Genomic DNA, 144,179 nt, shown 5'->3' on the forward strand with positions numbered 1-144,179 from the left:
AAGTGAAAGCTTCTAAAATTTATTTCTATGACTACGATGATGGCTGCTAAATTTAATAACCATTATTGCGTGTTGGTAAGAAAAACTTAATTTTACAATTTTTATACAAGATATTATCTATACTATATTATTAAGTAAAAAAGATATATTTCATATTAGATTTCATTTGTTAAGTTCTCTTATGGCAATATTTTTAGTCTCTCTCTTCATCAATAATTGTAAAAAGAATATAGATAAGAAGTTAGATATATATTCTGTATGTGCTTTTTTAATTGCTGTTGCTTTATCTCTCATTAATATGGTTTATCTTATGTACATTAGTTATATTTTCTTAAAAATTCTAATCTCTCATCCATATCTCCAATCCGTAAATATAATTAAAAAATTAAATAGATGTATAATTTATATACTCTTTATTTATTCCTGCATCTCTATCTCTTACTTGCATGATTCTTTGCATTCTCTAGTAGCTAGACCTTTTTGAAAAAATCTACATCCTCTATATGTATGTATGTACGTGTGTGTATGTATGTATATGTATATGTATGTTTATGTATGTATGTATGTATATAGATGTTTCTGGTTACTGTTGTACTTATAAATGGCTTAGTGAGATAAAGAATACGATAAGTATGCATGTATGTATCAATAAATAGAAATATCAATAGTCTTTTTACATCCTTTATATGTATATGTATGTAAATATGTATGTATGTATATGTATATGTATATGTATATGTATACGTATATGTATATGTATGTTTCTGGTTACTGCTGTACTAATAAATGGCTTAGTGAGATAAAGAATGGGATAAGGGGTTTCCTAAAAAATTCTCTATTTTATATCTTTATTCTCTCCCCGTTTGAAATCGACAAACGAACTCATCTCCCGTTCCCTGTTAGAAGAACTAAGCCCTAGCGTTCTTCGCTCTCTCCCACGGCGGTGCAGCGGCACGGCGGCGACGGCGGCGCCAGTGAGCGTCGGCAAAAGGGACGGGAATGCTCGGAGGTGAGTCTCTATCTCTCTCCTCCCACGCCCCTCAACCCTCACCCCTCTCCAGAATTTGCTCTTCCTGACAGTATTAATCAGTATGCAACGTATAGGTAACATTTGTAGATTGTTGTATTCCCAAATCTTTTTAGTTGGGTTTTCAATACGTAGAATAGGGACTTAGAGTTTCTTCGCAAGTAAATCAAATCAACCATGCTATGTTCGGATGAGTTGAATGACAGCTCCTTCCTCCGAATTAACCAGATTATCATTTCATACTCCATTGTTATAAGAAGTTTTTATGACTTGTGAAGCATTCACCAAACGTTGGTCTGCTGTTTTTTTGTAATAACTCATTATTGGAAGTCGTCGTTGCTTCTAAGACATTTTAGCAAATAGTTGTTCTGCCATTGTTTTGCGTTCGCCACTACCCAAGACCTGAGTTGGTGGCGGAATGGTACTGTGGCAATCTTGTTAACAATAATAGAGATACGGCAAGTGGTCAATGTCAAGGATGCATCAAGGGGAGAATTTGGACCAAAAAAATTGGATGCCCTGAAGGAAGAAGAAGAACTCGTGGCAGGATAGGAGGTGGGGAAAGCTGTACAGGTATGGGATGGGTTCACCAAACCTAAGATTGGACCTTGTTTTCCAATTAGCACATGATCTCCTTCAATTCTACCAGTCCATTTATGTTATAGTTCCAACTCATTGAGATCATGATCATGTTTCAATGAGACAATGAAGGACCAGTTAACAGAATGCATGATTTTTGAGAATTGAAGGCATATGTAAATATTGATAAATAAATTTGATGGATCAAGGTTAATTGGGAGTTAATATGTGCAGTGGGTTGTATAAAACAATCGATCCTATTTTTAATTGAGTTCCTTCACCATTACACCAACATTGTAGATAATCTTCATTGATTGCATATTTTGCAATAAGAAATATCTGAAAGGACATCAAATTAGGATATCTATACTCTATTGGCTCATCATTCTTCAAAGGTTATATTAGTGCTATCTAAAAGGTTATCAAATCAGTCCATGTTGGCTCATGTATATTTGTTTGTTTGTGTGCATATATGTTTATGTGGTGTTTGTGTATTTACATGCATGCGTACATGCATGTGTACATGTTGCCTTTCCTTGTCTTTGCTTGAAGCAACGAACAGTTGCCACCATTTGGTTAGGCACTGATGTTGAATATCAAATATCTGGAATATCTTAAATTAGCAAGTGGATTAACATGTTGACAAGCAATGTCCCTGATTTTGGTCACAGTAGATGCCACATTTCGAAGCTATAGTCTCCATCACAGTTATCTGAACATGAAATTGAAAATCTTGACATAAAAGTTGGTTATATAAGAATCTGATGGAAGTGTTGGTCATTATAAAGGAAGAGAGGAGGGCTGATAGCAGCTACAGTGGCAACTTGGAGATTGATGGTGAAAATGATAGTGATGACAATGAAGTTGGTCGACATGTTGGTTGATGGAATAGTAGTGGCATGGCTTGGATAAAGGGAAAATGGTTGATGGGTGGATATATAATGAAAGTGTAGCTTGACAAATAGAATGACTATCTTTTGCAAATTGTTTTAACTGCAGATTATATTTCAACTAATGAGTGAAGATGAATAATTACCTCAAGGAAATTGGTTGTCCTATTTTGTGATTATTTGTTTCAACACTTTGAAGCTGGTTACTGCAACCTCAGTTTAGGGCTAACATAGATTGCTTCTTGTTGTTAGGACATGATGTTTATTTGAGAGAAGAGGTTGACCTTTTCCTCCTTGAAGTTTATGATCGCAAGATTAAATGGCAAAGAAAATGACAAGATTAGGAAAGAGAGAGAAGGATGAAGCAACACTATCCCCATATGCATATACAGCCTCTTGATCACCTAGGATCAAGGCTGTCTTTCTATGTAGTCAGCTTGCGTGGTGGTTGCCTAAGTGACTTGTTTAAGCCCAAGCCTGAATATCTTGCAACCTTCCTCTTTTATAATTTTTCTTTTTCTTTTCCTTCCATGAATTTTTATTGAGTTGTTTCGAATTTCACTTCTTTTAACTATTATTATAAATTTATCTATCTTTAATTTTTTGTTCAATCGGAATTGCACAGGCTCCCACTTAAGCGGCTGGATACTGCTTAAGCACCATATATTAACTTGAGTACCTGCATATTGAGTTTGCTTTGCAACCTTATGAAACAAATAAGAGAAGTTGAGGATGATGGCCTCATCATATGACACTTGGGCTGAGGAGGTCCATTGGTTTTTCAAAGTTTCGAATTGAGGTTGAGTTCTTTGATTTAACAGATTAAACATGAAAATTTGTTGCATAGATTGAATGATTTATCTAGGCCAGTAATTCATTTGTCTGTTGACTGAGATAAAGTTTAGGATTAAACTTCAACATAAACAATTTGTTCAAGGTTCTCCTTTCATTTTTCATGCCACAATCTTCATTATACATGTCTGTCATCCAATTTCATTTTTTTTTCACTTGGTCTAGACAATATCAATATCAATATCAAACCCAATATACCAACCTGATCGTGCCTAGCCAACATGCCAATCAACTTTGCTATCATAGTTAATTTTTGTTTCTACATCATTCTTAAGGTTGTTGTCGTTATTGTTATCACCCTCTCTTCCTTGAGATGATCTCGACCACCATCCGATAATCTTTCATTGCCAAGTTTTAGATGAGACTTTCAACTATCCTATTTAGGGCACTGCTATGGAGATTACATTGGAAATTTGGTTTTCATTCAATGTCAGTTGTGGTCAAATCAATGAACATTATTTTCTCATATGCTAATTCACTCACTAAATTTAAGATATTTTGTACCCTTGATGTTTAAGGTGAATGCTTAACCAGATGATGTAAAATATTTGTTGCTTCAAATGATGACATGAAAAACTCCACTAGTGAGGGTTTCGCATTCAGAATTCAAGTGATGGAAGGTTTGCATGCAGTTACTTGTAACCTTATTGCCCCACTATATTCACTGCTCTGTTCCCATCTGACATGGGATTGCTATCGCGCCTAATGGAAGATGCAACAATGTGAATGACACCAGTCTCTTGTGAATTGCACTAGTCCACTGCTGCCATGTTATATGAAGGACTTGATAGTGAATATAATGGTGCAACTGCAACATAGCATTAGTCTTATAATATATCTATTCCATCTAGGTTTACAAGCGAATCCGTCTCCCTTTCCTTGTTAGGGAGTAACTTTGGTGTTACTTTTCATTTCCTCTCATGGTGGGTAGCAGCGATAATTCTCCTTGGTGAGCATTGGCATGATAAGTAGGAATGGTTAACAATGAGTCTTTTGCTCTTCACGCCTCGACTTGCACTTTTGCTCTCATCTCCTCAACCCAACCCTTCCTCTCATTGCCCTTAACTCCCTTCACACTATCTCTCCTCCACCAGTCACCATATCCTCTACCCTTAACCTCTTCTAGTGAAAGACTTAGAAATTTTCTCTTTTTTGAGGTATTCAATGAGCACCATATCGATAATATCTATTAGAATCTAGGGGATGCTTTATTACAGGCATAAGAAAAATAGTAGTAGAAAAAGTCATGCCTATGGGAATGGTCATATTACAACTTATTCAAATTTTTGTTTGGTTAATTTTTTTCAGAATAACATGTAAAAGTTAAAAATAGGCAAGGCATAGCTTATGACAACTCCACAATGCAATGGTTGTACTTGTTAGAAGCAAGCAGCATAACCATTCCTTGGTTTTGCCTGTTTATAAAAGGCTGTTCTCCAGGCATAAGGATTCAAGCCTTAGTCCTACTTTATGCCCACTGGATGCTGCCTAAAATCCTTCCCCTTTTTAACAGTTTGGTAACCGATATGTAGATAGAATAACCATAATATTCAAATAAATCCGATGATGGTTCCTTCCTCAAATAAGCCAAATATCATATATTATACCAACTTGCATCGTTAAGTACTACAATCTCTTCTGAGTTCCTTTGATTATCATTGTTTATGTCTAGCAAAGCATTTCACCAAACAGCTGGTGTGCTGTATTCGTAATAACACTTGTTATCTAATGTGGGTTTGACTTGTAAGACATTTTGTCAAACAGTTGATCTGTCATTGTCTTTTACATTTGCTGCTACCCAACATCTGAGTTGGTGTGGGGTAGTAGTGCTGCAACAATCTTGTTAACTGATAGCGATATAGCCAGTGATGATGTTGTGGGTACCATCAAAATAGGACTTCTAACTTTGTGTGCCTTGTAGAAAGACAGCCAACTGGGGACTTGTCCAATCTAATGGGAGGAAATAAAGGAGGGAAAAAAGAAATCTACCAATGTTGAGGGGGGACAAGAAAAGAGAATGACTACTAAGTGGGTTCTTCGTGCATAAGATTAGACCTTGTATTATAGTTATAACTAATTGAATTGTTATCGACCTTTGACTTTCAATGAGGCAACTAGAGCTTTAGGTGGACCTTTTATCAGCACTGTTGCTGCTAGGTCTTAGTATTGGCACCCATTGTCATGAGTTCTCTGTTGGTCGTAAGATACTGGTTTATTCTTTTAATTTTGAAGAGATTAAATTTCTACTTAGTATATGAATGTTTATGAGTCAACATGGACTAGGACTGGTCTGGTGTATATTTGACCTAGCATGGACATATCTTTCAAGATCAGCAAGCTGACAATGATAGTGCATAAATCCTAAGTGATTCGCTTCAAGTGTATCTAATTAATATCTAATATGAAACTAATGAAGATTAGATATATTGTTTGTGTGGTGGTGAAGCATTCCATTTAAAAGAAAAATGTAATAAATGCCTCCATGCAACTAATTCCATACATTAGCTTCCAATATTTCTTGATTTTTTTTGAAATGATTGATTGGCATATAAGTATGCCTTCAAGTTTCTGATATTATCATACATTCTACAACCTATTTATGTTCTGGTGAATTGAAATTCCTGTCCTTCCAAAGATTTGTCTCATCCTCAAAAAATCTTCACCTTGAGGATCAAATTATTGTCACTGAAATTCTTCATAATGATTTTTATTAGGTCGGAATTTTTTAGTGACTAGGATCAAGAAAACATGTATGCATGAGCAAATTTTTAATATTTGATCTTTAGAGAAGTCATGGTACTAAAATCTATTTAAAACGTCATCCCTGACATCATGTTCTACAACCATTGTTTCACATCTAGGACATCGCAGCTTGAGTGTCTATGGTAAAATACTGTGACCTTGCACTCTTAGCCTTGCCAACCAAAATTAGCTTTGTAGTCTCATGTAATTTTGTGCTGGCCAGCCATTAGATAACATATACAAATACATAGATAGTAAAAATGCACATTTAACTGCATGTTGAGATAAATCATGCTGGAGACAATTCAATTATATAACATTGGCAATTTAAAATCTTTGTCATTAAAACAAAAAGTTACTGATTTCTGTATTTTCTGGGCGAACCTTTTGCATTCTGTTACAATCACTCTTTGGGGAGGTCTTCCATCCAAAGTAATTTATGGTATGTCTTGCAAATTAAGAGCTCTTATAGTACTTAATTCATGAACAAGGATATCTGAGTCACAAGCACCACGCAAGTTTTAAGTATATCCATACACACCAGATCTATCAAATTAGCAGTCATGAAGTTAATAAATAGTTTGATTATTTATTTATTTATTTATTTTTGTGAAGACTCATATTCTAATGCTTTGTTAAGAGGTTAAGGATAGGTTTTTAGTATTTGCTTATTTCTCCACAACAGCACCACCACTTATGGCCCCTAGCCCCTTTCACCTCTTTCTAACCATCTAAGGAGTGAAAAGACCTTTTATGCCCTTAGTTTGGGAGTCTTCCATGGTGAAGACTAAACTAGGTAGATAATTTGCTAGTTCTCAAGTTTGGTTGGAGAGAGTAGGTTTTTATTTTAACTTGTATTGTTTTATTTTTATAATAACTAAGTATATTTGAATTTATTTTCTCTTTCCAATGTTTAACTTTTTTTCATGCTTCTTTGGATGCTCCTAGAAATTATCACTGAAATTGGCCATCCTCCCATCTGATGTGCTTTTGCTTAAATCTTTGATGCTCTTGTCAAATCAAAGCCTCATGAGTGGTGTACATTGTTGTTTTGTGCATTGCCAACTATGAGAACTCTTATCACCATGCCCCCACAACCCAAAGGGGAAAAAAAGGAAAAGAAAACAAAGTCATTAATACGCTTGAGGTAGTTGACATGACATTTCACCATATTTGTCAAAAAAATTGTTTTTGCATAGAATATCCATATTGTTGGTAATTGGGAGGGGATGGAAATAAGGTGGGGTGGTACATCAGACATTCATGATGAGCTTTTAAAAATGTTGTCAACCCACCAAGTGATAAAAAATGTTTTTTTTTAATCAGAAATTGAACTAATCAACTTTTGTTTTGATTTTCATCTATTTTATAGTTGACTGTTTTAGTTATATAGTTTGTTTTATATAGTTCCCAAGTTTTTCTTGTTATTATTTATGCTTACACTATCCTTTGATTTGTGGGAACCAATCAAGCATGAATAATGTTAATTGATGGCAAAGGGTTTCATGGAGCTGTCTCCAAGAAATTAATTTTATTTATTCATTCATTTATTGTTGTTTTCCTTGTTGTTCTTATAAATAAGATATTATTTTTTTAGGTTTCTCCTATGTGCAACCCTTCATAAATTTGATTTTCTTGCCTTACTACTGTTTTTCACTTTGTTGCACTTGATCATACCATCCACATCACTACCACTCCAACTTGGTCCAATTATAACTTTTATTTGTACATATGCCATTTCTGTATCATATTTCTGATTTAGTTCATTTCATATGCATATTTACATGGATAGTAAACACAAACACTCTAAACTTAACCATAGAACCATTAATTTGTTCAAAAGGTATATGGATGTGAATTTCATACACACCCCCAGCTCAGTATGAGCCATCTCTTTTGTTTCAGGGGCTGTTTGGTTGCCTGCATCTAGGTTCTAGATGTTGCATCCCACTTGTAGGTGGAAGATGGGTGTTTGATTGCCTATAGATAGACTAGATTTAGGAAACTGAGTTGCACCCTAAGGCTCTTTCCCTGCATCCTAAGATGCAGCCAAAAAATGGCCGCATCTCAAGTTGCATGTTGTTGTTGCAACGTTAAAGTTTTACATCACCTCCTTTTCTCTCCAATAAGCATATAATAGTAATAATTAACTATGATTATAATGATAAAATTTATCGTGCATATTATTATAGTTCTTATTGTAATAGTTCTTATATGATAAACTAATTAATTATCATAATATCATAGAGTAATATAGTAACATATATATAACTATAATATCATAGTTATAATATGAAGATATAAATATAATATAATATTTATAGTTATTGTCAAGTAATAATTATATGGATTGATATTATATTATATTATAATATGAATTATATTACTATAATATAATATGTTATAGTATTATGTATTATATTATATATTGTATTATTTTATATTGTATTTTATCATTATATTATATCACATTATTATATTGCATGTTATTATATGAAATTGTGTTATATCATAATAATATGACATATAACTATATTATATATAGTAGTATAATAATTATATAAATATAGTATGATATAATAATATTATTGGAGGTAACCTTACCATGTTTATAGTTGTCCAAGGGTACCAGACCATGCAACTCCTGAAAGACTGATTGCCCCAACTGTGCAATTGATGGGTCACTGTTTGCAAGTAGTCTGATGCTGCACTAGCTTCCATATAGAAATATTTCATATGCTACAATAGGTAAATTTGCCTTCTGGTCATAGCATTCTGATGCACAGAAGTACTAATAGGTCATTACCTTCATCAAGAATACTTACCATGTGAGAAGTCTATCCTGACAATGAACTTGTGTCTCATTAAGTCAGCACCCTATGAAGCTTTATTGGGCTCTTACCTCAACTTTTGAACTGTGAAATTGTCCCAAATTCCATTATTGTTGCCGATACCCATCTTATGTTCCTTTTTATTATTCTAGCTATGACCCCAAGGAGTCATTAATGACACTCTCGAGGAAGCCTCAAGTGGAAATGCTCCAATGAACAATGTACTTCTATGTATTGCACATTCTGAATCTTGTATGTAGACCACAGTGAACCATTCTATAATGTCTTTTACCGTTGCAACCTGAGATATATTATGACCCCATCCTAGCAGCTTGAAATTCATGTTAGTCTCCAGCCTTAGCTGCAAGGTGAATCCTGTGAGAGCCTAAATCCGTCCATAGGTTTAGCAAATCTTCATGCCTCCATAAATAGGCTACTAAGCCTCCAATTTCTCCTAGACAAGGTATGACTTTTCTGCATCTAAATACTAGGTGGAGTTTTTTTTTTTCCTTCTAATGACCACTGTGAACACGCCCATCTGTTTGTAACTTGGTCTCATGGGATCGTAGATTCACATATTTTATTCCTCGAGACAACATGGCTAACAAATAATATATGCACTATAATGAGTAAACAGAGCACTACTTCTCATGCAGGTTATCTAGTCTCCGATGGGAAATGCCTTCCATGCCCAAGGATGTCAGGAAGAACTTGTTTTCCATCATATTTTTCTTACGGAGATCCCATACTCTATCGAGGCACTAATGTCGTACTGAAGACGCTCCCTTGTTTATGGTTCAGAGAAGGGTGTTCTTTGTCTATAATGCTAATTCTAATAACCAAAGGAGGAACCCCAGATTTTTCAAGACGACAGAAAGGGGTCTTCCAGGGGCAAGATCAAGCAATTCCAAGATCAAGAAAACTCTGAGAACATTGAAGAAGCAAATCCTTTCGTCTTCTGAAAATGGGCCACTGCTTTTCTCTAGCCAGCAATCCCAGGTATCAGGCACTGCCACTCCAGGGACGAAGGGAGAAGGAGATTGTTGAGCTGTTCAGAAAAGTCCAGATCCAACTACGAAGCGGACAGCTATCAAGGAGAGAAGAAGATTGAAGCTGCACAACAAGGGCAGGCAGAGAGGGGAACTGTCGATTCCCTTCTAAAGTTATTAAGGAAGCATTCAGTTGACCAGAAGAAGAAGAAGAATCGTAAAGAAGAAGATTTTAATCTTGAGCAGCCAGAGAGAAGCAATCCGTTGGGATGAGCAAAATTCAAATTTTTTTGGCCCGTAATAGGTATCACTTCTGAGGATGTTCATGAGCCGACCCAGTTCCTTTCACTAGGCCGGCATCAAATTTCAAACGCAAATCTCCTGTCCCTAGAGTAAAGTTCCAGTCTGGTGTTTTCAGCTGAGGAGGATGTCAGCTTCACTTCGTCCGTGAAATCCCAAGAGAAAGAGAAGAAGACAGGAAACAATGAGCCACAGCCGACTCCTGATCTGGAGTCCATAGCATTGGATGGACCCGATGAAGTATATTTAGGTGATCAATCTGACACTTCTGATACTGATGGAAAACGTCCGAAGAGACTAGCAAATCATCTGCAATAGAGGAGAGTCTTGACTTGGGGCTCCTTGAAACTGCCAGAGCTGAGGGGCCTTGCAAAGTCTCGAGGCATCAAGGGGTATTCGAAGATGAAGAAAGGCGAACTCCTGGAACTTTTAAGTAGTTGATGGTGCTTGATCATATGACAGAAGTAGTAATATTAGTCTTAGATGCAGCTCATCATATGTTTTTGTTTCCGGCATCTACATCACTGCCGGTATCTGGTTTCTCTCCCTTTTTTTTCGGGACTGCCGAACTCAAATTTGAAAATCGATGAGATGCTTTGTTTTATGTACTAATGCGGTAATTCTGACATATTGTTCTTCATTTTGTTGGGGGAAATTACTTATAACCTGTCATCTGTTTACTGTAATTAGAATCCTCGTTTTGTTGCTATTGAGTCCTAATTTCTCTGTTTCTGTTTCAGAGGTTAGTTTCAAATATGTGCTCTAGGTCTGTTTGAAAATGTTTCATGCATCTCCCAAGGCCATCCTATTCTTGATCCCTGGCCTGTTAGCCATGTCGAGCCCTCGAATTCGGAGGGCTATATATTTCGTTTACCGGCTTATGTGGATTGTAAATTCCTTGACAACATGATCTGCTGATTAATAGTAAAACTATGGGCTATCATGAGACTAAATTCGCAAATGTAATCTCTCATGAGAACGTTCCTTTTTCACATAACAATGAAATCTATTTGCCCTGCAGAATTGGAGATGCCGAAAACTAAAATATGGGCTTGTAGACGAAATCTTCACAATTTGATAGATTTTTCTTCTTCCTGCCTTTTCCAACAAAAGAACTTCGGTTACAACGTATCACAAGTAGAAATCTATTCGATCATTGCCGCCGATCAATAGATACAGTAAACTATATCTTCTTAGGCTCAAAATATAGAAAATTTTCATGCTCATAGAACATTGAACCTGACTTCACAAAGAAAGAATCTGACATCACTTAGTATGCTAATAATTTTATAGCTTCGGTTTGAAGATATTGGCAGAGATTACTATTAATTTCCTGATATGAGTAATTAGACCAATGCAGGAAAAGATTTGCTGCATCTGACACTTTAGGAAAGAAGAGGTGGGCATATGATCTGTTAAAATGGGAGAGGCTGACAGTTGAGCTCTAATCATCATGGTCTGAAAAAAAACAGACACTAAAACAAACAATCTATTTTATTGACAGGGTAAGCTGTGGGTGGAATTTAATTATTTATAACTTTATCCAAAGCACCTACCTATATATAAAATGCAATTAATTGCCCAAAAAACCATGTCCACGAATCATATGCCATGTCCCAAAAGGGGAAATAAATGTCAGGCACCCAATACATGTTGGAACAAACTAGAAATAAAAGCTATATATTCTGACAGCAATGAAACCCACTTGGTAGACCAAGGGCCAAAGAATAAAGATGGGAAGTTGGAGTAAACTTGTTTTGAATGCTTGACAGGCAGGACCCTTGCTCCAGCTACTTGTCTTAATTGTATGCAGACCTGAAGGAGAAAGGTGCATTGGTGCAAAAAGAATATGATTCGTAATTTTATGGTTGTTTATTAAAATAGAGACTACTTTTAATCGACCTCATCAGAATTTCACATACAATCCTTTCCGGCATCGGCATTTAGGCCCTGATGATCTGCCAATTGATAGAGTCCATTCACAAATTTTTGATGCCAAGTTTCATGTCTTCGGGTGGATATGGGTGCATTGAAGTGGAGGTTGCCATTTTATGAGACCCATTTTCCTCAATTTCATCAATGCAATAAGGTCTCAATCATTTTGACATTCTCATGTGTATTCTACATTGATTATTCCTTATATTTTAATGAAGTTCTGAAATCAGGATTTAGATGTTTTTGTTAAATTTTGTCAGCGGTCTGTTGTATAAGGCAATGTAGAGTTAGTTTAAGGTACACTAGAATTTCAATGGATCATATTTTGCAAGAGTGGTTTCTTGACATTCTCCACCTCTCTCTCTCTCTCACGCACACATGCACACGCTTACTCTTCTCCTTCTGCTTCTTCTTTCACTTTAGTATGCAGTCTCTTCTGGTCTGCATCACCATGAGATTGGTACCACAAATCGCTCCAAGAAGAAGCGAAATTAGATAGGTATCAATAACTTGTAATCTCCGTCGTTGGCTTTTATCGATTCTTTGTTGTATGCGAACTGATGTCGCATTGCCTACAACTCTTGCTTTGCCCTAGTCGGACTTATAACCTTTCTTACTCTTATCAGTACATATAATCTTACTTTTTTTGGCCAGTCGGTTGCTCTTCACATTTCTCCAAATATATTTCTTGTTACCGTCATCTATACTCCACGCAGGTGCGTCTGCTCCCCCTAGAATGGATAAGAAGTAAAGGATTTCTCGAAGCAACTCCCCTTGTTCTAGGCCCAAGAGTTCTTAAGCATGTTTGCAATTACGATGGAAAATGGATCAAGCAAGAGTTACATGTAACAAAAATTGTTTGACAGCAATTGAACTGCTTTATCTGATCCATGCTGTGACATAACAAGATTTAATGTGTGATCATTTTTTCTTTTAATGAAGTTTCTTCTTCTTCTTCTTCTTCTCCACTGCTGGTAATTGCATGGAAATAATGGAAGAGTAACCCATGTCAAACACTAGTTCGATCTTCTCCCAAGATCCCCAAGATATGGAACTATGGAAGTACATGGAACCTCTTTACACCGGGAAGATCATAGCCATGTTTGCAGTTAGCCATTGACATATAACAAAGAAAGGTTTCATGCATATAATATATATATATATCAATACAGGAAATCCACATACTCAACTAAAAGCACGTACACTCACGAGCTTCCCTTACAGAAGTGAACCCCCTACAAAGCATCCATGGGCCACGGGAAGCCACCTATTAGTCCAAGCATCCAACGACCTCACCATATTTAAATAACAATCGCCTCATGCAGCTTATTCCATCATAGCATACGATACAAACCGCCAAAGCTTCGACATATCCGAGAGGAATACATCGAGCATCAGCGGTGGCCGCCCAGGGTTTGCCATGGCCAACACCGGGGCCATGCCCAGGGTTAGTAGGCAGGTTATCTCCAGCCAGGTTATCAACGTATAGAGCCTTGAAATTGGTGCATGGGTGTTTCATCTTGATAGGAGAGCACTTGGGAGATATTGGTGCAAGCCTTTCCAGCATCCTCGAGCTAGTTGGATGGAAGAGATACATGAGGAGAATGACCGTTGTTAGAGCTGCCCTGAGAGAGAGGTTCCTCGCAACTACGGCCATTGGTTTTACGAACGATTGAAGGAGAGGTTATGGAAGGAATGGGAGAGAACGGATGCATATATATGAGAAGAGCCTCATATTCTCTTCAATATATATAGCAGCAGACTGACTATTTTTAATGGCGAACTTGGAGGACCCACACTATACCGTGGAGGCCAAAACTAAAAAGAAACAAAAATACTAATCTGGCCAAAGGGCAAGTGTGTGAGCTTCTTATTTATGTCATCATACAATAAGATACATAGCAAGCGTCTTTTCTATACATAGTCTCGTGTTTGAAACTTTCTGACGTAGGATTACCACAACTAACTCAAACATGTCTGTACTGTCCACGAATGAAATGCTAGCCCATGCTTGAAAGAATATAGCTAGCTGTGGCTTTACTTGAACTATGAAGGAAAACAAAAAAAAAGGAGGAGGGGCTGGTGGAGTTTTTCTTTTTCTCTGTGCCTTCCAATGAATGGCCCCATAAGTTCATGAATCTAGAACTAAATCTTCACTTGCCTGTCCTGAGATCACCTAAAAAAATAATTTCCACATACTTTTTTCTTATTTTATCTCCAGAGGCTAAGGATAGGCTCCAAGGCATGGATTCCTTAGGGAGTACATTGGTGAAGCTTGAACTCCTTACTTTTAATAAGAAATCAGTCAGAGATGTTTATACAGCATCCGTGCTCATCTTTTAGTACATAAGCTAATCCTCACCTACTTGGTTATATGAAAGAATAATCATTATTTCAAGTGTCTTCTCACCGAAACATCGGTCAGTCCGAAGTCTGGCCGATGGAATTGATTCTGGCAGAAAATGTAAACCTTGTTCCTGGCCCCTTGCTTCAGATGGAAAAAAAAAAACAATGAAATTTTATGAAAAAAGCGATTGCTTTTATTGTGTTCCTTGATGGATGCACTGGAGAACATTCGCTTCATTGAGCCACATCTTAAGCACATCTGCCTTCAGTCACCAAATGTTGACACTTGACCATGCTTGAGGCATCTGCTCATGGTTTGTCAACTTAACAATTTGTAATGAGAGCTTAATTAAGTTGTTAGTCGATGTATGGGGAAAATCATGTTGCTACTATGACTTGGTTGCTATGAACTTTTTTGCTGTTTTTGCTACTAACTTTATTATTTTTCCTTTCTGATCTCTTGTATCATTTCATTTTCTTAATTAAATGGTGGTGATCTAGGGGATCATTGGATCATTGTGGACTAGTTTTCTACTTCGAGTAGGTCTCAAGAAGACTGAGAATAACAATCGAATTGCGAAATATAATCTTCAAAAATCATAACTTTCTTATCTGATTATTGTTTTCAGCTTTCCAGGCACCAAAACGAATCTCCTGCCAAGCACTACTTGTGACAATCCTATATGGGTATATCACATCTGTTAATATAGGGGTTTGATGACATCTCGGACTCAAAAGTGGGTTCATGAAAATAGAACTTATGGGGTAAAGTGTATCTCTCGATCAGGAATGAATTAAGAAATACAGTAGGAGGCAGAGTTAATATAGAATTCGACATTGTAACACCTAGACAGGTTTCACTTTAATGTTTGTTCCTTACCATTTTAGAAAATCTTTCACCTCCTCTGACTAAAAGAGGAATTTGACCAAGAATTGGGGAGATAGACCTCAATAGTCTAAAATAGAGGCATTGTATACAATTTAGAGATCAATTAATGAAAGCAGAAAGGGCTAAAAGCTTACTTTTGAAGTTCTTTTAATTTTGTATTATAGATCCAAATTCCATGTTTGAGGGATTAATCACCCTAGGACTAGGATGAACTATTAATTAGCTGGCGCACTTATGCCTTTTATTAATTTGTTGAACTCTATTCTACCATACGTGGAAGGGGATTTTGGTTCTCCTTGTGTTTCTAAATTCAAAATTCAAGATCTTTTGTTTGTTTTTTATGGTGGTTCTTAGCATCTAGGGAAGAGAGAAAAATAATTTTCTTCTTGGTGCTCAAAATGTGACTGTTCATGTCTAAATATTTACAACTACTGTCAGAATTATAGAATATAATAAGATTTAGGCATCACAGCATTATGATCGATGTGGAGTTTGGATCCTAGCAAGAGCCATGATCCACTCCGATGCATGTTTTTCATTGCAAAGAGCTGTGCATGGTTGGATGGGTGAACATCATCCATCTCAAAAATAGACTTTTGTTTTCTATCTCTAAACCTATTGCGTTTGGCATGCCAGCCATGTTTGGCATGGCAACATGATGTAGATAATAACCATCCATTTTGAGAATGCAGTATGTCTCTATCCAACTATGCATAGTCCTCTATGGTACAAAATACGTAGTGTAGAGGATCCAAACTCTCCTAATATTATGATTAAACATGGAGTTTGAATCCTTTACGGTGCGTATTTTCACCATAGAGAATCATCTCGAAAATGGAGGCTCTTGCTAATCTCCATCCCGCATGTTTAGAACTCCAATATAAAGCTCTTCATTTTTGAGAATGAGCGAGAGCCTTCATTCCAATATATGCAATATAGCGGCTATCCGAGTATGCACAGCTCTCTGCAGTGCAATACATGCACCATTCTCCGCAGTACAAAATATGCACCACAGAGGATCCTAATCGATCAACGTGCTTTCGAGCAATATCTTCGTTTGGTGCCTCTACATCGAGTCAGATGGCCGTATATAATGGGATAAAGGTTTCCAAGATGAAGAAGGCTATGCAGCACCAGTGCGGGGAAGAGAAGAAGAAGGAAGAACAAAGAGGAAGAAGGAAGAAGAGGTTCTAGAGACACAGAAGAAGAGAAGGGGAGGAGGAGGAGGAAGAATAAGATCTGGGGGAAAAGAAATTCTTAATCATTCATTAAACCCTAATCATGAAAAATAGTTCCCTATATATAGGGCCCAAATACACAACTTGCATAAACCCCCCTTACACAGAAATAAATCCTAATGAACCCACAAAAACACAAATAAGCCCTAAAATGCAAATAAGCCCAGAAATAAAATAAACCACAAATAAACCCTAGAATGCAAATAAGCCCAAAAATAAAATAATAAAATAAATATGCAAATAAACGAGTCTGGCTCAATCCGGGGGCTCAGGATCATCTGGATGAAGGGCTCTAATGTCCCCATCAACTCCTCCCGGGTGAGAAAAACTCGACCCCGTCGAGTACAGGTCTGGCCGGCTGTCGTACTGCTCCAGAAGATCGGGGTCAATGCGCTGCAACTGTGCTTTGGAAATCCACGTCACATCAGACTTTGGTCGACCTTTCCACCGAACAAGGTAACGTTGGTAACCACCGTTCCTGCTTGAAATAACCTGCTCATCCAATATATGTTCTATTTGTTCTCTGCGTGCATGAAATTTGGGAGGTGGTGGCTCAACAGCAGGTAATAGGCAGGGTATCCAACATAGGCAGGTATATCAAGAAAGGGCCAGAAGGCAGGAATATTATCTTTTTGTATGGGACTAAATCTTCAATATTAAATGTCGCACTAATCCCATAGTCATCAGGAAGATCCACAACATATGCATTCGAACTGGTTTCTTTAAGATTTTGAACTGTTCTGCACTACAAATTTGCAATTTCTTAAACGTTTCCGAAGAAAGTCGTTCAAACCTAATTCTTATCATGATGTAATCTCTTTCACTTAACTCATTATAACGTCTGTGTAAATCAGCAAAGGATTTATATTTTAAGTTATTAAAGTGACTACAATTGCTGATTTCTCGATGCAATGAATGTGGATGTGATACAATTGATTGTGCAGACTCAAAGACTCTATACTGATGAGACATGAAAAACAGTCTATGGGTTGCCTAAGTTTGTAATCATGCACTACTTCGAATGGACTCATACCTATGGACTTGTTAACCGAACTATTACATGCAAACTCAACTGTCGGTAACATTAAATTCCAGGTCCTAGCATATGCATTCGGTCTGAGCCTATGATGTAGAAGGTTGGGCAGAGATGCTCCGGAAACTAGATCGATTGCGCGTTGGATATCATGCATTGGAGAAAGTGCATCCGGAAGATCATCAGGGAGTGCATCATGAAACTCCTCTAGAAGGGAAACTACTACCGGGGAATTCAAGGTTGGACTCCGCATGGGTAACTTTAGCTACAAGTGCCAATTCAGATGATTGGCTCTCAATATCTGTCACTACCTCTTCCACAGTTGTGATGTGAAGTGGCTTGGTTGTACTTAGATCACTAGTCTCCCTTTGGGAATTATTTTGGACAAAGTCTAATTCTGTAGGTTCGTCTCAAAGTCTTCTTCATAGTCTTCTATATTTGGTTCATAGACTTCTTCGACATATTCGGCCTCTTGGTTCCTAACTTCTGGTTCAGTAATCGGGTAGGTCTTAGTGGAACATTGGGGCGCTATATAGCCGAATTGTTGACACCTAGAGTATTGGTTTGGTGCTAGGAGAGTAGGGAAGGACTACAGTGGTGCGACCAAACCGATTTTAGGTTGGGCTGTAACAGGGGTTGGCGATTTAGGGGTCCTAGAATGTTGCACGAGCTCACGGATCTCTTGTCTAATTCTTTGTATCCAGCCCGTATGGCAACGATCTGTTCTAAGATAGACCTCAAAATGTCGGAATTCATGGTAGCTACAGGGGTTTTAGGTTGATTGAGATAGTACTCCATATCACTACAGGTTGGCATGCTATGATGACACTGGGTGATGATGTGAAATGCAGTGTCACTAATGAAACCCTAATAACTATGATGTAGGACCAAATTTGATGCAGGACAACCTACTAATGCAATCTATTATGATTTCAGAAATCAGCAAGTCTTCACAATAATAGCTTAAATTTAAATGTTGCTGATTTTTACTTCGGTTATCAGAATTAAGGATTAAGATTATTCAATTTAAGAAATTAGATTGCAATCAAGTAGTACAGTTGTTCTGATACTAAATCAATATATCGAATAATGTTGAGAAACGTCCTGTTACTAGGGTGTGCTAATTTAATGTCAAGATTTAAAGGGTAATAGGACGGGTTCGGAAGTGAGAGTTCAATGTTCTGAATTATAACAGCAATATAAGTTTTCAAAATGTGGCTATCATGCAAGAGAACTAGAACAAATTAAATGAACAAGCCAGAAAAAGTAGAAACCTATCACCTGTGCGGATGCAGTCAACCAGAATCGTCTGCTCGTGGAGTCTCGGACACGAAGTGCGCCGGGCAGAGCTAGCTGGAGTTATGGACCTGCATCTACAGCACAAGGCTTCCGGGGCTGTTGAAATGGGCTGAAGAACAATCTGGTTTGGGCCTGAGATCGGACCTGCAGCCGCTTGGGCTTGGGCCGCGCTCAATGATGGCGCACGGCTGGGCCAGTACAGAAGCAAGAGCGGCTGGGGCCTTGTTCGTCGGGGAAGATGGATGGCCAAGGGGAGAGCAGATGAGGGAGCGACTGATGCCAAGGGGGAGCAGATGAGGGAGGCGACGGGGGATGCGGCCGAAGTCGGAGGTGCTGGGTGCTGGGGTGCGGGGGCAGGATGGCGGTGGCCGTGTTTCACGGGAGACGTCCTCGGGTCGCAGGAAGCGACACGCGGCGGCGGCGGACGAGGCTCGTGGAGACGGAGCCCGGCGGAGGTGGCGCAACAGAGATGGAGCGGTAGAGAGAAGGCTGCCGCGAAAGATGACGCGGCAGACTCGGCGAGCGGCGGAAATGGGTTGGCACGACGGCGGCGAGGAGGAAAGGCGGAGCGGCTGGTGGTGGCGCTTCAGGCGGAGCTCGGCGACGGCGGCGAAGGGTGGCACGACGGCGGCGAGGAGGAAAGCGGAGCGGCCAGAGGCAGCGCTGCAGGCGGAGCTCGGCGACGGCGGCGAAGGGGACGGTGGAAACCCTAGGTTTCCTTTTCGGCAGAACAGAGGTGTTTTTTTTTTTTTTTTTTTTTTTTTTTGAGGGGAAACACGTGCAGGTCACGTGATCCGACTTCTTTTTTTTTTTTTTTTTTTTTTGAGACACGTGAGATCACGTGTGTTGTTATAACCTTGGATCCGGTCGGATTCGGGTTGTCGGGCGTGAACCGCTCCGATAACCCGTTAGTTCCTCACGTGCAAGGCACGTGTATTTTTTTTTTTTTTTTGGAATGGATCCGGGCTAGCAGAGAAACGGGTAACGGGTTTGGATCTTACCCGTTAGGTTTGTTTTCTTCAACCTCCCGATGGTTTCGGGAGAAGGCTCCGATCTTCACGGCGATGGCGGTGGCCGGGGCTCTGGGACCTATGGCGGCGGGCGGGGCCGGTCACGGGTTCCGGCCGGCGGCGCTTCCGGTGACGCGTCGGCAGTCACGGCTGCGGCTCCGTGACCTGCAGCGGGGGATGGCTGGCGTTCCCGGGTTTGCCACGGGTCGCCGTGGGCGGCGCGGGCGAGCTGGTGGCGCTGCTGACGTGTGCGCGGGGTGAAGGGCGGCCGTGGGCGCGACGGGTGGTGGGATTTGCTCCTCGACGGTGGGCCTCGGGCCTTCACTGGGCAGCGGCGGCGACTGATGGATCAAGTCAGAGAGACGCGAAGGAGAGTCCTGCGTGCAGGGGCTGTGGCTCTTTCTTCCTCTCTCGCTGCAGAACTTTTTTTTTTTTTTTTTTGCTCTGGTGAAGACACAGACCGAGAGAGAGGGGGGTCGGATGCGGATGGCTGTCAATCTGGGCCTTCACAGACTCGGCAGTGATCCTTTTTTTTTTTTTTTCTTTGGTGAGCGGACTGACAGAGGGAATGGGTCTGTTCTTGTTGTTGATGGTTAACCGAGGGAAAGAAAAACTGTTGACGATTCGGGGCTTTGGCAATAGAAGCAAAATCCGGTTGCTCTGATACCAAGTTGATGCAGCACCAGTGCGGGAAGAGAAGAAGAAGGAAGAACAAGAGAGGAAGAAGGAAGAAGAGGTTCTAGAGACACAGGAAGAAGAGAAGGGAGGAGGAGGAGGAAGAATAAGATCTGGGGGAAAAGAAATTCTTAATCATTCATTAAACCCTAATCATGAAAATAGTTCCCTATATATAGGTCCCAAATACACAACTTGCATAAACCCCCCCTTACACAGAAATAAATCCCTAATTGAACCCACAAATAACACAAATAAGCCCTAAAATGCAAATAAGCCCAAAAATAAAATAAACCACAAATAAAACCCTAGAATGCAAATAAGCCCAAAAATAAAATAATAAAATAAATATGCAAATAAACGAGTCTGGCTCAATCCGGGGGCTCAGGATCATCTGGATGAAGGGCTCTGATGTCCCCATCAAAGGCCAGATGGGATGGAGCAGAACCTACTGAAGAGGAATCCCAAACTTCCTTAACATTCATCAACCACTCTGATGACTTGGTCTGCCTGAAGTCCAAGGATGGTGTAAAGCTCTCAACACAACAATTTGGGGGCTTTTATTGGCATTCTCAAAGAGCCTCTTATTTCTAGCCGATCATCTATGATATGCAATATAGCAAAGCTTAATATGCAACAAATATTAATGATGCTGATACTAATGTGCGATGCAATGTTTCTCTCAAAAAAAAAGAGAAAGATATGCAATATATCAAAGTAATACATGCATTTGATCAGCACTTCTTCCATGACTGTCATTCTTAATGGATTTGATAAAATTCTCCAAATTCCAATAGTGGAGGAAAAATGACAGGCAGCTAAAAACCTAGTTCCAAATTTGAGCAAATCTGGGGCATTGAAAAAGCATATGATCTATAGATTTTTCTGTTTCAATGCTTTGATCACAAAAGGGTGACATAGGAATAACTCTGTGATGAAGGTTCTTCTACATGGTAGTCAATCTCATACCAGTTTCCAAAGGAACAAAGCCACCTGCTCTCCCAACCCATGCTGCATTCCTTTGGCGGTTCCGAGAACCCCTTGGAAGTGTATAGTGTTCACAAACTATAACTCTTTGACAACTAGTGTCATCCCATCCAATTCCATCAACTGAGTCCCCAAGGGGATTGCTAAGGAAAGTACATGAGAGCTAAACTCATCTCTAAAGCTGTAACAACCCAGGGCCTTACCCAAAATGGCTAGCCGGAAGGTATTATTTGGGTTCCTTGATCCTGTATAAGTACCCAAGATCTACCCAGCGAATAACCGATATGGGACTAAATACACGCCCGCACGGGTCCCCACATACTCTCCCTGTTCAAGCCTTGACGTTCTCGGGCTAAGAGCTCAAATCTATTTAAATCTAATCACAAACACTACGATTGGCCCGTGATCAGCCCCGATGGATCCGTGCTGCAGTGTCCTCTAGTCCACATAAGTTATGGGTCGGATCCGCTCTGATACCATTTGTAACAACCCAGGACCTCACTCAAAATGGCTTTAACCGGAATGTATTATTTGGGTTCCTTGATCTTGTATAAGCACCCAAGATCTACCCAGTGAATAATCGATTTGGGACTAAATACACGCCCGCATAGGTCCTCACATACTCTCTCCGTTCAAGCCTTGACATTCTCGTCAACTTAAGGGTTCAAATCTATTCAAATCTAATCACAAACACCACAATTGGCCTGTGGTCAGCCCCAATGGGTCCGTACTACAGTGTTCTCTAGTCCACATAGGTTATGGGCCGGGTCCGCTTTGATACCATTTTGTAACAACCCAGGACCTCACCCAAAATGGCTAGCCGGAAGGTATTATTTGGGTTCCTTGATCCTGTATTAGTACCCAAGATCTACCCTGCGAATAACCGATATGGGACTAAATACACGCCCATACGGATCCTCACAAAAGCATTGCTTAATGAATCTTCTACACTTCCTTTCTCCAGCCACCATCAGATCCCGAACCACCTTACCCTCTAAAGTCTCATAATCAAATAGTGTAGGGACACCATGCTAGTGGAATAGTAGAGATCCACAGGTTATTAATTACACCGATAGTTCTCCCCAACCATCTATCAATCTAAATTTAAAAGCAAGCATCAACGCATACGAATATATTGATTTCTAAATAAATGTGGATTTTTGGTATTGATTAAAGAAAAAAAACAAATATTGTATTGAAGTTGAACTCTCTTGATCATATTAGAGTCGTGGCTGGGCTTTTATGTGTAAGTACCGTAGCAACTTACAAGGCCTTGAGATAAGGAAGGAAAGAGATAGTTACAAGATTGATAGTTGAGAGATTTTAGCAAGAAAAAATTAGAAGACTAACCGTTGAGAGATTTTAGGAGATTGCACTTCTAGCTGTTAGAGAGATTGTAGGAGGCATAGCTGCTCATCTTGAAAAGTCTGTATTGGCATTTGTTGGTTTAGAAAACTAGCTATTAGAGTCATTGGTGTAGAAGAAGAATTCATCGTTAATATTCTAGCTGTTGGAGAGATTGTAGGAAGCATGACTGCTCATCTTGGAAAGTCTATGTTGGCATTTGCTGGTTTGAAAAACTAACCGTTGGAGTCATTGATGTGGGAGAAGGGTTCATTGCTAATATTGTTACATGTGACAATCAATCAACCCTTCCCATCCTTTGTTCTCACCAACATATCTTTCCCATCATCAATGTATCTTGTACGTCTCATAGATAATGAGTAGATACCAAGGCCGCCAGCATGCACAGATTGACATACTACGTCCCACGAGAGAGGGTGAGCCACCTAGAATGGTTAGAAGAGCTCTAAATGTAGTTTTGCATTGTCCGTTCAAACTCTACCGATATCTTTCCTAAGAATAATTGTATTTGCCATAAGATAGACCGGTATAGTGCACTGATCCGATCAGTGCAACTCTTCCCAGTATCGATTAGGTATTCTATAAAAAAATATAAAATATATAAATAAATCTATCTCATTCTATAAGCTTAAGTTTTCAGGACAAGAGGTGATTTTAATATGATATCAGAGCAGAGGTCTTCAGCTCACCCATTAAAGAAAAGTCCGGCCCACATATGAGAAAGAGTGTAAAAAATATAAAATATATAAACAAATCTACTTCATTCTATAAGCTTAACGTATTCCATTGCCACCCAACCAAGAACTAATATTGAATCGAGGAATGCGAGTTGATTTCCTACCATCGACAAATTGACAATTCTGACTCAGCTCAACGGTCCATTATTTCTTTTATGAAATAACAACGCCATAGGATCTTCTCTGGTGCTAGGAAGGAGACTAGACTTCCCATTAGTGTTCTGCTTTCAGGATGGAGGAAACCATGTACTCAACAAGAAGATTCAGAAGCAACATGTTGTTGAAGTTGATATTTATTACTAGCTGTCTACAACTAGAGTTTCTCTTCGCACTACAAGACCTACAATTGACAAAAAAATTTAGATGAAAAAAAATTGGACACAATTTTCAGAGAAGCAGTTTCTCTCAGTGGGAGGAGGGGAAATGGAAATGATAAAAAATGAAGAATACTTAATAAAATTCTGAATTTTTATGAGTCACCTCAAAAGAGCATAAAAATTGAAACTTCTTGGATCTGAGTGGTTGAACCATCTGTTTCTTCACTCTTAGAACGCTCTCAAGGTCGAGTATTCAATCACCATGAAAAAAACAAAAAAAAATCATAGTTCAAGAATTTTTGGTGGAAGGAAAAGGATGAAAGAGAGTTCTTTCTTAAATGTTTCTCTTTTTGAAAACTCTTAAAATTGCTGAGGGAAGATTATGAATGGGAATTATGTTAAGAAAAATACAGACAAAACAGAAAAAGTAAAGAAGAAACTATCGGATAGTTTTTTTTTTTTTTGCTAGACCTGATGATTCATACAACACGTGTACGGATGCACCTAACCTTCCTAATTGTTCTCTCTTATATTTGAATCTTGGGTGATCCTGATCAGGCTAGCCCATCATGGGCGGCCCAACTAGATCTAAAAACTAACATAAAACTTGGAATCTGATTCTGGATTCTGCTCTAAAAGGTGATTGGGCATAAATAATTTCCAGTTCATTTCTTCCCCATCTTAGTGATCTTGGAGGTTATTTTTCTTTTGAGTGCCGAGATGCGATGTGACAAATAAAACATGTTGTGGCTGGCAAGATTATACAAATGGATAGATTTTGATCTACACTGTAATTTATTCTTAATGATTCGATTAATTTGTTTGACACTGATTTTGGCATTGTATTTTGTCCTATGTTGCAATTTGGGAGGGATCGTGATCCTTCGTTGAGAACATTTAAACAACTTGGCACCAGTGGTCTAGTGGTAGAATAGTACCCTGCCACGGTACAGACCCGGGTTCGATTCCCGGCTGGTGCAAATAAAGGGTAGTATTTGAGATTGGGGTTCAAATTCCACTCTCAAAAATTCCTTATGTTTTCCCTTTTTTTTTTAAATTTTCTATTTCATCATTTTCTTAGTTTTTTAAGCTGATAATTTTTTTATTTCATCATTTTCTTAGTTTTTTAGAGTTGATATTTTTTTTTATTTCATCTTTCTCTTAGTTTTTTAGAATTGATAATTTTTTATTTCTTCAACGTCAGTTTCTTGATCTTTGTTTCATAATCCGAATTTCCTCACTATTAGCTTATCTTGGCATATGTTCAAAACTACCCTCACTAATGTCTAGGCTTGCTCGGCATCACTTTTATTCCCACTCTCAACAATACCTTAGGTTTTTTTTTCCCTTTTATAAAATTTTTTATTTCATCTTTTTCTTAGTTTTCTAGAGTTGATAATTTTTTTGTTTCATTCTTTTCTTAGTTGTTTAGAGTTGATAATCTGAATTTCTTCACCGCCAGCTTACCTTAACAAATATTTTTAACTTTTTAGTTTCTTTATCTTTGTTTCATAATCCGAATTTCCTCACTATCAACTTATCTTAATAGATATGTAAAAGTTTTCTTGCTTGATCTCTAAGCAGGGTATATGTTCAAAATCACCCTCAACAATGTCTAGCTTGTTTGGCATCACTTTTATATTATATTTTTATTTTAAAATAGAATAACAGAAATTAAGATAAAAATTGATGCTATTATTTTTATTTTCTATTTTTTGAAAAATTATTTTTATTATTTTTAAAAAATGAAAGTAAGGAATTATTACTTTATATATGTTCAAAAATAAAAAAACTTAAACTTTTTACCATTACTACCGACACTGCCACTATCACCCCCATCCCTCCACTACCGTTACAATCATTGCTTTTACCTTTGCCACCGCCACTAGTACCACCACCATTGTGGCTACCTTTACCATACCACCGCCACCATCATCGCTACCTCCATCATATTGCCAGTTTCGTCACCATCCCCTATTAAGGCTACTTATATACTATCACTGCCATTGCTATTGCCTCCACCATATAGCTGGTACTATTATCACCCGACCACTGTCACCATGACCATCGCGTCCGCTTTATCGCTAGTGTCCCTGCCACCACCACTATCACCACTTCCTGCCATACCATCGTCATCTTCACCATATTTATATGTTTCAAATAATTAACTATACCAAATATGTTTACATTTTTATTTTTTAAATAAAAGAAAGATTTTTAAAATTTGAAAAAAAAATGAATGGGATGCCAAACTTCATCTAGCTTTTTCCTTTTTTTTAAATTTTTTCTCTTTGTCTTTTAAGTTTTGGTGGCTAAGTGGTGATAATCTAAATTTCCTCACCATTAGCATACCTTAACAGATATTGTTAAAGTTTTAGTTGCTTGATCTCTAAGCGTTTGGCTCCAGTTTTCTTGCATGGCAACAGTGGATAACAAAGTTATGGTCCAAAGGGCGCCTTTTTTTTCCTTTTTTTAATCTTTTCCTCCTTTCCTTTCCAGTTTTGGCAATTGAGAAAATTTTGTTTCTAATTCAAAAGGCCATGGATTCAAATCTCAATCTCAACAATGCCTTAGCTTTTTTTTTTGGGGTTCTTTTCCTCCTGTCCTTTTTAGTTTTGGTAGTTTCTTCCCCATCATATTAACTTAGCAAGTACTATTATTTTTAGTTGCTTGATCTCTAAATTTGTTGCTTCAAGTTTCTTGCAAGGCAACAGTCTACAATAAGCTAAAGATCCAAAGAGCATGGATTCTTATTTGTTACCTCCTTTCCTTTTAGTTTTGGCATCTAAGTGTTGATATTCTAAATCTCTTCACTGTTAATCTACCTTAATAGATGTTCTTTCTTCACCATCCATCACTGCACTCCCTGTGACTCATAAGAGAGCTTTCTATAGGATTTTGGTCCATAATCAATCTTCTAGGTTCTAAGATGCAAAATTTGAGGTTCTATATTACAATACTTTATGTTACTCGACACTATAGATTCTTGGAAAAGCAAATATTGTTGGATGTCGCTTGTAAGCAAAGAGAGAACAAGATCATTTAGAAAGAAATAGGAAACAAAATTGAAACCCAAACAAAAAAATCAGATAATTGAAAGAGAGTTAGAAATATTCTTGATTTTGTTCCAAATTCTTTCAAAAATTAAAAAATAGCTTTTTTCCGATTATACAGAATAAATCATTCGTTGAAATTACGAAGACAGAAGTGATAGAGGATTCACTATCCTTCTTTTTTGATTTATTTTTTTGGATCCATTAGGGATCATAAAAAAGGGCAGAATATAATGCTTTTAGTTTTTGTTCTTGTGGTAACCTATTTCGATTTTTCTTCTTCCTTTGAATAAAGCAATATTTTGTTAGCAAGATCCAAAAAAATAATGAAACTTTTAAAATCCAATACTTTCAAAAAAAAAAAAGATTTATTGCTTTAAAGTTGAAACAATGAATAGAAATAATTTTTAAAATATTTCGATCTATCGTCAATCTCCATGCACCATTTCACTAATTTATAAAAAAAATAAACACGCGAAGAGTAGCAATGCCAAACAAGCCCTAAAATTTCAGCAAGCACAATAGTGCTCGCATTGTGGCCGTCCATTTGCGTATTATAAAATAACATCAATCATTCATTTACCTTATGTAAATCAATCATTTTTCTCTAGTTAAAACTCTTTATCTGTCATTGCTCTGATATCCAGAAATTTATATTTCTCGTGTCCGGCAAGGCCCTAATGCAACCCTGCGAAGCTCCAATCACCGTTGATCGCGGAAGAATTCATTTGCTGGATCCTCCTGCACCGTCCGATCATATAAGCCGTTACATCATACTCGATATCCACGTAGCCTCAACAGGCTTCTCGGCGACCGATTCCGACGCACGGAATTCAGTTGGGCCCCACGTGCTACGTGTAGGATTATAATTTGCTCTCGAGCTGTACCCTGAATGCGCCCCGGCAGCTGATCGGTACTGTTGCCGAGTCAGAGAGCACCGTTTGGGACCGTCAGATCGGTGGGCCATCACGCGACCCCGTTAAGTAGATCCCCCTTCTCTCTCGAGGCCTCCTCTTCCGTATTTGCTGGCCTCTTCCTTTCCTCGGCCGATTCGTCGACCCTTTCAATCGAGGCAATATAAATAAGAATTGGGGGAAAAGAACGAGAGTCCTTCTCTAATTCTCTTTAATTTCCACCGTCGTCTCCTTCCTCGATTTGTTGGGGTCCGGGTTTGGGTCGATTTTATCCTTCTTCGTCTTCGTTTTTGGAGGAGGATTTGAGGAAGGGGCGAGAGAGGATGAGCTTCGAGGATGTGGAAGCGGGGCGGCCGCTGGCGGGGCGGAGGGATCTGGTGAACGGGAGGCAGGACCCGACGCAGGCGGTGGCCGCAGGCGTCTTCCAGATCAACACCGCCGTCGCCACCTTCCAGCGCCTCGTCAACACCCTCGGCACCCCCAAGGACACCGCCGAGCTCCGAGAGAAGCTGTGAGGATCATCTTCGCTTTATTTAATTAGCTTTTTTTTTTCCTTTTGGTTTTGTATTGTTTTGGAACTATATTGGTTTCTAGGATTTATATGCCTCATATTTTGATCCAGAAGACATCCTGATTGTTGATTGTCATCGTAATGTCTATCGTTGCCTATTTGATTATCAGCTTTCTTGAATCAAGATTTGGGAGTAGTAGATTTGTTTTTTTTTTAAAAAAAAAAATATCATTTTTTTTCTTTCTGCTGGATCCTCAATGTTCGTGATCTTTTAGCTATGGTCATATACCTGTTGGATATTCATCAGGAAAATTATGAATTGCGATGTCTTTGCACAAAGGTTGTAGGTTTCATTAGTTAAAAGCTAGATTCATTTATATCTTTTGTTTCTTTGTGTGCGAGTATTGTTTTTCTGCTCATGTCTTTAAGTTATTTTGGCCTTCAAGATCCTTCGAGATGGTCATGGATGGGACTGTAGATTGCTAAAGGGTAACAGAACTTATAATTGGATAACCATAATATTGAGGACAAAGTGGACACACTTATCCTCCACTGTAGACTCAAAAACGTTATTATTTTTTTTCTCATTTCCTTTTATATGTTAAACTGAGAGTTTTAGTTTTTGTCTTGCCATTTATATCAAGGAAAAGCTGTAGTGTTGGGGCTTAGTCTTCGTTATGAATACAGGCATTTCTCTTGGCGACAGCTTGAGAGTTTAAAAATGGGCTATGAGAGAATTTTGATAGACATAATTACGAAAGGGTAGAAAATGATGTCATGGCTCAGGTGTTGGAAGTAGTAGAGAGCACATAATGTCTAGAGAATGTTAATAAATGTGGGTGAGAACTGGAGGCCTGCTAGAGATTTGAGAACTTACGACTTAGATGTTACTCTTTGGTTTCAATGTTCAGATTTTTGGTACACTCAGTCCCTATGAGAGTGAGCCTTAGTGCAATGGTAGGTTGCTCTATTTGTCCTGGAGGTCATGGATTCAAAATACGGAAATAGCCTCTCTACATGTTGGAGTAAAGCTGCATACATCTGACCCTCTTCAGACCCTGCAATGGCGGAAGCCTCGTGCACTGGCCACCCTTTTTGGTACAGTTTATCCCTATGCATAGATGGATATAATGTCATCATATTCTTGGTAAACCTAAGTAATTGGAAACTCCATTTTCTTGACGTATAGTATTGCTGTGTCACAAAGGCCATATAAAAATGAGAACGACATGCCTCAGCAAGATAATAAATATTTTATCTTAATTATAATTTTTCAAGATATAAAATATTTAAAATCTTGAAAATGATGTGGTGCACATAATAGCCTTTTGTGGTACATGTGCAAATGATAGCCTTTACTAGTCGTAACACATATATAAGAACGGTTATATATATTTATGCTGCAATGGAGGTGTTTCGACACCGGTATACTGATTATATGGTGTCTTAGTGCTCAATTCAAAACCATCTATTTAACCTGATGCAGGTATGCTTGGATTAGCTTAGAGTAGTCTAGGATAAGGGCTCAGGGGTAGGTTGTTAACTTAAAATATTTGGTTTATACATGGTTCAAGTATGGTACGTGTTCAATAAAATTTTGTCTTAATTAGCTAAAACCAACTTTTGAAACCCTTATCGACTTTATCATGAGATCGGACTGATTGCATCTACCATACAGCTATATCTTGATAAATAGATTTTTGCCCTCTAGTGTTGTAACTTAGGTCAGGGCTTAACTTGATCCAGTCCATTATGCTTGCATGTTGAATATTTGAATGATAATCTATTTCAAGTCAAGTTCTAAAAGTTTTAATAGGTTAGAAATGACAAACTTTAATAAGAGAGATTAAATTGATATCTAAATCGTAAAGCTTATTCTAGTTTTGCCCTTATTCTTGTTAAGGATGTCACAGTGAGTTGTTATTTGCTGTGTTGTCATTCTAAATGGACTCTTTGGAGTTGTTCAGAGTTGTTGAGTAATACTATTAAGGCTGCAAATGGGTTGGGTTGACCCGTGACCTGACCCGAAATTTTGGACCCTGGGGCCGGGTCTGATTCTAAAATTGGATCTGTTCTATTTTTCTGATCGGATCTAGATTTACTGAATCTCGACCCGACCCGGACCCAACCCGACATTTTTTTTTGGGTTAATTTTGGATCGTTTATCTAACGATCCGATCCGAACTTAAATTATCCGTTTGGGCCCGCAGCCCGTAGGCTCACGGTTTACGAAGTTTTTTTTTAAAAATAAACAAAAGGAAGGAAAAGCAAAAAGAGGTGGGAGGAGTGTTACAGCAGTACTTGTCGCCACTCCACTCCCCATCTGTTCTACGAAGCCTCCCCACTCCCCATTCCCCATTGCGGGATGTCATATCGCCCTTAATGTTGATGGGATGACACCCCACTCCCCACTCCCCACTCACAGTTTGCAGCTCCCGTGAGGCTAGTTGTACTCTTTATTTGTCACAGGTGTTCGGTTGGTGAATGGGATTGTAAGTTTGTTTTTTGGTAATTTGGATTGGTAGAGGGACAGCTCACCTATATGAATAGTGGTGGGAGGACATGCGGCTTGTACAGCTAAAAGATGGCACGGAGAAAATGCCTAGAAGAGCTCGGGCTGTAGGATTGGGAAAATGGTCATATTTGCAGCATGGGCGGATGTTGTGTATGAGCTACTGGCTAGTAGTACGTTACTCTTTCTAGTTGTTGGGACTTTCTTCACATGTATCTAATATTTGCCTACTTACCCAAATTTTGGGAGTACATTAATTAAAGAAAGTTTTTATGACCGTTGCAGCCGAACGTTTCGAGATATTTTCGTAGTTTGGGAGGGCCCGACTCGGACCCAAATTTTTTGGTCGGGTCTGGATTATACATGCACCCTACCCGAATGACCCGTTGGGTCAAAAAATGTAGCCATGAACCCAATCGGATCCGATCTGATTGTCAATCGGGTCGGGTCTGGGTCCACAATTAAGATCCGAACAAGAAACCGGGTCGGATCGGGGTCACTTAGGACCCGACCCGACCCGACCCGCGATTGGGTTGGGTCTAGGTCCACAATTATGATCCGAACAAGAAACCGGGTCGGTCGGGGTCACTTAAGACCCGACTCGACCCATTTGCACCCCTAATTACTATCTGTTGCTTGCGGATTTTTGAGGACTAGCATTTAAGCCAAGTGCCCAGCATTGCGACTTTTTATAAGAAATCTCAAGTTAATCATTATACTTTTTCAGGTGATATTTTGAGGAAACTCTAGAAAGTATGAGTTATTTGGTTCTTTTGTCTAATTGCTTTTGATATTGATAGCTTATGGAGATTGATGAGACATCATGTATGTTTGGCATACTAGCGGCTTCAATGTTGAGAATGTGATCCTTTATGAGAACCTATTGTCTGGTCATACTCTCTTTCTTTTCTACTTCCCCATGTTTGCTGTCTTGGGTCTTTAGAACTTTTATACACCATTATAATTTTAATTTTTTTTCTTGTTGTTTAAATTTGCCTTTAAGACGAGTATTTCTAGATATGGCCTATGTTACCTGGACCTTTTGATTTTAGCCTAGGGTACCTGCACCCAACACTTAAACATGGACATTGGTATGCACTTAGACAGAGTGTTAAATTCTTGGGTAGTAAAAAGGATCCGATGCTTGGACATGCACCCTCACTTGACACACAAACTTGAGTCCATGTAACATAGGAGGTGGTGTAACGTTTGAGTCATGTTGAATGGTCTGCAATTAAACTTTTGAGGGAGCTTGTGAGGAGACAATTAAGGTGAAAACATTTCTCTTTCTTGATGCCCTTAAGTGTCACCAGTTTTTGTTGACGTTCATTTGTATGTTAGTTGTTTTTCAGCTTCCATTTTAATCACCCATTATGGCAAATACAGACATGGACAAATTCATGAAAATTTTTTCTAGACCTCAATACTTTCCCAATTTACTCATTAGATTTGATATTACAGAATCTCGATTATGCATAACCTTACTCATTCCTTTTTACTAATTTGTAAAGTATCTAATCCTTATATATTAAAATTTTACAACATCAATTTCTCTTCAAGGAGTCTACTAGTATTTGTAACAATCATTGCTATAATGCTAATGTTCCATGGTTATGTGAAATAGCCGCATTCTGGTTTCTTTTCATCCGCTTTTGTACGAAAAGTATGTCGACAAAATTTATCTCACTTTTTTTTTGAGGTATGAGCACAACACATCTACTCTTTTTTCTGAACTTGTAATGGATATTATGACGTCCTTATTATACTTCTCCGATGCCACATCTTCTGGCCCTTTTTTATAAATCTTATCTTCAATTTTTCGTGAAGCTCCTTTTCAGGTTATGCAGTTTTACAGGTTTTAATGCTTCACCTTTATCGTGGTTTCATTTTGTTGTGCAACATATATTGTATGAGTATCTGAAATGCTTGGACAACACCTTTTCTCCAGACTTATGGTTTCTTTTCCTTTCAAATTTGCACCTTTCTAACACCTTCTTTTGTTTTGATTTAGAAAGTTTAAATGCCATTTGCTTGATGAGCCTAGTTTGATTAATTTATTTGCTGGCAGGCATAAGACAAGGTTACATATTGGACAACTTGTGAAAGATACATCAGCCAAACTTAAACAAGCTAGCGAGACAGATCATCTAGCTGAAGTTAGCGTGAGTGTTTATTACATATTCTCGTTGAACTGTTTGATTCATCCATCTCATCTTGGGATGTATGTTAGAATTTATAACAGTTTTAAAACTCCTCAGCTTTCCATTCAAGTAGGACTCAAAAGGTTCATCAGATTGTATCTTGCACCTTCTACCTAAATTAATAGGCTCGTGTGAAAAATTTGGTTTTAACCTGACTTTGGCTTTAATGTTCTGTGGTGGAGCTATGTTTAGGCGGATTACACCTGAGGCACAACTGAATCGGTTGTGCTGTAGTTTAGGTACCGTTCAATTTTGCTCGACTAAGCCTGACCTAAACCCATCACCTTGGATTTGACTTGGACTAGAAATGTACCAACTTGTGTAATTTCAGTGTCTTGGTTGGCCTGAAATTGTGATACATCTTTGTCTTCCTGATTTATTTTCATCCTTACCAAATGTTTAAATCAGATTGAGGAAAATGAGTTTTGAAGAGTTCACAGATGTATGAAACTCCATTCAACAGAATTGAGAATAGTATTTAGTTTTAAACGACAAAATGAATGCACGACTGTGAACCTTTCCCCCTATTTCTCAGTGATCCAGGTTTCCTAATGATTTTGCTTCACATGTATTGACAGAGTTCTTTGCCAGGCCTTATGAAGTCTTTTAAAATTGTCCTATTACTATTGGGGAATAAAGTATGACCATCGAAGTTTCTTTTTTCAAAGTTGGAGAGATTTTTTATTAACAAATGGGTTGAGAAAGGAGCAGCCTCTCATATTGATCAGAGTAAAGCATGCTTTACTAACAGCAGCACCTGCCGTGGGCTTTACTGACTAACGAGTTCTCTGTCGCTATCCGTCTAGAAGATTGTGAAAACGGTTTTTTTCCTGGTTTAATAGGGAGACGGTTGAATAATGTTGCTTATGCCTTGAGCGGCTGAGTTAGCTGCATTAAAGCTGGACGATCTGGCCGGCACTTGTGTCATAATCATGACCTTGCACACCTAGTGTGATTGCAGACTCACTTTCATGCTAATGGAGTCACATGAGAAAACTCTTGTCACAAACAATCTCTACAACCATAATAGTTCTTTATAATACTGATGCAGAATAAAAAAAGAGAGAAAAGTAGAGGTACCGCAGAATGTTCTGAAGAAAAAATTTAATAAACAATTAAAAACACTATATTTTTTATCCTTCCATTTGTATTTTGGAATAAAAAATACTGAATAGTGATGTGTTACACCTTTTTCCTTTAAACAAGTACTTTGTGTCTCACCTTATACTTGAGCAAAGCCCTGGTCTAAGCTTATTCGGTATCAATGTACTGGTGGAATTATGTCATATCCTTCAAAAATATGTCATGTTAAGTTGTTTAGGCCGTGTTTGTGGTTGTGAATAAGGAATATATTGAATAAGTTGTCTTGTTTCTCTGTATTCGTCTGTATTCGACTTTATCCTGTTTTTACATGAATAAGTCTGTAATTCTGTATGGTTGGAAACTGTGAAGAAACTGGAACAGCTGCAAACGTTAGTTGGCTGGATAGGTTGAAATAATTGTGTAGCCGTTAACTTTTTGGCAATTAGAGATGAATTAAAACTCTCTCAAGAATCGAACAAAGTTGCTTGACCCTCCTGCTGACCGAATAGATTTATGCAGGTTAATGTGGTAATGTACCCATTAAAGTTATTCCAATTCAAGGCAAATATAACTTTGCTGTTTCCCTGATTAAGTCCCTTATTCAGCAGTTATTCGTGGTTTATCTGCAAACCATAGACAGCTTCAGTAATTAATTGCGCTAATTGATCTTTTAGTTGTTAAACCTATTAAAGAGCTAGGTGATGGTTGTGCTCTTGATTTGTAATTCATGAGCTTGTGCTTGTCAAATGATATAATGGCCATCGATTGTAATTTCCAGTGCATAATGTTTAACTTATTATGACATGATTGCTGCTGCTCTTAAACTTTCAGATACATAGAGGCGAAACACATTATATATTTCCTTCAGTCTAATACGACCTTTCGAACTATTGAACTACATGTCATGGTGACTTTGCCCTGAATTTTGTGTTTCTTAGAAATTGAGTTTCTAACTGCAGGCAAGCAAAAAAATAGCCGATGCAAAGCTTGCAAAAGATTTCCAAGCAGTTCTGAAAGAGTTTCAGAAAGCTCAAAGGCTTGCAGCTGAGAGAGAAACTGCTTATGCCCCATTTGTTCCCCAAGCAGTTCCTTCAAGGTACATTAGTTGGACTGATATACTCAGTCAGCTTGTATAGGTGGTCTCAAAATTTTATCATAATGATTGTCAGTCATGTGTATGTGTGTGTTTTGGGTTGTATCAAGCTATTTGACATAAAATTTATGTATTTTCATGAATTTTCGTTAGTAACTTGTAGCTGTCATTAGTAATTTGTCTATTTTCAATGCTGAATGCCTGCTTATTACGTTATCATTACATGATACACATTTTGATCTATATGCCTTGCTGATCATGTCATTGATGTACCCTGTTTATTTTTTTGCAGCTATACAGCAAGTGAGATAGATGTCAATGTTGATAAAACACCCGAACAGCGGGCTCTGCTTGTGGAATCCAGGAGGTGAGCAAGTCTTTCAATTTTATTCTTTGATGCATAATAATATATGTTTGAGTAAGTTTGTGAAATGATCATGCTTGGCACAAGACATCCATGGTACTTGATATTTAAACACCTCTAGATGCTGGGCCAGATATTTTTTGGCACCGGCGCCTTGCACATGCAACTTTTGAATTTCTTTCATTTCTTTTTAAATTCATTTTTCCAGCATTTTGGGAATCCAGCTGCCTGAGCAAAATTCTGTATTCTTGCTCTTTCTTGACATTATCAATGTTTATGAATTCAACTTCTCGCTTTTGTGAATTTTTGATTATTGATCACTTACAGTTTTGAGATAGCTGCCATCTAACTCCCGGATACAAATCATCACCCATTGGCATCTTCTCTGACATGCATCTCTGACAATTCTAAACTGATTTTGGAGATTTGTTATTTTAATTTTAATTTTATGTGGCATTGTAGGCAAGAGGTATTGCAATTGGACAATGAAATTGTCTTCAATGAAGCCATCATTGAGGAGAGAGAACAAGGCATACAGGAGATTCAGCAGCAGATCGGTGAGGTGAATGAAATTTTCAAAGACCTTGCTGTGTTGGTTCATGACCAAGGAGTGATGATTGGTAAGTTGTACATCCTAGCATTGCCATCTGAAAGTAAATTGAAGCTAATTGACTAATGTTTCTATGTCACCTGCGGCAGATGATATCGACTCAAACATCGAGAACTCCCGGGCAGCGACTGCACAGGCAAAGACTCAACTTGCAAAAGCATCCAAAACACAAAAGTCCAATTCATCTCTGGTATGTCTAATCTGCCTAATATATCAAATTTTAATATGTTGTAGCACCCTTTTCATGACCCGGTGTTCTTGATTTGAGCAGACATGCTTGCTCGTAGTAATCTTTGGGGTGGTGCTGCTCATTGTGTTCATAGTCCTTGCAGCATGATCATCCAAAGTGGAAGTCACATCTGATCAACGGTTCCAACAAAAATTATCTGAGATATTATGTATGCTCTCCGGTAGTGTGGTAATCTTGGCCTAGTAGCGATTGTGGTATATCGATATCTCGTTGATGTTAACTAGTATATATATAATTCCGAGTGGTTTTTGGTGATGAAAAATTGTTTCAGTTGGTTTGTCTTGTGGTGATTCCTTATCATGTTGTCTATGCAAGTGTAGGGCCTGCAATTGTCTGGACGACGAGCTAACAGCCGACTGTTTAATGTTTGATATATGCCAATAAAATCAATATTCTTTGATTATGTTTCTCTTTCAAGCTGAAAGGAACTCTTGAGGGCAAGGGAGATTCCGGCACTCTTGAAGCTTCCATTGTGTTATCAGCACCTGAGCCATCCATACTCCTGACACCATTTGTACTCGTCGTTGTTGCGTTTCCGGAATTATAATTATTCAAATATTGCTGTGGCGACCCAAAAATCTTACTGACTTTACAACAGATATGTGTAGGTTTCAGATTAGTCTGTTTATTGACATGGCACTTTATACGGTGCTAAAATGCATCTGCTTTTGGTTGCCAAGAATTTTTCAAAATTTTCAGTTTTTTTAGAAGATTTTTTACTAGTGGATCTCTATTTTTTTAAAAAAAAAGTTCTAGAAGTAGGAAGAAGCATTTGACCCAAATAGTGTAAAGGTGGATCTCACATTATGAATCGAGGATATATTTAATTTTTAATAAAAAAAATTTAAACTCTATTTTTGAAATTTTTCTATTTTTTTCTAGTTATCTTCCGAAAAATTCAAGTTGAGTGGATTGAAAAAAATTTTCCTTTTTTTTAATCGGATCAAGTTGGCATTAGAGCTTTGGTCCTCTGTTGATCTCAATATGATGCCTCAATCTTTAGGAGGCGGCGACACCTCTAACTAGGGATACAAATGGGTCGGGTCATGAGTGACCTTGATCCAATCTAGTTTCTTGTTCGGATCTTAATTTTGGATTTAGATCTAACTCAATAGAAGATCAGTTCGGGTCCACCGCTACAATTTTTGATCCAACGGATCATTCGGGTCGGGTCAATGTATAATCCAGACCCAACCTAAAAAATTCGGGTCTGATTTGGGTGCGGATTAGGGTTCGGTTCGGGATAACCCATCCATGGCTTCAAAACTTGTTTGCATCTCCGCGGAGTGCAGCCCGCGAGCCTAAATAATTTTACAGATTTGAGTCGGGTCGAGTCAAGTCATAGGATTGAAAATCAAAATTATCCAAATTTCAAATAGGCTAGGTCGAGTCGGATCTGAATTCAGTAAACCCAGACCTAATCCAGAAAATAGCATGGGTCCAATTTTAGGACTCGATCTGGCCCCACGGATCTCCAAAATGGGTCGGGTCCGGTCTAAGCGGGTCGGGTTGGGTCATGGGTCAACCCGACCGATTTGCAACCTTATCCTTAGCCATCTAGCCCAAATCCCATCGTTTAGAACCCCAAATGGGTTGATAAACTGAAATTTTTCTTTATGGGTAAGACTTTAACTAAGCATTGCTCTCTATCTAAAAAGAATCAAAGTGGAGCGACAAAAGATAGAGCTGATGTAAAAGTTGAGATCCACTTCAAGATTTTTAGCTTTTTCTAGAAAATTTATATTGGTGAAATTTATTTTAGGAAAGATAGTTCTACTAGAATTAGAAAGAGGTATTCGACCCAAATTATGTAACAGTAGACCTCACATTATGAATAAAGGCTATGACCTCATTTTTTTATCATTAATGACAGAAAAGGGGACTTAAGCCCTACCATCAAAACTCTTCTATCTTCTTCTAGTTATCTTTCGAGAGATTCGAGTTGAGCAGGTTGAAGAAAATCTTTCTTCTCTCCGATCGGATCAAGTTGGAATCAAAGCTCCAGTCTTTTATATCCATAGAGGCCTCTGTTCATGGTTTAGATGCATGAGCAATACAAGTAATTAGGAAAAGGGCTTTCTGTGTTTGATTAAGATGATTTCTTTTTTTTAAATCAGACAGTGTTTCGAGATCTAAGATATGACACCACGCCCTTTAGTGAGCGGTGTCCTTTCACAAAGAGAGAAAGAGAAGGTTTGTGGGGGCATATGTAGATTAGTAGATAAAATTTTGCATTGATGCATATAATATATTAAGAAAAATATAAATCTATTTATTGGAATTACCTTTGCGAGCTATAAACTAACAAGTTGATTTAAGTTTTATTATTATTATTATTTTTTCACACTTCTCAAACTTAAATTAAAATTCATTCAAGATCAATCCAAGCTCAGATAAATGTATCTAACAAAATCTAAACTTTATATACTATGAAATCAACTATTTGGATTTAATCCTTTGAATCTAGTCCTAGGATACAACTATAGAGATGTTGTGCTTGCCTTTCAATGGTCTCATTTTTCCTTTTCGATAAAATATTTATATAAAAAAGAAGCTTTAGGCTTTCTACTTCAGCCGCATATTATGCGTGCTAAACCTTCTTACAATTTTAAATCTTGATGTTAGTGCTGCATTATCTTCAAAGAATGTCCTTAGTATGATGTCTTTTCCTGTTTGTTTCGAGTAATTGCGACCAAAGTCTTAAGATGATTAATTTTTGACCTGAACTATGTATTAAAGCAGCTGCTGCATTTCTCCTTGGTATGCTGCATTTCTCCTGCTAGTATGGATCAAAGACGCATGTTTGGTGATCCTAAGACAAACGTTGTTATCACAGAAAGCAATACAGTGGTAATTGAAATCAGCAGACAATTATAGTTCTAATCAGATTCCTTTCCATGCATCCTAAGAGCCCCTGAATTTTTCTTCGTACTAAGAGGACCGAAATTTTACCCTGCATAGCCAAATTATGTAGTTGGATGTTAAGATGATCTTAAAGACTGTTATGATCAGATAAATTCTTTGATTGAGAAGACCAAGATAACATCTAGCTACCGAACAACTGCTTACAGAAAAGGCCTCAGTTCATAGAGGCCTCTGTTCATGGTTTAGATGCATGAGCAATACAAGCAATTAGAAAAAGGACTTTTTGTTGTTGATTAAGATGATTTCTTTTTTTTTAAAATCAGACAGTATTTCGAGATCTAAGATATGACACCACGCCCTTTAGTGAGCGGCGCCCTAGCATTCGAGCCCAAATTCTATCGTTTGGAGCTGGAAATGGGCGGGCAAACCGAAAGTTTCTTGACATCAAGTGCAGACACGTCGAAATGCATGTGCTTGCGCCATTGATTAAATGATATCACATGGTCTGCATCTCCTGTGAATCTGGATATCTGGCTCAAATGCCACTGCATCATGCTGCCGTTTGGACCTTTCCTTTTAGATGATACCACCTGCTGTCTACGTCTTCAGCTAGCTTTTGGTCTCACACCACACATGTGCATGTTCTTGGTGCGCCTCTCTCTTTATGTATTCCACCAACCATTAATGACTCGAGTTATGGTGATGCGACGGCAAAAAAACAAAGTTGAAAATATCCAAGTTATGGTCGGATCAAGTCTCTCCAGCGATCGTACTTGTTAGAGAAAAATTGAGTTGAACCAGATTGTTATACCTTTAAGATGAGATCGCATTCTTAGGACAGTGTATATCACAGGCCTCGATACAGACAAGCTTCTTTCAATCTTCTAAATTTATTTTAGTGAATTATTTTTTTATAATACTATTATAAAATAACGATATAGCAATTTCTAGGTAATATATTTCCAACAGTCTAAGAACGTGATTCGAGATTACAATAAAAATTGTCATTTGATCATTTATCAAATTTAATTTAATTGCGTAGGACTAAATTTGGTTTTAATTATATAGAATTAGAAAGCTATAATTTTTTTTTACAAAGATCAGTCCTTTTATAAAATTATATTGCCCTAAAAATTGTGCAAGTAGATTTTTTGCAACTTTAAAAACCATATAAATTTTTTTGTAGATTTAAAATATTTATAGAATCTTTCTGCAACTTTAAAGCCTGTGCAGAAATTTTCTGTAGATTTAAAATATTTGTAGAAATTTTCTGCAATTTTAAAGTTGGTGCAGAAATTTTCTGCAAATTAAAAATTAATGTAGAAAATTACTATAGTCTTCAAATCGTGTAGATTTTCTGCATCTTTAAATTTTGTGCAAACTATTTTCTAAAATCTTTAAAATCTGTAAAAAAAACTCTAGCATCTTTAAAAACTGTGCATATCATTAGTTGTTTTTAAATACCTATTGCTGCTACTTTTAAAAAGGTGTAGAAATTATAAAGTAATTTTTTTTTTGTTATATTTCTTAGTATAGCAATTTAATTTTATTGTCATTATAGCTCTTTATTGTATTTATTTCAAAACCAAGAATCTAACTTAAAACTTTATGGATAAAAAAAGTAGTAACAAAAAGATGAACCGGCATATCTGTATTCGTTATAAATTTATAAGACAACTCAAAAAGAATAATGCCATTTTCTTGGAATTTATCAAATATAAGAAAAACATGGCAGATGAATTAACCAAGGGTTTGTATAGAAGTGAAGTCCTAGAATCATCGAAGGGGATGGGGCTTAAACCCATTATTTGGTCACCGACAGTAGATACCCAACCTCTATAATTGGAGATCCCATGAAGGAGGTTTAATGCTGTAGAAATGAAGTTGATTGAGTGATTGTGTCAGAGCACATTTTTTGAAGTATATCTCCTCCTATCCCTATGAGGAGTGCTCTTATCATTGACAAAAATATATATTGGAAATGTTGACTCATACTCTTAATAAGTTCAAGATAAAAAAATCTGTAGAGTATTAGGTCACAAATACTCTTGGAGGACTTACTATATGAGAAGTGTTGTATAGGCCACGACTAAAAGCTTGGGTTAATCCTAATAAACTTCTCGAAAAATAATTTTCCAACAAGTACAAGGAGCAACTTTCTGCTCCATCCATTGGTTGTTCATGGCCACAAGAAGGGACAAGGTTGCTTCTATCTGTCTTTTCTCTTGGGGAAAACCCAGGAGGAAATGTAAAACTTTATCTTGGCATGTGCTATTCAATTATGTTGATTGAGATTGTCAGAACCAAGTCACTCACCACCTTAAATATTGCCACATATACATTGATGGTGCATACTAAGACATGCTTAGCTTATTCTGACTCCTCTAATGCAAGGCTTGCAAAGGCTCTCATGGCCTTTCTCCCATAAAAAAAACAGAGGTGCATTGTTCCTCAAATGGACTAGCTTAACTTTAGATTGAAATATTTAAGCCTTCTCAGCCTCAGTCTTCATTTGGTTGAAGTAGTAGGAAGGATTGACTAACGTATGTGGAATAGGTCTGGAGCAAAACGCCAGAATAAATTAGAGTAAACCCAGTCCACCCTTCTCATGGAGTAAGTTTATCCTGGATAAAATCCGGTTCGCTGGGGAAAAGTTTGCAGACAATAAACCAGAGCAAAATGCTGCAGCAAGGGTCTCTCCAGAAGAATCAATGCCTTGTTGCATCAATCAGCAATTCCAAAGAATCCATTGGCTTCCACACAAATTTATTGCAGCTTCCATCCTGAACTTTAACCAACTTGTTCAAAGGAACCAAGTGGGTCGTCTCCTATGAGTTTATTCCAAGATCTTTTGGTGTCATGTCTCTTTTTTTTTCAATATAAATGGCATCTTTTTTAACCTAAAGGTCTCTAGATCGCCAGTTTTTCAAACGGAGACCACTTTTGCAACCATCAGTAGAAGCATCTCATTTGGCAATCATACAATTTGTATCTTATCAAAAATTATTCCCATGTAACTAGTTTTTTCCTTTTTTTTTTTGGAGCAAATTACTTCGTTCGGAGGAAACTGACACTTAGAACGCCTAAATATAGTGTGATCGATCAGCTTGTTTGAAGGTAGTTATCGCAACACCTACAATTGTTTGCTTAGTTGGTTCAAAGGTGTATCCTTCGTGCATAAGAAGGATTCACCTTCCTTCGCACGAATCCACCATTGGATTTGAGAGCTGTGCTGAGGATGAATGACCTGATTCGAATCACTTTGAGATCGGTGCGATAGGGATCCGATGGTTGTTTCGCACAAAGGAAGGAGAATCCTTCTTTCTGGCGAAAGATGCAACCCCGTCTCCAGTTGGTTGGCACCTCTTCCCTAGGAGCTTGCCCCAAATCATAGATGTTGCTCAAAAAGAAGGAACTCATCACGATTCCCTTGAGTAGTAGAACAATCTTTCGCAACATGATTCTCTAATTGAAGAAATCTCTATTCTCAAGCTTAGTCTAAGTTAGAGCTACTTCATTTCCCTTACAATGCATGATTAAACATCTCCGAAGATCTAATTCACTCCGGTGGTGACAATAATTGGCATTTCTTAGGGCTTTAGAACTGCCTATATGCAATAGGTTGATCAGACTGAGGTAGAAGAAAATTAAACAGCATACTAAAATGTGAGTGTTAATAAGGCATTTTTTTGGATGTGAAAAGTAAGGCATCTGCTTAATTAGGTGCAATGGCATGTGTTGTCAGAGCAATGTTTAAGTCAGACAAGATTTTGAGGAATAAAGGAGAAAAGAATAATGTAGAATTATATGAGATACATACCTGATATTCTAAGCCTCTTTTTATGTGAGGTTGGTCTCTACAAGGTCCCAAGTCAAGTGGAGAACTATTTTTAGGCTATTCTTATCTAGATCAACCTAGAAATACGAGTCCAATTAAAACATATCCTCTGCAATGCCACGTGTTAATCTATGATTAGTTGGCTAGATTTGGGCCACATCAGCATGCATACAGTTTCACCATTACCAATAGTCTTGCTTTCCCCTGCTTCCTTGGGTACACCCTTATGCTTTTAATTGGCAACAACTTCACTTCAATACAAATTTGCCCGAGATGCCTCATAGTGTGTTACATCTCTAATTAAAACATGATCAATCACAATTGAAGTGTAGTATAAATTAGGTAATAAAGGGTTCAGAAAAGATATAGTTGTAGATAAAAATAATTTCTCCAGGCCCTTCCACTCCCCAAATAGGATGCTGTAAAAATGCTCATATGGCTTCTATTGGTCTAGAGTCCTGTTATAACTAAACAACTGATAGCACCCTTCAGATAGTAAATTTTCATTATTCCATTTTGATTCTTTGGAATCCAACATCTTGCATAAGAAACGGAGGAATCCAGATGCCCCAAGACCTTTGGAATACCATCAAAATAATCCCTTCTAGAATATCATTTTCTCTTCTTGATGGATGACATAGTCGCATTACAAAGTTTAAGATCATTGGACCGAAGGATCATAGCTGTTTTCCTTTAATGGACTTCCAACAACCTGCCAATAGTATCCACAAAAGCATCCAAGGTAGCTTTGACAAATCTGCTGTCAAACTAATAAGAAAAAGAACTTTACACAGCTAGGCATGGAGAGGGCAACAAGTTGACAAGGGAGCCCACCAAATGCTCCCCCATCAAGACCAACACATCTCAGTTGAAGAGAAAACACTGGGCATCTGTGGATGGAAACCAACTCCTTTCTTGTTTGGACTGGAATGAATACAAGGAGATTCTTTTTGACTCAAATGCCTAATCTGCTGAAGGATCAGGTCCTTCTTATATAAATCTTTCAACAGCTAGCTATTTCCACTTTTTTACAGACTAATCCTTATCCCCGGAGAAAGGCGACTAATCTACTAGCTTTCGAGGTGACACATGTCTATCGAAAAGCTAATAATGCTGCAGACTGGATGACGATATACGTGGCTAATCATACGAGAACTATACTGCGGACTGCTTCATCGGATATTCTTTCTGATTTGTTAAATATTTTGTTTTCAGATTCCCACTTTTGTATTTATAATATATTAGTAGAATAAATCCGATTTTTCACCCAAAAAAAAAAATCCCTCATCTTAATCTTCTCCAAGCATAGCATGAGAGGGGAAGAATAAACAATGTGGGAGATAAGGATCAGGTGTTTGAAGCAGAACACCACAAGTGGTAAAGACCCATCTGGTATGTTTTCAATAGGTACTAAAGGCAGTGGTAAAGACCCATCCTGTCAGCTGTGTTTGAAAAAAAAATATTTGACATCAGTTTTTATACTCCACTACAATTTCAATTCGTCTTCTGTAACTTTAAAAATCACCACAGTGAGGCCTCCATAAGGATGCTTAGTGGCTAAGGATTTAAAAAGGTGGTCCTTCATAATTAGGACAAAGCTTGATGGTTATGGTTGTAGGAAGTCAAATTTTTTCTTCACGTTGCAAGGAGGAACCTTAGGGTTTTCAGGGACTAGTGAAGCCCACGTCACATTGCGTGGGGAATTCATTAGGTAGCAAATTGGAATGTCAAGCAAGCCTGTGCCTTTTGTGTAAGGCCATGGTCTTTCTTAGATGCGCTTTAGACCTAACAAATGAAAGTTGGAAATAAAAGAGAAAGGAGAAGGACATCCACAATGTTTTCTTTGCTTGGGGTGGCATTCCACCTCCCTCACGAGAAAGCCGTGTCTTACACAAAAAACAAATATCCAGGCCATGCACCTGAATCAATCTCCTAAATAAGTAAAGGAGGGCTTGCCCGCCACCTGTAGTTCCACGCAAGCATCTTCATTCTTCTACATGGGACAAAGGGGGATTCTACTCCTCACCACTCAGAGTCCCCATCCCAAGCTTCCCTTGTTGGGTTGGCTGACTATTCGAGCCCCCATCCATCACCCCCACTGCAACTCTGCCTTCACCCTCCTCACCATTGTTCTATGCTCCTCCGGTTCAGTGGAGGAGGATCGGTTAAGTTGCCCACTAACAGACCCAAATCCACTACGGAAAGGGCCAACACCTATGAGGCCCCAAAAGCCAGAGAAGTTGCCCCGTCATCGCCGGCGGAGTGCCGAGAGGTGCTGGAACCACTGGCTTGTGCACCAGGGTCTCCTTCAACGCCTGGGTTAAGGTTGGGGACATGCTAAAGCTCGGCTCCCGCTATCCACCAGGACCACGCCCGCTATCCCTAACGGGCTCAGCCACCTAGGTCGCACCAGGCCCAGCAACCAAGTTGGCCGGATCAGCACCTCTGGGCCAGCCCGAGTCCCTCACGCACTGGCCCGTGCCAGCCCCCTTGGTCGCAGGGCCCTTAGGCCTCTTAAGATTCGAGTAACCTGAGCCCGCATCCACCAACGCGACTTCTGGGCCGAACAGTTCGTCCCACAGCCTAGCCCCACCAGACTCCTTAACTAAGTCAGCTAGGTCACGCAACGGGTCAAACCCTGACTTGGTTTGAAGCCCCACCTGAGTCGCCACAACACCCGAGTCATCGCCATCTCCGATCACCCGGTCCTTCGGGGGTGATCGCCGACACGCCACCTTCGCCGGTTTCTACCATCCATCTAGCTCTGGCTGTGAGCTAGGGGGACTCGAATGGTTGGACGTAGCTCGACCGTGAGGAAGAAGAATCCAGCCCTAACAACTCCGGGGTTGACTCGTTATCTTCCTCATCCTCGGTGGTTCTTTCACAGACCTCAGTGGCTGGATCTTCACAGTCGCCAGCCAAGGGCCGAACACAAGCCTTCGGCTAGCTCATCCGAGCTGATATTAGGCTCGCCACCAACCCCCTAGCCTTCGACCGCCTCCACCACCATTGGAATTGGGGGCCTCGACCACTCCTGCAAATCCCCCACCTCTACCGTCATCTAAGGGTTCATATCTATTCAAATCTAATCACAAGCACCACGATCGGCCCGTGGTTAGCCCCAACAGATCCGTGTTGCAGTGTTCCTTAGTCCACATAAGTTATGGGCTGGGTCCATTTTGATATCATTTGTAACAATCCAGAACCTCATCCACAATGGCTAGCTAGAAGTATTATTTGGATTCCTTAGTTCTGTATAAGTATCCAAGATTTGCTCGGTGAATAACCGATATGGGACTAAACACGTGCCCGCATGGGTCCTCACATATATACTCTCTTCGTTCAAGCCTTGATGTCCTCATCAGGGTAAGGATTCAAATCTAATCATAAGCACCATAATCGGCCCATGGTCAGCTTAATCCAGCGGTCAAGCGGCAGCTTCTGATGGAAAGTGGATCTCGGAATAGAGCAACAAAGCAATGGGGAAAAAGAGAGAGAAAGGAGGAGACTTCAAGCGGTGGTGTTCGGCCAGGTGGCACGCCGGCCACTAGAGGAGGAGGAGGAGAGGTGCTTGGTGGTAGATCCAGAGGAGAACTTGGTATTTAAAGGGCTTTGGATGATAGATAAGCTTGAGGTTGTTGTTGAACCACTCACGATTGTCACAATGGATAAACATGACTGAACGGCCAGTGGCTGTTCGAACGGGCCATGGAGTCATCACCAGCCGCGACTCCGCGGCCTTATCTCCTCACGAGTGAGGAAGAAGGCATTCTTATCTCCTCACGAGCGAGGAAGAAGGAGCAGAGGATAACGATCATGATCCTCTGTTTCCATTCTTCCTTCTCAGGTTGGATCGTGGGCTGAAGTTGATTGGGCCGAAATAGCTTATTCATACTTTGGCTATGTTAGCTAGCATTCTCATTTCAATAAGCATCTCAAACAAAATTTTGATACCTTAATACAAATTTATCAATAACAAAAACAAACAAAGACATTTGTCTCATTGCCTAATTTCTATCCATCTCTCAAACTTTCCGACAAACCCTAAGAATTCTAAAAGCTAAACTTCAATATGACTATTTCAATCATGATTCCTAGTAATCTTAAACCTAAGCTCTAATACCATTTGTAATAACCCAAGATCTCACCCAAAAAGACTAGCCAGAATGTATTATTTGAGTTCCTTGATCTTGTATAAGTATCCAAGATCTACCCAGAAAATAACCGATGTAGGACTAAACACTCGCCTGCACGAATCCTCACATCCTCTTTCTGTTTAAGCCTTGACGTCCTCGTTAAGCTAAAGATTCATATCCATTCAAATCTAATCACAAGAACCATGATCAGCCTATGGTTAGCCCCAATGGATCCCTGCTGTAGTATCTCCTAGTCCACATAAATTATGGGCTAGGTCCGCTCTGATACCATTTTGTAACAACCCAAGATCTCACCCAAAATGGCTAAGCGGATGGTATTATTTGAGTTCCTTAGTCCTGTATAAGTACCCAAGATCTGCTCAGCGAATAACCGATGTGGGACTAAACACATGCCCGCACGGGTCCTCACATACTCTCTCCGTTCAAGCCCTAACATTTTCGTCAGGATAAGGGTTCAAATCTAATCATAGGCACCACAATCGGCCCATGGTCAGTTCGATCCGGCGGTCAAGCGGTGGCTTTCGACGGCAAAGTGGATCTCGAGACAAAGCAACAAAGCAATAGGGGAAAAGAGAGAGAGGAGGAGACTTTAGAGGAGAGGAACTTAATATTTAAAGGGTTATGAAAGAATCCGTACAGACGTGTGTTTAGTCCAACATCAGTTATTTGTTAAGTAGATCTTTGGTATTTATACAAGATTAAAAAACACAAATAATATATTCCAGCTAGTGACCGTCATGAAATGCCTTCGTAGATTCTCTATCTCCTCCAAAATTCGGTGGGACATCCGTCCACCCTAGGGTTTCCTCAGGCGAAGGAGCCACCCGCCGCCTTATCTGCTTGGTCAGCCATTGTGCCCTTGTTTTCTTTTTTTTGGTACATCGGTAGCTTATGTCAGTCTGGCATGAGTACTACCATCAATGTCAAGAGACATAGATGACTTAAAAGTGGCGCGAAGGGGGGGGGGGGGGGTAGAATCAGACATTGTCAAAATAAAACCTTTCACGAGTGATGAGCAACAAAAAAGGCGACTCAGTCTGCAACCATGTTCACCTCTCGGAACACATGGCAACCTGAATCGAGCAGAAGTCTGACACCAGTCTCTGGATGTTCCTGAATAGAGGGCGGCCATCGTCCCGTCACTCGATATCATGAATCCACTCCAGTGACCGTAGTAGAGTCTCCCTCCAGAATAATGCAATCAGCCCATAGGATCCTCCTCGCATAGATGACTTCCTTTCATGCTGCTCTGAGCTCAGCTGCAATAGCAGCCATATCATAAGCGTGCCGTTCGCATGCCACAAGCAATCTGGAGTCATAATTCCAAATTACAAACTTTGTCTCCATCTGTCGAGGCACAACCGTCAAACTTAATTTTGAAGTGGTCAAGAGTTGGGGGCTGCCCAAAGACCCCAGCGCTGTTCGCCTCCTGCCCTTGTTTTCTAGGCTTCGCGAAGTTGGCACGCCACGTGTCTCGATCCGGCGCGTCCAATCCTCCTATGTATACCCCTTTCCGTAGGCGCCCTGTCCCCTGCGGCGATTGCGAGAACCCGAGGGGGAGAGAGGTCGGTAGGGAGATGGATAGGGGCTTTTTCTTCTTCTTCTAGCTTTTCCCCTGCAGCGAGCTTCCTCCCTCTCTCTCTTCTTCTTATTCTTATCTGTCCATTGATGGAATGATTCATTGGGCCTTGTTTGTTATATGGTCGCCGCCGCCTCTGATTCGCTTGGTGCAGGTCGGGAACGGGCTCGATTTTTGCCCGACGGTGAGCTGGATCCCGCCTTGCATCAACTGAATCCGAGCCGGAATGCGACGCTCGGCGCCTTCGGTGCACCGCCGCTCCGGATCATGTGATTTCTCTGGTTCAAGATCAGATCTTTGTTTTTGTTTGTTGTCTCCTCGTGGGATCCGCCTACCCCGTTTCGATCTGCTTTTGCCCCGTCTCATTTCTTTAATGATCTGTTAAAGTTGATAACTTTATGCTTAAATTTGTGATTTTATTGAATTGATGGATTCGATGAACTGTTCTTTATTGCTTTGTATTTCGTTTCTTATATTGCAAACACTTACTCTTTAGGTGCTGGATTTCCTCAGCTTGGAGCTTATTGGATTGGTTCCTCTCATTCCTTGGCTTCCGATTCATAATTTTTCTTTAGTGGTCCGCCAAAGTTTGTGTCCTTGTCTGTTGATCTGTGTTTTTTTATTAAATCTATGGTCTTCATGAACTGGTTTTTGCTTTTGAATCCCAAAAATTTGAACTTTGGGAGCCAAGTGAATATGGATTTCATGTTTTTAAACTAATTGATTGTACAACCGTTTGAAATACTTCATATATTCATCAGTTCGAAGATCAGATGTTTGTTTTCTCTTGGGATGGTATTCCTCTGCTTCACTCTTGGTTCCTTCTTGGTTTGTTATGTGCCTTGTTGATCTGTGAAAGATGGTAACATTTATTGCTTGGCTTTTGGTTTCGATTGAATTGATCAGTTGAGAACTGGTTTTGGTTTTTGGACATATCATGTTAGCTCATCCAATACTTGAATAGCTAAGGCAACTTGATCCCCTGACAATGTCATTCCATCAATTAGATGGCCAAGAGCTAGGCTTTAACTAACGAACAAACACAGGCATTTATATTATTATCAAGACATATCTCTGCTCTAGTTATCTATGTTAATCTGCTTCAGCTCAAATGGCATGTTCCTTCCATTAATTATTTTTTAGTGTCCTTTTATGGTTAATTAGTTTCTAGTGTAAGAGTCCTGATAGAAGAGATGGGGCTTACTTAGTTTGCTAACATTCAAGAAGGCAAGCTGTCTTCAGTTGGTTCCATTTTTGCCTGGTCTTCTTAATACATATTTGGTCTTATTTGCCTCCCATAACAAATGTGTAACTGAAGAAAATAGAATCTAAAAAGATCTCCTCCCTTGAAGGCTCTGGAAATGATTGCAGAAGCAAAGAAAAGTTATGCTACATGCCTTGAATAATTGGAGAGTAAGAATCATTAGACTGGAGAGCTGAACTACTAGCATGTATGGTAAATAGCTTTCTCTATTGCTTTTTTTTTTTTTGTTATATCAAAGCAAATTTGGATGTGAATGCTGTTGTTGCACCATTAAATCTACTTGTTCCGCCTTTATCAGAATTTTTAACGGGGCTGAGATATTATGATGAGTGTTGAACTGATACAATCTTTCCCCCTGGATTTTAGGCCACAAACAATACGAAATCTTAAGTAATATCCTACAATTCTTTTCATCTGCCAAACCTCCAAATATATGCTTTAGCCTGATATTGCTTTTTAATCAAGTTGCATGAAGGAAGCAGCATTTCTTTAATTGTTCTTTGAAGGCAAGTTGCAAATGGCATGATGAGATGATATCATAATTCCAGTGTTTGTGATAGTTTTGTCAGTTTTCTTTTACTTCAGCACTGACAAGTAGACTCCTTCAAATTATACTGCAAGCTCTGAAGAAAATGTTTCAAGACATGCATGATTGTATCTAGCAGAGCAGATGGAGCTAGGTTGTCTTCCTTTTCTCTTCGAATTCTATTAGCATGAATGCTTAGAACTTCCCTATTTGTTATATTCCATGGAAGAATAACATCTTCCTTTTCTTGCAGTACTCTAGAGTCTAGACTCGAGCTACTTGCTTTTTCCCTTTACCTCTTATGCATCAACTGGTCAATTGCCATGGTTATCTAAGCCTCATCATGGGTCTCATGTCGAAAAGGTAGTAGGATCAAAGAAATGTAAGCACTCCACTTTGCCTGTGCCTTTTTTCTTTGGTCCCTCCCCATTCCTAAAATTTATAATCACATGAATGCTGGCTCTCATGCCTTCACCCAGAGTTCAAAAACCTCTCTCTTCCACGTTCCCATGTATAGTAAACCAAAATATTGGTAAAAGCATTCATCTTCCTTTTCTAAATCTCATAGCTAAGCAACAAATAATATTGCATGTTTATCATTCTATAAACCACCAGGCTCTCTCCTCCTGGAGGGTTGGTGCGTTTGGTTTGCAATCGAAATCGGAATGGATTGGAATGGAAATCGAAATGGCCATATTGTCCAACGTATTTGGTTCGTAATTGGAATCAAAATCAGAATGGATTTGAATATTTGGGGAGAGTCGAGGTTGGATTTTGGAGAATTAGGGCAGGAGGAAATTGGAATGGGAATAGGACTCCCTCCAACTAAATGGCTGGAATGAGAGTTGCTCATTCCCATTCCCATTCTATAGTCCAACTCTCCCCAACCAAACATGCGCTTAACGATTCTGTCCACGATCTACAACTCTGAAAATTCCTCCTTCCTTCGATATTTTGCAACAAATCTCTATTGCATGTGAATTGTTCTTTTAGTCAGCTTGTAGTCTGTTCATGATATTTTACTGTTTCATACTGTAGTTTGCCCCCATGTATTAGTTTTTGGGTTATACAGATGCCTATTCTGTCACTAGCAGTACATGATAATGGGTAAGGCATTTTCTCTTTTCTTTTCCTTTTTTGTTAGATATTGTTTCTTTATATTAAATTCAGTAGTTATGGAATTTTGCACTATCATGTCTAGTGATTTTGGATATGTTGAAATGCACATCGTTTTACTTGAAATGGTAACAGTTTCCAGCTTCTTTCATGCTTTTAACACAAAGTTACTCATTTCCAAATGCAACTTTCTGATTCCAATAGATCATAAGCTTATTGTGCGGTCACATGTTATGCTGCATGCAAGGTAAAACACGCTGAGAGTTCAAGGGCTTGGGTTTTATCTTTCGTGTGAAAATATGATTGATCTTCTTTCTCGATGCCGTCCGATCATGCTCCAGACAGATCTCAATCCATGTGCGCAGATCTCAAAGCAACCAATGTGTGATCAAATGGTGGATTCGCTTGAAGGAAGGTGAAACCTTCTTCCGCGCGAAAGGTTCAACCCTGTCTCAGAGTTTAAAGGGCCACCTTATCATGATATCCGCATTTCTAAATTCAAATTTTATCCGGGTTGTTAGTAATGACTGTATTCAAAGACTTTGAAATCACCACCAGGGAATCCACTAGATCGAGTTCAGTCAAATTACAAAACACTGTAAATAGATTATTCAGGTTTGCAACCCGGTCATGCTCGGTCAAGTTATCAAATATTGTAAATAGATTTTTGAGGTATCATCAAAAATTCAAGGTCTGTCAAAGTGTATGGTTGGTCTATTATATTAATATGTACTTACAGACTTTACATAGAATATAGTAATAAAACTGCCAGCTCAAGTGGCCACCCAAGTCTTCATCAAGCTTAACATCTTTAAATGGATTTGTTTAGTACTATTATTATCTTGAAGTTGCACTACTTGGGTTTTGCTCCAAAGTTATCTTAAAGTATGATCAATTGGTGAACTTTGGTTTACAAATCTGATGATGACAGTACCTCTTTACGGGCGTTTTCTTGGAACAGGGATGGATATGTTTGGTGGATTGCACATGGTTGACGTACGGATGTCTTACAACTGAAGGGACGTTAAGCTTAATTGTAAATCCTGAGGACTTGGCTATGGCTTTCGTGTCTGCACTGATGGTCAGTTGAAAATAATATGTGGAAATAAGCTTCTGATCTACTCGAATACAGAATCTCTCTAACAATTTCATCTGCCTTCAAATGCAGTTAAGAATTTTTCTTTTACATGTCACTTTTAGAAGAGAAAAAAAAAGTAGAACACATGTTAGAAATGCACGGGTCATGTTTTGATGTTAAATTTCCCACATACTTGTCACCTTAGGTGCTTCAGGTTTTCCTCCTCCTGCAACAAAGGCAAGATGCTTCAATAATAGGTTTATTCATTTGACTGAAACAGCGTAGATTTGCTTTAAGCTTTGCTCAAACACTAGATTATGCTCCCTACCCTGAAAGATACACAGTTTGATTAGTGTGAAGCAAACAAGTAAGCAGTACTAAACTAACATCTCATTGATCTTGTCAATAGTTTCATTAATCTACAAAATAGAGTTGAACTCGCTGTTGGTTGTGCTTAACTAGTTTTGGCATGTATTTTATCAAATAAATAAGATGCTTCCTTTCATTTAGACTCTGAAGTCTGAACTAAGTACATCCACAGCCTCACTGTTAGCAAGTTCTGCATCATCTTCTTGTCTTCTCTCGTCTTCACTTGCTCTCTCTGCTGCTCGAGCTACATTTACCATACATTTGCTTATAATAAGGCAAGAAAAAACTGTGCATATATTATCTATGCATTTACTTATCGAGTCAACATTCATCATATTACAGTACTTAGGATGAACAAATCTGCAAGCTTTTTAACATTATGCGTGCTACTTAATGCTTATCCAAGATGAGCACATCTAGTATATCAGTCAGAAATGGCAATCTCTATTCACATATTGTCTCCACTTTTTACGAATCAAAGGGCTTTGTTACAATTATGATGAGAAATTTGTTCTGGGTGACCGTTACAGAACAGAACAATTATTTTTAATGAGGGATGATTGGATATATCAGGTATCAGGAACTGGAAGGACATCAAGAGAATAAAAATTCTCAAGAACATTCATCACTAAATGTTCTATGCATGCCATTGTTGGTGGGCTATCCTCTAGAACAAAGCTGCTGAAGGGGTCAATCAAGTGAGCCAATCACAATTTTAGTTGATTCTGGGAGCATCCATACTTTAATTGAACTTGTCTTACCAAAGATGATGCTACTTAGAGTGGATGAGAAAAAAAATCGTTTTGAGATAATGGTAGCTACAGGAGAAAAGATGAAAATAATGGGGAAATACCCCAATTACCTATTATCAATTTCTAGGAGATGATTTCAGGTGGTTGCTCCTGTCTTTTCTCATATATCTAGGTTCCAGTCTTCTGGTTTGTTTTGTTAAAACAGGAACTTTAGTTTATTTGAGAACTTTTAATTTTTGACCTGAACTATGTATTAAAGCAGCTGCTGCATTTCTCCTTGGTATGCTGCATTTCTCCTGCTAGTATGATCAAAGACGCATGTTTGGTGATCCTAAGACAAATGTTGTTATCACAGAAAGCAATACAGTGGTAATTGAAATCAGCAGACAATTATAGTTCTAATCAGATTCCTTTCCATGCATCTTAAGAGCCCCTGAATTTTTTTCTTCCTACTAAGAGGATCGAAATTTTACCCTGCATAGCCAAATTATGTAGTTGGATGTTAAGATGGTCTTAAAGACTGTTATGATCAGATAAATTCTTTGATTGAGAGGACCAAGATAACATCTAGCTACCGAACAACTGCTTACAGGAAAGGAGTATTCCCGAACATTTCATATGGATCTCAAGCTAGCTTTCTACACTCCTATTGGTTTTTGGAGCTGAGTTAATCCACCCATGAGGGGTTAACCCGATCCATTTTATTTGAAGGGAAACAACCCTTCAATGACACCCATTGGATATTTTATAACTATCAAAGGTAGTTAATTTCTGCCTCTATATATATGGATAGTTATAAAACAAAAAAATATAAGAGGGAAGGGAGAATAACATACAAAAAAACCATAAAAAGCAGGGGGGGTCTTTTTCCATATTATTTTTGGCAAAAAAGGTTTTGAGTTGTGATCAACAAGCGTTTTTCAATTCTATAATTACGCTTACAACTTGTAATTCGACCGAAAACTGGTGATACAATCCGATCTATAACAATTAAATTTTATTTTGATCCGTTTTGATTATGATAAAATTCCTATATTGGTATTAAAGCCATTAAGGGTTTTGTTCTAGTATATTTGTGAATTAAAATAATGATTTAGTCACTGTTTCGAGAATAATTCACATAAACTTAATTCACATAAACTAGAGTTTTAGACCAAAAATAGTAACTTTGTATATGCATGATATTTTGATCTGAAAACATGGATGTAGGCAACATGAAGGAGAAGCTACCATAAAAGTTTCAGAACCCGACTATCACTGTGGTGAGAGAAAACTCAAATCCTAGTTACGGAATTTGAAACTTTGAAGATTTATAACTTTCTGTATGATGCATATTTTTATATGCTTTTGGTGCCATTGGATAGATCCTTTCACAAGCTTTCTGTGCATATAAACTTTGTAATTTTTGGACAAGAATTAAGGAAGTTAGGAAATCTGAAAATTTTTAAAGTTTCTGAAATTTTATTGGCTTAAAAAGGAAGAAGATAAACAGTAACTTTAGCTGTTCCACCATTCACTTTCCATCATAAAGACATCAGAATCAAATTTTTACCACACTAATGGACTCATCTCAATTTATTGAATTTTTCTGTGTCATTTATTTTATTTTTCTGAACATAAAATAAATTATTATTATTATTATTTTTGTTTCGGAATGAGAAGAAAATGACAGAAAAATTATTTTTTGAAAATTAAAAATTTTGAAAATTTCTTGTGGCTTTTAGGCTTCATATTCTGGGGGTTTGAAGTCCAGTGGGAGGAAATACTTACGTTTAGGACTTTATACCCTCCTAAAACATATGAAAGAGCATTATTTATCAATCTTTTTCTTGGAAAAATCATAATAAATTATATATTAATCAAAAAATTATGATTCTAGTTCTGAAAATTTTAAATTTAATGTTCTTTCATATCAAGTACTTAAATTATATTTTCTTAGTAGTTAAATTTTTCTCAATAGCCTCTGCATAACCCTTAGTATTTTCTTATATGGGGTAGATGGCATTTTCACCGCATAATAAAAAAGAAAAAAAAGGCAAGAGAACTGAAGCCTAGGAAGCCGAATTGAAAATGGCTATAGATAAGAAAGCAAAATCTGAGAATGCTTTAAGGGTTGCCGCCGAGTATAATAAAAGGATGTTGCCCTATGAGTTTGAGGAATTATACTACACCTTGATGTCTTATGAAATGGACCCAAATCACACCATTAGCCAACACTTAAAATTAATGGATAAATTAATAATGAACATTGAGATAGATGTTTTTATTTCATTAGAAAAAGAAAAGGTTGAAGGGTTACATTGGTCCTTACTGGCCCATTGGGCTATAATAGTTAACGATATTTGGATACAATTAGAGTTCCTAGAAAAGGAGTATAAAGCTGTGAAACAAATTTTGTGCCATGGGTGGGAAATTGATTTGGAGTTAACTGTACAAAATGCTACAAAGCATGCTGAACATTCTCCATTTGTTCAAATCCTCGAAGCACAAAAGGTTGCATTGGCCTATACCCTTGGATAGAAAAAATGGGGCTTAAACTTGCAAGCAATTTAATCAATAAAAAAATACCAGTGTCTCGAAGTTTTAAGGCGGAGATTAATGTACATATATTGTTTGTGAATTTTATAGAACTTATGTATGAAGTAGGATGAAATTTGTACTACTTGTGAACACATGTAGTTTAATGCGTATGCTATATGTGATTTGTCCTATTTGATATTTTTATAATTAAATATTTTGGGCATTTAATTAATGTTGATTATATGGAAATATCATTTTAAGTGGGAGCTGAAATCACATTGTGATGGAAACTCTCATTTTAGAATTTTTCTTTGTGCAATGCAATTAAATACATGATGATGGAACATTTGTTTTACAAATGATGATTGGGAACATAGTGAACTTTCAAATTGGTACTCATGTAAAATTATCATTAATTTAATTTATATGTGCACAAAGTTAGATGTGTGTGTGTTTTGAGTATTGCCTAATATCTTTTATTACTTGGTAGACCATGGCATCAAAGAATATAATAACTTGTTAACCCAAAAAAAAAGAAAGAATATAATAGCTTATCTAAGTAAAGGTGAAAAACGGGATGGTGATAATTACAATATATAGATCCAATATATTTTCGAGGAACAGCAAGTACTTGAATCCATTATCAAAAAATGGATGACCCTAGTAAAAGGAATAGTGCTCAGCATATAAGAGATCTGGAGGCTTATCAAGTATGGGAACAAAATGATACTTTAGCTCGTAGAATTTTAATAAGCTCCATGATTGATGATCTCATTTGTGAATGCGAGCAATTCCCAACTGCTCACGAAATGTGGATACATTTGAAAGATAAGTTTGGAGGAACCACCGTGATCAAACCCCAACAGTTGACTATAAAGTTTGACACATACAAAAAGCGTCACAATCTACAATTAAACAACATCTGAGAGAGATGACTAATATGATTAGGGAGTTAAAATCAGCTGGTCATATACTCACGGATGAGCAGCAAGTACAAATTTTAATTCAGTCTCTTTCTGATAATTGGGAACATATGAAGATAAATCTAACCCATAATGATAACTTAAAAATCTTTGCTGATACTGCCCGCCATATTAAGCTAGAAGATGAGCGACCTAGAGCAACAAGGACTTCTAGTCTTATATGTGTGGCTGAAAATGGTGCGCAGGAAGCTTCGAGCTCCAAGTGTAAATACAGCTGGAATAAGGGCAGGAAGGGGAAGGAGACTGGAAGATGATCCAAAAAGAATAAAACTGGTCATCATAAAAATGGCAAGCGTTATAGCAAAAAGAGAGATAAGATCAAAATAAAATATTTTTGAGTGCAGCGAACTGAAATGCCCCCGCATAATGCTGCCGTTTGGACCTTTCCTTGAAGGTAATGCCACCTGCTGTCTCCGCCTTCAGCTAGCTTTTGGTCTCGCACCACACACGTGAATGTTCTTGGTGCGGCTCTCTCTTTATGCATTCCGCCAACCATTAATGACTCGAGTTATGATGATGCGACTGCAAAAAAAGCAAGTCGGAAATATCCAACGACCGAGCATGATATATATGTATGTTTGCATGTATGTTTCAGTCTAGAATGCGAACTTGCCAACAGGCCTAAAATAGAGAAAACAAGCGAATTGGGCCAATGTCAAACTGTTTAAGAGGTTTGGTAGTCTGAAATTATTGTCAGCTTTTTTTTTGAGAAATTTTTTCATCTTTTTAATTCTATATGTTCTCATCCAAGCTGGCATATGTATATATATATATATATATCGATATTAGAAAAAGCAGATGAATTAAAGGATTAGAATGTTGAATCAAATTAAGAGCCTACTAAAGTATGAAATGCCATGCAAAGTGAACTTTAGTTTACGTTATTGGAAGAGTTCATAGCTTCAGTAAAGAGTTAATTATTCGAGTGCTTGCATCACTTTGATTGGGGACGGTGAAGAGATAAAAGATAAAAGATGCTTAGCTTGTGCTTGGTGAAGGTATCAAGTGACAGATTGGAAATCTAACCTTTAGACCTTGTGTACAAGAAAACAGGTTTCCAACAGCCTTTGAAATGGTGCAAATCCAATCTGCTATTTTGTACATCTGTTTGTGACTATTTGCTTAAAAGAGAACTACAATGGCAGCATTCTTGTGAGAGCACTGTTGGAGTTTTAATTTTTAAAAAAATAATTTTTCTTATTCTCTAAATTTTAGTTATTTTAAATGCTTAAAAATATCTTTTTGTGAAACACCTTTTTTGGAAGAGTTGTGGCTCCTAAAAGAAAATGCTGGTTTCCAAAAAGATATGGTGTTTCCAGCCGGCAAGAGAATGTCTTCTTGGGATACTCTCTAAAGTTGATTTGCCTACTTATTAATACTGTCTAGTTGGAAAAACAACGAGAAAACTATCTGGCAAAGGATCCAGAACCGAGTTTCCATTGCAATTAATTCATTCAGACGTCTGTGGTCCATTGAATGTGAGGGCGAGATATGGAGCCTCATATTTCATTATGTTTATAGATGATCTTACACATTATGATCCCATCTTTTTGATTTCTTATGAGTCAGAGGCACTAAAGTGTTTCAGACATTACACAAATGAAGTTGAGAATCAATTAGATAGAAGGATTAAGACATTAAGGACTAACCATGGACGTAAATATCTATCTGAGCAATTCAAAAAATTGTATAATGAAAAAGGGATAATTAGACAATTGACTATTCCTGGTATACCACAATAGAATGGTATAGCCGAAAGAAGGAATATGACATGATTAGAAATGGATAGGTCAATGATGGCCCAAGCAAATTTATCAATGTCCTTTTGGAGGGACGCTTTGCTTACCGTAACCTATATTCTTAACCGTGTACCCTCTAAATCAATACCTTCCACCCCATATGAGCTATGGACAAATAGAAAACTTGACCTAAATCATTTACGACCTTGGGGATCGGCTACCTATGTTCTTAATTCCTCTAGCAAATATGGTAAATTGGGTCCTAGAGGAAGAAAATGTATCTTTATAAAATACTCAAAACACTCCAAAGGATATGTGTTTATTGGAGAACAGACTGATAGAAGTGTAACTGAAATTTAATCACGAAATGTTGCATTCTTGGAGGATGAATTATCTAGTAGGGGTGAGAATAACAAGGAAGAGTCCTTATATGACGTGGTGGACAATCGTACAAATAATGAATTTATTGAGGAGCAAGAACAATTGCCTCAACCACTTGAACCAAGTGGGAGTACCATGCCTCCAGATGAATTTAATTCTTCTGAAACCCAGTTACAACAGAGTATGCAAAAAGGTGTTCCCTGATGCCGATTTGAAATCGAAGGAGAAGCTTATATGGTATCCGCAAGATAATGATGAGCCCAAATCAGTAACTGAGGTACTTTCATGCCCTGCGAAGGATGAGTGGAAGAAAGCAATGGAAGAAGAAATGGAGTCAATGAGATCAAACCAAGTCTAGAATTTGGTTAATCTTTCGTTAGGGCGTAAGGCTATTAGGAACAAGTGGGTTCTCAAGATAAAACACAAATCGGATGGATCTATTTTAGAATTGCATCAAATGGATGTTAAACAGCTTTCCTAAATGGTGAGTTGGAAGAAGAAATCTACATGCAAATTAAAGAGATCTTTATATGGCCTAAAGCAATCATCAAGACAGTGGTACTTGAGATTTCATAAGAAAGTAATTTCTTATGATTTCATTATGATAGATGAAGACTACTGTGTCTATGTTAAACGATTTATAGAGAAATATGTAATTTTATCTCTATAAGTGGATGACATATTATTGGCTGGAAATTATAAAGAGTATGTCAAAACCATTAAGAAATGGGTGTCTACTCATTTTGAAATAAAAGACATGGAAGAAACAAGTTACATTTCGTGTGAAAATCCATAAAGATTGTTCAAAGAAACTTTTAACTTTGTCGCAAGAGTCTTATATTAAGAAAATCCTTAAACAATTTGATATGAAAAATTGTAATCCAATAGGCACTCCTATTGCGAAAAGCGAAAGTTTAAGTCTCAAAATGTATCTCAAGACTCCAAAAAAAAAGGAAGATATGGCCAAGGTACCATATTCAAATGCTGTTGGAAGTTTGATGTATGCTATGATGTGTACTCGCCTATATATATGCTATGTCGTGGGTCTTGTCAGTCGGATCAATCTAATCCAGGATGTGAACACTAGAAAGTGATAAAGAGGATATTGAGATACCTGAAAGGCACAATTGATTATTCTTTGTGTTATCAAGGGAATGATTTATGCTTAAAAGAGTATACAGATGTTGACTGGGGAGGAGACCTAGATGAGCGTAAATTGACTTCAAGTTATATGTTTTTGCTAAATAATGGTGTCATCTCTTGGAATAGCAAAAAGCAAACTTGTATTGCCTTATCTACTACGGAGGCTGAATTTGTAGCATGTGCGGCTGCAGTACAAGAAGGTGTTTGGTTGAGGAGATTTTTGCAACATCTGAGAATGATTGATGATAGTTTGGGACCGATAATGATTCATTGTGATAGTCATGTGGGTATTGCTTATACTAAGGATCCCAATATCATAATAGAATCAAACACATTGATACTAAGTATAATTTTATGAGAGACATTATAGCAAAAAAGGAAGTATCTTTGAAATATATATATCTACGCATCAAATGGTAGCTGATCCACTTACGAAACCCATTCCTAGAGATATTTTTCTAAGGCATGTCAGATCCCTAGGATTGCGTAGATTGTATTAACAAATTATTGCAAAGTGTTATAAATTCGTCACTTCCAATACAATACTCATTTATGAATAATATTTGATTTATTCAATTTTGTCCATAAGAATGTAATTTTGTACATTTGAAATAATACACACACACATTATATGCTAGGCACATGAAGAGATTAAGTATGTCTAATAGGTTTAGATTAGCTCTCTCACACGAGCAATCGCCTTTAACATCTAGTGACGTATAAAGATGAGACATTTAAGCACAAAGGTTATATTGATGAGAGATCATGCTTAAAATTAATGTCACCTTGATAAGAAGTCAAGATGAGGTCAAAATTGATATTTTTGTATTGACTGAGATGGATGACCCCACCATTCATCTAGCCTGTTCAAAAGTCATATGTGAGTTCTTGATTGTTTGTTGTGATAAAGAGCATTTAAAAGTGGAACTCAAGTTAGGCATTGGAATATGCCTGAGCTAAAGTCTGTATGGTATTTGTTAAAAAAAATGACATACGCTTAATGGGGGTAGAGAATAACATTGTAGCACATGATTCATACCATATGTGCTATTTCGACCAATAAAAGAACTAAGAGAATCGATCTCTGCTTGCTCACTTTGTGAGTCTTTATGAGGCTTATATATGACCCCATATAATATGCTAATAACTTTTAACTATTTCTTTATATTTCAGTTTGATGTTCATTACTTCAGCATATTACCTACAACCATGGATGATTCAACTATATGGAGCATGTATAGGAAAGCAATCAGATTGAAATTGAGAGATTCGAGTAAGAAAAGAAAAACTATTTTGCTTTACGTCCTTACTTATATTCACCGGCCAGATAATTATATCGTATATAAGAAAGTTAGATATAATTGTGAATATATGTAGTGAGAATGATTAAGTATGCTCTCATATTGTTTGAGGGATCAGAGATGGTTGAAAGATATAAGGAGATAGAAATGGGTTATGGTGACATATAACTTAATATTCTTAATTCGTGAGCTCTTATGTATCCCTAACAGGTGCATAGCATAAAAGCTCAATCGCATACATCACTGGTCGCACGACTTATTTGCCAAGTATGAATTGGCATGAGAGAAATATGAGAAAAGATCTACTACATTGCTGTAGAGATTATGTCAAGCCCATCATGTGCGAGTGGAAGATATTGGTTTTTGGAGTCGGGTCAATCTGTCCATGATGGATCGACCTGATCTATTTTATTTGAAGGGAAACAACCAGTCAATGACACCTATTGGATATCTCATAACTACCAAAGAAAGTTAATTTCTGCCTCTATATATATGGGTAGTTGCAAAACAAAAAAATATAAGAAAGAAAGGAAAACAACATACAAAGAAAAACTAAAACAAGCAGAGTGATTTTTCTCCATATTTTTTCTGGCAAAAAGGGTTCTTAAGTTGGGATCAAGAAGCATTTTTTAATTCTATAATTACGCTTACGACTTATGATTCGACCGAAAACTGGGGATATAACTCGATCTATAATAAGTAAGCTTTATTTCGATCCGTTTTGATTACGATAAAATTTCTACAGCTCCTATTATTTTGAGTTACTACTAGCATCATATCCTCAAGCACTACAATAATAAATAGTTCTGGCGACTCTATATTGCCGACGCTACATAAAAGCGTCGGCAATTTTTTTTCTCCCACAGTAACTGCTGATGCTTGTAAAGAACGTCGGTAAAAAAATATTACCGATGCTTATAAGCGTCGGCATAGGTAAAAATACGACGACGCTTATACGCGTCGTCGGACTTCACTCCTCCCATCACAAAACCTAATCGATCCCCTCTCCCCACAGCCCGCAGCCCTAAATCCCTAAGTCACGGCGACCGACCCCTTCCGTCCTTAGCCCTTTTCACCGATCTCCACCGCATCTCCTTCCCCTCCTCCCCTCTCCATTGGCCTCCTCTTCGTGGACGACTTCCTCCTCCTCCGCCACAGAGCACTCACACGGCGTTCGAAGTTTGGAGCCGGCAAGGATTATCTTCTTCTCTTGCTTCGATCATAGGATCATAGGATTATCTTCTTCTCTTTCAGAAGGAGAGAGCTCTGCCTGGAGATAATTATATATCTTTCTCTTTCTGTCTCCTTATTTTAGGAATGTTCATTCATTACTGTATTAAAATTTTTCATTTCAGTGGATTGGAGCGATTGCATGCGATCTAGATCTACTGCTCTTCAGATCTCTTCGTTGGCTTAGAAATTTGGGAAAGTTATCAAAGGAAGACTTGCTCTCTTATCAGGTATACTTGAGAACTCGTTTCCCTCTGTCTCTTTTTTAATCTCCGGTTTATGCTTTAGAATTCTCTGTAATTGTATAGATTCTGGCGTTTCCTTTGCTTTGTTAGCTTATTTTCTAAGTTTTGAGGTGGTAGTTTTGGAAATATATAGTTTCGTTTGCTCTCTTACTTTCATTGCCTTCTCTAAAATAATTATTCTCCAGGTTCCACCAAAATAACTATCCCTTGTTTTGTTTTGCAAAAGTTTTTTGACCAGCATAAGGCTTATTCCAAGTCTCCCTCCTCCTCCTGATTTTTATCTCGGCAGAAACAAGACAAGTTAGATAAAAGGAAATTCGACCTCATGCATTAAATTATAGATCTAACATGGAAAAACTGCCAAACAATGGGAATCCATTGATACATGAATTAATTAATAAACGAACTAATCAAGAAAGCATATACATATATATATATCCACTGGAACAAAGAAAGGGAGGATATGCAGAATAAAGAGATCGAGACTATTCCAGTCCTCACCGCCTTCTTGTTGTGCTCTTCGACAGCGAAGCGAGCGAGCTCTTGGATCTCAACGCTGTTCTGGATCTCCTTCGCATCATGGACTCCTCCCAAGGTGGCCATGGCGATCACAACTTATTCACCCGCAGGATAACCAGCACCAACACTACCGCAGCAAAGAGATGATGAAGACCGAATGCTTCGTCGACAACCTCGTGATCTCATGGCCCCATCTTCTATAACGCCGGCCTAAGTCTAGAGTCTAGACCATCATCCTAGTCTAGGATCAGCAATGCGCCGGCCTAAGTCGAACAAGACCGTCCTCAAATTAATTTTTGGAAGTGGTCTTGCTCTAGTGTAATTAATGGGTTAAAAAGAAGCCGAGGGTAATTGCTTTTGACTGTGGATTTACATAACCTCTATCCTGGCACAGGTAGTTTTCTGAGTAGAAAAAGGGAAAAGACATATGAATTTGACTCTTGCCCATGTATTTCACCCAGCTGCATTGATGCCATAAAGAAGTTATAGGTTACAGCCATCTGTAAATTTTTCAAGTGTCTGTGAACTGAAATAAAGTATGAAGATAGAGAAGAACACTCCCAACTACATTTGATGTCCATGCAACATTAGCAAGAGACGATAGAGAATGAGAAAAATCATGCAATATAGTGTACTTGTAATTTCCCAAATCTCTCATAGACTATCTTCTTATAAAATAGCAGTTCAATCATTATAATATTTATATTTTTTCCACAAGAGAAGGGTTAACCCCCTTAGAAAAGCAACAGTAGAGCATTAGCTCAAGGAAGATAACAAACTTGAGGGAAAGAGATCAATCCCGATGTTTGATTGCACCATAAATCCTTCCCTATTAACCAAAAAATAGACAGTTATGTTACACTCTTGAAATATACTAGCACTACAAGAAACTTGGACATTAGCGACGCTTTTTTTGGCTATTAGCGACGCTTTTAAGCGTCGTTAGAAACCATCCCGACGCTTTCCAAAGCGTCGGTAAAGCGTCGCCTATGCTAAGTGGAAAAAATATTTTCCGACGCTTTTAAAAGCGTCGCGCTTTACCGACGCTTTAAAGCGTCGCGCTTTACCATTTGCCAAAAAAATTACCAATTGCGGTCTGCATCTTCTCCTCCCTTCAGAAATACAAACAACCTCCTCGATCAGTACCTTTATTCCATCTGTGCGGAAGGGTTGGGTTTGGCTATTAAACAATTTTTTTTTTTCAGATCTGCCGATGTGCGGAAGGGTTGGGTTCGGCGACGCTTTTAAGCGTCGTTATTAGCCGACGCTTTTAAAAAGCGTCGGCAAATGTTGACGGAGGAAATTTTCTACCGACGCTTGGAATAAGTGTTGGCAAATAAGAGTCGCTAATATCCAAGTTTCTTGTAGTATAGTATATAACCTATGTGATGCGCGGGGTGCCTTTTTTTTTAGTTCTTTCTCCAACTATTCTGAAAATGTAATACAACAATTTAACAAATTACAATAGACACAAGGTTTCAATAACCAAATTCATTTTGTGCATTACGGAATGAACTTTAACAATAGCTAATTACAAACTCTTATTATTAATACCGATTTTATTAATCTTGTATATACATGTTGATACATACATACACTACAAAAAATTATAGTTTTTCCGACTCTTCCCCGCCGACGCTATCAAAAAGCGTCGGCGAAAAACGAGCGCGGTCGAAACTCGACGACGCTTTGTTTTAGCGTTGGGTGAAATTTAGAGACGACGACGCTTTAAAGCGTCGTCAGAGGCGAAAAGATACGACGACGCTTTAAAGCGTCGTCGGAGGCCAAAAGGGCCCAACTCCCCCGATCCCTCCTTCACCCAGCCGCTGCCCCGATCTTAGAGACGACGACGCTTTAAAGCGTCGTCGGAGGTCCCTCCTTCTTCACCCAGCCGCTCCCCCGATCCCTCCTTTTTTCTGCCGCTCCATCCGCCCACCCCACCATCCGCCGGCGTTCTTCTTTTAATCCCACACCGGATACCCCACCCGTTCTCCCCTAATTTTTTTTAATCCGCCGCCGCCTGGGCTTCGAAGCTGGGGCACTCGAGGGCTCCTCCGGATCGCCGTCACAAACTCTATTCTGAGTCCGTTCCTTTCACACTCTCGTATATATGTGGCTGTGGCCTGTTTATCTTCAATCCTCATCTGAATCGAGTGGAGGCTGAAGGATAAGAAACCGAAGCCAGAGAGGCCGATCACTCTCTCTATCCTCTTCTTCCCGGGCCCTTAAAAATTATAAGAAGCTTATACAGCCCTCGCCCCCCTGCACAATGTCGACCGCCGCAGCTCAAGGCTGGTGCCTCACCTCTCTCGCCCGCGCCAACTCCCGGAGACCGACCACCGTCCGACCCGCCGCCGTCTCCGGCCTCACCCCCTCCTCCCCATCTCCCTCACCTTCGACTCCGCGCCTCATCAGGAACTCTCCTGTCTTTGCCGCTCCGTCCACAAGCGCCTCACCTGTTTTTTTTTAAAAACAGGTTGCTAACGCCGACGCTTATAAGCGTCGGTGTTGAGTATTTTCCCGACGCTTTCATTAGCGTCGGGAAAGTCCTGTTTTTGCCGACGCTAAGAGAAAGCGTCGGCAAAAATCGGACCCACGCCCACCTGCCCGACGTTTGACCCACGCTTTGTGAAGCGTGGGCTGGGAATTCGCCGACGCTTATAAGCGTCGGTAGAGACAAAAAAAAGCGTCGGGAGTTCTTCCTTCTTTTGTAGTGATATATGTATGTAAGGAGATCATCATGGCTCTCTAATTCATCTCATGCATTTTAACCTGAGATTATCTGGCTGTATGCTTAATTGAAGGCTTTATTGTTCCTATGTTTTGATACATATAGCTAGTTAGCTACTCTTATCTTTCGCATGCAATGATTATAGAGCTCTGTTGGCTTAGAATCCTGTTGAGGTTGGTCTACTTTACTATCTAAAGCTAGTCAAAATTCAGACCATGTTAGTTAATGTAGGCTATGCAATCATTGAATTAATTGATTAAGTGCTGTTTGTTTAACTTAATTTTGCTTCAGTCAGTGTACGCATGCATATTTTTGACTGCATCATTTACCTTGTTTTTTCTTAGAATGGACAAAAGTTGGATGAATAAGCCGAGATCCAGTGACGAATATTTGAATGGAGTTCAAAATTTTATTAATATTGTACAGGTAAAGAATTGAATTTAATATCGTTAATTTGATACCTATATGTTAATTTGCTTCATAGTTACAATTTTAATTTTTTCATTTAATATTATTATAACATTTTTTACTTTGGTGTAGAAAAAGTTTGTGCTCCCTCCAGAGAGCCATGATTGGGTGCTAAAGTCACTCAACCGCAAATGGAAAGAATATAAGTCGAAGTTGAAGGCCGACTCGAAGCGCGAGGGTATGATAGAGGAGGAGATTGCTCGTGTTTGTCCTCCTGATGTATACCATCATCAGTGGAGGGAGCTCGTTCACTATTGGTTTTCCGAGAGAGGACAGGTTGTGTATTCTCTCTCAATACCTTATATAATGTTTAATACATTTAATATATTATAATGTTTACTTTTTCCGTGGTAGACATATTCTGATATTTGTCGAGCCGCACGAGCATCTCAAACAGTTCCTCACACTTCAGGCTCAAAGAGTTATGCGAGGCTCAGAGCTGAATTCGTAAGTTTTTTTGAAACTCTTTGAAACTCTTGTATCATATAGCATGTATCATGATATATAGCACTTCCAATATACTTTTTGTTGTAGATGGAAGACCATGGAAGGAAACCTGGTGAGGTGGAGTTCTATAAGATGACTCACACTCACCGAGATGGCAGCTTTGTCCGAGAGGAGTCGAGAGATGTAGGACAGAGCTACATCCCTTATTTCAGAGTGTATTGGAGAGTCATCTTCAATCGGCAACACCAGAGGTATCGAAGCTCAGGTGTTTACCGAATTGATGGGTTCGGAGCGTTATGGTCGAGTGAGGGGTTATGGCGTTGGAGTTACCCCCACTCAGTTGTCTGCAGTGGGTAGATATATTCAAGATGCTAGACAGAGTAGTAGCACTGCAGAGGTTAATGATCTGAAGGCAGAGATATAATAGTTGAAACAGAGCCACTAGTCAGAGATACAATCTTTGAGGGCTCAAATTAATCAGATTACATCTATGTTGCATCAGTTTGTCCCTCCTCAGGTAAATTACTACATCTACTTGAACATTTAACAAAAGTATCATATTTTTTTTAAAGAGCTTAATAATTTTCATATTCTTAACTTCTTAAGTTTTTTTTATTACATGTTCCTGATACTTCATCTGCACGTAGAGATGGTGATGCCATCGACCCCTGAAGCATTTATTTTGGAGTTTTATATGTATTTTTTTATACTTTTTGAAGTACATTGTAAATTGACAATATGAATGTAATTTGAAAATACGAATGTAACAATATGAATGTTTAGATACGTTTGATTGTGCCATGTGTATATCTCATTTAGTGTGTGTGGCTTTGATTTTATAAACAGGGCTTAAAATTTATTTAAATTTTTTATAAAAAAATAATATGCTAACGACGCTTTAAAGCGTCGTTAAAAGCAGGAACAGATGTGAATTAGCGACGCTTTAAAGCCTCGTTAAAGTCACGACCAGATGCCTATTCGCGACGCTTTAAAGCGTTCGTAAAGCGAACATTTAGCGACGCTTTAAAGCGTCGCTAACTTTATGTTAACGGCGCTTTAAAGCGTCGCTATGGCCAAATTACCGACGCTATAAAGCGTCAGTAAAGCGTCACTAATTCCTGACGCTTTTCGAAGCGTCGAAAATAATTTTCTCCATTGTGACATAGGCGATGCATTACGGATGCTTAGAAAAGCGTGGGGATTTACCAATGGTCCAATGCTTAAAAGCGTCGGCAAAGGCTAGTAGCTTGTTTTTTTTTTTATAAGAAATCAGGTACAAGTTCAAAGCCAAGCATCCAAAGCTGAAGCACAACCCATAACTTCGACGTTGCGGGTCACAAATCATACCATCAAGATTTCTCCATTTGTCGTTGCAGTAGCAGCGGTAGTTGGGAAAGTCCTCAACTTTACGAGATTTTATATCACTATAAAACGTATATAATTGCTAGTTACAAATCATACGAGCCTTGTCTAACCGCAGCACATAATTGGTACGCGCTGTGGAGAAACCCACGGCTGCTCTAACTTATAAACAAAGAGGGTATGTGTACCCTTGGATTAAACAACAACACCAACTCTATCTCACACGAGCAAACAAGAACAGAAGTTGATACTCTTGGTCGCACGCAAACGGATACGTTTCTTAAAGTGCAGACATGATGGGGCGTGGGGTGGTGCTCTCCATCTTCTCCTCGGCGGCAGGCTCCTTCATCAGTGTATCGATCTCGGCCACAAACCTCTCCATGGCCGGAGCAGGCAGGCAAACAGGAACCACGATCCCATGCTCTCCCTTGGCGTTCTTGAAGGGGATGTAGAAGCTGGCCACCCCTGGGATGGCTCCGACCCCTCCCTTGGCTGGACCACCGTACACCGCCTTCCCCCACCCGAAGTCCAGGTCTCCGAACCCGGCCCTGGTCACGTCGGACACCAAGTACGACCGCACCACCGTGAAGTGCGGACGCCCTCTCAGCACCATCAGGTCCGCCACCGACTTCATGTACTCCTCGTTCACCTCACCTTTCGCCTTCTTCACGAGCTCCAGCGCGTACCCCAGCGGATTCCCGCACAGCTTCCCCGCCGCGCACACCGCCACGGGGAACGCGAACGCGTTGCCGTAGTAGCCCTCCGGTATCTTGGTCGACTGCTTGCCGCGGGCGTTCGCGATGCAGATTATGCGGACCTCCTCGTCGGGGTCGGGGGAGAGAGCCACGGTGCGGCACTTCCAGAGGCACGCCGTGAGGACCTCGAAGGTGGAGCTCCTGCGGAGATGAGGTGGGACGCGTTTCCGGAGACAAGCGATCTCGCCGGGTCCGAAGAAGAACGACCTGTGAGCCATGTCGTCCAACGGGATGATGGTGCCCTTGGTGTCCGGGACCTCCTCGTACTCGCGGTGGGCGAAGGCGGGGCGTGGCGGGTGACGGGCTTCCAGGATCTCGCGTTTCCAGACGGGGGTAACGGTGGGGGCAGGCAAGCCGCGGGCGAGCTCGGCCACCGCGTTCATGAACTGGACCAGACCGGGCGCGTCCGATATGGTGTGGTTGAGCCGGATGGCGAAGATGAACCCACCGCACTGCAACCGCGTCACCTGCCAAAAAAAAAAAAAAAAATTATTGTGATATGACTTGACAGCATGTAATTTGTCGGTTCTCAAAACGCTCGGTGACGTTGGAAGCTCCCTCCCCCTTTACATATATATATATATATATATATATATATATATATATATATATATATATATATATATATATATATATATATATATATATATTCTTACGACCCGGCAAACGTTTTCGATGCTCATGCGGTCACCTTTGTCCTTGCATTCAGATGTGTCCCCATTATCTGGGAAAATATTTACATCCTGCACCTTCAATAATGCATTCTCGTGGATCTTATGCCCCCATGGGGTCATATCAAATTGCTATGCATGCATGGAGCCCACCTCTAATCTGATGCATGTGTAGGATATAATTTCTCCCATCCTGCAAGCTTGGATCTAACAGATAGAAGTATATCTCTGGCTGCTACATCATTCAACAGCTATCAAATGGTAGAATATTGTGTGCCACACACAGCATGATTTGCATGCTACGGCATCATGCTTTATTTGATAACTATTCGATTATGCTATTCTCTATCATGCACGATTCTAGTATACATGGCCAAGAATTTAAGTAAATAGAATGTTTTGTTGTGTACTTCTTCGCAAGGTTGCGTGAGATCCCAAAGACATTTTTAAAACAATTTAACGAAATCAAGAAAACGTACGTTCTCATCCACCCATCTGTCTCTGGTGCTAGAGTCGTCCTTACTTTCAGATGGGTGCACCCATTTATGGAAAAGTTTTATCCTGCACCATGAATCAGATGGATACTGTGCACCATACACATGCATCACGATTTGCATGCTATACAACGTTCTTTATTCTATAATCGACGTAGTAACGATTCTGAATTATACCGCTCTCTGCCGTATGCAATCCGAGGATACTTGCACAAGATTTTTTTTTTCTTGAAAAGACAGGAAAGTAGAAAAGAGATATGCTTCTTGTTTACTTCTTAGCAAGGTTGTCTAAGATTCTAAAGTATTTTTTTTTTTTTTTCGGGGGAAAATATAAAGGCGGGTTTCTCTCATATTATATATTACAAATTCTCATCGAAAAGAAAAATAGTTGTTTCTTTCTATAAATAAGGAATTCCTTCTTGTATAATCTTGTATCGTATAATCAAATAATAAGTTTCTATTCCGACATGAAAAGAAAAAACAATATATAGGATGGATAGAAAGGGACCTTCCTTTGGCTTGATCTATAGCCTGAAACTACGGTATATAAAATGATCCAACAATCCCATAGGATTAATTATGGATTCAACAATAAACAATATAAGTATTGAGTTATAAAAGCATTGAGTTGTTTAGTTTTCGATCTTATCCTGTATTTAGATCTTACGTGTAGGAAAATAGGTAAATAAATAAGCAAGATCTGTACATATGAGAGATATATGCAAATAAGAAAAAGAAATCAATTTAACGAAATCAAGAAAAAGAATTTTCCCTGCAACTCCTCTGGATGTTTAGTTTAGTTTGTTATTTGGAATCTACGGCTCTTTTGCTGTTGCTGTTAGAGTATATATATAGTAGAGCTAATCGCTTGTTAGCTTATTATTTTTTTCTTAACCAAAAAATAAGTATCATTTGTAATCATTTGGTTAATTACCTGAAACAACAGGAGGGGGCAGTTGAGCACATCCCCAGAGCCTTCGACGTCGTAGAGGAGCTCCTCGAGGCACGGGAACGGCGGCTGCAGAGCATCGCCAAACTGCTCGAGACGGACGTCGGCATCCGCCTCGATGAACAACACCCCCTCCCCGGTGCACTCCACCACGAGCTTCCGGCGGGCCCCCTCCCTGAGCCGGCCGGCGAACGGGTAGTAGTGGACGAGGGCCTTGGCGAGGGCCTCGCGGATGACCCTCGCAGGGTCACGCCCCGCCATGGAGGGATCGTGGCGGTAGAATTGGATCACCGGGATTTGGAAGCGGAGGCCTTCTTGGTCGTCGACGTCCGAGAGGCGCTTGAACTCGTGCGGGGTGGGCTCCGCCGGAGCAACGAGCACGGGCTCGTGCCGGTGAACCTTGAAGGTTAGCGAGGACGCCATTAGTACTGCAGTGAGGTCGAAGAGGGAGGGAGGGAATTACGGTAGCAAGGGAAGGAAGGAAGCAGAGAGGAAATCCAAGGACTTGGAGATGACTTATTTGTGTGGGTTGTAAGCTCGGAGGCGGAGGAGCTCGAATTTATGGCGGAGGCAATGGTAGTTGGGAGCAGTAGTTAACTGACACGTCACTGGAATCTAAATGTGAATTGCCAAGAAGGCCGATGGGAACTTCCTGGTTGACATGTCAAGGTCTTCGCCCTTCGCTTGGCGGGCAGACTCATTTCCCCCAACAAAAATTTAAAAAAAAAAATATTTTTCTTTTATTAAAAAAAGAGTTGGACTTAACTACTCCCAAATGGATCTCTATTCAGATTATATTACCTCTGCATTAGAAAATAGAGGTCTCTCGATGATCTAAATTTTGAGATGTGATTTACTGTATTTAAACTGTTTAGATACCAAAAATTATGTGATTTACAGATCTCTAGCCTATGCATCAAGTGATAATATATATATGTATATATACACACTTAGTATTATTTAGACTGTTCATTTTTGGACCACTTGATGCACAGAATAGGCACATCCAATTACATGATTTTTGGTATGTAAACAAATTAGAGAAAGTAAATTATATCCAACGGCTTGGATCATTGATATAGAACCTCCATCATCCAATCTAGATCTGACTGAACTAAATGGAGATCTACTCGAATATAGCCCAGTCTCTCTCTCTCTCTCTCTCTCTCTCTCTCTCTCTCTCTCTCTCTCTCTATATATATATATATATATATATATATATATATATATATATATATATATATATATATATATATATATATATATATATATATATATATATATATATATATCAACAGGAAATCCAGACTCTCAAATAATTCATCCTTGGCTTGACCAGCAAATCAACTTTGCTACCTACTTCCCCCATGAACATTGTTTTGGCCTCAATTGGCCTAATCCATGATGGGACCATCGACTAAAATGAGACCACAACCAAACATTGAGGAATTTTCTTACTCTAACGAGTAGGGATAGAGAAATGCACCCAACAACGTGTAATGTATTATTGTAGTTTTGTTTTTTTTTTTGTTTTTTTCTGCATGGGATGTAAACTATATTTTAGGTTATATGGCTTAAAAACATGAGCAGAGACAAGGATGTTTCGTGCCAACTTCAGGCCAGATGCCCATGGCGTCATGACCCAGGAATAGCAGGGGAGCAGTTTCTTCAGAACACCTTCTATCTCCAAGTCTTTTTTTTTGGTAGGAGCAGTCTGCATGGAAAGCAAGGGGAATTGACCGTATGTGGTACGCTAATACATGGCCCCAAGCAGTCAGAGCAAACGTGTTCCACATCCAGCTTGGGTCAACGTCTCTCTCTATCTCTTTTATTTCTAGATTTTTGACTGAAAGGATATCTCTTTATGTGTTTATGTACTAATAAGTAGATAACAATATGTAGCTGTTATGTTTTTTGGTATCTTTTATTACAGCCATCAGATTGGATTTTAATCGAACGATCATAGGATAGCTGATGTTTACTTAGAGCTTATTCTATTTGCATCAAAAACAGATTGTAAGCTGTCATATTGCTTCTTCCCGGGTTGAGGGAGGAAATTGAGAGGTGTACAAACATTATAAGGCTTGGATTTTGTAATTAAATTTGAGCAAATTTTTTTAATATAATTTTCTTAATTTTTCTCGAAGTACAGAAGATGAACACACCATGGACAAAGATGATCACGCCATGGACGTAGGCAGGTGCTTGCCGAACCACGTAATATTCTATGTTCTTTTGTGGTTGCTTTGATTTTTTCTTTTTTTTGTTATTTTGCTGAAAATATCTGCTGCAAAACTCTACAGTAACTAATACTTTTTTGTACATAGTTTTGATCTTAATAAAGTGATGGTTTTTGTTGAAGCTATTGAATCTGCAACTTGTTAGTAGTCAAAGTCCTCTCGAGTCAAATACGCGTTCTGTTCAAAAGGCAATGCTTTCCCATATGTTCTCTCACATACCACCCCGGTCATGGTCCAAGTCAAACCAACCCATTAAGGAGAAATGTGGAGCCGAGAATTCTGCGTCCTTAAAATAATTGGAAGAAATAAACAAGCAAGCAATGAGTCAATGACCCATGAAACTTATGAGGAAATTTTTTGGCCTTCTTGTTCCACCGAGAAGTGGCGTAGTCTAATTTTGCTTTAGGATCCACCGAGTGGACGGTCCAAATAAACAAGACTTTGAACAGTCTCTAGTTATTTTCTCAGGAAAGCTTCAATGATATCATATGAACCGCCGGTGCCAAGCACAGCATCCCAAATTTATCTGATTGCTGGTCAATGACTGGCTTCTAAATCCTACAATGCTCTTTTTCATCCAAATACTTCATGTTTTGTAATCTGCAACAGATAGCAACAATTAGGCCATGTTCTCACTTATAAGAATCGCTGACGACGATGGAAATATTAAAACTTTTTCCCTACCTCATCTGCATTGACTTAATAAAATTTTCCTCATTAAACTTTAGCATACCTTTTTTTTGATCATTACAACTTCATTTAAGCCTCAAAGATGATGTCCACCAAGGCATGATGCAGGTAGCAAATATTCTAGTTTCTTGCTTGTTAGACCTTACATGTAATTGTGACGCACTGAAACACTGGTAAGCAGGCAGTTTGAAGATGTAAACAAAGGGAAGAATAACTCATTCCCGTAAAGCTGTGATTTTTTTTTTTTGAAAAAAAGAATAACCTTACTGAAACAGCCGGTCAACAAAACCCCTAAATTTTTAGCTTGTCAGTCCCATTGCCTCAGCGGTTGATGGGAGTATGCATCCGCTCGACAATCCTATTAACAGCATCTCGGGTCATCACAAGAGTATCATGCTGCAGGATGCTGTAAACATTCAGACCCTGCAAGAACCAAATTGATATCAACAAACAGATCAAGAGGAAAATCTACCGCATTATGATCAATACATTCCTGAACCAAATCGCTAATCTTGTCATAACCATTCAATTCATTCCAGTATGGTTTGATTGTTCTTGTTCTTTTAATTTTTTAGGTTACTTACAATTGAAGGCAATACGTTCACATAACGCAGGTTTCTTGTTGCCAGCTTCAGTTTGTCATCTATAGGACCACCATCCACCAACAAAACCTTCTTCGTGTTCTCCAATTGGGAGACGTAATTCACAATATTTTTAGTCTTGTGGCTAGGAACCGCCAGATCCTCAAAAACTAGAAGCTGTTAGAAAGCACTATTAGAAACATCCTACACGATAAATACAAACAACTGAACAAGATGATACAAGATTACCAGGGCATCTACTCTTAAGTGGTGCATGATACCAACTAGGCTTGACATGACATGACAATTTGTCAGGTCTTTTAAAAAAAATCAGCGTAACCTAGGAAATTTTGATGCCTGGTGGATCAACAATGGAAAGATTCAGATAATCCAATTGTATTCTTTTATAAATATTGTAGTTAACTAAATAAGAATGCAAGGGAAAACTAGCGTTCCAACCAACTCCAAAGATTTCAAAGCTTTAGAGAATGCTGTGCCATGAGGACATAGCAAATAACTCGAGTAAAAGCATGAAACACTTACTAGAATTTCATCATGCATATGTTATGTTAGTAGATATGGAATTAGATAACACTGGAAAAATGTAAATGTTTATTCTCAAAATAAGAGAGAAAAATAAAAGTTTATGTATAGTGATCATATTAAGAAATTTAACATGCGCATGTGGTGGGTGCGGGGAAGAAAAGATGAGATAAACACTTGCCTTGCCTTCAGCTGTTCGAGCTGACAAGGCAACTTTCAGTCCCAGACGTCGAACCTTCTTTTGCAGCTTGATTGCATGACTTCGTGGCTTAGGCCCATGCATGGTGGCACCATGCCTAAACTGTTGGGATACACTTCATCAAACCAAACAGCACTATTGTAATAGAAAATAGAAATAGTAAACAGGCTGTTCGAACAAACGCCATTCGCTATAGTAAAAGCAATTAACAAAAAGCTAAAGTCAACTAACCTGAGGCCCACGTAAAGTCCCATGCCTTGCTCGTCCGGTGCCTTTTTGCTTGTATGGTTTTCTCCCTGAGCCACTTACTTCACTTATTGTTTTTGTTGAGTGTGTCCCCTGTAGAACACGTTTGATGAGATGTTTCAAAATTTCGTGATTTCTTCATATTCAAGATTGAGAAAACAAGAAGAAAATCTAACATATCAATTGGCATGATTTACTTGAGAAGATGCATGTCACATGCATTAGGATCTCATCATACGCTGATCCAGCCACCCACAAGCATTAAATTGCAGACATACATAATCATATATGTGCATGCATACATGCATAGATGAGTGAAGAGTAAATCGATTTAAGTCCGTGATGTGCTTCACTTGCAAAGTCACATTTCACTTCATAGATTACTCTAGGATGATATATAAGTTATTTAAAATGTAATAAGATAATATGATCATGTATATGAAATTCCAATGGAAAAATCTAGAAGTAAAGAAGTATAAATGCAGATAAAAAGCCTAGCTAGATAACAATTCACTGCACAATCTATTTGGGCGTTAGAGTTTACTGGATCACCAGTTCAAGAGTTAACACTCATAGTAAGCAAAAGTTCCCTTACTTCACATCCTAGTAATCAACCGATCACATCTATAACTGTCTGGTCCCTATAATTGCATATCACAAACCATAGTACATTTCTCAATTTGGCATTTGCCATACAATACTATGCCTCACCACTTACAGGTATAAAGCAATAGGAAAAATATTATCTTTTCTTGTTTTCATTCAAATAAATCCTTTAATAATGCTTTCACAGTCAGTGAAGAGAAAGGAAGACTGGAAGAGAAAGAAAGGAAAGGAAAGGATCAAGCAGGCGGCTGAGTTGCAGGGTAGAGGTGTGGGGCTGGAAAAATGAGAAGGGATGAGGAAAGGTAGAGTTGTTGCAGAGCAGGCTGTCAGGACCTTCGCATGGTAAGATGACAGATGGCGACAGTGCAGTGTTGGCCAGAACCCTTTAACCCAAGCCTGAACCCAATCAGCCAGTAGGAAAGGTCTACTAGACCCTTGCCCAATCAGATATGGGTTCAATCAATTTGGGCAAATGAGCTTAGGACAAAATTGCCAGCCTTACAGCAATTTTCATGAGGTTTTCATGAATCATGATTAAAATAGATGGAAGTGACCACAAAGATTGGTATAGGAGTTAAGAGTCACAACTAAGAGTTCTCAAACATGCAGATGTGATGTCTCGACATATGACAAGCAAAAGATTGAACAAATAGGGTTTCACATTGGTTAAAATATGTCAAAAGATGTCTACTATATATTGCATGGGAAATACATGTTTAATGACCATTATATATAAAATCTCTTGAATGAACCCAAAAATCCAAGAGAAGATTGGAAAATACAACCACATATGATATGGGTCAGGCATCTAATATTAGATTCATTAGTATTACGGCCAGCTCATAATCCTCAAGTTAAGCAAATGGCACTCTACATATAGCAAGAGGATCCTTTTTATATTATGAGACCATGTGTTAAGATGGGTTTCAACTCCATCAATCATGGTCCAGCAGTGATATTTATACAGCAAGAAGAGCCACCAGTTTTCCATATTATCATTTATCAACAAAATAATATTTAAATTATAAGGGAGGTTAAACTAGGTCATAGTTTAAAAGATCTATTTATCTTTTGAATTAAAATGTTAGAAAAAATTGTGTCAAAGGATGAAATCTTGAAAAGAAACAATTAATATCTAAGTTCAAGCCAGCTGAGGAAAGTGCTTAGGTTTTTATTTTATACCATCCCCCAACAAAAAATTGTAAATAAATAGAAAAAGCTCCACAAAACCAAAAAATAATTGAGAGAAAGCCAATACATACTTGAAAAGTCAAGATATGTTTAAAGATTATGCATTATCACTACATAGACATATTTCTGATGCTTTTTCGAGATCCTTGCAATAGCACATGCCCTAAATTAAGATCGATGACAATGATATGATCCCCATGTAATCATCAATTTCCAACTTCTAATAAATAGGTCGATAAACATAATTCTACCTTCTAATTGTCAATGTACAAACCCTCATAACTTGCCTATAATAGTGTTCAAGGACATAAAATTCAACTAAAGAGCACGCATAGTCCTTTATACAAAAGAAGACGAAAAGAAATAAAAATTTTGAAAGTTTGTTTCAGAAGGTGGGCTAGGAATTTAATTTGGATCACATAATTTAATGTTAATATGATTGAAAAAAAAGAAGAAGAAAAATTGTTGCCACAAAACATAAACCACCTACAACTAGAAAAGGTCGATGGAAGACAATAAACAAAAGGTCAATATAAGAAAAAAATATGTTATTCAAGTTGAATGAAAATGGTGAAGGTACTTTGGATGATAGACTATATCCATGACAATCATGACTTCAGAAGACAATTATTTTTGTAGAAGGTCAACAAGAAAAACAAATTATGGATTTTTGTTCTTTATACAGAAGAGTGCATATTGTAGATCACCTGCTGTCGTTTTGCAAGCTGCCACCGTACAACTCGGTGAACAATATCCTTCCTAATGGGAACATCAAAAACATCACCACCCAAAACCATGTAGCCCTTATCCTCATCATGGAAATTTGTCACTCTTGTTACTAGATCTGCATATTGGCCTGCAATATTCAAAAAAAGGTTTCACATGTGCTATTATGTCGATATGTTTAGAAGACTAATGAATTGGGAAATCTGTGCATTAGAATAATATTATTAGTACAGTGAAAAGCCACAAATTAGATTTAACCAGTTGCAGGAAGAAAAAAAGATAGATAAATACAGATTAAGCTTGCTTAAATGATAAGTGGTACACATTAGCTGCATCCAATTAAAGTTGAGCACCAAAAAAACTGAATAGAGTAACAAATTTTGATGATAGATCCATAGTACACAATCTTAGCTTTTTTAAAAAAGGAAAAAAAATAGCAGCTAGCATTCCATTTCAGAGTTCCTTGCCATCATGGCCTTTGCTATCAGGCTGGTTATGTTTTGGCAGCAGCCTTATTTTTTACATGTATAAGCCTAGGAGACACTATGCCAACTTCTTGATGTTCGTCGCTCCAAGAGAAGCTTCTTACGTTTTGATGAGCACAACATATTGCAAGATGTAGACAATTATTAGACCAGTTAGGCCCCATTTGGCATTGCTTTTGGAGGGCGAAAAAACGATTCTTGGAGGCTCAGAAGCTCTTTTAGGTGACTTTAAGGTGTTTAGTAAAACTTTTTAAATAGCTTTCTAGCTCCTCCACAATCTAAAAAGGTCTACTAGGACAAGCTCCAATTTGGAGCTTTTGTGCAAAAAGTTCTACAATGAGATGCATTGGAAAACTATTTTTTGACATAAAAGACCCAAATTCGAGTCCGGATAATAATTTTTTTTAAAAAATAATTTTAAAAAGAATTTATAAGTTAACAATACCTTATAATAACAATTTCTGATAATACAATACAATAACCAGATAATATAATATAGTATAATATAATAATATTATCATAAAATTATAATTATATTATATTATTACATCATCATTATATATTATAATGACCGTATTGTAAAAAACATAATATTACAAATATTACACAATATTGTAATAATATTATAATATTGTAAGGATATAATAATAAATCTCATTTTTATTATATATAACATTATAAAAATATTATATATTTTTATAATAAATTTGAAATTTTATTATTTATCATGAAATTTCGATTAAATATCAAAATAAATAATTTATAAATTAAAATACTTTATAATAACAGTTTTTTAATAAAATAATCAGGTAAACAATTGATAGCGACAACTGAAAGAACTATGTAATATACTTCATTATCATTTCTTGAAAGCACTTTCTCATTTGAGTTACCAAATAGATGTTAAAGTTCCATAGCACGTCAAAAACATAGTTACCAAGTAGTAAATAGCTTTTTATTAAAAGCTCTACTAACAAAAGCTCTTTTGCCTACAGCTCTACAATCAAAAGGTCCGCTACCTACAGCAATGCCAAAAGGCAGCTTAGCATATCTTTATCAAATGGATCCAAGGAAAACAGCACTCCTCTATTCATAAACCAAGTTAAAACATGACAACAGTTATAATACACGTACATTTTTTATTCTAACATGTTGTGAGGTCCCTAGTCATTGAGAGAATATCTTCAATGTCCAATGGATATCACGATGTTATCCACATCCTAGGGAATAATCATCATTCTTTGTAAGTCCATATTGATTAATGCCAACAACGTGCCCTAGGCAAGCCAATAAGATTACTAGCTCTGCAATTCCCAGTGGAGTGACGTTATAGGAAAATGACATCCAAAAGTGTAATGGAGGAGATCACTTTTGAAACTCGATAATGATGTATATAAAATACTTAAATGAAGTTTAAATGCATGAGTTGGCAGTTGGCTCTATTTAAGTATTTAAGAATGCAGTCACCTTTAAGACTTAAACAATAGGAAATTTCTTCTAAAAAATCTCTTTATACATCTAACCAAAAACAGTGCACTAATAAATAATAATGAAAGTCTGAGTGAGCCTTCATTAACTATGTTGTACAGACAGAAGGTGGTGAGTTCAGAGTCAACAAGAAAAATTTCTAGATATTCCGATTCATCCATACATGAGAGAGATCGCACATGCATTGACAAAACTTAATGGTATTGTCTAAGAAAATACAAAACTACATCATGCTCTTAATCATGTTTTTCACTAAATTGGGCACACCATCAGAAACATCAAATATTGTTATGACAGCAGTGGTGTGTGAACAAATATGGCTGTGATATTTGAAACTATAAGTGCAATGAACAAAAGAATATTTTATTTAGACTCCATGCAAAAGGGATGATATTAAAATTACTACAATTCCAGCAGCAAAATGTAGTGAAAAAAAATGAAAATACCTATAACACGGTCCGGCGTTAACACAGTTCGATTTGTTAACAGCTCCGGTGGAATCTGACCTTCGTTTGCCTGGGACTCGAGAGTGGAAAACCTCCTACAATTGATAAAAGGAAAGCCATGCTGCAAATACACAGTTTTAGATCCGTTAGTGTAGAAAAAACTGTTAAAAAGAGACATAGCAAAAGTTTAAAGGGTATATATACTGTGCTTATATCATTCTGAATTTCCCCCTTTTTTTTGAGTAAAGATTAGGCAAGGCTCATCACTTTCATCAAGTAAAAGAAAGGAGAAGTACAAAAGATAGAGGGAGAGAGAAGAGAAGAGGAGGATAGAGAAGGTAAAGAAAAGAAAATAGAGACACAATACAATGAGTGAAGAAAAGATAGAAGATGGGAAATTCTCTTCAGTATAGACACAGAACACATCCTAGTCCAGTCTATCACAAGAAACAAAGACTTATCAATGATATCCATGACACCACAAAGCCCACTATAAAAGAGCTATCAGCTTCTATTCAGCCAGCTTGTCCAACTAACCATGCAACCATGGCGAACCAACTCATTCTATATTCTTCTTTTGAAAAACTTCCAGGGTCCCTCAAACCAGAAGCAGCAACCATCTGAAGGAAACGCGGAACCCTGGCTTTAGAACAGAAGTATTCCCACATTGGTTGAACATAGAGACATTTTATATTTGATTGCATAGAGACATTTTATATTTGATTGCTAGACCGTTGGAAATGAAAAGCCGTCACTAGTCCCCATTATCTTTTATTCTATGTGGCATGATATAGGTGTCAACTGTGAGATGAGAAATTTCTAGATCATTTTTTTATAGTGTTAAAAGGTCGGAACACTCCCAAAAGAATAACTCATCAAAATCCCCAAGCACTAAAACTTCAATGGAACATGGCAGTAAACTGAATAAATTTCAAAACTACTAAAGTAAACACCTCCAACAACAACGTCTTAATTGATTGGAGGATAAAGTATGTCTGGCAAAAGAAAACTACAGATATCTACAATTTTGCTTCTTTTTTCACATTAAATAGGGCCCTAGAAGAAAGAATTTAGAAAATTTAAGATTCACTTGAGAAAGCAGGTTGGCTGACCACAGGAGAAGCTAACCTACAATAAGAATATTAATATCTTGCAGGTTAACATTTGAATTTCAGTAGCAGAGCAAAGATCTACAAGTATGTTGAATATGATTAAGACATCATACACAAATTTCATTCCTAATTGCACTTGTAGTAACACTGGGACAGAACCATAGTGCATAAGCTTCAACATTTCTTTGCAAAAAAAATAGCTACCACTGTAACTTCTTATAGCACTAAAAAAAATGGAGGATAGATAATTAAGAAAAAGGTCATGGCTTTCTCTAGCATAGATTAAATATCAAGGTCTGTTTCATGTCTGTTATATTTCAGAAACACTGCCAGAGATAATCATCTGAATGCTTCATATACAGTTGTTGGTTTTGAGTCATGCAAGTTTTTTTCGAAAACCTAACAACTGAATATAAACCATTTAACATTGTTGGCCAAAAAAAAAACTGAAACAATCAAAGTTGAAGTTCAGTGCACTTTTGTTCTTTCCTTTCATTCAAATTAAATTCTAAGGCTTCAGCAGGTTCAGCTTGATGTAGTAATGTGTCAAACTAAGGAAACTCAAGTGCAAAGGCCAGATGCAATTCTTCTTCGCCGTTATTATTATTATTAAAGATAACCAAAAGAACATATCATATGAACCTAGGGCTGGCTCTACAAATCCTTCAGGACAAAATTTAAACTTACACCATGAGTACAATTTTTCTAGAGGAACGCCAGTCTTCCCACTATATCCACTTCACAATGATCAGTGCAATTTCAAATATTACTCAAATCTATAGATGGGCACCACAGTATTTTTTTCCACCAATCATTCATCATTCTCCTTCGCAGAATCAGAAGTCATTTCTGAACAACAAAATTATCGATGAGTCACCCCCCTCCCTAATTGAAATACAGAAAAAGAAGACATACGGGGATGTTCCGAGGAACAAAAAACTATACAATTCGAAGGAACAAGAAATGGCCATGCTACACCAATGCCCATATGGGCTGGGTCTATGTATCTCTGCTTTACATGTCAAATTCAGTGGCTAATGGTTAGGATATCAATGCTCAATGGATTAAAACAGACAGATATGCCTTAGGAACATTTATATTGTCAGCACCTTTTATTTGTGTGATTCTGTGTCAATTCTCTCCCTCCTGCCCTGCAAGTTAAAAGTTCTGATCTTTAATTAGTTAATTTGAATTGCTAAACCCTTAGCATCTGCACTTTCTGCTTGATGGCAACCAAATTTAAACAAAGTAAAGCTTCAGCTGATATTAATCTATCAGGAGCACTTTGGAAAGAAGACTACATAGCAATGACACACATGGACTATCGAAAATCTACCAACAAAATTTGATATCTAATGTCGTTCTTCCTAAAATTTAATGAATTCTAACAAAACATATAAGGGGAAAAAACTCAAACACCAAGACTACTTTTTTTTTTTTTTTGAAAAAAAAAAAAGAACAGCTACAAGCAACAGAGAGCACCACCAAGAACAATGTAACTGTCGAAAACACAAGACCCTTTTAACGATTAAAAACTCCATAAACCAAGATAGAGACCGAGAGAGAGAGAAAGAGAGAGAGAGAGAGAGAGACTGAAAGAAAAAAAGAAAAAGGAATCAGATTCGGTGGAGAGAAAGCAAGCGAGAGAGAGAGAGAGAGAGAGAGGAGTAGCAATACCTGCTTGTTGATCTCGACGCCGATAGCGCGCTTGGTGACGTTCCAGACGCAGCCGGTGCGGCCGTGATAGAACTTGTAGGGCATGCCCTTGTGGACGGCCCCGTTCACCTCGATGTCCACATAGTCCCCGATCTTGTACCTCCTCATATACGTCGCCAACGGGATGTACCCGTGCTTCCTGAACGGCCGCGAGAACAGGTCCCGCAGCCCGAGCCCCGCCGGCATGATCGCTCGCTCTACCTCCCGCCACCGCCTGGGCGGCTCTCTGCTCTGCTGGCGACAAAGAGAACGAGAGGTGCGGAGAGACCAGTAAGGGTTTGGGTTCTCGGTATTTATATATATATACAGCGGGGTTGTGAAAAGTCTGTGATGCCCCCACCCCCACCTCCTAATACGATTTTGGACTCCCGGCGGTCTCAGGGAAACATGACAACGACCATCCGCGAAAAGACCACCAAAATTAACAATCAACAAAGCGAATCACCAAAGAACCAAACAGATCTCATTAGAAAACAAAGAGGACAACAGAAAGAATAAAAATCCTCCATGATAACTGCTAAGAAACATTGAGGCAACAATGGAGGAAACAGAGATGGGGAATCGAGATCAAAAATCTGAAAAGATTGATGAAGGATAGGGAATGAAGATTAGGGATCTAAGCAGAACATTTAACGGAAAGGAAGAGAATGACAGGAGCTTCTTTTGTTTCCAATCCTCTCCATCCCTTGTTGCTGGAAATTGGACCCGGGGGCGGTCGTCCGCTGAGGAGGGAGAGCTGCTGGTGGGCACAGGTGGATGGCGATCCGTCGGCGAGCGGCGTCCTCCGTAGGGGTGCCTGCAGAAAAGCCGGTGGCCGGGTCTTCCAGCGCCGGCCCTCCGATGCTTAAGTCAGAGGGGGGAAACTTCGTTTAAAGAAGAAAGGAGGTAAGTTTTTCCTGAGTTTTTCTGAGTCCAACCTCCATCGGAAAGCAAGGGTCCCCTTTTTATAGGGGGGTCGGATTACCTGTGATGTGATAGGGCGAGGCCGTCGTACGACTCAGCACGTTGCTTGGTCTGGCACGCGATCAGGTGAATCATTGCATTGATGTCGGAGGTGAGGCCGTCGTACGACTTGAACTGGCGCGCGATCGGGTGAATCATTGCATTGATGTCGGAGGTGAGGCCGAGGTCAGAGAGTTGTCACGGCCGACGGGATCCTGCTGAGCCGATTTGCCGTGGAGAGCTGAGGATCCGTAGATGATAGGAGCCACACGCATTAATTGTTGAGTGCGTCGGAGATGTGCATTAATTGTTGAGTAAATCGGAGATGTGCATTAATTATTGAGTGAACTGCAGGTTTGCAGAGATCATACGTAATAAATGCTGGGGCGGTGGCAGGGTATGGCCCCCGGCCGGACTTCGGAAGGGCACAACCGTGGTAGGTGGGCGACGAGGACGGACTTCCGAGGTTGGGAGCTCTCCGGGTCGGACGTTCCGAGGTCGGACGCCGACCTTGGCCGTCTAAGGTCGGCCATTATGCGGTCTTCTGGTGACGAGGTTCCCATGTACTGGGGGGAAAACCACATTCCCCCAACACTACCCCCCGACTTCCGAGTTGGAGCCGCTTGCGAGCTCGGACGCGGGAAGTAGAAGTCGTTATTATATTTATCGAGGCCGAGGGGGATTGGATCATGTCTGCTTCCTTACGCGTCTTGAAGCCTTTATAACGGAGGCTGCGCCTTTTGGCCCTTCGAGGTCGTTTTATATGGTGAACTTATGATGGGGTCTGCGTCCTTACTCATCCCGAAGCATTTATAACGGAGGTTGCGCCCTTTGACTCTCCGAGATCACTTCATACGGCGAACTCATGATGGGGTCCCTGGGCTCGATGGGGCGGCGCCTTGATCTTGTGGTTGAGGCGCCCTTTTTGAATAGGTACGTCGTTTCGTTCTTCAAAGTGGACACGTGGTATGATCCGAGGTCGGACGCTTTTAATCTCGTATTGGCCGAATAGAAATTTGGGAGGCTAAGATTACATCAGTGCTCCACGCGTCCCTGGGGCTTATTAAATGAAGGGAGCGGGGGTGGCATTCGCTCGTCTTTTGAGGCGGTCCGGCCTTGCGGACCCATGATGAGGTCGTGAGATCCGATGGGACGGCGCATCGATTTTGTACTCGACACATCGGTCCGGAATGAATGCGGTGCTTCAGCTTCCGAGGCCGACACGTGGCGCAATCCAGACGGGGGGTGAAAATCGAGCCCGCCGATCTGGGCCGCCAGGGGGGCCTATATAAACCCCCCAGCCCTAAAAGGAGCCTTGTCTGGTTGCCCTTTCTTTTTTGCCGTTTCCATCTTCGTTCTCTTTCTCAACAAAAACCTCACCGGTGGTGCTCGGAGCAATTTCTGGCGACTCCCCCCGTAGGTTCCTTCCTTTTGTCAGTTAGGGGGTTTCTCCCTCTTCTTCCCTTTTTCTTTTCCTCTCTTTTGTCTCTGTACTTTTTCTTAGAGATGGGTTTCAGTCCGGATGAAGTCGGATCTAGTTTGTCGGGGGAGGAGCTGGAGTTGATCCGCTCCCGGTTCTTTTTCCAGCCCGAGTTTCATCTTGAAACTGCGGGGCCGGAGGACAGGGTAATGCGGCCGCCCCCAGGTCGGATCGTGATTCACCGCGAGACGCTCTGGGCCGGTCTGCGATTTCCCCTGCACGAGTTCGTGAACAGCTTACTGGTGGAGTATCAGCTCGTCCCAGCACAGCTCGCTCCGAATTCGTAGAGGACCATAGTCGGGTTCTTATCCCTTTGTCTCGCACATGGGATCCCGACCTTGGTGAGTATTTTCCGCCGGTGTTTTTTGTTAAAGAAAAACCCGGCGGATGGAGGGTGGCTATACTTCGCCTTTCGGGGCGGTATGTCACTCTTCCAGGGTGCCCCTTCCTCTATTCATGAGTGGAACGGGAAATTTTTCTTTCTTGCGTCCGAGGTGCCGTGGGGGTTTAACCCGAGGTGGGGGCACCCTCGGCTAAAAGCTCTCAACAGCCTCTCCGAGCCCTTGGCGAGGGAGCTGAGGGTCCTGGACGCCCTACGGGGCCTCGGGAAGGGGTTTAACCTGGCCGAGCTCTTGAAAGAGGACGCCTTGGTGAGCATTGGCCTGAGTTCGGCGCATCCCGAGGGTAAGAGTAGTTGTATTGTTTCATCTTTACTTTATCTGTTTCTTCTTCCTTTTTTAACGTTGGTCTGATACTTAGAAAAATTTTCCCTGTTTCAAATATTCCTCACATGCCGACCAGCAACACATCTCTCTTCTCCCGATTGAAGAGGCGGGAGGCCGAGGCCGGCGGGGCTATTCCCCAGCCTCGGAAAAAATCGAGGTCGGCCGGCGCTTCTACCTTGGCCGGGGCGAGAGGCCCGGAGGCGGGGGCCTCTACAGCCGCTCAAGGGCGGGAGCTAGCTGCCGGGGACGCAGCCCCGAGCTTTACGAGGGTGTCGGATTCGGCGGCCCCTCTCTGCCCCGCTCCTATCTCCGAGCGGAGGGGGCAAGCGACCGTCGAGTCGCAGCGCTCGGAGCCCGAGCAGAGCAGGGGCTCCGAGGTTCCAAGCTCAGGGGGGCCGAGCACTTCACGGGGCCCGGGGGGAGAATCGGCTGAGCCGGGGTCCCCGTTCCTTGAGGGGAGCTCGACTCTTCACGACGCCGATGTCGCGCGTGCGGTATTTCGGCGCGCAATGCTTCCAGCAGACCGGGCCGAGTTCCGCAATTTGTTCCTGGAGGCAATCGTCGATAGTGCTTATTGCAACACTGTTCGGGTAAGTTATCCCCTTAATTTTCCTTCAGCCACTAGTGTATACAAATAATTTACTTACTGTCTTCTTCCTTTTCTTTCTTGCAGCGTGTTCACGAAGTCGACACCTTGGTATTCATCGCCCAAGGATGTCAAGAAGAAACTCGGCGCCTCAGCCGGCAACTGGAGCCGGCCAAAAAGAGGATCGCCGAGCTGGAGGCCGCGCTGGCCGAGGCCGAGGCACGAAGGGAGGCGACAAAGGCCGGGAGACTGGCCATCGTTGAGGAGCTCGAGGAGGAAAGAGCTGCTCATTCGTTGGCCAAGTCGGCCTTGCGTGCTTCAGAGGCGCGCTTGGCGGAGGCCCAATCCAAGGTGGCGCGCCTCAAGTACGAGGGCGGAGTCCTGCGCCTAAAGATCGGGCAACTCGAGGCCCGGGAAAAGAAGGCACTCGAGCGGGCTGAGCATGCCATGGACTTCTTCAAAGACTCGGACGAGTTCCGCGACATGCTCGAGGAAGAGACCGTGGATGGGTTCCTCCGCGGTTTTGACAACTTCCGGAGGCAGATGACTCGGTTCTGCCCCCAGCTCGACCTCTCGGGAATTCGCCCAAGGATGAGGTTGGGCGCCAACTCCGACGACGACGTTTCCGCCGCCCTTGCGTCCGAGGAGGAGACCGCCGAGGCCGAGGCGGATGCAGCCGTGCCAGCAGGGATGGAGGCTCCCTGCGGGGGAGTTACCGAGGGCGCTCCCGAGGCGCCTGCTGAGGTCCCCGCCATAAGCTCCGAGCCCGCGCTCACTGAAGGCCCTCAGGTCATCGCCATAGATGACCCTGGGAGTGACGCCGGCGACACTGCTGCCCCTTAGGACTTAGATGTTTTTCTTTTCCTTTTTGTAAATGAGGTCGGCTTCCAAATTTGTTGGACTGCCGACCTCCTTTCGCCATTCCATGTCTAGTTTTTCCTTTTACTCTTTCCAATTGTAAGCAGGGCTGACGCTTTGACCTCAAACTTGTATTCCAGTCTTTAGGCTGCTTTTCAATAAAGACTTGTTTCTCAGCTGTGTTTTGTTTTTCTTTCGCCCGACTTGTTTGAATGTCTAAGTCCCGATCACGCTGGTTGGGGGGCTCTGAACCCGGATCCTAAAAAGTTTCGCCAAGTCTTGGAGCTCGGATTTGAAGCTCGCAGAGGTCACCCATTTCGATTTTTGGATTTTTGAGGTACCGGGCTCGGACCTCGGGCCCCAAGAGGGGCGGTGTCGGATTCGCGTAGGTCGCTATTAAGGTATTTGACCGAGCCTTTGAGTTTGGTGTTTTAGAGCGTAGGTCCATAGAAATGTTAGGGCTGTTCCCTGAAGGAGAGCGTGAGCCAGTGGTCAAACCATCACCAGGGCTTTCATGATTATTGCCCTCGGGCTTTACCGAGGTTCCGGCGAGCGGGGTCGGGGTCAGTAGAGGGTACCTCAGCCTTTTTAAGCTTAATCGGCACGTCCGGGGTCGGGGTTATTTTTACGGGTCGAGATCGACGTCTCGACGTATGGGGGCCGAATCGGGCCCTTACGAGGGTTTACATGAGTTGTCATGGTGGTTATCGGTAGATAGAGCATGCATGAGGTCTGCGGGACCTTGGTCTTAAATCAACTTGTAGGGGCAACCCGGCCTCGGTCGGGATAAGGTCCCGATCTCAATCGGGATTTCGCTGGCAATACGCAGATAGATAAATGTAACAAGGCGGGCGTCAAGCGGGATGTACCTTTTGCACCTCCGAAATTGCGCACCTTGTAGCGGAGTGGGTTGCCTTGTTTCCTAGCCGTCCTTCGGAGTCACTTTTTGGCTCGGGGTCGACGAAACTTGGGCTTCTTATGAACTCGATGGCGCCCCTCGAGGTCAGGGGGGTTTGGGAATGCTCCATCCATCTGCGACACTTTCCGAGGTCAAGGGAGTTTGGGACTCTACGGTCGATCCTCGGGACATCCCAACCTTAGTCGAGGGATCGTGCGCCAGGTCGATGGGTCTGAAAACGCTCTATCGACCTGCAACGCTTCCCGAGGTCGAGGGAGTTTAGGACTCTACAGTCGATCCTCGGGGCATCCCGACCTTAGTCGAGGAATCGTGCGCCAGGTCGATGGGTCTGGGAACGCTCTATCAACCTGCGACGCTTTTCGAGGTCGAGGGAGTTTGGAACTCTACGGTCGACCCTCGGGGCATCCCGACCTTAGTCGAGGAATCGTGCGCCAGGTCGATGGGTCTGGAAATGCTCTATCGACCTGCGATGCTTCCCGAGGTCGAGGGAGTTTGGGACTCTACGGTTGACGCTTGGGGCATCCCGACCTTAATCGGGGTATCTGAGGATCACAAACGACCCAATATTAGAAGAGATAATCATAATCATTGTAAAGAGACGAATCATTATAAAGAGGAGACTGAATCCATGTTCCTGATTGCCTAGAACCCCTTGGGGTTTCATTGGTAATACATCCGTAGATTCTCGGAGTTCCAGCTTCGCGGAATAAGAGTCCCTTCGAGAGATTTCAACTTGTATGTTCCGGGTCGTTGTACTCGGGCGATTTGATACGGCCCTTCCCAGTTTGGGGTGAGCTTTTCCTGCTCGGTTGGCTGGGAAGCCTCGGCTCTCCTAAGGACGAGGTCCCCCACCTTGAAGAGCTTGGGCTTGACTCTGGAGTTGTAGTACTGGGCCGTTTTCTGCTGGTACCTTGCCATGCGGACCCGGGCGACCTCTCGTGTCTCTTCGACAAGATCCAGATTATTTCTGAGCCAGAAAGAGTTAGAGTCGGGGTCGTAGTGCTCCACCCTTGAGGAGGGGAGGCCGATTTCCAGCGGGATGACAGCCTCCGTGCCATATGCCAGGTTGAAGGGGGTCTCTCCAGTGGGCAATCGGAATGTTGTCCGGTATGCTCAGAGGACGTTGTACAAGTCCTCGACCCAATGTCCTTTGGATCGATCAAGCCTAGCCTTGAGTCCCTGCAAAATGATATGATTAGTTACCTCAGTTTTCCCATTTGCCTGAGGATGGGCGACCGAAGTGAAGCGGTGATCGATGCCGAGCTCGGAGCAAAATTCTCTGTAGTGGATGTTGTCGAACTGCCGGCCATTGTCAGATATAAGGATACGGGAGAGTCCGAATCTGCAGATTATAGACTTCCAAACAAAGTCCCGCATCTTTTGCTCGGTAATCCGGGACACAGGTTCAGCTTCAACCCATTCGGTGAAATAGTCGATGGAGACGACCAAAAATTTTCTTTGCCCGGTGGCCAGGAGAAAGGGCCCCAGAATATCGATCCCCCACTGGGCAAACGGCCAGGGGGCGATAATTGAGGTTAGCGGGGCCGAAGGTCGGCGCTGGATGTTGGCGTTCCGTTGACACCGGTCACACTTCCGAACGAAGTCCGTTGCGTCTTTCTAGAGCGTGGGCCAGAAATATCCTTGCCGCAGGATCTTATGGGCTAGCGCCCGACCTCCCAGGTGATTTCCGCAAATCCCTTCGTAGACCTCTCGGAGGGCATAATCCGCCTCCGAGGGGCGGAGACATCTAAGAAGAGGAGAGGTGAATGACCGACGGTAGAGCCTGTTTTCATATAGGACATACCGGGAAGCTTGACGCCTGATCCGGCGGGCCTCCATCTCATCGTGAGGGAGGGTTCCGTCCTGGAGATAGCGAATGAACCCGTCGATCCAGCTTGGCTCGAGGTCGATGCACATGGTTGGTTCAGGTTCCTCTGTGCTGGGTGTTCGAAGATACTCGAGCGCCGTCTCCTTGGAAAGCTCGCTCATGCGGGAGGTCGCCAGTTTAGACAGTTGGTCCACCCTGAGATTCTCCGCTCTGGGAATGTGCTGGATGCTGAAGGAACCTAAGGCGGATGTGAGTTCCCGCACTTTTTGGAGATATTTCCGCATCGATGGCTCTTTTGCTTCGAAGCCTCCCTGGACCTGGCTTACTATCAGCTGGGAGTCACTGAAGGCCTTTGGATCTTCCACCTTCAGTTCTTTCGCCAATTTGAGTCCGGCAATAAGCGCCTCATATTCTGCCTCGTTGTTTGAGGCCGGAAACTCGAGGCGTAGGGCTTGCTCAACCACCACTCCATCCGGGCTGGTGAGGATGAGTCCAGCTCCGCTACCCCCCGAAGCCGAGGACCCGTCCGAATATAGGACCCATGGCAACCTCAGGATCCCCTCTGTAGATGTAAGCGGTAGCTCGGAGTCGTCTGGCAGGGTACACTCCACGATGAAGTCGGCGAGTATTTGAGCTTTAATGGCCGGCCTGGGCCGGTATTCAAGGTCAAACTCCCCGAGCTCAACCGCCCATTTGGCAACCCTCCCAGCACGATCCAACCTTTGCAGTATTTGTTTCATAGGCTGGTCGGTCAGTATGACTATTGTATGTGCTTGAAAATAAGGCCGGAGTCTCCGAGCTGAAATGATAAGGGCAAAAATTGTCTTCTCGAGTTTAGAATATCGGGTCTCAGCATCCCTGAGGACCCGGCTGATATAGTAGACTGGCTTCTGGAGCTTGTCCTCTTTCCGGACCAGGACTGAGCTTACTGCGACCGGGGAGACGGCCAGGTACAAGTAAAGAACCTCGTCCTGCTGAGGCTTGATGAGTAGCGGGGGAGAGGCCAGAAGGCGCCTGAGCTTTTCAAAGGCTTGCTGGCATTCTTCCGACCACAGGAAGTCCTTTGGCCGCTTAAGAATTTTGAAAAAGGGAGGCAGCGCTCAGCCGATCGGAAGACAAATCTCCCCAAGGTGGCGACCCGCCCAGTAAGTCGCTGCACTTCTTTGACTGTCCTCGGAGGCGTCATCTCTTGCAGCGCTCGAATTTTCTCGGGGTTGGCTTCAACTCCGCGCTGGGTCACTATGAAACCCAGGAATTTGCCCGAGGTAACTTCGAACGCGCACTTCGCTGGGTTGAGCTTCATTTGGTACCTCTTAAGCTTGGAGAATGTTTCGTTGAGGTCAGCTACATGGCGTTCCGCCACTCCGCTCTTCACCAGCATGTCATCCACATAAACTTCCATATTTCGGCCGATCTGATCTTCAAAAATTTGGCTGACCAGCCTCTGGTATGTGGCTCCAGCATTCTTCAGCCCGAAAGGCATCACCTTGTAACAATAGGTGCCCTTGTCGGTGATGAAGGCCGTCTTCTCCTCATCTTCTGGCGCCATTCGGATTTGATTGTATCCCGAGAAGGCGTCCATGAAGGTCAGCAATTGATGTCCTGAGGTGGAATCGACGAGCTGATCGATGCTTGGAAGGGGGAAACCATCCTTCGGGCAGGCCTTGTTCAGGTTAGTGTAGTCCACGCACATGCGCCATTTCCCATTGGCCTTCTTTACGAGGACTATGTTGGCGAGCCAGTCTGGGTAGGAAACCTCCCGGATGAAACTGGCTTCAAGGAGTTTATCCACTTCCTCGGCTGCGGCTCGCTGTCGTTCTGGGGCGGAGCCCCTCTTTTTCTACTTCACAGGTTTGCAGGTTGGCTTCACCTGGAGTCGGTGGACCATGACCTCAGGGTCAATTCCTGGTACGTCGGCGGGCGACCAAGCGAAGATATCAACATTGTCCCGCAGGAAGCTGATGAGGTGATCCCTCTCGCGAGTGCCAAGGCTGGAGCCGACCTGCACAGTTAGCTCGGAAAATTTTCTCGTAGAGAAACTTGAACAAGAAGCTCACCAGGCTTTACTTGCTTCTTCCAGAGGTCGTCCCTTGCGTCCAGGGTTTCTATGGGTAGCGAGGGGCTCGTTGCCTGAGTTGGCGCCCCTGCTGATGACTTTCGCCGACTCGGCGCCTCAGTTGGTTGCTTTACTCTGCGGGTTGCCATGTAGCACTGCTTGGCAATCAACTGATTCCCGCGGACCTCGCCTACTCCTTGGTTGGTGGGGAATCGCATGAGTAGGTGGCGAGTTGAAACCATGGCTCGAAGGACATTTAGCCCTGGCCGCCCAAGGATAGCGTTGTAGGCTGAGGGTAGATGGACCACAAGAAAATCCGTCCTCACAGTACTTTCCTGGGGAGCGAGGCCGACCGTAACAAGAAGGCTGACCTCGCCCTCGACTGGGACCAAGTCTCCGATGAATCCGACCAGCGGGGTATTAATTTTCCGAAGCTGGCCTTCTGGTAACCCCATTTTTTGGTAGGCATGGTAGTACAAAACATTAGCTGAACTTTCATTGTCAATTAAGACACGTTTTACATCAAATTTATTTACAATCATGGATGACCACAGCATCATCGTGAGGGGTCTCAACCCCTTCCAAGTCCTCGTCCGAGAACGAAATGACTTCAGAAGTGCGCGGGCGCTTCGGGGAGATTCCTTCTTGGGCTGATCCTCCAGCCGAGGCTCCTCTGATTACATTGATAGTGTCGGCGATAGGCTTGTTGTCATCCGGATTTTCGGACGGTGTGGCATTTTTCACTGGCCTACTTTCCTCACGTCGGTTCCTTACGAACCGATTGAGTACTCCGCGGCGAATAAGCGCCTCAATCTCATCCCGGAGCTGAAAACAGTCCTCCGTGTCGTGCCCATGGTCTCGGTGGAAGCGGCAATACTTCCTAGGATTGCGGGGAACTCCTGTATCCCGCATAAGAGGCGGAGGTCGGAAGAAGTCTCGACCTTCGATTTCCATCAGAATTTCGGCCCGGGGTGCATTGATAGGGGTGTAGTTCTCGTACCTCCCCGGGTATGTCCGAGACCGCGGTGGGGACCTTGGCTGAGGCGGGGTCCTCTGTTGAGGCTATCCCCGCTGTCGAGGCGGGCTTCTCAGCCGGGGAAGGTTCTTCTCTCGGCGGGGGGATCGGCTTCTTTGGCGGCCGCGCTCCTCGCGGCGTTTCTTCTGTTTCTTTGAAGCTGATTCGGTTGCACCCCGCTTGGAGGCGATAGCCTCCTCGGCCTTAGCATACTTCCGAGCTCGGGCCAGCATCTCGGTGAAGTCGGCGGGAAAGCTTTTCTCGATAGAGAAGAGGAATCGGTAGGAACGAGCCCCAGTTTTTAGGGCCGACATGGCTATTGACTGGTCCAGCTCGCGGACTTCCCACGTGGCGGCGGTAAAGCGGTCCAGATACTCCTTGAGGGATTCCCCCTCCTTCTGTTTGATATCTAGGAGGGAGTCCGACGTCCGCCGCTGGCATCGGCTGGCAGCAAAGTTGGTAGCGAACTGCCTGCCGAGCTGCTCGAAAGAAGATACCGTGCTCGGCTTCAGCCCGGAAAACCAAAGCCGAGCTGTCCCTCGGAGGGTCGCCGGGAAGGCCTTACAGAGCACGGCCTTCGAGGATCCTTGCAGTGCCATGAGAGCTCGGTAGCTCTCCAAATGGTCGAGGGGGTCGGTAACTCCGCTGTAGGGCTCCACTTGAGGCATCTTGAACCTCGGGGGACCGGCTCGTCCTCGATTTGGCGGGAGAAGGGGGACTTGGTGGTAAATTCAAAATCCCCCACCTGTTTTGCCTTCTTGCTGTGGAGCGCTTCGATCTGGCGCTCCAAGTGCTCGACTTTTCTGTCGAGCTACCCAACCCGAGGAATCGTCACCGTGGTTTGCTCCAGCTCACGGTGGACCGGAGCCGACTCGGCTTCAGAGAGTTGGGGTCTTCTGTTGAGACTTCCCCCCGGCAGCTCTCTCTGGGGGGAAGCTCGCCCTTCGTTGTTGGCCCTGGAAGAGCCATGAAGGTTCTGGCCTTGAAGAATCGGGCCGTTGGGAGGAAATTCCGGCAGGATCTGGGCCTGTGGGGAGAGCGTAGGTAAGGCCTCCTTACGTCGCAGACCTTGGACGGCAGCGGCCAAGGCCTGGACTTGCTGCACCATGGCATTAAATTGCTCCGGCTGGACCTGAGGAACCGGGTCAGCCGGAGTAGGCGAATTCTGGATGGAGTGTCCAGAACCCTGCGGGGGACACCGGAAAATGTTGGAGGCTCCCTTACTTCTCAACTTCATGATCGCGACTCGGGCCCTTCCTCTAGCGCCAACTGTTGCTGGAAATTGGACCCGGGGGCGGTCGTCGGCTGAGGAGGGGGAGCTGCTGGTGGGCACAGGTGGATGGCGATCCGTCGGCGAGCGGCATCCTCCGTCGGGGTGCCTGCAGAAAAGCCAGTGGCCGGGTCTTCCGGCGCCGGCCCTCCGATGCTTAAGTCAGAGGGGGGAAACTTCGTTTAAAGAAGAAAGGAGGTAAGTTTTTCCTGAGTTTTTCTGAGTCCAACCCCCATCGGGAAGCAAAAGTCCCCTTTTTATAGGAGGTCGGATTACCTGTGATGTGATAGGGCGAGGCCGTCGTACGACTCAGCACGTTGATTGGTCTGGCACGCGATCAGGTGAATCATTGCATTGATGTCGAAGGTGAGGCCGTCGTACGACTTGAACTGGCGCGCGATCGGGTGAATCATTGCATTGATGTCGGAGGTGAGGCCGGGGTCAAAGAGTTGTCACGGCCGACGGGACCCTGCTGAGCCGATTTGCCATGGAGAGCTGAGGATCCATAGATGATAGGAGCCACACGCATTAATTGTTGAGTGCGTCGGAGATGTGCATTAATTGTTGAGTGAGTCGGAGATGTGCATTAATTGTTGAGTGAACTGCAGGTTTGCAGAGATCATGCGTAATAAATGCTGGGGCGGTGGCAGGGTATGGCCCCCGGCCAGACTTCGGAAGGGCACAGCCGTGGTAGGTGGGCGACGAGGACGGACTTCCGAGGTCGGGAGCTCTCCGGGTCGGACGTTCCGAGGTCGGACGCCGACCTCGGCCGTCTAAGGTCGGCCGTTATGCGGTCTTCTGGTGACGAGGTTCCCATGTACTGGGGGGAAAACCACATTCCCCCAACATCCCTCTCTCTCTCTCTCTCTCTCTCGACCCTACCTACGAGATTTTGCGCCACCTCTCTGCTCTCCTTTTCCCGGCTTCTCCAATCCCGTGGCGCCCTTCGCCTCGCCTCCCGTTTTTTCGTCTGTTTCGTCTTCCCCTCCCCCCAGCTCTCTCTGTCTCTCTTCGCCCACCCTTTTTTTGTTTTCTTGTTACCTCCTTTTATGACTGAAATTAAAATAAAATTTAAATATTAAAAAAATAAAAATTGCAAACTGGATCACATCACTCAGTAGGTTTTATCCAGGTAGACCACGCCTCCACGCCAAAATCTCCCTGTGGCCATTTGTTCTCTAATTTTATTGGCTGCATTTATATCCGACGGGCATGAGCCACCATTATACCAAAAAATAAATAAAAAAATTAAATTTTAAACAATTAAAATATTTTTATTTTTTATAATTAAAATAAAGTTGGAATAGAAATCATCCATTGCCATTCTTATTATACAATCCAACTTCCACCGATCAAACATACCCATATAGTGTCAACTAGTTTAGTACATTGAATATTATGCCACCAATTTAGCTCTTACCTGATTTAAGCCGGCCTTTCTCCCATCTTAGTTTCAAGAAAAAAAATCAAGAATTATTAATATTTTAATTTATATTATAAAAAAGTTCAAAATTGTATATCTCGACATTTCACTAGCCTAGTAGATCATAAGTAAAAGTTGATTGAATTCATACTAAAACATTTGGGTTACAATATCAGCATAGAGTAAACAAGCTAAATAATTAGGAGTTCTTCAAGCCACAACCCCTCGTCATCAATTGACAGCATATTTCCTTTTTTTTTATACAATAAGCCACCTCATTTTTGAAATATCACATATGACTGGACATCCACATTGAAATAATTAGTTAAATTCTCGGTGTCTTTCGGCGATATATTAACCTCTTCAAAAATAACTCGGTCATATTGAGATGACAATCCATGGATGGTTGCCAAAGAGTAACATCTTTTTGTAATTTTAAGGGAAAAAACCTGTATATAACATAAATTTAATTTTAAGGCCAAATTTAAAGCAATCCTTGCAACTGGGCTACCGGGACTAAGAACATAAAGGAGCAACCCACCTAGTCAATCTCATAGGTTATTCAATTATATAAATTATAAAGCCTACGAAGGTCTTGCGTTCAACTACTCTACCATCCGCAATGCCAAGCCTGAGGTCTAATGATTATATTATATTCTCTGAACTTTGAAGGGGCTTTTGCCATCCTTTTAAAAATTGAATGCATATAAATGGCAACATAAGGCTTGCTAATGAAGCATGATATAGGCCAAGGGTACAATTTTTCTAGAGGAACTTCAGTCTTCCCACTTTATCAACTTCAAGATTATTGCATTCAATTTCAAATATTACTCAAATCTATATAGATGGGCACCATAATACTTTTTTCCACCAATCATTCATCAATCTCTTTCACAGAATTAGAAGTCATCCCTGAACAACCAAATTATCATTGAGTGACCCCTCTCCCAAATTTAAATAAAGAAAAAGAAGACATACGGAGATATTCCGAGGAATGAAAAAAATTAAATAGATCTAGCCCTAAGCCCGAATAAAAATGAATAGAGTTTAGACCCGGCCGGTAATTATCTTTGCTACTGTGCCTCCTAAAATTATTTCTCAAACTAAAATGGTATCTCTTAAAATAATATATATATCGTATTTAGATGAGTAGTAAGAATGTGTGGCAACTAGACAATGATAGTTCTAACCAGATTCCTTTCCATGCATCCTAAGAGCCCCTGAATATCCTAAGAGCCCCTGAATTTTTCTTCGTACTAAGAGGATCGAAACTTTACCCTGCATGGCCAAATTTATGTAGTTGGATGTTACGATTATTTTAAAGACAGTTATGATCAGTTAAAGAGGACCAAGATAAGATCTAGCTACCGAACAACTGCTGACAGAAAAGGAGTTTTGCCGAGCATTTCACAAGGATCTCAAGCTGGCTTTCTACACTCCTATTGTTTTGAGTTACTACTACCATCATAGCCTCAAGCCTTCTCCGCATGTTTCCGTTTTGTTTTCTTCTTCTCTATCTTTGCCTTTTGTTCTGCCTGTCTGCGATCCATGAATGCTCCTCTCTGTGAACCTCCTTTACCATGGTAGCTAGGTTTTTTCTATAAGAAATCAGGTACAAGTTGAAAGCCAAGTATCCAAAGCCGAAGCACAACCCATAACTTCGATATGTTGCTGGTCACAAAGCATACCATCAAGCTTCCTCCATTTTATTGTTGTTGTAGTAGCAGCAGTTGGGAAAGTCCTCAACTGTACTAGATTTTATATCACTATAACACCTATTTGCTAGTTAGAAGTCATACGAGCCTTGTCTAACCGCAGCACATAATTGGTACGCGCTATGGAGAAGCCCACGACTGCTCAAACTTAATTATAAACAAAGAGGATATGTGTATCCGATCCTTGGAGTAAACAACACCAACTCAATCTTACACGAGCAAACAAGAACAGAAGCTGATACTCTTGGTCGCATGCAAACGGAGACGTTTCTTAAAGTGCAGACATGAGGGGGTGTGAGGTGGTGCTCTCCATCTTCTCCTCGGCGGCAGGCTCCTTCATCAGTGCATCGATCTCGGCCACAAACCTCTCCATGGCCGGAGCAGGCAGGCAAACTGGAACCACGATCCCATGCTCCCCCTTGGCGTTCTCGAAGGGGATGTAGAAGCTGGCCACCCCTGGGATGGCCCCGACCCCTCCCTTGGCTGGACCACCGTACACCGCCTTCCCCCACCCGAAGTCCACGTCTCTGAACCCGGCCTTGGTCAAGTCGGACACCACGAACGACCGCACCACCGTGAAGTGCGGACGCCCTCTCAGTACCATCAGGTCCGCCACCGACTTCATGTACTCCTCGTTCACCTCACCTTTCGCCTTCTTCACGAGCTCCAGCGCGTACCCCAGCGGATTCCCGCACAGCTTCCCCGCCGCGCACACCGCCACGGGGAACGCGAACGCGTTGCCGTAGTAGCCCTCCGGTATCTTGGTCGACTGCTTGCCGCGGGCGCTCGCGATGCAGATTACGCGGACCTCCTCGTCGGGGTCGGGGGAGAGAGCCACGGTGCGGCACTTCCAGAGGCACGCCGTGAGGACCTCGAAGGTGGACCTCTTGCGGAGATGAGGGGGGCAGCGTTTCCGGAGACAAGCGATCTCGCCGGGGCCGAAGAAGAACGACCTGTGAGCCATGTCGTCCAACGGGATGATGGTGCCCTTGGTGTCGGGGACCTCCTCGTACTCGCGGTGGGCGAAGGCGGGGCGTGGCGGGTGACGGGCTTCCAGGATCTCGCGTTTCCAGACGGGGGAAACGGTGGGGGCAGGCAAGCCGCGGGCGAGCTCGGCCACCGCGTTCATGAACTGGACCAGACCGGGCGCGTCCGACATGGCGTGGTTGAGACGGATGGCGAAGATGAACCCACCGCACCGCAACCGGGTCACCTGAAAAGAAAAGAAAAGAAAAATTATTGTGATATGACTTGACAGTACTTTAAAAAATTATTGTGATATGACTTGACAAAAAAAGAATGTTTTGTTGTCTACTTCTTCGCAAGGTTGTGTTAGATTCTAAAGGCTTTGTTAAAACAATTTAACGAAATCAAGAAAAAAAAATTTTCCTGCAACTCCCCTGGATGTTTAATTTAGTTTGTTATTTGGTAAATCTGCGGCTCTTCTTTTTTTTTTTTGGTAAATCTACGGCTCTTTTGCTGTTGCTGTTAGAGTATATATATAGTAGAGCTAATCGCTTGTTACCTTTTTATTTTTTTCTTAATAAAAAATGAAGTATCATTTGTAATCTTTTGGTTAATTACCTGAAACAACAAGAGAGGGCAGTTGAGCACATCCCTGGAGCCCTCGACGTCGTAGAGGAGCTCCTCGAGGTACGGGAACGGCGGCTGCAGAGCATCGCCAAACTGCTCGAGACGGACGTCGGCATCCGCCTCGATGAACAACACCCCCTCCCCGGTGCACTCCACCACGAGCTTCCGGCGGGCCCCCTCCCTGAGCCGGCCGGCGAATGGGTAGTAGTGGACGAGGGCCTTGGCGAGGGCCTCGCGGATGACCCTCGCAGGGTCACGCCCCGCCATGGAGGGATCGTGGCGGTAGAATTGGATCGCCGGGATTTGGAAGCGGAGGCCTTCTTGGTCGTCGACGTCCGAGAGGCGCTTGAACTCGTGCGGGGTGGGCTCCGCTGGAGCAACAAGCACGGGCTCGTGCCGGTGAACCCTGAAGGTTAGCGAGGACGCCATTAGTACTGCAGTGAGGTCCAAGAGGGAGGGAGGGAATTACGGTAGCAAGGGAAGGAAGATGCAGAGAGGAAATCCTCCAAGGACTTGGAGATTACTTATTTGTGAGGGTTGTAAGCTTGGAGGTGGAGGAGCTCGAATTTATGGCGGAGGCAAGGGTGGTTGGGAGCAGTAGTTAACTGACGCGTCATTGGAATAGCCAAGAAGGCCAATGTGAACTTCCTGGTTGACAAGTCAAGGTGTCTGCCCTTCGCATTCTTTGGTTGGCGGGTAGACTCGTTTCCCCCAACTCAAAAATTAAAAAAAATATATTTTTCTTTTATATAAACAAAGACTTGGACTTAACTACTCCCAAATGGACCTCTATTCAGATTAGATTAGCTCTACATTAGACAATAGCAGCCTCTCTATGATCTAAATCATGAAATGTGATCTACTATATTTAAACTGCTTAGATACCAAAAATTATGTGATTTACATATCTCTAGCCTATGCATCAAGTGATAATATATATATATACACACACACTTAGTATTATTTAGACTGGCCATTTTTGGACCTTGATGCACAGACTAAGCACCTCTAATCGCAGGATTTTTGGTATGTAAACAATTTAGAGGAAGTAAATTATATCAGACAGCTTGGATCATCGATGTAGAACCTCCATTATCCAATCTAAAGCTGACCGAATCTGAATGGAGATCTACTCGCATATAGCCCAATCTCTCTCTCTCTCTCTCTCTCTCTCTCTCTCTCTCTCTCTCTCTCTCTCTAATCAACCAGCTAATTGAGTTCAATTACACAACATCCTTAGAACTTTACCTCCAATTTCATGCAACGATACTGAAAATTTCGACAGGAAATCAGACTCTCAAATAATTCATCCTTCGCTTGACCAGCAAATCAACTCTGCTACCTACCTCCCCCATGAACATTGTTTTGATCGCAATTGGCCTAATCCATGATGGGACCATCGACTAAAATGAGACCCCAACCAAACATTGAGGAGTCTTCTTACTCTAACGAGTAGGGATAGAGAAATGCACCCAACAACGGGTATTATTGTAGTTTTGTTGTTTTTTTTTTCTGCATGGGATGTAAACTATATTTTAGGTTATATGGCTTAAAAACATGAGTAGAGACAAGGATGTTTCTTGCCAACTTCAGGCCAGATGCCAATGGTGTCATGACTTAGGAATAGCAAGGGAGCAGTTGAGAATGTTCTTGCCAAACACCTTCTATCTTCTTTTCTTCTTTTTTTTTTTTTTTGGCTAAAAACGAAAGTATCATACCAAACATACACGAATACAACGAAAAGAATCAAAAAACAAAACATCCTGGAGTGCACTCGGCAACTCCGCCTCACCCACGCATAGGTATCCTCCTGAATGGTCAGCAACAAACGAAGCCACCCAATCGGCCATCCCGTTGGCCTCCCGGTAGACATGTGTCGCCTGAATGGCCATCCCATCCTGAACCATGGCTCGGATATCTCTCAGTAATGAGTGGTAGTCGCAGAGTCGCCCTCCAAAAAGACCAACCTCGTATGCAGGACATGCCGCACATAGCACAGACCAGACCAAGCCGTTCTCAGCTCCACTGCAGGCACCGAAGTATCAAACAACTGGCAGCCCCCAACAGCAATCATCCTGAAATCCGGGCCTCTAACCACAAAGCCCACACCTCCCCTCACCGCTTTGCAGGACACAACCATCGAAGTTAACCTTGAGAAAACTCGGGGGTGAGGCTCCTAGGTGAAAAACACCGTACGGGGCGCTCTACGAGCAAAAATAGAGCCCTAGATATCCCGAGCTATCAAGGGTCTGTCCGAATGGTCCACCTGAGAGACCTCCACAGCTAGCAGCCTCGCCCTCTCCACCACCACTCCCGGAGGGGGGCTAGACTCCCCGAACATCCGTGTGTTCCTCGCTGGCCAAATTTAGTAGACAGTGTAGGTCGCCCGCACCGCCTTCAGACTAGACTGCGGGGCACCCGCCGAACGTCTCAGGCTCTCCAGAAAGGATGCTACATGGCACCAAAACTCCATGGGAAACCCTGCTCGTCTTCAGATCCTCCTAGCCCGGTGGCACTGAAAAATAGCATGATCAAGAGACTCATCTGTCAGACACTCAGGGCACTGGGGGTGGATGTCCATGCCCCTCTCAAACAGTAGGAGCCTCGTCGGTAGTCTACTCCAAGTGACCTTCCAAAGGAATAAAGCCACCCTGGGGTGCAACCCGAGCCGCCAAATCCAACCGAGGTCCACCACTCGCTGCTCCCCACCCTGGACAACGTCACGGACATCGGCCACCCTGACTGTAGATCTGCAAGACGTACTCCAAGCTCTAACATCCGGGCAGGGGTGCTCTCCACTGGGACGGAGCAGGTCACACACACAGAGTTCCCCCCACCTCAACACTAACTAGAGTCGGCCAGTGCCTCAATGGAAACTCATCCATCCATGTATCCTCCAACACGTCTACTTGCTAGCCATCACCTATCAGCCACCTACATTGCGACATGACCATGGGCACATATCTGCAAATCTCACGCCATATCGGTGTGGCCCTCCGCCCCCTAACTAGAAACACGCTACTCCCAACAGGACCATACCTGGCGACTATGGTCCAACTCGAAAGGCACCGCTGCTCCAAGATGACTCTAGCTATATGCTGAGCAATCAACGCCTCCCTTCTAGTCAACAAAGACTGGATGCCCAGTCCCCTTGCCCTAGTCAGTTGGCACACTGACTCCCAATCCACCAAATGGACTCCACGGCCGCTGCCTTATGCCCTCCAGATGAAACTCCGAGCAAGCCTCTCAACACTCCTCAACACCGTCTTTGGGACCACGGTGTTGGACATCAGGTAGACTGGCATCGAACACAGTACAGACCTGACCAGAGTCACCCTACCCATCATGGAAAGTGAGGCCGCCCTCCAACCCTCCAACCTCTGCTGCACCCGGTGCACCATAGTCTGATAGTCCGAGACGCGCAGCCTCCTCCCAATGATAGGGACTCTCAGGTAACACCACAACCCATCCTTCTCCCTCATACCAAGCAGCCCTCTGATCTCCTATCGCATCCGCAACTCAGTCTTCGAGCTGAAGACGATGGTGGATTTCTGAGAGTTCACCCTCTAGCCCGAAGCTGAGCAATAGTCCTCCAAAACCCTCTAAAGAATCACTGCATCCCTAGGCTGGGCTCTGGCCAGTAGAAGACAGTCATCTGCGAAAAGGAGGTGAGAGATCGGCTAAGCGCCAGGGGCCGAGAGATAGACCTCCAACGCCCGCACATCACAAGCATGTCGCAGAGTGCGAGATAAAACATCGGCACAGATGACAAATAGATATAGGAAAAGTGGGCAACCCTGTCGCAGGCCAACTGTCGACCGAAAGAATGGGGTCAGTGTGCTGTTGACCAAGATGGAGAACAACGGCCCCTCCACGCACCCCATGATCCAGAAAATCTAAATCTCATGGAAGCCGAGGCTCACCATAGCCCTCCGCAAGAAGCACCATCAAACTCCGTCGTAGGCTCTCTCTATATCGAGCTTCACAGCCATGTAACACTGCCGCCTCGACGCACGCTACAAGTCCCACATTATCTCCTGGGCTATCATGACGTTGTCGATGATACTCCGGCCACCAACAAAAGCACCCTGCTCCGGACAAATGAGCCGAGGAAGGAGTGGCTGCATCCTGCCCACCAATATCTTTGCCACTACCTGTATAAGGTAGTGCAAAGATTGATGGGTTTGTAGTAGCTGGGCTCCGCCGCATCGCACCGGTTCGGGATCAAGGTGATGAAGGTCGCCTTCCAGTCATCCGCCATGGTCGCTGACTGAAAGAAGAGTTGAATTGCCTCCACCACTGCTCTCCCCACAATATCGTAGTATCTCCTAAAGAAGAACGGAGGAAAGCCATCAGGCCCCGGTGTGTCAGGATCAAGCGCTACAATTACACCAAAATCCACAGGTGTTAGTGAAGGTGCAACTTTATTTTCTTAAACTAGCATAGGGGCCCATAGCACCACGAGTCGACTCCGACCAAGCCTCGCCCGACTCCGAACTCCGACAGGGCCTCGCCAGTGGGTTCAGGGACCCCCTAGTGGTATAACCCACCCTACTCCTCCAGCGCATCCATGTTGACAGGCGGCAGGACTGATTCGGCCCTTCAGGCCTTCGCCAACGTTGATTTGGCCCCTCAGGCTTCCGCCAACAAACCCCCCCAACGTGATGCATGGATTTCGAACTCGAGACCTATGGCTCTGATACCAATTGTCAGGATCAAGCGCTACTATTACACCAAAATCCGCAGGTATTAGTGAAGGCGCAACTTTATTTTCTTAAACTAGCGCAGGGGCCCATAGCGCCACGAGTCGACTCTGACCAAGCCTCGCCCGACTCCGAACTCCGACAAGGCCTCGCCAGTGGATTCGGGGACCCCCTAGTGGTATAAACCACCCTACTCCTCCAGCGCATCCACGTTGGTAGGCAGTAGGACTGACTCGGCCTTCAGGCCTCTGCCAACGTTGACTCGACCCCTCAGGCCTCCGCCAACACGATGCTCTGCCCTCCCCCAAACCCCAGACCGCCCTCCTATTCCCTACCTCTATCACTCTACAATCAAGGCAGTGTTCTCTGATGTCCCCACAACCATGTCCAGACGACAAAACACATCCCCCCATCCTCAATCCATCTCGACCGGAAAAAATCAACCAAGATGTGCCTAATCGAGATCTCCTCCTCCACACGTGACCCCGCTCCATCCCGAAGGGACTAGATCATACTCCTCTACCTCCTGATGATAGTCGACCTGTGGAAAAATCGAGTGTTCCTGTCTCCCTGCTGCAGCCACTGTATCCAGAATTTCTGCCTCCAAAAAGCCTCCTGCTGTCTCAAAAGAGAGTGATGCTCCGCCAGCCTATGCCGAAGTGAGCACATATCACCCTCGGATAGGCCCCCCAGTCTGTCCTCTCTCCCCTGTAGCTTTGTGATGGAGGCCTCCATCTCTTCCAACCTCCTAAATATATTACCCACAACCTCTCGATTCCACTGACGAAGTCGGCGCTTGGTGAGCTCCAGCCTCCGTGAGACCCGCTGCATGGAATCACCCCGCACCGGCATAGCCCATGCCTGCCTCACGATGTCCCAAGAGCTGGGTTACTCTAGCCACAGATGCTCGAATTGGAATGGAGGGCGATAGTGAGACTGATCAGCAGTGAATATCAAAAGCGGACAATGGCAGAAGCAATTCTGGCAAGGTGGCGCACTTGAAATCCCCAGCCAACAGCATAGGAGCCCCCTAAGAAACAATAGTAGAGGCTTCCTCCCACAGTGCTCTCCTTGACCTATAGTCTGTACAGGCATACGCTCCGTAAAAGACCCATGGAGGGGCATTGGGTTCCGAAACCACCATCACCACTTGTTGAGGACAGCCCTGAAGCACATCCACCGTGCCATCCCACGCCTCCACAACATCAATATCCCCCCTGACAAACCACGTGACTCCACCGAGAAGGACTCCTAGGTGGTGCCAAGGCGACGTTGAACCCTTTGAAGACTTCGCCCCAACAAGCGCATCTCACACAAAAAACATATGTCTGGATTATTAACCTGAACCAACTTTCTGAAAGAGGAGTTGAAGGGCCGCCCCCGTGCAGCTCCAAATCAGCAGCTTCATGAATGGCAAGGAGGCGCACCGCCGAGAGAAAAGGAGGAGAGCTTTGACTACTCCTCTTTATGTGAGGCGGTCGGCCGCCCGCACCTGAGGTCCGCTCGCTGGAGCACGAGCCTCGGGGCGCAATGGGCCCGTCCCCGCTTCCTTCGACCCTACAGCCCGCCTAGCCCTAGGCGGGCTACGGGCCCTCTTGGGAAGTCCTGGGCCCCAACCCACGTCGCTGGGTGGATCTCCGGGCCGACCCACATAATTGGGTGTGTCGCCGGGTCGGCCCGCTTGCCCCACCGCTACGTTTAGCCCGGCCTAGGTGATTGGCACTGAGTTGGCCCTGAGTTGACCCGCTGCATCCACAATCCTGCCCGAGCCACCGACTGGGTCTGCCTTCTTCGGCGACCTCCGTCGGGCGATCTTAGTCGGCTTCTCCCAACCCTTCGAGTCCGACAGAGAGGTCGGCAAAAATGCCTCCCCACCCGCATGGCCCTGTGCCGGGAGCCGCCGAGGATGATGCCGGGGCCACACCGCCTCCGGCGACGTCATCTTCTTCTACTGCCCCCCACCATTCTTGGGAACCGTGGAAGCCGGAGGACGCTTGATCCGGTTCGTGGCCAGCCAAGGGCCAAACATCGGCTTTGAATTGACCGTGGAGGCGCCCTTCTCAGCCTGTCCGCTCCTCGTCAAAGGGACATCCACCGCCTCCGTCCTCTGACTCGCCTCTAGCTCCCTTGCCGCCGAATCGGAGGGAGGAAAACCACAGTTGGTAGCTCCGTGGCCGATATGGCCGCAAATCGAGCAATGGCCCGGCAGATTCTCATAAGAGAAGACCAGCCAAAACTCGTCCTCAAAGCCCTGCATTGTGCCCTTCAGCAACGTTTTTGAACTGTTCTTAGCTATGGCCGCCCACGACGGACCCCCTCTCTAGACTCCGGAGAGGTTGGCCTGGGGTCGGCCGCCGCCCCCATGACCGGACCCTTCATCTTCTCCGGCCTGCTAGCCGACATCAGTGGCACCCACCACCCGTTCTGAAAAAGTCGGCAACGGGAGCACGACTTTTGACGCAAGCGCACCCCTAGAACAGGTATCTAGGCATATGTCCACTTGGGAAGAGGCTCCAACTCTTTCTTTTTGGTAGGTGTAGTCTGCATGGAAAGCAAGGGGAACTGACCGTATGTGGTATGCTAATATTCCACATCCAGCTAATACATGGCCCCAAGCAGTCAGAGCAAACGTGTTCCACATCCAGCTAATTAATACATGGCCCCAAGCACTCAGAGCAAACGTGTTCCACATCCAGCTAGTTAATACATGGCCCCAAGCACTCAGAGCAAACGTGTTCCACATCCAGCTTGGGTCAATGTCTCTCTCTATCTCTCTATTTCTAGATTTTTGACTGAAAGGATATCTCGTTATATGTTTATGTACTAACAAGTAGATAACAACATGTAGCTGTTATGTTTTTTGGTATCTTTTATTACAGCCATCAGATTGGATTTTAATCGAACAATCATAGGACAGCCTATGTTTATGTAGAGCTTGATTGCATGACTTCGTGGCTTAGGCCCATGCATGGTGTCACCATGCCTGAACTGTTGGGATACACTTCATCAAACCAAACAGCACTATTGCAAATAGAAAATAGAAATAGCAAACAGGCTGTTCGAACAAACGCCATTCGCTATAGTAAAACCATGAACAAAAAGCTAAAGTCAAGTAACCTGAGGCCCACGTCAAGTCCCATGCCTTGCTCGCCCGGCGCCTTTTTTGCTTGTATGGTTTTCTCCCTGAGCCACTTACTTCACTTATTGTTTTTGTTGAGTGTGTCCCCTGTAGAACACGTTTGATGAGATGTTCAAGATTGAGAAAAAAAGAAGAAAATCTAGCATATCAATTGGCATGATTTACTTGAGAAGATGCATGTCACATGCATTAGGATCTCATCATACACCGATCCAGCCACCCACAAGCATTAAATTGCAGACATACATAATCATATATGTGCATGCATACATGCATAGATGAGTGAAGAGTAAATTGATTTAAGTCCGTGATGTGCTTCACTTGCAAAGTCACATTTCACTTCATAGATTACTCTAGGATGATATATAAGTTATTTAAAATGTAATAAGATAATATGTGATCGTGTATATGAAATTCCAATGGAAAAATCTTGAAGTAAAGAAGTATAAATGCAGATAAAAAAAAAGCCTAGCCAGATAACAATTCACTGCACAATCTATTTGGACGTTAGAGTTTACTGGATCACCAGTTCAAGAGTTAATACCCATAGTAAGCAAAAGTTTCCTTACTTCACATACCAGTAATCAACCGATCACATCTATAACTGTGTGGTCCCTATAATTGCATATCACAAACCATAGTACATTTCTCAATTTGGCATTTGCCATACAATACTATGCCTCACCACTTACAGGTATAAAGCAATAGGAAAAATATTATATTTTCTTGTTTTCATTCAAATAAATCCTTTTATAATGCAGATGTGATGTCTCGACATATGACAAGCAAAAGATTGAACAAATAGGGTTTCACATTGGTTAAAATATGTCAAAAGATGTCTAATATATATTGCATGGGAAATACATGTTTAATGACCATTATATATAAAATCTCTTGAATGAACCCAAAAATCCAAGAGAAGATTGGAAAATACAACCACATATGATATGGGTCAGGCATCTAATATTAGATTCATTAGTATTACGGCCAGCTCATAATCCTCAAGTTAAGCAAATGGCACTCTACATATAGCAAGAGGATCCTTTTTATATTATGAGACCATGTGTTAAGATGGGTTTCAACTCCATCAATCATGGTCTAGCAGTGATATTTATACCGCAAGAAGAGCCACCAGTTTTCCATATTATCATTTATCAACAAAATAATATCTAAATTATAAGGGAGGTTAAACAAGGTCATAGTTTAAAAGATCTATTTATCTTTTGAATTAAAATGTTAGGAAAAATTGTGTCAGAGGATGAAATCTTGAAAAGAAACAATTAATATCTAAGTTCAAGCCAGCTGAGGAAAGTGCTTAGGTTTTTATTCTATACCATCCTCCAACAAAAAAATGTAAATAAATAGAAAAAGCTCCACAAAACCAAAAAATAATTGAGAGAAAGCCAATACATACTTGAAAAGTCAAGATATGTTTAAAGATTATGCATTATCACTACACAGCCATATTTCTGATGCTTTTTCGAGATACTTGCAATAGCACATGCCCTAAATTAAGATCGATGACAATGATATCATCAATTTCCAACTTCTAATAAATAGGTCGATAAACATAATTCTACCTTCTAATTGTCAATGTACAAACCCTCATAACTTGCCTATAATAGTGTTCAAGGACATAAAATTCAACTAAAGAGCAAGCATAGTCCTTTATACAAAAGAAGACGAAAAGAAATAAAAATTTTGAAAGTTTGTTTCAGAAGGTGGGCTAGGAATTTAATTTGGATCACATAATTTAATGTTAATATGATTGAAAAAAAGAAGAAGGTACTTTGGATGATAGACTATATCCATGACAATCATGACTTCAGAAGATAATTATTTTTGTAGAAGGTCAACAAGAAAAACAAATTATGGCTTTTTGTTCTTTATACAGAAGAGTGCATATTGTAGATCACCTGCTGTCGTTTTGCAAGCTGCCACCGTACAACTCGGTGAACAATATCCTTCCTAATGGGAACATCAAAAACATCACCACCGAAAACCATGTAGCCCTTATCCTCATCATGGAAATTTGTCACTCTTGTTACTAGATCTGCATATTGGCCTGCAATATTCAAAAAAAGGTTTCACATGTGCTATTATGTCGATATGTTTAGAAGATTAATGAATTGGAAAAATCTGTGCATTAGAATAATATTATTAGTACAGTGAAAAGCCACAAATTAGATTTAACCAGTTGCAGGAAGAAAAAAAGATAGATACATACAGATTAAGCTTGCTTAAATGATAAGTGTGACACACATTAGCTGCATCCAATTAAAGTTGAGCACCAAAAAAACTGAATAGAGTAACAAATTTTGATGATAGATCCATAGTACACAATCTTAGTTTTTTTAAAAAAGAAAAAAAATAGCAGCTAGCATTCCATTTCAGAGTTCCTTGCCATCATGGCCTTTGCTATCTGGCTGGTTACGTTTTGGCAGCAGCCTTATTTTTTACATGTATAAGCCTAGGAGACACTATGCCAACTTCATGATGTTCGTCGCTCCAAGAGAAGCTTCTTACGTTTTGATGAGCACAACATATTGCAAGATGTAGACAATTGTTAGACCACTTAGGCCCCATTTGGCATTGCTTTTGGAGGGTGAAAAAACGATTCTTGGAGGCTCAGAAGCTCTTTTAGGTGATTTGAAGGTGCTACTACCATCATTGCCTCAAGCGTTCTCCGCATGTTTCTGTTTTGTTTTCTTCGTCTCTATCTTTGCCTTTTGTTCTACGTGTCTGCGAGGCATGAATGCTCCTCTCAGTGAACCTCCTTTACCATGGTAGCTAGGTTTTTTCTATAAGAAATCAGGTACAAGTTCAAAGCCAAGTATCCAAAGCTGAAGCACAAGCCATAACTTCGATATGTTGCTGGTCACAAATCATGCCATCAAGCTTCCTCCATCTTATTGTTGTTGTAGCAGCAGCAGTGGTTGGGAAAGTCCTCAACTGTACTAGATTTTATATCACCATAACACCTATTTGCTAGTTAGAAGTCATACGAGCCTTGTGTATGCTTGGAGTAAACAACATGCAACTCCAACTCTATCTAAGACGAGCAAACAAAAACAGATGTCGATACTCTTGGTCCCATGCAAACCGATACGTTTCTCAAAGTGCAGGCATGACGTAGCGTGAGGTGGTGCTCTCCGTCTTCTCCTAGGTGCGTGGCAGTCTCCTTCACCAGTGCATCGATCTCGGCCACAAACCTCTTCATGGCCGAAGCAGGCAAGCAAACAGGAACCACGATCCCATGCTCTCCCTTGGCGTTCTTGAAGGGGATGTAGAAGCTGGCCACCCCTGGGATGGCTCCGACCCCTCCATTGGCTGGACCACCGTACACCGCCTTCCCCCACCCGAAGCTGATCGCCTCCCTTGGTTGGACGACATGGCTCACAGGTCGTTCTTCTTCGGCCCCGGCGAGATCGCTTCCCTCCGGCAACGCGTTCCCCCTCATCTCCGCAAGAGCTCCACCTTCGAGGTCCTCACGGCGTTCCTCTGGAAGTGCCGCACCGTGGCTCTCTCCCCCGACCCCGACCAGGAGGTCCGCATAATCTGCGCCGTGAGCGCCCGCGGCAAGCACTGGGGCCAGATACCGGAGGGCTACTACGGCAACGCGTTCGCGTTTCCCGTGGCGGTGCGCGCGGCGGGGAAGCTGTGCGGGAATCCGCTGGGGTACGCGCTGGAGCTCGTGAAGAAGACGAAAGGTAAGGTGAACGAGGAGTACATGAAGTCGGTGGCGAACCTTCTACAACCCCTTCAAGAACGCCAAGGGAGATCATGGGATCGTGGTTCCTATTTGCTTGCCTGCTCCGGCCATGAAGAGGCTTGTGGCCGAGATCGATGCACTGGTGAAGGAGCCTGCCACTGAGGAGAAGACGGAGAGCACCACCTCACGCTACATCATGTCTGCACTTTGAGAAACTTATCGGTTTGCATGGGACCAAGAGTATCAACATCTGTTCTTGTTTGCCCGTCTCCGAACCCGGCCTTGGTCAAGAACGCGTTCTCAGTACCATCAGGTCCGCCACCGACTTCATGTACTCCTTGTTCACCTTACCTTTCGCCTTCTTCACGAGCTCCAGCGCGTACCCCAGCGGATTCCCGCCCGCGCACACCGCCACGGGAAACGGCGGGGGCAGGCAAGCCGCGGGCGAGCTCGGCCACCGCGTTCTTCAACTGGACCAGCCCGGGCCCGTCCGTCATGGCGTGGTTTACCCGGATCCCGAGGATGAACCCACCGCACCGTAACCGAGTCACCTGCAAAAAAAACAATAAAATAAAATAATTAATTAATTTAAGATATTTATAACTCGGGTACCTTGTAGTAGGGGTAAGAATAATTTGCTTTTCGTACGTAATTTATCGAATCGTACAGTGCTGAGTGACACTCAATGTTTTCCATGGCTGGTTCAGAAGATGGGTAGCTTGCATTCAACATATGTGTTTCGAGAGGTGAACAGAGCAGCAGACTGGATCGCCTCTTTCATCGCATAGCAATTCGGAGATTTTTTCATGGCACTCTGTTTTGCTTTTTCGTGAACCACCTTAGTCTTTGTTGCTACAGTTGTCCTTATAACTTTCATATATGTGCACCCATACAAAATTATAACCTGCACCATCAATCAAATTGCTATCCCATGCATCTCGTATCAAATTGCTATCCCATGCATCATCTCGATTTGTTCCAGCAGCGCACCGCTAATATGATGCACGTGTAGGATATAACGAGTTTGGATCTCAAGCATACACCAATTGCACCATAACGAACGGAAGTATATCCCTGGATGACCGCTATATTATTCCACAGCTATCAAACAGATGGATATTATGTGCCACACGTAGCACGATTTGCATGCTATGCATCGTGCTTTATTTGATAGCCATCCAGCACTATAATTGATGTGACAACGATCCAGAATTATATTATACTTGCACAAGATTTTTTTTCCTAAGAAAAATAGAAAAGAAGAAAAGAGAATGTTTTGTTGTGTACTTCTTCGCAAGGTTGTGTTAGATTCCAAAGACTTTCTTAAAACAATTTAATGACATCCAGAAAAAGATTTTTCCCTGCAACTCCTCTAGATGTTTAATTTAGTTTGTTATTGGTAATTCTAGGATACTTGCTCAATTTAAAAAAAAAATAAATAGAAAAGAAGAAAAGTGAATGACTCATGTATACTTCTTCGCGAGGTTGTGTTAGATTCCAAAGGTTTTCTTAAAACAATTTAACGGAATCCACAACTCTTTTGCTGCTGCTGTTAGAGTATATATAGCAGAGCTAATCACTTGTCACCTTTTTATTTTTTAAAAAAAAACCAAAAATTAAGTATCATTTGTAATCTTTTGATTAACTACCTGAAACAACAAGAGGGGGCAGTTGAGCATATCCCTGGAGCCCTCGACGTCGTAGAGAAGCTCCTCTAGGAACGGACATGGCGACAGCAAAGCATCGCCAAACTGCTCGAGACGGACGTCGGCATCCGCCTCGATGAACAGCACCCCCTCCCCGGTGCACTCCACCACGAGCTTCCGGCGGCCCCCCTCCCTGAGCCGACCGGCGAACGGGTAGTAGTGGACAAGGGCCTTGGCGACGGCCTCGTGGATGACCCTCGCAGGGTCTCGCCCATCCATGGAGGGATCGTGGCGGTAGAATTGGATGATCGGGACTTGGAAGCGAAGGCCTTCTTGGTCGTCGATGTTAGAGAGGCGCTTGAATTCGTGTGGGGTTGGCTAGCGAGGACACCATTAGTACTGCAGTGAGGTCTAAGAGGAAGAGAGGGAATTGATTACGGTAGCAAGGAAAGGAAGAAGGCAGAAAGGAAATCGAAGGACTTGGAGATTGCTTATTTGTGTGGGTTGTAAGCTCGGAGGTGGAGCTCGAATTTATAGCGGAGGGAAAGGCGGCTGGGTGTTGTAGTTTACTGACATGTCGTTGGTAGTCTATAGGCGGACACACGCTCTGCTCCATTTAGTAACACCTGTCGCACGAGGCATTGTTTCGAGAAGGAGTAAGTCGTTATGCTGGTGAGGTGCATGCATCTCTGCAGACGGACGCACGTATGCTTTGTTCCATTTAGTAACACCTATCCCACAAGACAATGATTCGAGAAAGAGTGGGTAGTAATGGCGGCGAGGTGCATGCATCTCTACAGAAGGACGCTTGATAACACCTGTCCCAGAAGGCAATGATTCGAGAAATCCATTCTCTCTCTCTTTCTCTCACACCGCTTTTTTGGAAAGATCTGCAGGTATGTACCTGCTATCTTGGCTAACACCGGATGATTGATCGATGATGGACGTAGTGTGGATGTGGTGGAGAATCCTTGGGTGGACTCTCTCTCAGTGAGGCTTTGGCCGACTATGGTCAATATTGAGGCCATGGACGGACTTTGGATTTGCGATCTTCTCCGCCTGAAGGGGGCTAGGTGGGATACCAGTCGAATTGGTCATCTGTTTGGGTAGCATCTCGAAGGATGGTTCGATCATTTTCTGTTCCGAGAAGTGTTAGTCTAAACGTGAGAGTTTGGAGTACGTCCTGCAAACCTAGAATCACAGTGGAAGATATCTATCGCATCCTTCAGAGTGAGCAGCTCCTAGGACTGGATTGTGCTTGGATCTGGAGGTTTAGCCTTCACCCGACGATGGCTCTATTCCTCTGAAAGGTGGCTTGGGGCCGACTGCTTACGAAATTGGTATTGTACGGACAGGAACTGGCCATCCATTCTCAGTGCCCCGAGTGTAAGGTGGATGAGATTGTGGAGTACGCTCTGTTTTAGTGGAAGCGAGCTAGGAAGGTCTGGAGGCTCGTCAAGATCCCGTCGGATGCGTGGTGCTACTCGGGCTCTTTCTTACAGGAGCTCATATGGTGGGCCATTGCCCTCCAGACTCGGAAGTGGTCATTAAAGCGACTTACACTGCTTATTAGATCTGGCTAGCCAGGATTGCGTAGATTTTTTGTGAGAGCAGCCCTTCACCTAGATTTGTTGTAGAGCGGGCCCAGGTACAGATGATAGAGATTATCCATGTAGATCCGTCGCATGACCGTTTGATAGCTCGGGGCACTTGGGGCTCTACTTTTGCTTATGTAGCACCTCAGATATTATTTTTCACCTAAGAGCCCCCACCCCCGAGTTTTCTCAAGGTCATCTTTGATGGATGCGTGCTAGATGATGGCAGAAGGGGAGGTGCAGATTTCGTCATCAAAGGCTCGAACTTTAGGATGGTTGTTGTTAGTGGGTGCCAAATCTTCGATACCTCAGTCTTGAAAGCTGAGCGGAGGGCCGCGTGAGCCAATTTAGGCATGCTCAGTGCGTGTTGCGAGCTGGAGCAGCCATGCTTGAGGGGGACTCGGCTACGGTGATTGGCTGGATTCAGGGGGCACCGGCGGCATGGGTGGGTGCTGCCCCTTGCTTAAAGACATTCGGGACATGGTTAGTGGCAGCGTGGCATTTCAGGCCAAGCATATTTATAGAGAGGCTAATGGGGCTACAGATTAGGTGGCCTCATATATGGTTGATCACTTTAGAGAAGCCCTGTTAGTTGGAAAGAGGGACTTTGTTGCCCAGATAGACAATCCAAGAGGGGGGGTGAATTGTGTTTTAAAATAATTTGGGTATTTAAAACGATGTGGATAAGTAATTAAAACTAGTGTAAGTTATTTAATTAATTACTATGTGCTGTGAGTGATATGAAAGGAAGAAGAATAGAGACACGCAATCACAAACACCAAGTTTTATAGTGGTTCGGAGCTAACCCTTGCTCCTACGTCCACTCCCCAAGTCTCACTTGGGAATTCACTATAACCCCCTTGGATTACAGCCGGTTGTTTTCCAAGCTCACAACCAAACTTGTTGTTTTACGAGCTCACAATGAACTCGGTCGGTTTTCCCAGGCTCACCGACTAGAACCACCCCGATTGTTTTCTCGGGATCACAATCGAACCCTTACACACGTTGGTTTTACACTCGGCTCACCAACCAACCTCAATCCCCTTGATTCAATCCCCCGATTGAACCAAGCAAATACAATGTGTAAATAAAAAAAAGAAACAGAAAAATACAGCTTCTCAAAAGCAGATAAAAGACAATATGAACAATAAATGAAGTTAAGAAGCCTCAAACGCTTTTAGGTTGGAGAAGACGAATGGCTTCTTAAACTTCTAGTCTCCTCTTGAGTGAGTAGTCGACTTGAATGCAGGAGGAGAAGGCTTTAATTGCTGGGAAGATGTAGGTGGATGCAGTAAATGCAGATCTTCCTCTTTTTCGTTGAAGAACACGTTGCAGAGCTTGAATGCTTGATTAGTTGGAGTGGAATAGTTCTTTTCTGCCTTGCTACAGTCTTCTCTAGCTATTTAAACCAACCCCCACGGAAACTAGCCGTTAGAGAGCTTTTTCTGCCCGTTCTGCACACTCTGCGCAGCCTGACAATGTGTCCGTTGGTGGGTTAGAGTCGACTCGCGCGATCAGGAGTCGACTCGGCTGTAGCGGGAGTCGACTCAAGCTTTTCCGGAGTCGACTCGGCAACTGTTCCAAATTTGAATTAAAGTTGCCTTCACGACTGGGAGTCGACTCGTCTTGACCTGGAGTCGACTCGCCAACTTCTGGAGCTGACTTGGCAATTTCGGAGTCGGCTCATCCACTGAAGTCCGTGGATCCAATTTTGAATTTGATCCACCCGAGTCGACTCGACTGTCCTGGGAGTCGACTCGAATCTCAGAACCCGAACTCCCGATTCTCTGTCTTTTGGCTCGTCCAGTCTTGGAGTCGACTCGAACTTCCTCGGAGTCGACTCGGCTCTCAGTTTCCGAAACTTGGTCTTCTGCCTTTTTGATGTGAAGCTGTCTTGGAGTCGACTCGAGCTGTCTGGGAGTCGACTCGAATCTCAGAGGCAGTAACTTGGTCTTCTGTCTGTTGATGGTCGCGGAGTCTTGGAGTCGACTCGCATATTGCGGGAGTCGACTCGAATCTCAGAGTCCGAAAATTGCTCTCTGACTTTTTCTTGTGTTCCTCTGAGAGTCGACTCTTACTATCCTGGAGTCGACTTGGTGAACATCGGAGTCGACTCGCGCACTTTGGGAGTCGACTCGTTGACAGGTTCTGAGTTGAAGCTTTCTGTTCTTCTGTCTGTTCTCAGTCGGAGTCGACTCGTACTGATCTGGAGTCGACTCGAGCCCATGCCAGTGAACTTGATACGCTTGGAGTCGACTCGTGATACTCAGGAGTCGACTCGAGTCTCAGACTTTGGTTCAGGCTGACTTCTTAACTTATCCAAAATACTATGAACCAAGTCTAGAGACACGTAGACAGGATTTTCACTGAAACACTTAATTGAATTCATTAGTAAACAAGAATTATACTCAAATGCTTTGAGCTCATCAAAATCAAATGGGGTTTTAATCAATCACTCCACAATCTCCCCCTTTTTGATGATGACAAAACATTGAGTATATGTAAAGTGAATTGCACAATAAACAATGAAATAAAATCCATAAATGAATTCAAATGTCTGGTAATTCAATTTATCCAAGCTTGAAAGGAGTGAAACAATAAATTTCGGAGTTAAAGCTCCCCCTTTCATTTGGAATTATATAAGCCTTCATATCATGCAATCAATTGTTTGGCTTATATATATTTAATAATTTAGCTTGCTTAAAATTCAGATTCTCCCCCTCAACATATGCATTCTACTATGTTTTGATTCTCTGAATTTCCTTTTAATGCTTTGAAGTTTATGAACTGAAATTTTTAGTTTTTAGAGGAAAAATCTGTCAATTTGTTCTTGAGTAGGATTGAGCTAATCTCCGAATATCCCTTGAATAGATTCTGGAGATTACTCTATTAGGAGCCCCAAAAGAGAGATAATGAGCCTCGAGGTACCGAATCCACTAAGAACAAATTTGTGTGTTTTAAGAGTTTATCTTTTTATTGATTTCCATTGATTCCTTTTACATATTTTATGCATATTTCTCCCCCTTTTACATATTTTATACACATTTCTCCCCCTTTTTGTCATCATATCAAAAAGGAGGTAATCAAAACACACAATCAAACACAAATCAAAAGGCACAGTATTGAAGAAAAATGCGGCTACTCATTGTATTAATTTGTATGTAAGTACATTTCAGAATACAATAAGTAACGTAAAGCAATACATGTCAAAGCAAAATACAAAAAGTAGCTACGGTCTCCTCGAGGATGTAGCTCCTCCTCTCGAGGATGTATCTCCTCCTCTCGAGGATGTGGCTCCTCCTCTCGAGGATGTGGCTCCTCCTCTCAATCTATTCTCCTCCATGAGGAGGGTGACCGCATCTGTAAGATGCCCGAGCTGAGTGATGATGGATGAGGTGGCCCTGCTGTGTGTAGTGGAGAGCTTAGTCACCGATGTCTGAAGTGTATCCAGCTTGTCGATGAGCACATTCGACAAGCGCTCGGCCCCCTGGGTGGTGGTGCTCATGTCCTGTCGGATGTTATCGCGCATCTTCCGAGTGGTGCTCGAGACTTCGCTCATGCTATGGAACTGGGCTTGGACCAGGAACCGTACATTGTCGATCTCTTCCCGCACATGGGCCGTCATGTCAGTTACGGCTGTCAAGGAAGGGACCAACGCTGATGAAGGTGCAGGAGTGGGAGCAGGCACTGAACCCCGGAGCTCCCGAAGTAGATCATCCCGCAGGTCTCTAACTATCTCCTGGCGCAACTCCCGGAGCTGCTCAGGAGCGATCCGAACCTCCATGGGCTGAGGAGCTGAGGAGGAGGGTCCGGCTGAGGTGGTAGGAGCAGAAGTGGATGGAAGATCTGGTAAGTCGGGGTAGTCAGAATCGGGCTCAGGACTGGGGGAAGGTCTGGTGGTCTGTGTAGTGAGGGACGACTTCCTAACCCAGATGCCCTCTCTCTTCCGAAACCCCATCCTGTGTAGGGTCCCCGCTCGCATGCGATCTGTCCATCGCAATGCGCGAAAGGGTTCCCCCTCAGGAATGGGAATCTCGTACTCCCTAAACAGAAGGGTGAATATCATGCCGTATGGGAGGGTGAGCCTAGGTCTATCTAGGGGCTCACACATATACCTATAGATGAGTTTGGGGAAGTTGATCGGGGTGTCCTGAAGAATATAAAACATAAGAGCTAGGTCTCTCTCATTTACAAAATCAAATCTCCCTGTCTTAGGGAAGATGGACCTAGACAGTATACTCAAAAGGATTCTCACCTCAATCGGAAGTGAGCTAGCAGAAACCTCGTCTAGAGGTGACTGGGGTGGATGCCCTAGAACGGCCGTAAGGGCCTCAACCCTGTCCTCAGGGTGTGTGGGAGCCACCCCTACTAATGGAAGGTGGAGGATGTGGGCAATAAGATCCTCCGTAACAAACAGAGGGACACCGGCTACTGTGCCCTCGATACCCCCATCTCTCCGATGGACGGTACCATAGAACTCTCTAACAAGGCCAGGATAAGTGGGGAGATCTAAAGTGAGGAAGTACTCTAATCCCTGTGTCCTAAGCCTATCACCTATGGTGAACCCTTCCCGGGAGAGATAGTCGAAGTCGACATATCTCCCGGTGGTGACGGCCTTCCCGGCCAATGGCCTCGCGGGAACCGCCTTAGGCGGGGAACGAGCCGGAGGTGGTTGCCTCGCGGGATCGTGCCGCGCCTTGGAGCGCCGCTCGGGACCGGCCTCGGGTCGGGACCTCTTCCGGACAACGGTCTTACGCGGCATTATGACCTAGACGGAATGAAAAACCTAAAGGACGGAGAAAGGTCGACGGAGGAGGCTTGGGACCGACCGGGGGCAACCTAGGAAGGGATGAAAAACCGAAGAACTGGTGAAAGATCGACGGAAAAGGGGTTGGAGACGATCGGGGACGACCTAGGAGTCGGCTCTAGGGCTTTTGAACAGTGGCAGCTTGAGAGAAAAGTGTTTTCGAAACGACAAATCTAGGGTTAAAAAGTCGGATCCCGACTGCGAGTCGACTCCACTGAGTCGCGAGTCGACTCGACCTCGAGTCGACTCCAGAATATGCGCGAGTCGACTCTCCTTATGCGCCTGTAGACTTCGAGTCGACTCCCGACTATATGCGAGTCGACTCCCCCTCTGCTGCTATCTTTGCGAGTCGACTCCCGCAAATGCGCGAGTCGACTCTCCCTTAGGAGCCGACTCTGAAACTTACTCGAGTCGTCTCTAATCTTGGCACGCACCTAAAAATCAGGCTATAATCGTGCCAAATGAGGGAAAAACACTAAAGTATGATCTGATTTGATGATTATTGAAAAGAAACTCTATTTTAACCACAATCTAGTCATCAAAATCAATGGATCTAGTGGAAACCACCACTAGGATGGATCAATCACTCCTAATCCCCTCCTAAGCACACTAAACCTCTCTTCACTTAGGGGTTTTGTAAAAATGTCTGCTAATTGATTATCAGTACAAACAAATTGGAGTGTCACATTACCATTCAATACATGATCTCTTATGAAGTGATGTCTTATCTCAATGTGTTTAGTTCTTGAATGTTGAATTGGATCTTTAGTTAGATTAATGGCACTTGTATTATCATAATTAATGGGAATTTTATCTTGTTTAATGCCATAATCTTCTAATTGTTGTTTAATCCACAAGATTTGAGCACAACAACTCCCGGCTGCAACATATTCAGCTTCAGCAGTAGATAATGCAACCGAGTTTTGTTTCTTGCTAAACCATGAGATAAGATTTTCTCCTAGAAATTGACACGACCCACTGGTACTTTTTCTATCAAGCTTACATCCAGCGAAGTCTGAATCTGTGTATCCTATTAAGTTTAGGCTAGATTCTTTAGAGTACCATAGCCCTATGTTCTTAGTTCCTATTAAGTATTTAAAAATTCTCTTAACTGCAGCTAGATGTGATTCTTTAGGATTAGCCTGATATCTAGCACACATGCAAACACTAAACATAATATCAGGTCTACTTGCAGTAAGATACAATAAGGATCCTATCATACCTCTATAAAGTTTTTGATCTACAGATTTACCTGATTCATCTTGATCTAATTTGCATGATGAGCTCATGGGGGTGCTGATTGACTTGTTTCCCTCCATATCAAACTTCTTGAGCATCTCCTTGATATACTTGGCTTGATTGATGAAGATGCCTCCTTCAGACTGTTTGATTTGAAGCCCGAGGAAGTAGTTCAGCTCTCCCATCATGCTCATCTCAAACTCACTCTGCATCAAATCAGCAAATTCTTCGCAGAGGCGATTGTTAGTAGCACCGAAAATGATATCATCAACATAAATCTGTACTAATAACATATCTTTGTTTTGCTTTTTCAGAAATAGGGTTGTATCTACATTTTCCCTAGAGAATTCATGTTCTAATAGGAATTTGCTAAGTCTCTCATACCATGCTCTAGATGCTTGTTTTAAACCATAAAGTGCTTTGTTCAGTTTATATACATGATTAGGGTATTGATGATTTTCAAAACCAGGAGGTTGTTCTACATATACCTCCTCATTAATATACCCATTTAAAAATGCACTTTTTACATCCATTTGAAAAAGTTTGAAGTCCTTAGAGCATGCATATGCTAATAATAGTCTAATAGCCTCAAGTCTAGCTACAGGAGCAAAGGTTTCATCAAAATCTATACCTTCTTCTTGATTATAACCCTTTGCTACTAGTCTAGCCTTATTCCTTATAACAATTCCATTTTCATCAAGTTTATTTTTATAAATCCATTTCGTGCCTATAATAGGATATTCAGAAGGTCTCTCTATTAGATTCCATACCTTGTTTCTAGTAAATTGGTTTAATTCTTCTTGCATTGCATTTATCCAATTTACATCATTTTCGGCCTCTTCTATGTGTTTGGGCTCAAAGTGTGAGACAAAAGCTAGATGGTTATTTAAATTTCTAAGGGATGCTCTAGTCCTAACCGGTTGAGATGGATCATCTAGAATTAGTTCCTTAGGATGCCCGTGAGCATACCTCCAAGCTTTAGTTAGCCCATGATCCACAATAGCCTCTTGGCTTGATGGTGCTCCTTCACTCAACTTTTGATTATCATCTTGTAATGCCATCTCATCTATCTTTTCTTCAAGAATTTCAACATCATCATCAAAATTAACTTTCTTACTAGAGGAGATGTCACTAGAGTCATCAAATACAACATGTATAGATTCTTCTATAACTAAGGTTCTTTTATTAAAGACTCTATAGGCTTTACTAGTTGTAGAGTAACCTAAGAATATTTCTTCATCCGATTTAGAGTCAAATTTACCTAGATTATCTTTCCCATTATTATGAACAAAACACCTACATCCAAAAACATGAAAGTAATTAACTTTTGGTTTTCTGTTTTTTCACAGTTCATAAGGTGTTTTCTTTATGATGGGTCTTAATAAAACTCTATTTAATATATGGCAAGAAGTATTAATGGCTTCTCCCCAAAAGTACTTAGGGAGGTTACTTTCACATAACATAGTTCTAGCCATTTCCTCTAGAGTCCTATTTTTCCTTTCCACAACTCCATTTTGTTGTGGTGTCCTAGGTGCAGAAAAATTATGGGTTATCCCCTTTTTACTACAAAATTCCTCAAATGACTGATTTTCGAATTCAGTTCCATGGTCACTTCTAATGGCTATGACTGAAGACTCTCTAGCATTTGTTACTTCCTTATGGAACTTCTTAAAAACAGAAAATGCTTGATCCTTATGTGCTAGGAACATGACCCATGTGTACCTAGAGTAATCATCTACAATAACTAGACCATATTTATTTCCACCTAGGCTTGTTGTTCTAGTTGGTCCGAATAGGTCCATGTGTAATAATTCTAGAGGCCTAGAGGTAGAGACACATTTTATGGATTTAAATGAGTTCCTAGATTGTTTGCCAAATTGACATGCTTCACATATTTTGTTTTTTTCAAATTTTAATTTTGGCAAACCTATCACGGAATCTCTTTTAACTAGTTTAGTTATTGTGTCCATGCTTGCATGACCTAACTTACGGTGCCATAACCAACTAGCATCATTATCTTTAGTTTCATTAACAACTAAACATTGGTTATATTTTGCAAGATCTTCTAGGTCAACAACATATACATTTCCACGTCTAATCCCTTTAAAAACTAAACTATTGTCATTAGGGTTTGTTATAATGCATAGTGATGGTTTAAACATAACATCATATTCTTTATCACATAATTGACTAATGCTTAACAAGTTATGCTTAAGACCATCAACATATCTAACATTATCTATAAAAGTTGAAGGGGTGATTTGAACTTTACCAATACCAATGATGTGACCTTGGTTGTTGTCTCCAAAAGTCACAGCACCTCCCTTCTTAGCTTCAAGGGTGAAAAATTGATCCTTATCACCCGTCATGTGCCTTGAGCAGCCACTATCCAAATACCAGCAGTTTTTGTTGACCTTGGCTGCAAGACACTCCTACACAAGCAAATCATGTCAACTTAGGTACCCAAGTTTTCTTGGGTCCTTCATGGTTAGTCAAGTTGGTTCCTTTTGGAACCCATACCCTTTTAATTTTTCTTCTTGATTTACCTTTCCTAAAATTACACACATTTGCTTTATGACCTATAGTTCCACTACAAAAGCAGGTTATTTTCTTAGTTTTAGTTTCCCCAGCTTTAACAAAGAAGTTACTAAGAAGTTTTTGTTTATTTCTTGGTTTATATCCTAAACCCGCTTTATTAAATACTGCTCGTTGACTATTGAGTATCATATTTAACTTTTCAGAACTATATGTAAATTTTTCAACTAAGGGTTTGTATTTGTTAAGTTCTTTAGTTAGTGTTTGATTTTCTGTTTTTAGATCATTTAGTTTGTTTGTTAGATCCTTGTTTAAGATTTGTTTATGATTTTTAAATTCTGAAAATTTCTTAGTTAGTTTTTCATTATCTTTAGTTAAGGTATTAGTCTTTTGAGTTAAAAGTTGGTTGCTTGTCTTAAGTTCTATATTTTCTTTGGTGATTAAATCCTTATCCTTAACTAATTTATCGTATTTATGTAGGTACGATTGATTAGTTATTTTTAGTTCTTTATTCTTAAGATTTATTGCCTTATATTCTATCATTAATTCATTAAAAGCATCATAAAGTTCATCAAATGTAAAATCAAGCTGTGTTTCGGAAGTTACCTCATTTTCATTGGCCATGAAGCAGAAATTGGCCTTCTCTTCTTGTTCTTCATCCGATGATGAAGATGATGTGTCGGAGTCCGATAGGGTGGTGACAAGGGCTTTCTTCTTCTTGTACTTGCTGCCCTTCTTTAGTAAGGGACACTCAGCTCTGATGTGTCCCGGCTTTTTGCACTCATAGCACCCAATCCCCTCATTTTCCCTTTTCTTACCTTTGTCCTTGCGGTAGGAATTTGAGGGGCCTCTCCTTTGATGATAAGCCTTCTTGTGGTTGATGAATTTTTTGAACTTGCGCACAAGAAGTGCCTCACCATCATCTTCCTCATGTTCTTCTCCTTCACTGCTGCTACTGCAAGATAATTCCTTGTTAGATGAAGTAGATTTTAGAACTATTACCTTTTTCTTGTGGGAGGACTCTTCCTCGTTGTGTTGCTTCATGGTTAGCTCGTGCGTCATTAAGGATCCAAGAAGCTCCTCGAGTGGTAATTTGTTCAAGTCCTTGGCTTCTTGGATTGCCGTCACTTTAACTTCCCACGACCTTGGTAGACACCGAAGGATTTTCCTGACAAGCTCACTGTTAGTATAGTTCTTGCCAAGGCTTTTTAGGCCATTGACAATGTCAGTAAACCTAGTGAACATGCTAGTGATTGTCTCATTAGAATCCATTTTAAATAGTTCATACTTATGAACCAATATATTAATTTTGGATTCTTTAACTTGATTTGTGCCCTCATGGGTCATTTCAAGTCTATCCCAGATCTCTTTTGCAGAGTTGCAAGTAGAGACCCTATTGAATTCATTTCTGTCTAAGGCACAGTAAAACACATTCATAGCTTTAGAATTTAGTTGTGCCTTTCTCATGTCATGTTCATCCCAATCCTTTTCTAATTTGGGTACCGTGATACCCTCTACATATGTGGATGGGATGTATGGGCCATTTACTACAATGGTCCACATCTCATAGTCTTGGGCTTGGATGAATATTCTCATCCTAGCCTTCCAGTATGAGTAGTCGGATCCATTAAAGAAAGGGGGTCTTTGGGTGGACTGACCCTCAATGTGGGAAGATCCAAATGGGGTTGTCATTTTGATCTTTTAACTCTTGGGTGGAAGAGTTTAGGCTCTGGTACCACTTGTTGCCCAGATAGACAATCCAAGAGGGGAGGTGAATTGGGTTTTAAAATAATTTGGATATTTAAAACGATGTGGATAAGTAATTAAAACTAGTGTAAGTTATTTAATTAATTACTATGTGCTGTGAGTGATATGAAAGAAAGAAGAATAGAGACACGCAATCACAAACACCAAGTTTTATAGTGGTTCGGAGCTAACCCTTGCTCCTACGTCCACTCCCCAAGTCTCACTTGGGAATTCACTATAACCCCCTTGGATTACAGCCGGTTGTTTTCCAAGCTCACAACCAAACTTGTTGTTTTACGAGCTCACAACGAACTCGGTCGGTTTTCCCAGGCTCACCGACTAGAACCACCCCGATTGTTTTCTCGGGATCACAATCGAACCCTTACACACGTTGGTTTTACACTCGGCTCACCAACCAACCTCAATCCCCTTGATTCAATCCCCCGATTGAACCAAGCAAATACAATGTGTAAATAAAAAGAAGAAACAGAAAAATATAGCTTCTCAAAAGCAGATAAAAGACAATATGAACAATAAATGAAGTTAAGAAGCCTCAAACGCTTTTAGGTTGGAGAAGAGGAATGGCTTCTTAAACTTCTGGTCTCCTCTTGAGTGAGTAGTCGACTTGAATGCAGGAGGAGGAGGCTTTAATTGCTGGGAAGATGTAGGTGGATGCAGTAAATGCAGATCTTCCTCTTTTTCGTTGAAGAACACGTTGCAGAGCTTGAATGCTTGATTAGTTGGAGTGGAATAGTTCTTTTCTGCCTTGCTACAGTCTTCTCTAGCTATTTAAACCAACCCCCACGGAAACTAGCCGTTAGAGAGCTTTTTCTGCCCGTTCTGCACACTCTGCGCAGCCTGACAATGTGTCCGTTGGTGGGTTAGAGTCGACTCGCGCGATCAGGAGTCGACTCGGCTGTAGCGGGAGTCGACTCAAGCTTTTCCGGAGTCGACTCGGCAACTGTTCCAAATTTGAATTAAAGTTGCCTTCATGACTGGGAGTCGACTCGTCTTGACCTGGAGTCGACTCGCCAACTTCTGGAGCTGACTTGGCAATTTCGGAGTCGGCTCATCCACTGAAGTCCGTGGATCCAATTTTGAATTTGATCCACCCGAGTCGACTCGACTGTCCTGGGAGTCGACTCGAATCTCAGAGCCCGAACTCCCGATTCTCTGTCTTTTGGCTCGTCCAGTCTTGGAGTCGACTCGAACTTCCTCGGAGTCGACTCGGCTCTCAGTTTCCGAAACTTGGTCTTCTGCCTTTTTGATATGAAGCTGTCTTGGAGTCGACTCGAGCTGTCTGGGAGTCGACTCGAATCTCAGAGGCAGTAACTTGGTCTTCTGTCTGTTGATGGTCGCGGAGTCTTGGAGTCGACTCGCATATTGCGGGAGTCGACTCGAATCTCAGAGTCCGAAAATTGCTCTCTGACTTTTTCTTGTGTTCCTCTGAGAGTCGACTCTTACTATCCTGGAGTCGACTCGGTGAACATCGGAGTCGACTCGCGCACTTTGGGAGTCGACTCGTTGATAGGTTCTGAGTTGAAGCTTTCTGTTCTTCTGTCTGTTCTCAGTCGGAGTCGACTCGTACTGATCTGGAGTCGACTCGAGCCCGTGCCAGTGAACTTGATACGCTTGGAGTCGACTCGTGATACTCAGGAGTCGACTCGAGTCTCAGACTTTGGTTCAGGCTGACTTCTTAACTTATCCAAAATACTATGAACCAAGTCTAGAGACACGTAGACAGGATTTTCACTGAAACACTTAATTGAATTCATTAGTAAACAAGAATTATACTCAAATGCTTTGAGCTCATCAAAATCAAATGGGGTTTTAATCAATCACTCCACAGACTTGCCAAGAGTGCTCCATGATTTGATGTTCTTTGATTTTTTTTGGATGTATCCATACTAGAACTGTAAGATTCATCCATTTTAGCACAAAAAAAGAAAACTTTTAAAAAAATTAGGATGCCTTAAAATGTTTCGTTTGTATCCAATTAGAGTTGCTTCAATACTCTAATTAAAATGAGTGCCAAGAAGACAAAGCTCCAAAAGACTGTAAGTTTAAGCAGCTATTGTTTGCATGAGCCTTCATACACGGTGGCGAAAAAATTTGATCCTGAGACATGAATCAAGATCACGGGGTCCTGTTTTAAAGAAACCCGATAGGGGGTAAGTGACTCACAAGCCAATATTCGGGCCACGAGTGAGGCATTATGTTGAACACCCCAGGGTCAAGGTTTGGGCGACCGCAGTCTAGGGAAGGAGCCGATGGGTGACACCGTGCCGGGGGCCGAGGTGGTGCGCCAGCCTTCGGGGGTGAACGTCGCCGAGAAGTCATGGGCAAAGGTGGCCAAGGTGCCGTCTTGACAAGCGACCTAGACTAGGTTCAGTATCTCGGATGATGAGTTGAAAATGGTGCAGCAGATCTTCACAAGGTGGTGGTGGTACCACCGGAGAGACTGGAGAAAGCTAGGGAAGCTTGGAGCACCACCGCGTTGATCTTGCGGAGCATGGGAAGGAGGGTGCCAATGGATTGGGTGGTCCGAGAGTTTCGGCTGAAGGGGAAGCTCTCCTACGACCTTGAGATCCTTTCCATGGTGGACGAGCACCTCCTTCTTCAGTTTAAGGGCGAAGCTGATCGGGAGTCGGCCTTAGCGGGTGGCCCATTTTGACGGGACTACGGATGGCTCGAGCCCTGGCGGGGACTCGGATGTCACGAAGAAGATGGCACCTTTTTGACTCGGCGGCGAGCTGGGCCAACCCAGCGAGTTGGTCGCCGAGGTGATCGCTGGATCCAAGGGCTGGGAGAATGTCTTTGGGTTAGGGCTCTTTCGGGCCCAAAGCCCACCTAGCACCGGTATTGGCAGGCTGGGAAAGGGCGAGTTGGGCCCGCGGACTATAGTTCTAGGCGTGGGTGCAGAAGGCTCTGGCCCAACGCGCTCCGGCGCGACGAAGAATCATGCGCGCACGATGGGCCGAGCGTGGTTGCGGGTGGAGGGCGGGCCAGCGGGCTCGCGAAGGGAGTTTTGGGTATCCTGGGCTGGGGCCTTTCTGGTTCTAGGTCGGGGTTGAGCTTTTGAGCAAGGGCCATGATCAACAGTGGGATCTCTAGGTCTGGGTTCCCGAAACCAGTTGCAATGGCGGCAAGGGAGGACCCTGGGGGCTGTAGCTCTTCTCCACCATGCAGGGTGGGGGTCGAGCAGGGACTGGGAAGCGCTGATGAGGAAGAGCCCGGGCTTCCACATAGGGCGGCTCCGGTGCTGCCCCTATTGATTCTGACCGAGGGTGTTGTGGGCGGTGAGGCCTTCTCCTCTATGTCGCCCTTACCGATGGTTGATTTCTAGAATAGCGGGAGATAGAGGAGATCTGCTCAGATGGTGATGACTTCAGCAGGCGGGAAGGGTTCTAGTCTAGATGGCTCAGGGACTGGTGGAGATCCGTTGGGAGGTGGGAGTGTGCAACCCCATAAGCGGCTCTTCTGCACCCGCAACAGGTTCTGCAGGGAGAGATGGAGGAGGTGGCGGATGATGGGATCTATTATGCAGTGGAGAGGATGGACCTGAGGGGATCCTTGATGCTACCCTGGATGCTTGATGAAGGTCCTGTTATGGAACTGTCGGAGGGCAGGGAAGCCCTCTTTCGCCCCGGCCTTTCGAAGGTTGGTGCAGATTCGTAGACCAGAGGTGTGTGTGTTGTTTGAGACCCGGTTGTCAGGGAGGAGTTTGCAGTGTGCCAGGCATGCATTCCTGAGCTCGTGGGGATTCTATGTAGTGGAATATCATGGGCTCTCGGGTGGGATTATTGCAGCTTGAAGGCTGGAGTATGGGAGCTTGGGCATCTTCAATGTTTGCGAGCAACATATGGTGATGGTGATCTCAGAAGGCAATACCAGGCCGTGGGTGCTAGCGGTTGTTTATGCTAATACGAAGTTCAGGGTGAGAAGAGTTATGTAGAAAGAGGTTGCTAAACTATCTCAGCTGGGACATCCCATGATGGTGGCAGGTGACTTCAACTATATTGACGGTCCGCGGGAGAAGCTAGGGGGCAAGGCATTCTCCAACAAGAGGGAGGTCAGGGAATTTCAGAACTTCATCACGAGCAACGAGCTGATTGATCTTGGCTTCAAGAGTCCGAGATACACATGTTGCAACAACCGGCAGGGGCAGGCCAAAGTATGGGAGAGGATCGACAGAATCTTTGCCATGACTGGATGGTTGCAGTGCTTTCCGAACTACCGGATGAGCCACCTTCCTAGGATCGCCTCAGACCACTGTCTGATTCTGGTTAGTACCTCATCCCCCACTCATCACTGTTGCCTTTTTAGATTTGAGAAATTCTAGTTGTCATACCCTCGCTCTTGGGTGGTGGTTCGTGGGCTTGGCGGATGCCTATCCATGGCAGTGCTATGTACAGGACATTTCGAAAATTGGAGATCACTAAGCAACACTTGTGGTGGTGGAATAAGGAGGTGGGAAACATTTTCAGAAGGCTCGAGAAGTCCGAGGTAGCTATATCCAGATTGCAGATCCTAGAGGTACAGAGTGGTGGCCTGTCGACTGAGAAGATAGAGGAGCTGAGGTCTCACTTGTCCACCAACGACTTTCTTCTTCGGGAGCATGAGACTCTCTGAAGGTAGAAGTCACGAGTCCTATGGATCAGGGAGGGAGATCGGAACACCAGATTTTTTCACTAATCAGCCATCATCAGACGGCAGTGGGGTAGGATTAGATGTACCAGGGGCACGAATGGTCAGATGATTGAGGACCCGAAGGTTATCAGGCAGGTGCTGAAGCAATTCTTTAGATCCAGATCGGCCTGGGGTTAGAGTTCATCCTTCATGCCGAATCCATCTTCCTGAGTTTCAGAGGAGGTGATCTGGGCCTTGATCAGGCCTGTTTCGGCTGAGGAGATTTGGAAGGCTTTCTGGTCTTTGGGTGAGGATAGGGACCCAGTTCCGGACGGGTTTCCACCCTTCTTCGTCAGGAGATACTGGCTTCTGATTAGACAAGATGTGATTGTGGCAGCTCAGCAGTTCTTTAGTTCGGCAGTTTTATCGGCAGATTGGAAGAGGACCTTTGTCACCTTGATCTCAAGGAGGCAGAATGCCTTAGAGCCGAGCCATTATCGACCGATCAGTTTGTGCACCACCTTGTACAAGACCATGGCAAAGATCCTCGTTGCTAGGTTGAGGGGCATCTTACCGAGACTTATCAGCCTGGAGCAGGAGGCCTTTGTTGGTGGGCGTATTATCTCCGACAATGTCCTTATTGCATAGAAGTTTATATTTGACTTATAAAGAGCCTCGAGGAGGAGGAGTTTGATAAGCATCAAGCTGGACACGGAGAGGGCTTATGACAGGATGAGTTGAGAGTTTGTACGAAGATCACTGGAGAGCTTTAGGTTCCATGATGATTGGATCGCCTGGGTTATGAGATGTGTGATCTCGCCGTCCTTTGCCATTTTGGTGAACCGTACCCCTACTCAGTTTTTTGCCTCTACAATCGGTCTTCACCGGGGATGCCCTCTATCTCTCCTGCTGTTCATTCTCTACTCGGATGCTTTGTCCAGGGCTCTCAGGCATGTGGCTGAGACTCAGGTGTTGGAGGCATATAGATCGGTGCTGAAGGCAATTCAGATCTCCTATATGCTCTTTGCTGATGACCGTTTGTTACTAGTGCATGCGACGAGGGGGTCGACGAGGGTGTTCGGAATATTCTGGAGGACTATTGCTACGCCTCAGGTCAGCGGGTGAACAGGGCTAAATCTACCATCTGTTTTAGCTCTAGGACCAAGCCGCAAACAAAGCAAGCTATCAAAGACATCCTGGGGGTGGGCGAGTCTAAGGGCACTTTCAGATGCCTGGGGGTTCTGATCACAGGGGGTCGGCTCTGTCATAGTGATTGTTTCGATGTAGTGCAGGGTATCAGACGCAGGCTGGAGGGCTGGCAGACAGAGGCCCTATTTATAATGGGGAGAGTCACCTTGATGCGGTCGGTGCTGTGCTCGATTTTAGTTTACTTGATGGCAAACACCTCGGTTCCGCTATCACTACTTAGGTCCCTGAAGCAGTTGTTTAGGAACTTCATCTAGGGTCGATGGGATGGCAGAGGCGATGTTCACCTAGTGGCTTGAGAGGTGGTATGCTAGTCGTCTAGGTAGAGAGATCTGGGGATTCACTCTCTGGTGGAGAGGTGGGAGGTACTTGCTGCGAGACAGATGACCCGATTTATTTTGGAGTCGGGGCGCTTGTGGAGTGCCTTGCTGAGGGCCAAGTACAGGGCACACATGGCGTTGGCAGATTTCCATCTCAGACGTCAGTGTTCTTTCATTTCGAGGGAGATTTGCTCACACGCGCCGGCGGTTCTGGCGTAGATCAGGTGGGCCATTGGGGATGGTCGGTCGATTGACGTTCTAGAAGATAGATGGGTAATTGAGCATCCACTAAGTAGGTTACCGATGATAGTTGACTCGGCGAGGCTGGGGGGGCTCTCAATCAGTGACCTTATTATTTCCGGTGAGGGTAGGTGGGATGAGGGGCTGATTAGAGGGGTCTTCGGGCCCGAGCTGGTTGAGAGGATCCTTGCCATCCCATTACCTCACATGCCCAAGGCGGATAGACTGGTGTGGACGACCACTGGGAGGGCCAAGGTTCGATCTGCTGATGTGCAGGCTGTAATGGGTGGTGAGTGCTCGAGGCGTATGGACAGTAGCTGGATTTGAAGGATGCAGATTCACCCCCAGGTTGCCATGTTTATCTGGAAGGTGGCCTAGAGATGCCTACCAACCAAGAGTGTTCTAGCGAGGAGGGGGGTGGGGGTCTCCCCGACATGCTTGGACTGCTCGAAGGTGGAGGAGATGATCAACCATGTCCTCTTGTAGTGCCCACGGGCTACCCAGATTTGGCGATAGGCTTCTCTTTCCGTGCCGAGGTCTACTGAGTTTGCTGAGAATTTACTCTGATACTTGAGATTTACCATTCGGGCTCCGAGTTCTGCCATATGGGGCATTGCTGGTGCCTATCTGGCTTATCACATTTGGCTGAATAGGAATGACAGAGTTTCGAGAGCAGGAGGGCCCCTCCGAGGGTGGTGGTGGATGGAGCTATCTGTCTGACCGACGAGGTCTCCGAGGCTACTGTGATTGTTTCTTTTGTGCTGGCTAGGGACATATGGTTCTCCACCTCTGCTGCAATAGTGCCTAGGTATGTACTCATATCTTGGGAGCCCCTACAAAAATAGTTAATGGTTCCAATTTGCCCTGAATTTTTGGTCTGTGACCGGAAATCTATTTTTTCTCTTTTCAATAGAAGGGGAAGGGAAGTTTTTAAGCAGTGTGTCTTTTGAGATACAATCAATCGAAGAGAATAATCTAAACTAGATCCAATAAAAAATAGGGATTAATTTTTGGAAGATAAATAGTTAGGAAGTAAAATGGACTTTTTGTTGGGGATAGAGGGATTTGAACCCTCACGATTTCTAAAGTCAACGGATTTTTCTCTTACTATAAATTTCATCGTTGTCGATATTGACATGTAGAATGGGACTCTCCCACTTGAAGATGATTTTTGATGGTAGTTTGTCCGCTGATGGAGAAGGCACAGGTGTTGCCTTTGTGATTAGAGATCACGAGTCCGGGCTGATTGCGGCGGAAGGGTGGCACTCCTTCGAGTCATCTGTACTGGGTGCGGAACTCAGGGCCGCATGGAAAGTGTTTCCAATGCGAGGCGAGTTCTAGAGACCCGATGTATCATCTTGGAGGGGGATTCGGTGGACGTGGTTGAGTAGATTCTACAAGAGGGGTCGAGGGTCTCCGACCATCCGCTCTCAAAGGACGTCCGACGGTTACTGCAAGAGTGTGCGTTCTCTAGGTTATGCATGTATTCCGGAAACCGAACAGAGCTGCTAATAGGGTCACCTCCTTTGCTGCTCATCATTCCGAAGACATTCTCTAGACCCGGTGTGTACCTGTCCCTCCACCGCTGTGGAGTATTTTGGCCTTTGATTCATTGAGCAGTGCTCATGCGTGATTAGTGTGAACTGTCGATATATCAAAAAAAAAAAAAAATCCTCACTCGATAATATTAGCCCCATCTAAGTTTGGGTTGGTCTGAGTTATAACTCTCGATCCAAATGGGTTGGGTTTGGATGGAGAGACAATGATTCTATTGCTTGTAATTTCTCAAATAGTTCAAAGACTAATATTTCTACATTTATCCAAATCTTTTCGAAGGCCATCGACTTTCTCAGTTGGGTTGTTATGCAAAATGTAGCGTGCAATGAACTTAAAAGATGCTACTGCAAAGCTCTATTGGGTGAATTTAAATCCACCCTTATTTTAGGATATACCATTTATTTGGTATATCCTAAAATGGTATTAAAGCATTTAATATCAATTATTTTTTGCTTGCTTTATGGTTAAATTAAAGATCATCAAAATATACTAATTTTATTTTTTAATTTTTTAATATAAATTATTTGAATATATATTGAATTTGGATAGTCTCCATCATTTATTTTTAAAAAATATTTACTGATATTCCGTTACACCGGATCATACAATGGCACTCATTCGCGCGCAGGCATAATGAAGCAAAGCTTTAACCTTTTTTAGTTTACAGTGTCATGCTTTGAGAGCCGAAAGCAAATTAAAACTAACGGCCTTCGATCAAGCACAGGTCCCCCTCAAACGAAAAAGAAAAAGATGATATATTCGGTAGATTTGTAACTTGTAAGAGCCGCGGATTGAAATTTCTGGGACGATCGCACGGGAGCTGCCGGTGGCGGTGGTGGGGCTCTATTTCTCCGACCCGCCTGGCCCGACCCCAAATCCGATCCCTTTGCCGCTACTCGACACTCTTCTTCTCTCTGCTTACTCTCTCGATCATCTCTCTCTCCTCGAAACTATCAGGTAACCTCAAAATGCCTTCTCTCAAATTTACTGCGCTTCGCATCCTTATTTTCTGGATTTCGTTTTGGCAGATCTTATCGCCATTAGAGATCTTGCGAGCATCGCACAAGTGCTTCTGGTCCCAAAATAAGGTATCCTTTCTCTATCTCTCTTTCCTTTCTCTCTCTTTCTCTTAGTAATCTAAAGTCTATTTTTACTTTCCTGATGAATTTTTTTTGTGAAAAATCAGTTGCCCCTGGAACCCCTGGCTGTTTGAAAAATCTCTCTTCCCCTTTTTCTGGGTTACACGGGATTTAATCTAAGAGATATGCAGAGCTCTTTTACGGACCCGGCTGGGGCCTATATCTATTTTAATCTTTATTATTTACTTTTTCTCTTTTTTAATCTTTATTATTTAAAGGAGCTTTTTTGAACTTTTTAATTTTCTGTTTTAAGGCTTTTTTTGGATTCCCTTTTTAAAAGCTTCTCGCATCCATCCCACCAGCTTCAAGATTCAAAATTTCTGTTTTCTGTAGCTTTTAATCCTTTCCACCTATCCTCAGCTCTCTCTCACCATAAATAAACGTAACATAAATTATAAAAATTGATAAAAAATAAGAAATGCCCTTTTCAACAGTTGTGACTTGAGATTGCTGTTTTCCATTGATTCAATTTTGAATCCTTTCATTTTAGAAACAAAAAAAAAACTGAAATTCTTACACATAATTTTGTTTTCGGAGCAGGGGATTGGGTTCGGGTGAATTGAGACCGTGATCAAAGCATTCAATCAATCATGAGGAGATTAGTCTGCTGTCGCCGCCGAACCAAAGACTTCAGCATGGACTTCGCCGGGCAAGACCGTATGTCATCTCCACCCTTGATCTCCATTTATTTCTTTGCCTTCATATATTTAGAGCTATATTAAGGACGCATCATGACCTCCTTTGGTGCGTCATTATTTAAATGGAAGAGTAGAAGAAAGCGATGTATCGTCCCTGGATTTGAATTAGAGAAGGAGAAAAAAAGAAGGTGGGGTGTGGGGGTGAAGAGGAGGGTAGCGAACGCTAAACAGCGGGCAGCGGTGTCCTCAAATGGGCACCTGCCACTTGTCAAAAAATCCATTACGTGGTGTGGGCTCGTACCAATGCCACACTATTTGATGACATTGGGAGCTGGCACGGCTAGCACCTGACATGGCTCCAATACGTTCAGGTCCATTATTATAAGCCAAGTCTTCAATTAAATAGTTACTGGGTAGGAGAACTGTTGACTAGAGAGTTCATAAGAATCCAAGTTCTTGTGTTTTAAGTCTACTACTGGGTGTCAACGTTCCCTTTTAAATTTTAATAAAAGAGTCATTTCGAATGTGAATGAGTTTGGGATTCTTCTCATCACCTTCTTTTGGATAATGTGGTATATAATAATGTCAGGATAGTGTAGATGGCCTTTAAATCCGGTTGGTCCAAGGCTGTGGTCAAATGGTGTGCGAATTGGTTCTGTACCAACACTTGGCAAGCCTATTAGTTCCACTTCTTAGCACCTAGTGCGCAGTGGCCAACAGGACATGTGATCAGCCATGTTGACCCATCCAAGTCCTCTTCAGTCCAGGCTTTAGAGCACAAACATTTGTGTGCTTCATGATGGGTCACATAAATGAGGACAATGATGGCCTCATATTTCACTTATATGTGATATAATGTTAATTTTTTATATGTTGTGATGATTATTTACATATTATGCATGTCCAACCAAGCTTCTTTGGAAAAAAAGAGGAATTTTTTTTTTGAGGAAAAGGTAAAGTCGAAAGGCCTAACTGGTTTAAAGCAAAACATGCTTCAGGCGAAAGCTAGAGCAAAAGAAGAAAGAAAGGGGAAAGAGTTAAGAGAGAGAGAGAGAGAGAGGAGATATTGATATCTTTATTCATGCTTGGCAGCCAACAATTTTTAACCTGACTTGCCTATGCATCAGTATGATAATTGGCTATGCATCAGCAATTTTTATTGGTATCACTCACTAGGTGATTGATTTACATATGTTGATAGTCATGCATTTTGTCAATGTACTTGAAAGTTTTAACTAGGACTCTTTGTTACTGGTCCCCTATCTAATTATCAGTAAGTTTATTAGTAAGACATCCTTTCTTTTACTTTCTAGATGCTCTATAGAGTCTAAATTGCATAGTGGTCAAAGCTCTATAAAAAATGATGTTAATCAATAGAGACCGAGGTTGTGATAATTTTGATGTTGAACGTGGTCCACCAGCTGAATGTCAATAGCCTAACTCACTGCCTGTTTCAGTTTTGGAACTGGGTGCAGGACATGCGCATAAATTTTCACAAGTATGCATGATTCACCTGAACCCGACCCGTCGATTATTATCCTTGATCATGACCAACTCCGGTGATTGCGCAGCTGCAATACCGAAATTGATTGGGAGTCAACAAGAAGCATTAGAATAATAGAATTGTTGGCACCCCTGTCTTCAGCACTTGCACTGGGAAAGAGGTCCCGAGGTTAGACTCGGAATGGTGGTGCTTCTCATGTTATTCTTTGAAAAATTAATAAGATGTCACTGGATTTTCTCAAACTTGTCGAATTAGCCATAATTAGCTTAATACAGGCTTTCAAAAGACAATATATGCTGTGATTCCATGACCTGGGCTTGGTGATCCATCATTTCTTGTAGTAGCCTTGCAAAATCAAGGTATGGAATTCTTGGTTAATGGGCAGCAGGTGAGGCCCAACAGTGCTGTCTTTAGCTGCTTTAAGGTTTGTCTTGAGAGCTGACACCTACCAACTTTCCCCAGAACAATGAAATAAGAAGAATGATCCCAATCATGCAGGGGTGATGACTTATAGAGGCCTCGAGAGCTGCATCATCCACAACAGTTTCTCCTATGATAATGAGAGTGGCAGCAGCGGCATGGTTGGAACTGATGCCTGTGCTACCACTAACTCCCTTGATGATGATGTCTCAAGCTGCTCTTCGAGCAAAGATGCCGTGGGTTCCTCCTTCTCCTCTCATTGCCTGATGTCAAGTAAGCAGGAGGAGGAGCAAGCTCTTGATGAATGGGACACCTTCCGTAGTCTCCACCATTTTGGTGTCAAAGGAAAGGCACTGGTTACTTACAGTATGGATGTTTCAGATGTCGAGGCTATGAAGGAGAGGTTTGCGAAGCTGTTGCTTGGTGAAGATATGTCAGGAGGGGCCAAAGGGATCAGCACTGCTCTCTCATTGTCTAATGCCATAGCAAATCTCTCAGGTATCGAAATAACCTTTATATACTACTATCATATTTTTTTTTGAATTTTTGCCTCTTAAATCATGCCTGCTTTTCAGAATGATTCCAAATGAACGTAGATGATTTAGAGGGGAGGTAAATTCCAAGCATGCACATTAAGATTAGCATATTAGGGTTCTACTATTTTTAAAAAATAATAATATTTGTGTAGATATTATTACCATTGTTCCAAAATCAGCTATTTTGAGTTTGAATAGAATGAAAAGATAAAGGCTTTGAACTTGCTTTAGATTAGTAGACAATTTTTGCACTGCTGTATTTTTGTAATGGTCATTGTGTAAGAAATCTCATGAAATTTTTTCATCATTAATGTGTCCGTCCAATTTGTGTGTACAATTTGTGTGTAGTTACAAGATCTAGTTGATAAAGCTTCAGAATTTCGATCACCCTATATTTTCACTTACTTTGCACAAAATCTTATTCATTGGAAAAAAAAAGAAATGATTTTCTTTTTGAATCTATATGCCTGCATAGAACATGTTCACCGACGGTATACCAAGATTGGTTCTAGTCATATATTTCAAATAATATGGTAAAGGAAAGCCTACAAATTTCCACATGCTAAAGAGCTATCTTATTGGAAATTAAGTTAACTCGGTAGTGTAGACTTCAACTTTATGTTCTTTGTATATGACGTACAAGCTACTTTGCTTGCTAGACTTGAGCTAGTTCTGGTTTCACTATACATCCATGTCATTTTCAGCATCAGTTTTTGGGGAATTGTGGAAGTTGGAACCTTTATCTGAAGAAAGAAAAAGCAGGTGGCGTAGGGAAATGGACTGGTTGCTATCTCCTACCAACTACATGGTTGAGCTGGTTCCTGCAAAGCAAAATGGAGCAAATGGCCGGATGTTAGAGGTACAGGATTGGTAAATCCAGTATATCTATTGGAATTTTTACATTCAAGATCAACCACCTCTCATCTCATTTTTAATTTTATGTGCAGATAATGACCCCTAAAGCCCGTTCAGATGTTTGCATGAATCTTCCTGCCCTTCAAAAGCTAGATTCTATGCTTATTGTATGTTATCAACTTTATTTGTTGAAGTACAAAGCAATCAAAATATGATGAGAAATAATTGGATAGTTTGCATTCAACTGTTCCCTTTGTTAATTTTAAACATAAATTTCTTCCAGTTCTACTTTCACTAAGTCATATGGTGGCCAATGAAAAATGAATTTCTGCAGGACGTATTAGATTCAATGGTGGAAATGGAGTTTTGGTATGCTGAAGATGGTAGCAGAGCTGAAGGTCAGAGCCAAAGTGGTGGCATTAGGCAGAGCAAGAAATGGTGGCTCCCATCTCCTCGGGTTCCCGACAGTGGACTCTCCCCTTCTCAAAGAAAAAGGCTTGGTTTCCAGGGGAAGTTTGTTCATCAAATCCTCAAGGCTGCCAAATCCATCAATGAACAGGTGCTGCACCAGATGCCCATTCCAGATGCTATCAAGGACGCCCTTCCAAAGGCAAGCAACCACCTCCTGCCATCTCTTCTTCTAATTTTTTCATGCTGGAATCTAGTTAATGCTTTCTGGCATGACAGATGTTAATCTCAAGACAATATGATTAAATTTTTGGGTTCATTTTCAGCCTTGCATAAGCCTGTCAAATTGTATTTTCGCAGACAGGGAAAGCTAGCTTGGGTGAAGATATCTACCAAGCTATAGCTGTGGAATCAATTTCAGCTGAGGAAGTCCTGCTTTCTCTTAATTTGAAAAGTGAACACAAAGTCCTTGAGACTGTGAACCGATTAGAGGGTGCAGTCTTTGCCTGGAAGCAGAGAATGTCTGAAGAAGCAGGCAAGAGATCACCAATGCGGTACCCATGGTACTTTGTGAGGGATAAGGGGTCGGAACTTGAAAAGGTGGCAGTGTGTTTAGAAAGAGCTGAAGCACTCCTGCAACTTCTGAAGATCAGATTTTTAAACCTTCCTCGTTCCTTTATTGATGTCAACAAGGTCCAATACAACAAGGTGAGATCATCATTTTTGCAGATTAGTTCTCTTAGGGGATCTTTCCAGTTTGTCCTAATCCAAATATATGACTTTCTATCACAATGGTAAAATGTCATGAATATAATGTTAGGAGTACTAGTATACACTTTGCTTCATTGAAGACCCTGCTCGGTATATAATTGCTGCTAAAAGAGATATCCAATTATATGTAAAGCTTGTCAGCTTGCTTTCGGGCTCATGCAGTGATTACTCTTAAACCAGGATCTCTAAAATCCGTTACCCTGCTCTTCGTTGTGTAGGATGTTGGGCATTCCATTGTTGAAGCTTACTCCAGGGTTCTGGTGGGCCTGGCATTCAGTATACTCTCAAGAATAGGAGATATCTTGCAAGAGGATGACTTGAAGAAGCCCGCTACTCCCATTGCCACTCTCAAATTTGACTTCAGTTCTGATGTATATCTTGCTGGGATCACTGAAACACCGCCAGGTCATATTAAGCGCTGTCTTGTTGACCAGATGAACATGGCAGATGGGCGCTATATCAAAGACAATGCAAGTAAGGCCGTGGAGGAACCCTTGTAACAAGGGAAAAACACTAATGGTGGTCACAGCCAGTCCCTTTTGAAGCAGAGCTTGGTGCTATGGAAGGGAACTCTGTGCAAGCACCCCTCCTTCAAGCTCTTCTTGAGCAGGGAAACGGCCTTGCAGTTAACAGAGTTTTGAGGCAATCACTGTACAGGAAGAGAATTTTAGTCATTGCACTCTATGTAGAATGATGGCTTATTCGCTTTTTGAAAAATATGTATTGCAGTCAATTTTAATCAATGCTATCTTCAAAAAAATCTCATCTGTACACTCTTATGCTAAGTATTGAGATGCTAGTACTTGTAAATTTAATTTAGAATGGTCATCAGTTAGTATTGCAAAGAAGTTCTGCATTTCTTTTTATTTTCTTGTTTATTGTGCTATAGATCTAAAAATAATATTATAGTTCGTCTAACTATAAATGTATTGTTATAATGAAGTCACAGTATAAGAGTTCTAATAAGGAAGTAAGTATATGTTTATTACATGTTTTATAGATAATTGCTGCTTATGAATGTTTGTGCCATTTTAACCAACTATCTCATTTTATTGTATATGTACTTAGAAACTCCTGTTACTAGTATAGATGAGCATGCATTTATATTAAATAGGGAGGTTGTCGTGTCAGATTCTTGGTATAAGGTACTTATTATTCTGCTTTTCTGAATATATTCGTAGATATAGATTTTTTATGATCAACTTCTTACTTTTTAATAAAATTTTATAATTATGATAATTATTTTTTGCTTTTAACAAATATTATTGAAATTACATTTTTTATTAAAATTATTTTTTTATAAATATGTTACTATTGTTAGTTTTTATTATTAAATTCTTCTCAAAAAATCCGATTTGTTTTAAAATAGTATCCAATTTATATCCATTTTTTATTGAAAATATAAATATTTTTAATATTCGAGTCACGTCTCTATATACTTAATATTTAAATATGTAACTGTATCTACTTATAATAAATATGAATCTAATTTTGGTATCTATTTAATATTGGAACCATGTCCATGATGGATTGAATGAAAATAAATATAAATATGAATATGTTTTCTACCCTAATCCTTGGTTATGATTTCAACTTTCTTTAATAGCCAATGCATGGGTGCACGCGGAGTGACCACCAAATCCGGGTGTCACTTCCACGTGCGAGCTCATTATTTTTGTGCTCTCGCCGCTGCTCGTGCGTAGCCCCATCTTAATCAGACGGTCCTCAGCATACTTAAATCCAGATTGAAGTACACCACAGCTCGATGGTCCTTTTTGGACGCATCTTTTTTTTTTTTTTTGTTACAACAACTGTTTACACTACTCTAGTTTGAGTACCGTCACAGAAACTAAAAACAAAAAATGCTAAAATAATGGAGGAATCCTTCCTAATGTGTTTAAAGAATCTTGCAGAAATATTGCACAGCAAAGAAGACGAACTAATTCGTAGCCATGTTTGTTTTACGGTAGTTATGCCATGCTTAAAAAATTCTATCCCGATACGATGATCCAGATTATTTGAAGCGTTATTTTTTTTTCCCCTAGAAGCAGTGATTTTTAATAAGATTCTTTTGTTCATTCTGAGCACGAGTAATTCGGAACAAATCCTCTATGGCACGTGTGATGAAATGACTCCATCGTACGGTCACGTTAACCCGTGCACCTCTCTTGGCACCCACAAGTCCACCTAATCTATTGACTCTTATGAGTCCCTCTCATGTGGAGAGGAGGTGGGGTCATAACCAAACAACGCCAACATCCACCGTTGCATCTGTTGTTTTATTTCCTATTGCAAAGAAATTTTTTTTTATTTATTCATTACTTTTATCATGATTAGATATTATTTAAGATTAAAATATTAATACTATACTAATTGTTATTTTAATCAAGTATAAAAAATAGTTAAAAATTCTAGTGTTATTCGATTATGTAAGGTCAATATATATATGAATGGTGAAAATAACAAAGAGAAAAAGATGGCTCATTGCATAGAAATCTTGCCATATGACGTCCGAAAAGAGTAAGATGTATGCGGCCTCATTGTAAGGTGCAGAAAGATTACTTCTATATTTTGAATCTCAACCATAGTAGAACAGTATTATTGTCCTGCTAAAACTTTCAAGATAACAAAAAAATTAAGGCTATAAATGGGTCGAATTGACCTATGACCTCGACCTGACCTGACCAGCTTAGACTCGACTTGATCCGTTTTGGAGGATCCATAGAGTCCAGTTGGGTCTAGATTTACTAAATTCAGATCCGATCTGATCTGACCCATTTAAAATCTAGGTAATTTTGGATTTTCAATTCTATGACCCACCTCGATCCAATTCGATCCGAATCTGTAAAATTATTTGTAGAAAGAGAGAGGATTGCATTACTATAAAAACAATTAATAGAGCTGCTGATGACTAAATACCTGAACATAATAGAAAAACAATAACATACATGGCACACTAATTTACAAAATAGCAACAGAAATATCATATATTAAAGGTCTCTGTAAACCAGCTTTTAAGGCATGTGTGGCATCCTAATGTGCCACTTGATTCTCAGTCCTAGAGACATGAGAGGCTTGAATTACAAAACAAGACTACGTCCTAATGGGAGGGCAAAATGGATCGTCCAGCTCACAACTAAAAGGCCGTCCAATTTCGGCCTAATAAACATTAATGCTAATCGGCTGGATCCTCACTTCGGCTCAAAGTCAGCTCGACTTCGGAACTCCGCCAAAAGCTCCACCAACTTCAAATATTCACTGACTTTCCCGACCAAGTTCGGGGTGCCCCCAGTATTCGCTGACCCACCCCGACCAAGCTCAGGACGCCTACCTCAGTGGTACGCCCCGACTCTTGAGCTCAGGGCGCTCCACCGAGCACACTTCAGAATCCGGAAAGTTGAGCTACTCACAACATCCGTCAAGCCAACATCGTCAAACGCATGATGCAACCTTTCAACGAGCTCGGCCTCGCCAATGACTGCACCCATGTGCGTGCCTACGCCCATCTACGTGACCGTACATTACAACACTATCGTGCCATGTCTCCATAGCCGGCCTTCAACAGTCAGACGACACCTTGACTACTTCGGCCATACCCTGCTGTGACTGTCAACACCCTATCGTTCTCAAGAACGGGTAATACTACACGCCACCAACCAGCCTAAGCTGCGCGCCATCCGGCTCAAAGCCACGCCCCTCATGATGAGGGCCGACAGTGCGTTTGCTACCTGGGCCACTCCACCGGAACTATAAATAGCTCGGTCAGATAACTTCTAAGAGACTGTTTGGCTGGACCAAATTTATTCCCTTCTAACTTGATCATCGGAGGGCCCTCACCGGAAACACCGGTGAGGCTTTGTGCATGTCCACGACCGTCGCACAGGAGGTGGCTCCCGTCTTCTCCTTCCAACCATCGACGGCTTCTTCGACTCCACCGGCATGGTCACCCTCGAGCCAAATTTGAACCACAACACGTCTAATACAAAATATCCTGCAGCAAAGGAGAAGCCAAGCACCATGTATATAGTTAGGTTCATTAAA

General features: G+C 41.9%; 7 protein-coding genes, 1 long non-coding RNA gene and 1 other non-coding gene across 12 annotated transcripts; 5 read left to right on the forward strand and 4 right to left on the reverse strand.

Moving 5' to 3' along the window:
• Nucleotides 1-9,577: 9,577 nt before the first annotated feature.
• On the forward strand, nt 9,578-10,923 carry LOC103713006 (SAP-like protein BP-73). Its single transcript, XM_008799752.4, is given in 6 exon segments — nt 9,578-9,771; nt 9,774-9,878; nt 9,881-10,016; nt 10,018-10,241; nt 10,244-10,317; nt 10,319-10,923. Coding segments are annotated over 6 exon segments (807 nt in total). The 5' UTR covers nt 9,578-9,713; the 3' UTR covers nt 10,529-10,923.
• Nucleotides 10,924-24,950: 14,027 nt separating this feature from the next.
• Nucleotides 24,951-25,021, forward strand: TRNAG-GCC. The gene has a single exon. It is a non-coding gene; the product is annotated as a tRNA-Gly (tRNA).
• A 3,077-nt stretch (nt 25,022-28,098) lies between these two features.
• On the forward strand, nt 28,099-37,035 carry LOC103713007 (syntaxin-22-like). Its single transcript, XM_008799753.2, has 7 exons — nt 28,099-28,519; nt 33,100-33,193; nt 35,275-35,411; nt 35,701-35,775; nt 36,235-36,392; nt 36,472-36,572; nt 36,654-37,035. Exons 1-7 carry the CDS (start codon nt 28,332-28,334, stop codon nt 36,717-36,719), a joined length of 819 nt encoding a protein of 272 aa, XP_008797975.1. The 5' UTR covers nt 28,099-28,331; the 3' UTR covers nt 36,720-37,035.
• An 11,865-nt stretch (nt 37,036-48,900) lies between these two features.
• LOC113463097 lies at nt 48,901-53,695 on the forward strand. Its single transcript, XR_003386786.2, has 2 exons — nt 48,901-50,527; nt 52,225-53,695. It is a non-coding gene; the product is annotated as an uncharacterized LOC113463097 (long non-coding RNA).
• Nucleotides 53,696-69,268: 15,573 nt separating this feature from the next.
• Nucleotides 69,269-72,657, reverse strand: LOC103700693 (benzyl alcohol O-benzoyltransferase-like). Its single transcript, XM_039126931.1, has 2 exons — nt 72,100-72,657; nt 69,269-70,467 (listed from the first exon to the last, which is right to left on the reverse strand). Exons 1-2 carry the CDS (start codon nt 72,535-72,537, stop codon nt 69,526-69,528), a joined length of 1,380 nt encoding a protein of 459 aa, XP_038982859.1. The 5' UTR covers nt 72,538-72,657; the 3' UTR covers nt 69,269-69,525.
• Nucleotides 72,658-74,621: 1,964 nt separating this feature from the next.
• LOC103698485 (50S ribosomal protein L4-like) lies at nt 74,622-85,059 on the reverse strand. 4 transcript variants are annotated; one of them, XM_039126934.1, is made up of 9 exons: nt 84,345-85,059; nt 81,556-81,676; nt 79,118-79,266; nt 76,599-76,706; nt 76,350-76,469; nt 75,629-75,802; nt 75,307-75,467; nt 75,088-75,214; nt 74,622-74,954 (listed from the first exon to the last, which is right to left on the reverse strand). In XM_039126934.1, the coding sequence occupies exons 1-7, from the start codon at nt 84,567-84,569 to the stop codon at nt 75,366-75,368; spliced, it is 999 nt and encodes a 332-aa protein (XP_038982862.1). In that variant the 5' UTR covers nt 84,570-85,059; the 3' UTR covers nt 74,622-74,954; nt 75,088-75,214; nt 75,307-75,365. The 4 variants fall into 4 exon arrangements, with proteins under 4 accessions (XP_038982862.1, XP_038982863.1, XP_038982860.1 ...); XM_039126935.1 differs by having other exon boundaries at nt 75,039-75,214; XM_039126932.1 differs by having other exon boundaries at nt 75,088-75,467.
• A 14,094-nt stretch (nt 85,060-99,153) lies between these two features.
• Nucleotides 99,154-101,341, reverse strand: LOC103713019 (benzyl alcohol O-benzoyltransferase-like). The gene is made up of 2 exons (XM_039126936.1): nt 100,785-101,341; nt 99,154-100,413 (listed from the first exon to the last, which is right to left on the reverse strand). The coding sequence occupies exons 1-2, from the start codon at nt 101,220-101,222 to the stop codon at nt 99,472-99,474; spliced, it is 1,380 nt and encodes a 459-aa protein (XP_038982864.1). The 5' UTR covers nt 101,223-101,341; the 3' UTR covers nt 99,154-99,471.
• Nucleotides 101,342-111,687: 10,346 nt separating this feature from the next.
• LOC120110772 (benzyl alcohol O-benzoyltransferase-like) lies at nt 111,688-115,943 on the reverse strand. Its single transcript, XM_039126325.1, has 4 exons — nt 115,896-115,943; nt 113,997-114,371; nt 112,731-112,898; nt 111,688-112,386 (listed from the first exon to the last, which is right to left on the reverse strand). Exons 1-4 carry the CDS (start codon nt 115,941-115,943, stop codon nt 111,688-111,690), a joined length of 1,290 nt encoding a protein of 429 aa, XP_038982253.1.
• Nucleotides 115,944-134,634: 18,691 nt separating this feature from the next.
• On the forward strand, nt 134,635-140,881 carry LOC103713008 (rop guanine nucleotide exchange factor 14). The gene is made up of 9 exons (XM_008799754.3): nt 134,635-134,824; nt 134,896-134,955; nt 135,547-135,663; nt 137,647-138,066; nt 138,809-138,963; nt 139,052-139,126; nt 139,294-139,569; nt 139,728-140,075; nt 140,357-140,881. Exons 3-9 carry the CDS (start codon nt 135,597-135,599, stop codon nt 140,636-140,638), a joined length of 1,623 nt encoding a protein of 540 aa, XP_008797976.2. The 5' UTR covers nt 134,635-134,824; nt 134,896-134,955; nt 135,547-135,596; the 3' UTR covers nt 140,639-140,881.
• Nucleotides 140,882-144,179: the final 3,298 nt, after the last annotated feature.

The sequence above is a fragment of the Phoenix dactylifera genome, chromosome 5, assembly GCF_009389715.1.
Source record: "Phoenix dactylifera cultivar Barhee BC4 chromosome 5, palm_55x_up_171113_PBpolish2nd_filt_p, whole genome shotgun sequence".
Classification (NCBI taxonomy): Eukaryota; Viridiplantae; Streptophyta; class Magnoliopsida; order Arecales; family Arecaceae; genus Phoenix; species Phoenix dactylifera.

Coding starts and splice junctions, on each gene's coding strand:
- LOC103713007 (XM_008799753.2), top strand. CDS start 28,332: ATGAGCTTCGAGGATGTGGAAGCGGGGCGGCCGCTGGCGGGGCGGAGG. Junction 28,520..33,099: donor GCCGAGCTCCGAGAGAAGCT/GTGAGGATCATC, acceptor ATTTGCTGGCAG/GCATAAGACAAGGTTACATA. Junction 36,393..36,471: donor TGACCAAGGAGTGATGATTG/GTAAGTTGTACA, acceptor CACCTGCGGCAG/ATGATATCGACTCAAACATC.
- LOC103713008 (XM_008799754.3), top strand. CDS start 135,597: ATGAGGAGATTAGTCTGCTGTCGCCGCCGAACCAAAGACTTCAGCATG. Junction 138,067..138,808: donor TGCCATAGCAAATCTCTCAG/GTATCGAAATAA, acceptor TGTCATTTTCAG/CATCAGTTTTTGGGGAATTG. Junction 139,570..139,727: donor TCAAGGACGCCCTTCCAAAG/GCAAGCAACCAC, acceptor GTATTTTCGCAG/ACAGGGAAAGCTAGCTTGGG.
- LOC103698485 (XM_039126934.1), bottom strand. CDS start 84,569: ATGCCGGCGGGGCTCGGGCTGCGGGACCTGTTCTCGCGGCCGTTCAGG. Junction 76,470..76,598: donor GGACTTTACGTGGGCCTCAG/GTTAGTTGACTT, acceptor GTATCCCAACAG/TTTAGGCATGGTGCCACCAT. Junction 75,468..75,628: donor TGAACGTATTGCCTTCAATT/GTAAGTAACCTA, acceptor TGGTTCTTGCAG/GGTCTGAATGTTTACAGCAT.
- LOC103713019 (XM_039126936.1), bottom strand. CDS start 101,222: ATGGCGTCCTCGCTAACCTTCAGGGTTCACCGGCACGAGCCCGTGCTT. Junction 100,414..100,784: donor GCCCTCTCTTGTTGTTTCAG/GTAATTAACCAA, acceptor TTTTCTTTTCAG/GTGACCCGGTTGCGGTGCGG.
- LOC120110772 (XM_039126325.1), bottom strand. CDS start 115,943: ATGCCTAAATTGGCTCACGCGGCCCTCCGCTCAGCTTTCAAGACTGAG. Junction 114,372..115,895: donor GCTCAGCTTTCAAGACTGAG/GTATCGAAGATT, acceptor TGTCCTCGCTAG/CCAACCCCACACGAATTCAA. Junction 112,899..113,996: donor GCCCCCTCTTGTTGTTTCAG/GTAGTTAATCAA, acceptor TTTTTTTTGCAG/GTGACTCGGTTACGGTGCGG.
- LOC103700693 (XM_039126931.1), bottom strand. CDS start 72,537: ATGGCGTCCTCGCTAACCTTCAAGGTTCACCGGCACGAGCCCGTGCTC. Junction 70,468..72,099: donor GCCCCCTCCTGTTGTTTCAG/GTAATTAACCAA, acceptor TTTTTTTGGCAG/GTGACGCGGTTGCAGTGCGG.